The sequence below is a fragment of the Anas acuta genome, chromosome 8, assembly GCF_963932015.1.
Source record: "Anas acuta chromosome 8, bAnaAcu1.1, whole genome shotgun sequence".
In the NCBI taxonomy this organism is placed as follows: Eukaryota; Metazoa; Chordata; class Aves; order Anseriformes; family Anatidae; genus Anas; species Anas acuta.
This window is the reverse complement of record NC_088986.1, coordinates 22,131,893-22,248,993: the sequence shown is the minus strand read 5'-3', so window position 1 is coordinate 22,248,993 and position 117,101 is coordinate 22,131,893. Positions and strand designations below refer to the sequence as shown.

The window sequence follows — 117,101 nt, the reverse complement described above, 5'->3', positions numbered from 1 at the left end:
GAAACCTCAGCCCTGCCTCTTTCTGGCTTCCCAAGGTTAAAGCGAGCAGAGCGAAGCCAGAAGCCCCAGTGGCTGTGGTGTGCTGGTGAGTGCTTCTGCTAACGGGACGTTCAGTGTCAGGGACTGCTGTGGGATGGTGGGGGCACAGGGCTGGGCTGTAACCCCCCTGTGGCAGTGGCAGCAGAGGGGCTGGGCTGAGGCGGCTCCGCCCGCAACCAAAATGGTGGCCGCGCCCTCGCTCAAGATGGCGGCCGCTCCTCCCCCTCCTCCTCCTCCTCCTCCTCCTCCTCCTCCTGTTCCCGCCCCCGCGCTGCCGGAAGCTGCCTCAGCGGCGGCTCCGTGAGGGCGGCAGCGGGCAGCGGGGCGCGGTGGCAGCTCCCGGCCCGGCCGCTGCCTGCAGGTGCGGGGCTTCGGGGGGCTGAGGAGGGCCGGGGGGCGGTGAGGGGATGAAGGGGGACCCGGGTGGAGCTGTGGGGGGGGGGAGCGGGGGAGGCCGGGCTGCCCGCGGGGCTCGGCTGTGGGGGCGATGCTCGGAGGCCTCGTCCCGCCGGCCTCAGGGCGCTGCCAGCTCCTGGAGGAGCCTTTTGGGGCCGTCTGGCAGCGTCTCCTCCTCACCTGTGGCTGAGCTCCGTGGCTTTCCTGAAGGTTGCACAAAAGGAGCACGGTGACAAGAGGCACGTCCCCTGAGGCTGGCGGGGACGGAGCCACAGGGAGCTCAGGGGTGGGTTTCAGGTGGGTCAGAGCACACAAGGGCGATTTACAAATAAAACACGGGCTGTAGCAGGTGTTTTATGCCCACCTGGTGCAATCTGGAGGGTTAAGCTCTGTTCCATCAGTTAAAGCTGTAATGCTTTCAGGTTCGCTACCTAACACATTCGTGTGGCTCGTTCCTCCCAGGAGCTGCGGCTCCGGCGTGTCACAGGGCAGCGGCTGTCAGAGATGGGTCCGTGAGGTGTGAGCATCTCCTGTAACTCTGTGAAACCAGCCTCCTGCCTAGAGAGCACTCTTGTCACCGGGGGAGGAAGTAACACCCTCGGTCTGTCAAGAAAATCCTGTTCTATTTCTTGCTAGCACTCTTTGGCTAGTGCCTTATCGAGTCAGTGTATTTTATATTTAATGAAAACATTAGATCCTGACATGTTTAAATATAGCACACTTTTCTTTCGTTTTCTTTGGTTGTGGGAATTATTAAGATAACCAATTCTTGACCAAAACAGTGAAAATAAACCGGGAAACCAAAAAAAAAAAGCAAACCAGAAAAACTTTTCAAAATACACCCCTCCCTGCTAAGGTTGGCGCTCCCGGGAAGGTTGAACACAAGGCTGGGGCAGAAGCTCTGCAGGAACAGCTCCGACAGCGAGCTGACAGACTCCTGCATTGTTGCCTTCCTGGAGGCCCGGGTCAAGGCTGGAAACAACCACCCCAAAGCAGTTCTGCAGTTTCAAAAAATATGCTCGGGGTGAGCGATGTTTTTCCCACTTTTCCTGAAATCGGGTTTTACTCTCATTATTGAAGATCATTTGCCAACCCGTGAGCGCAGAGCAGTTGTCAGGATCTCAGCTGTAGCCTTTGATCAGCAGCCTGGTTGCAGAGCATGTGCTCTGTCAGTGTTTTCCAAAAGAGCCTCTGCAATCAGCGTGTTTGTTTTACCAGCTCTGCGTGCAAAGAAGCGGCACAGAAATCTGTCAGCCTCTTCCTCACAGAGGCAGTGGGAAGGAGGAAGGGCTGGCGGGCAGATGGAGCATTGCAGATGGAAGGAAGGCGGTCGGAGGAAAGCTTGCTGCAGGTTAGGGCCTGGCAGGAGAGCTCCAGGGGCTGAGCCCCGTCCTGTTCAGAACAGGTTGTGTTTCTGCAGCCACTGTGCCACTGTTTTGCTGCCTGCAGAAAGGTGTAGTCCCGCTTCCTGCCTGTTGATTTGAACCTGCTTGTGGACACTCTGATGATGGGGAGTGTGTTTTTGTCCTTAACCCGAAGGAGGGAGTACTGACAGGATGAGGTTCTTCATGGCTGTCTCATGCTTTGCAGAAAATGCTCCGAAAGTGAACTGGATAGTGCCTGCCCGAGCTGAGTCTGCCTGAAAAAAAAAACCTGCCTTCACCCACGGGCCTGTTTGTCATCGAGAGGGAAACTCTCCAACGGCCTAACGCCGCAAGTGATGGGCTCGGAGAACAGCGCTTTAAAGAGCTACGCGCTGGAAGAGCCGCCCTTCACGCTGCCAACCGGACACACCATCTATCCAGCCGTGCTGCAAGATGGCAAGCTGGCTTCCGTCTTCGTGTACAAGCAGGAGAACGAAGACACAGTTCATAAAGCTGCCAAGGTACTGGAGCGAGCGTGCCTGGAGGGAGGGAGTTGTTCCTCTGTGTTCCGGGGGGGGTGGGATCGGTCACTGAGGGTTGGATTCTTGGGGGGAAGGGAAGGAGAAGCGCTCAGAGCTGCCCCTGGCAGAGCTTTCCAAGTCAGAGGCTTTCTAAGCCAGACCTTACTTAAAGTACCACGTTTGTTCTTCTGTGTAAGACTTTGTTCCTAGATGTATTATGGAATATTTTGCAGTGAGCGTGCTGAGAGTTTGGTGAGGAGCAGGGGTGGGCTGTCTCAAGCAGAAAATGTGGCTAAAGCTGTACGGCCAACCTCTGCAGCTTGGATGAGGTCTAACGGATGTCTTTGTTTCTGGAAGCACCTGAAAACCTTGCGCCACCCTTGCCTTCTGCGCTTCCTTTCCTGTACTGTGGAAGCCAATGGGATCCACCTGGTTACCGAACGCGTGAAGCCTTTGGAGATGGTCCTGGAGTCGCTCTCTTCTGCAGAAATCTGCGCAGGGATCTACGACGTGTTGCTGGCGCTCATTTTCCTCCATGATAGGGTAAGTGCCAGCAGCAGCCGTCAGACTTTGGTGGGAGCCGGGTGGCACGTGCCAGGGAATGTCCTCACTGGGCTTGCCTGGGTGACTGGCTCATGCCTGGTTCCTCACAAAAAGACAGACCCACACCACGTGTTTTTTTTAGGCTGAAATTGCTGAAGGCATTGCCTGCTTTTTAGAAAGAAGGGTAGTTCAAAACGGTGTGGTTCTAGGGCGTAAAGCTCATGAGTTGAGACCTGCTTGCAGTGCTTTGTACTTAATGAAATGGTTTGCTCGGTTTGTGCCTTGACTTACAGCTGTTGCCACAGGTCAGCGATTGGTGTCGTTGCTCCTCCTGGACAAACATTGTGTGTTTGTCCAGGGCTGAATCTTAATTCCAGCTCTGACTGTAGCTCTCGAGCTTTGTGTTCACAGTTGTTTTTCTTTGGACTTAAAATTGCATTGCAGGGGCTGTGACAGTTAGAATTTTGTCTGCTCTAAAACCCCAGCCATTCTGCACGATATCTGCTAGTCACCTACAAAATCCCGAAGGATTTGTAGAATCGCGTGCTTTTTGGCAGCTTTTCCTCAGTTCCTCGTGGCACCTCATTAGCACTGATTAAGATTTTACATCTGTTATCCTCTTATTTTTTTTTTTCAGGGAAACCTAACGCATAACAATGTCTGTTTATCATCTGTGTTTGTAAGCGAGGATGGGCACTGGAAACTGGGAGGAATGGAAACAGTCTGCAACTTCAACGAAGCCACCCCAGAGGTAAGAGCCCTGCAAAGTGTCCCTTGGGTGCAGGGAGAGGGCTCACCTCCAGCTCTCACCTGAGCTTTTGCTCTAGGGACGCTTCCTATAAACAACAGCATCTACAGAAACTGAAACTAATTCCCCATCAGGCAGAAAGCAGCCACTTTTCTAAGGGAGGCAGCTGGCTGGAGGGTAGATTAAGACTGGGGAGAGGGAGAAATCTTTGCTCCTCTGGACTGATTAAAAACCAAAAACCAAAACCCAAAACTTTAGTGTGCAGCAGGAAGATCCTAAGTTAAAATAAATCAATATAAAAATAACGTAAACGACCCTAGCTTTTGCTGCTGGCATCTTCATTGCTTGTTGCTGGTCTTGGCGGAAAAAGTGGTTTGCTTGCTGCTGCGTGCTGTGCAGAGTCATTGCTGCAGCCTGGCACGGTACAGCAGCACTAGATTGCCTTTTCTCCCAGAGGGTCCACAAATCCTTCACAAACCGCGCGGAGTGTCCCGGGCATGTATCACCTTTCAGAAGGGATTGTGCGTGGTGGTGCACAACAATGCAAAGAGCGCAGCAGTAAAATCCGCCTGGTGAAGGACATTAAATCCTTGCCCTGCCCAGATGGATCATGCAGGGATGACGGGACGAGTTGGCTGTGATGCCCTGGAGTTGCTTTCTGCCAGCCTGCTGCTTCCCACCTGCTGCTTCGTGCTTCCCTGTGGGCAGAGCATAGCGTGGCCTGCCCTGGACGCCAGCTGAAGGGCAGGGGATGGCCTCCGGCCACAGGTTCAGTCCTGGCCCGCAGGAGGGGCTCATTCCTGCTGCATGGCCCAGCCGAGCCACGGGGGCAGCTCACGTCTCCCTTTTCCCCTTGCAGTTCCTCTGTCACGTCAAATCGGTCCGAGACCAGTCGTGCATCCCGTGCGAGGAGATGGTGGGTACCGCGACTTCCCGGCGGAGCTTGGAGCTGGTGTCACGTTCAGAAAATCGTTTTGTTTTCATTCACACATTCTGTTCCCTTGCCTCTGAATGGGAGGAAGTGGCTATTGAATAATATCTGGGGTTTATTCTGTTCCTTTTTTCCTTCCCCTTCCCTCCTGTCCTTGGTCTGGGTATGGCGTTGGGTACAGAGAAGTGAAATCATGAATGAGGAGTGATGAAATAGCAGGCTCTTGAAATGTTTTTTTTTTCAGTCACTTTGCGTTGCAGCTTTAATGCTTTTAAATTGCTAATGCTTTGCAAAAGTAAGAGTAGTTGCTGAGATTGCCAGGTTCGCTGTGGTCTCACAGTTGCGTAGCTCTCACACAGCTCTTTTTCTCCACTTGAAGTCATCTTACATCTATGAAATATCCTCTAAGTTGCTTATGCTAAAGGAGCTCTCTCTGATTAACACCTGTTTCCATAGAAATGCTGAAAGTTGTTGACTTGTAATTGCTGTGTGTATTCATGGGGGAGTTGTTGCATCGTGACGTGGTTGCTCCTTTGGGTTGTAAATTCCCTGGTAGATGTGTGTTTTTTTGCTGTTGTTTGGGTTTTGTTTTTGCACTTTTTTTTAAAATTATTATTATTTTGGCATAATGCTCTATTTGTAGGGGACTTGGTGGAGCTTTGTTGATATAAAAAGAATTGGGGAGTATGTATGGGGGAGGGCACAGAGAGCTGTGGCAACTACCAAGTATTTCATAAACTCCTGCTTTGCTAATCTTGTTTTTTTTTTTTGTTTTGTTTTGTTTTGTTTTGTTTTCCCCCAGTCTGCAGATTTCAAAATTCTGCCCAGCAGCTATGGGCATGCAAGGGACGCCTACGCGTTTGGAACAATGGTTGAAAGCCTCCTGACGGTCCTAAACGATCAGGGTGAGGATTGACACGTTTGTTTGCTGTGTACAGACCTGTCTGGCTTCTTCCTTGCTTGTGTCACCAAAGGCATTTGCTTGCTGGAGCTGACACATGCGCCACAGGTGTAGTGTCCATCACTGTTCTTTGTGTTTGCTAGGCTAAAATCCAGACCTCAGCGCCTCCTGTTTCCCCATCTCGCTGCATTTGAATGTGGGCAGGTGTGGCTGGAGCACATGCAAAAGCCCCTGCAACACAAGCACTCCCAAATCCGCTCTGCAGCGGAGATTTGCATGGTTCTGCCCCAGCAGCCACTGGAGCAAGGGTTAGGGACACAGCTGAGTGGGGGCTGCTGCCTACTAGCAGAGAAAGAACAAAAAGCTCAGGACAGTAACACTCCTTGATGCCCTGATAGCCACACAGCTTAGGGAGAGAGGTGGAAATGCTCTCTTCTCTTCCATTGGGAGCAACTATGAGCAATTTTACTATCAAACAGAGCTTCTAAAAGTAAGTTTTCAAGAGGGGTAGAGGACTCCTGAACATAGTTTGCCCAGTGGTGAGAGAGAAATCTAATTGTAGGTGCTCTGGCTTTCAGTTTCAGCAGATATTCTCTCCAGCTTTCAGCAAACCTTGCACTGTACGCTGCTGAATCCGGATCCCAAGTGTCGTCCGCCACTGTCCAGCCTGTTGTCCCACGAGTTCTTCAGGTAAGGAAAGAAATTCCTCGCCTCTCTTGGTACGTCTTGGTAGTGCTTATTGCTGTGTTGCAAGTGTGCAACACCCGCGTTTTGTGACGGTGTTACTTATCTGATGGGAAGCGTGGCCTGGATCGCTGCCTCTTACAGGGCCCTTTGACAGAGACTCTCTAAATTACGAAGGCATTATCAGCCTTCCATGTGAGTCTCTGAGTCAGCACCGGGGACAGAAGTCTGTCCCCTTGCCACATGCAGCCAGTTGGATTGCCCCAAGCTCAGGGAGGCAGTGGGAAGATAAAATCGTTAGAGGTACAACTTGAGCTAAGCGCGCTCAGAGATAATCCAGGCAGCTGTCTGCTGTCACCGAGGTGCTGTCTGGGTGGTGGCGTTAGCGTGAGGTGGCATTTCCTTCTGCTTCTTGCCCTGGGAGGGTGCTGAGAGGCAGCTGGTGCTCCGTGAATTTGCTGACTTCAAAGCGTGGCGCTGTGCAGGTGCAGCTGTTGGGTAACTGGTCAGACTGCCACGCCGACATTCCTGGTCCACCAGCTTTTGAGTTGTATTCCCCTTTCTGCTTCTGCCTGCTGAAAGGACAGGGATCTGCAGGCTCTTAGTGGTGGGTGGTGTAAGCATCAACATGCCTGACAGCCTGCTTTTTTTGTTCTTAGGAATGATTTTCTGGAAGTTGTGAACTTTCTGAAGACCTTAACAGTAAAATCTGAGGAGGAAAAAACTGAATTTTTCAAGTAAGTGAAGGAACTGTAACATGGAAGCTACTTATCTGAGAAATGCTTCTGTCAGATTAGGGTGTCAGGGGAAGGCTAGTGGCCAGGGAGATACTTCCTTGGGTGCCAGATTTTGCTTGCTTTGGCAGAATATTGTTTGCTCTGTAATGATTTGTGCTTTCTTCCACCCCCTTTAGCAGCACTGTCTGTAGTGCTGCGCTGTGGCTAAGCAGGCATCATTTGAGAAGCACATTGATCTGCCGTAGTGCTGTGGTAGGGGAGGCAGCGTGGTGTCACAGCTTTGTCTGCACAATCTGGAGACCAGCCTGTCCTCTGGCTCCTCACTGGAGCTGTCTGAGGGTCCTGCTGCGTTACACAAAGGCTATCTGCTTACCCGGTTTCAGAGTATAAAATATCAGAGAATTTCTTTCAATGTGGAAGAAGAAAAGAATTCTTCCCTCACACCATTCTTGGAAGTGGCTTTATTTTGGATGTGACTTTGTAAACAGTGAAATCTAGCACCAGATGCCTTGAGGCTGAAAATTGCTTTCATTTAGGCAGATCTTGTAAACTGTTAATGAGAGTTTTCAAGACATGTTGGGGGAATTAATCTTTGGTCCCAGCCTTCTCTGGGTAAAGCTGTTTTCTGTAATGAATGTTGAAGCTGCAGAAGTGCAGCATCTGCAGAAAACCCTATTGTCACGGTGCCCAAGAGTTCTCTAGAAGTTTCCGTGTAGTCATGGCATTATCTGGGCCTGAAAAGGGGAGAAGTTGAGTTTTTCTTTCTTCTTCTATTTTGTATTGTTCTATACTTCTAACAGCAGTTTGATTTTACTTGTTTGGGACTCGGTGGGAAAAGAAGAGAAAGGAGATCTCAGCAGGAGCATGCAGAACCGTTGCAACCATCTCTGTAGCAGCAGTGTTTGCTGAAGGAGGGAACAAATACTTTGTTAAAAGACACGGCAGTACTGCCCCTTAACAGGTGCAGGTGCTTTCACAGCAGGGGGAATATTGATCTCAATCTCTCCAAACCTAGAGAAAAACAGCTACTGATATTTAAAAATGAAAATTCTACAAGAGCAGTTGCACAAAATCACTCGTGACTTAAATAAACCCAAAGCATGCTCTGCTGGCCACCTCTAGGATGCAGTAGGTGGATGTGGTTTCAAAGTGGGGTTCCCTTTTTGCAAGGGAAACTTCCCTTATGTGGTAGGCAAGATTGCCTGTACTCAAGCAGTAGAAAAATGATTGTGATGCACTGGGTTGTGGGGTGAGGGAACAAGTCTATTCTGCAGTTTCAACGCTGTAGTGCCTCACGTGAGCTGCCAGCACTGAGATCTGGGCGCTGTGACACAGCAGAGGGGACAGCTGCTGAGTGTGGAGAAGCCTTCATGTGCCAGCTGCATTTGCAGCTGTGCTCCTGGATGTGTTTTTGGCAGGCTGTGTGATCTGGGCACGGAGTTTTAGAGGATGTGTCTCTGGATGTTTCCGTACTCACTCATGGTTTAACTTATTGCCTGAAAGTCTCAGTCAGGAGCAGAGCCGCATCCTCTTAGCTTAGTGTACGCGCACGGTGAGAAGCTGTGATGGAACTTTGTCTCTAAGGAGACACGGCAGACCCAAAAAAGAAGGGTAGACGATATTAAGGGAAACAGTCATAAATGCATGTGAGGCTGCCTTGATACTAATTGCTCTCTCCCGGAACACAGATTCCTGCTGGACAGGGTGGCTGGCTTGTCAGAGGAGCTGATAGCATCACGACTGGTGCCTCTACTACTCAACCAGCTTGTGTTTGCAGAACCTGTAGCTGTCAAGAGTTTTCTTCCTCATCTGCTGGGTCCAAAGAAAGGTGACCTTTAAATATTTTCTTCAGAAATATCACCAACAAGTTTGGAATGAATTCAGAGTGGTCACTCCATTGAATCAAGGAAATAGCTTTGTTTGTTTAAGCAGAACAAACACTGTAAAGTAAAGAACTGGAGAGGAGAAGAGTTACCTGGGCTTCCCCATTTCAAGTACTTCTGTTGCTCTGCTGATGGTGGGAGAGAATTAGAAGTTTCCTGGGCTCTTTCCTGCGTTTAAATCTCACACCACATGCCCACCCCAGGCTCTCAGTGTCTCACTGCACATCCCTCTTCTCCCTTTTCCCCTACCCCTCCTTGCCCTTTTTATTTCTGTCACTGCAGTCGATCTCCTGTAAGGGTGCTCAGGCCCTTCTGCCCTCTCTAAGGGGGAGCATTCAGGATGTCTTGCTGGATCCCCAGCTGCCTCTGTCCCTGCTGCTTGCTTCCCCTCTCAGAGTTTTTCCTAAATAACTAGGGGTCTGTGAGCCAGGCATCTCATGCCTGTCTGACATGACGTATGTGGAGCCGTTGCTGTAAGCCGTGCCACATAATGGCACGGCTGCCTCTCCTCCCTCCCATCTCCTCTGACATCCTCGGCAGCTGACAGAGTCAGACCTGGCAGTGGGGTGACGCCGTGGGTCTCAGCTGTGACAGTCTCTCACTGAATAGCTTTTGGGAAGCTGCCTCTGGTTTGCAAAGCAGCCTTTCCCCATCTCCACCTCTTTTCCCCCAGAGCAAACTGGAGAAAGCCAGACCAGCTGCCTCCTGTCGCCAGCCTTGTTCCAGACTCACGTGATTCCTGTGCTGCTGAAGCTATTTGAGGTTCACGAGGAGCACGTTCGAATGGTGTTGCTGTCTCACATTCATGCCTATGCAGAACTATTCTCTCGGGAAGAGTTGAAAAACATCATATTGCCACAGGTTAAGGACAGGAAAATAATAAATGGCGTATATCCAACAATATGGGGTTTTTACTGTTAGGGTTGACTCTTAGCTCACAACTAAGCACTCAGTGCTGGCAAAAAACAGTTTTCAACCTCCTTTTTATGCAAGCCCTAACCCTTACACCCCACCCTGATTTGGAATACCAGCTTTGTTAAACCTGGTGCCCTCTGTCACACACCCCTTGTGCTGCTACCTTTTGGCCTTGACTGGCAGCCTCACAACACGAGATGAGACTAAGCTCACCAAGCACTAGGATGGGCCACTCTCTTTAGCTTGTAACACAAAGTGGAAGGCTGATTTTCTGGTATGCAGTCATGTCTAGAATCTGCTAAGAGCTGTGGGAGATTTTAGCAATGAGATGTGCTGCAAATGTATAGAGAAAAAAGTGAAAAAGCAGAATTTTCTGTTCTTGGTGCAGGTATTGCTGGGCCTTCGAGATACTAGTGACGCCATCGTGGCAATAACTCTGCACAGCTTAGCAGTTCTCGTCTCCCTCCTTGGGCCTGAAGTAGTTGTAGGTGGTGAAAGAACGAAGATTTTCAAAAGCTCTGCACCGAGTTTCATGAAAACTGCTGATCTCTCCCCAGAAGGTAAATGATACGGTCTCGAGTGCTCTCATGATTCTTGCACGTTGTGTCCAAGCAGCTTAGGCAGAATTTTTTTATCGATTACTCTTTCATTTGAAGAAAAGTTAATTTGCAGCTAAACTTTAATTCTAAATTAGGTGCTGAATGTTTACAGATGCAGAATTAGTAACATAAAACGTTATCTGAAAGTAGTTTAAATACAGGAAATACATGGAAAAATCTTCATTTAAGAAGCTCTATGTGCAAAAGAGATTATATTCAGTTGTGTTTATCTTTGGTAGAAGAACTACACTGCCCTTCTGTAGGACTTATGTACTTACAGCTAGGCAGTTATTTAATATTCCCTCATGTCCTTCATGTTTTTTAAAAACGGTAAATCTCATCCTCTTCCCCCCAATTTCTATTTGTAGATTGGAAAAGGAATACGAACTTCCCTATTTTCTCAGCTCTCTGGAGGCTTTTCAGCTAATCCAAATGAAGAAAGTAGTCCCTGCGCCTGCTAGATAACTTGGAGCCAAGTGTACTCAGGGAAAGCTTTTCTGGATATAGGAATGCTTATAACGGGAGGGAAGGATCAGCAATGCTCGACTTTAGACACAAAGTATAGATACCAAACAAAGTGCATGATAGTGATCAATCTAAGCATGTTTTTGTCCTGATTATGTGTGTACTGACAACTACCACCCTTCATTAAAATCTGTGGATGGTTCATTGCATTAGTTTTCTTTATTTTAGTAGAATGTAGTAAATGAAAACCTTCAGCTTGCATGTTAAGAACTGATTTATCTTTCAGAGTATATTTAAAATTAAACCTGATTTAACTCCTGATGGAGGAGGGAAAAGCAAAACAAAACCAATTAACTCTGTCCTTAACAGGGAGTGAAAACCTACAAAAAGAAAAATGCTGAATACATGAGGCTTAATGAGATGTTTGCTCAAACTCCTAAAAGGCTGTACCCTGTATCGAGGGGTCATGTTGTGTGTACCCCAGGCCCCGTGTCCCTGGCTGTGCTGGTGACCCCTCGCCTGGGCAGACACGGCTGCCACGGGGAGGCAGTGGCAGCAGCAGCCCAAGCCGCGTCGTTTCAACCCTGACTGGGCTGCAGGGGTGGGAGCAGGGACACAGCCGAGCCAGTGCTGGTGAAATCTTTGCTGTCGGTGACAATATGCTGCAGCTCCTCGAAACGAGCTGAAGAAGACACTTGCCAAGCTGTCATGCCCAGGGGAACAAACCTGCCCTGTGCAGCTTCCAAGTGCTCTTCAGAGTACCTAGAGAGGCCATTGAACAGCCTTTGGGGTAGAGGGTGAGCTGCTCTGCTCGTGTCCAAGCATAAATCAGAAGTTTGTGTGGTGTCAGGGCTTCGCTTACGCTTCAGCTTGTTGTGACTGTCACTGCTGTAGTTTTGTAAGAGAGGCAGATCCTGAGATCCGCGTTGCCATGTGTCCAAATGGATCCAGCCAGGTGGCAGACAGCATTTTCAAGCATCTGTGCAGATCATAATGTTTGTTCAGTGTGCGTTTCTTGAGACAACATAGCGGTCAGTTTTTGCTGCTTACAGTTGCCTAAAGTTTGTTCTGGCAAGAGCTGCAGGCTGTAGGAACAGAGGAGTATTATATACAGATCAAGGGTGCAGCTGTTGCATTGCAATGCCAGTCTTCATTTGGCATTGCTTGTCTCCAGTAAACAAGATTCTAATGCTGCAGGCAGTTTCAACCAAGACAGAACACATCTGACGGACTTGGTGGCCTTTCTTTTCTTCTGTCCCTGCAGACTCACCCAGTCATGTCGGAAGCAATCGGAGAAATCAAACCTCTCGGCCCTTGAAGAACAATTCTAGCTTGCTCCCCATCTCTGGAAATGCACCTGTCAAGAAGCATTCTGTGCAACAAGACAATCCACTGGCTTTAAAGACAGGTAAACCTTTGTCCTAGCTCTTCCTGCCTAGAAATCAAGTGTCCTACAAATGAGGGGTTGCTTGAAAAATGTTAATTTTCACCATGTGCTGATCTGAAAGAGATGCAGTGAACCATAGGAGGTAACAGTGAAGAAACACAAGCATGAACTTGGGAGTTCCTAGGGAGTAGTATTTGGGATCTTGATGTGTTTATTTATCAACACACTGCTGGCTGGCCAGCCTTGAGTGTTTCTTTATCATGAGTTCTCTGCTGTGCTTTTTTATCCCTCCACAGCTTGGCAGATGCCCCGCAGCAGCCTTTTGCCTCTGATCATTTGGAGGTCAGCTCATTCTGTGACCTCAGAAGCTGGCTCAGTTTACTTTCACGACCTTTTTTCAGGCTTCTGATGGCCTCTTCACTATCACCTAATGCCTCTCAGCTGTCAGCCTTTATTGCCCCAGTGCTCTGAGATTGATACTCCTCCTTTGCAAACAGGAAGCTGGCTGTGCTTCTTTGAGAGGAGCTTAGCTCTGGAACATCTTTCCAATCACCACCACTTTCTGAGCTGGCAGTTGGCTTATCTCCATGCCAGGTGCTACTGGTGATGTCAGCTTGGTCTCCACCTTTGCCCTTCTGAAATAACACCTTTATCTTCCACAGGTGAGCAAGGCACTCAGCTGCCCCTGAACGGGGTTCCTGGAAGCATTAATGTGCTAGGGAGCAGCAGGAGCTCTTTGACTACCTCCGAAAGGCCAGCAGAGGAGTGGCCGGACTGGAGTGAGCCAGAGGAGACGGACACTGAGAAAACTGTGAACATCCAAATTCAGCCCCGAGAGCCGCAGGGCAGGGCGGGACCTTATTTTGCTGAACGTGATGTGGACGAGAAGCCTTGGGATGACTTTGAGCCCAGCAGCCCTCGTACTGAACTGTCCTCAGGAAACTGCCTCACTGTGACGCGAGCTGATGCAGCTGAAATGCAGAGGCCTCCACCAGGTACTCATCAGCTGAGCAAAGAATTCAAAAGCCTCAAAGTGAGCCCCCCCACGAAGTCCTGCCCTGCGAATAGCTGGAATAGCGACTGCCAGGAACAACTGGGGAAAACTATGCTGCCAAAAACAACCTTTCAGGAAAGGTTGAAGTCTTCACTGGAGCCTGGCCTAGGAGAAGAATTCACAATTAAAGTGAAGAGGAAACCAGTGCAGGACCCTGAGCTGGACTGGTTTGCTGACATGACCCCAGACATTAAACCTTCTTCAGCTGTCTTGATTTTACCTGAAGCGAGGACAGAAGCAGCTGTTCCCAGTCACTCTGGTGCAGTATCCAGCAGAGAAGGTGCCTCCCAGAATGCGCTGTTTTCCTCCAAATTTGCAGCAGCTGACATTATTGAGGTAAGAGGCTATAGGCAGTGGGGTTAAATGAATGCATGTTGGAGAGGATCCTAGAGCACATGCAGGCTCTGTAATCAGAGGGCGGATGGCCTGAGAAGTGCCATGGCTGTACAGTTGAGGTTTTACCTGTGAATACGGGATGCTGAGTTCTGAGTGATGTATCTTATCGGCACCAGGTCATTCCATGGGCTGCTGCTCCAGCAGCAATGTTGAATTCTACCTCTGGTTTTTAGTTTGTGCTGCTATATCCTGCATGCTAGGACCCTAAAGTAATTTAGGGAGAGTCTTGGTTCGTCAGATGGGAGGCAAAACAAGGCTGGATAGTGTCTGCTGAACAGACATGCCCAAAAGCCCAAAGAAGAAAAATGGCTTTCAGTCACAGAGGATGCTCAGGACTTTGTTGCTCCTGGCTCTTTTAGAAAAACCTAGTGGGAGTGTAAGTAAAGGACCAGGAAACAAGAACCGCTGGGTTACACAATGAAGCTTTTTGGATGCCTTGTTCTCAGGAGGAATAGCTGAGACATTTTTCCATTTCAGAGAACCATGAGGGTTATAAGTAGCTCCATCTGCCCCCATCTCTGAGACTCCAGAGACTGCTTTTGTGTGTTGGGGGAGGGGAAGCACTCCTGCCTGATCATCTAAGTCCATTAGGGACCAGGTGTTGATTGCAAGTTGTTCTGCTAATTGCACCTCAGGAGAGCTACCACAGGGGTAGCAGGTAGCATGGGGAGAGGAGCCTTGGATCTAAACTAAGGTTGTTTACAACATTTGAATATGGCACACTTGATTTTTAAATGCACTGGTGTGATATTGACCTCATTTTTCTGCTTAGTGTAGTGTAGTCGGAGCAGCAGAATTGCTGTCAGGGGGCTGGTGAGACCAAGGAGCATTGGGCAGGACAGCAGCTGTTTCCTAATGGGAGGGGAAAGAAGTCACCTGTATTGTAGTGTACTTTTTGTAATGGAAAGTGGATGTGATAAAAACAATGCTTGCTTTAATTTGGGGAAGGAAGGGTAACAAAGTCTGCTAGTTTGTTTTTTGTCTTTGGTTTTGCGTTTTACGAGGGGCTTTCTCCTATTACAGCTTTCTGTGTAAGCCCAGGTGCTAAAGGAGGCTGCCTTTCTCTTGAGGCATTCAGGATGTCTTGCTCTGCCCCCACAAGCCCCACAGGGTAGGGCCTGGCTCTTGTGGCTGCGTTAAGTACAGCAGTACCATACGCATACCTTAACGCTGGTAATTTTACGTGATTCTAGGCTGAAGCTGCAGGCTGGGGCGAAGAAGAGGAGTTGAACTGGGAAGATGATTCTAACTGGTAATGGGACTGAAAGAGACAAAGGCAATTTATGGTGTGGTGGATTCTGTAAGAGAAGTCGCTGCTTCCACACTCTAATGGATAAGTACCTCAGCGCTGCTTTTGGGAGAAGGCAGGCACTTGCTGCAGCAGCCAGCAGGATCCTGGGGGGCCTGACCCCTTGCACTGGATGCTCCTTTCCAGTCTGTGCCAAAAACTGCAGGGGTGAGGCCTGCACTCAAGCAATATGCCCAGCTGTGGTGCGTGCCACTGCTACTGGAAAGAGGGACAGCACGACAGGTGTGTTGGTGGACTACTGGAGACCGAGTGATGTAAGTGATTGTTCCAGAACTCATCCCTGCTCTGAAAAACTGATGACAATAAACAAAAGTTACCCTGAGTTACTTGGTTAACGTGCCTTTTTTTTTTCCCCCAGAAAGCAAGCCCTTAGAACTGGCTTCTAACATTTTAGCTGTAAGCTGATTTTAAGATGAATGTACAACTTACTCAGTATATTTATTTCTGTTCATACAGTTCTGTCAGTGGATTGCATGAAAGGTGCTAGGAACTGTGCAGTGAAGGACTTAAGCACCATAATCATTCTACTCTTAACTGTGACCAATAAAGACTATTTTTAAAAGATGACCCTAGTCTGGAGTGGAACAAGTGGTGAGGTATGTTCAGAGAACAGTATAGAGCCTTAAATTGTTATTCTTAAGTGTATTTTAAAAAATAATATAAAAACAGCTACTGCCTTATCACCTATACATGACAGGAACAACAGCAGCTGTTACTTTTACAACACATTCAAACATCTCAGCATTCAAAATACAATTTCATTCAATGTTTATCATCATACAGGAATTTGAAAGAGTAAGCTATACAGTGGCAATGTACAAAATGACAGCTCAGATGTACAATCATGTCCATTAAAACATACCACTCATCCAGCCAGTTATAAATAAAAGATGGACCTCAGTTCCTTTGGGCATACTAACCAAGACTTAGCAGTACAGCAGAGCATCCATCGCCCTGTGTCGTAGTTCATTCTTCTCCAGCATTCACGGTACAAAAGCAGCTTCCCTTGGAACAGGGAGTGGAGCTGTGGCAGCACCACTGAAGCCCGCCGAGCACCTTACCGTATGCTGTCTCTGAGGCCCGCCATAGCTGTGTGTAGAGCCTCCAGTTTCACTGCCAGCCACGCTGGGGGTGACCCTTTCTGGAGCAGCAGCTTCACAGCCTCCACTGCCCCCTCTATGGTGCCTATGGCTGACTTATACTGCTCCTCTGAGGGGGGGTGACATGCTCTTTTTGCCAGGGGCTGTGGAGTTAAGTAAATAGACATCATTTATAACCCCCTATATAAGCAACCAGTCTCCATCCAAATGCAAATATTCTTAGATAGGGAAAAGCTGTAAGAGACACCCTTGTCTTGTGAGTTCTTCCTGGCTGATAGGCAGAACAGCGCATTAAGGGCCAGGAGTGCACACAGACTTTATTTCCTAGAAAATGGAGGGCAGCAAAGGCTATCTCGAACCTCTTTAGATTCTTCCCAGAAATAGCACAAATTTACAATAGAGCCCAGATAATTTGAAGTACACGTACCTCTCCCGTTGACTCCAGTTCTCTAGCCATTTTTGTAAAATGTGCACTGCAGGTACTCCTTTCTTGTTTCAGGCGTTCTATTCGTGCTTCTGTTGTCTCTTCAGCTTGCCTTACCTGGGGAGCGAGCCACAGGAGAGGTAACTAAAGCAAGAACGCATTACCAGCCTTCAGAGGTTCTACGTATACCAGAGCAACGGGGAATAAATCTTAATGTGCAGCTGAAATTGAACCATTTTCCTTAGCAGATAAAAATTATCTGCTGCAAATTCAGTGTAGCATCACTCACTGGCTATTAATTCTTTCACTAATTAGCTGCTTTTCAAGTACTACTCATCCAGATAGTGCTCCCTTAGGTTTACAGGCAGAGAACATCCACCTCTTTCCAGTTGTCTGTTCTGCAGAAATAGCTGCCTGCTCTACAAGGCTGTTTTCTAATGTGCAAAAAGGACTGGGATGTTTCGTATTCATACATGTTCACTGAGCTTAGAGAAACGAATGCAAGAAGAGGGAGGGAAATCACACAAATGGAATGAAGAAAGTGCTGCCTTTTTCATAGATACTTTCACTGCCTGCAACAATAACTGCAATTTAATCATTTCTGTGTTCAAGGAGGGAAAAACAAAGCATTTAAATCAAAGTTGGAAAGTCCTGGAAAAGCACTGTGCATAGAAGCAACATGTGCCAATACTCTTGACTTAAGAGAATAGAAAAATTCAACCTAATCCCAGTTAGCAGATCAATTTAATAATTTATTTAAAATTCGGCTATTTAATCTGCATGTAGATGATGGTACAGACAGAAGCCAAATCCTACATGAGTATGGCAGTGAAGATAAGCTCATAAATCCTGTTATGGATGTGTACAGCACCAAGAAAGCAGTAAAATGGTTCAACAACATACCTTAGCCATAAAATTAACGACTTTGTTCTTAATTTCTTCTGAATTAAGGCACTGAGGAACAACATCTTCATGGATTGTCTCCTGTAAAAATATTAGGTAACAGCAGTTGAGTATGCTCATATTAACAAAGGAATAGACAAAGAAAGAAATGTTTCTCTGGGAAGAATTCTGTGATGACAGCATTTTAAACATCCTTCCTCGCTGCAAACAATGCCTAATTTTCCTTTACTTCCAGCTCCTGAAATCACATGCAACTACATTAGCCCTCATTACTTTTATTCATGTGCAATTACATCAGTAACATCCAAATTGTTCAGTCAAGAGCAATGAGCATTTAAGAGAGAAGAATTTCTGTGTGATGAAAGGTAACTGAGCTGAATACACAAACCCAAAGTTCTGCTGTGCTTACCTCTGCAAAGTGTCTGAATGCCTCCAGCGCATGCTGATGAATAAGCCACGTCTGGTCAGCTAGCAGGGAAGCAAACAGAAACGACAACTGGGGGATGACTTGCCTCTGGAAAAGAACAAATATCTGTCAAATACAAAGAATTAGTTGCGCATATCTTACCATCATGATTTATTGCTAAAGAATTGCTCTAAGGTCAAGGGACAGGTTTGTGAAATGAAGAGTGCTACTGCCCTATCTGACAGAAAAGCACCGTAAGGGAGATGACACGTTCTGTACTTTCTTCTTGGAGGTTCAAACATCAGTCTTTTCTAACTGGTGAGAAGCAATGAGCAAGTGAGCAAACCTAGCCTCTTATGTGCACTCAGTGTGCCTCAATGAAAGCTAAGTCTCCTAGATGATTATGTCATGGTGCTTTTATATGTATTTAACCCAATCCTTTAAACAGAGGATCACTTCATCAAAAGACTAAAGAAGGCCACAGTTACCATTACCTGTGCTTCTTGGGGTATGAACACCTTTCCCACAGAAGAGAGAAAATCCAACATTGCTAGACGAACGTGATCTGGGGGATCCAACTGGAAAAGGGAAGACTGCAGTGCAAACACCTGCCAGAAAGAAACCCCAGCAAAGCTCCATCAAACAGTGCAGACAAAAACTACTCTAATCATTAAATCTGAGGATGCTGATTTCAGAAAGCAGGACTGAAAACAAAAGAAGATATACTACAGCTTGAATAACTCTGGCTAGGATAAAGCTGCAGTGTGCATCTCAGAAAGATACATGTTCTATGGCACATCCATACATCTCAGTTACCTTACAGAATGATTGGTTAATAGGATTTTTGAGAATCCTAAGTGCCACATACTTGGTTAAAAAGACCAGGAAAGCAATCAAGGAAGAAAAATAGTTAGGAATCTCCACGTTTTAAGGCCAGACAATGAAATCACTCATTTGAGATTTCAGTAAATCACAAAGAACTTAGCTTTTCATGAAGCAAGTTACTCGTAAGATTGTGCTGTTGGTTTTTGCTTTTACCTGAGTGATTAATTGAGCGTCTAGTGCCTGGATGAAAAATTCCAAAAGACGAAGTAATAAACACAGTGTTTGCTGGAGACACGGCACATCTGAGACCTTGAACAGATCACAAGATATTAGTATTGGCTTAGTTACTAATTTTGTTAATGCATTTTAGTTTATGGAATAACTATTTGATGAATTTGAAGTTGCAGTAGCATTCCAAAATTCTTAGCCTAGTTTCACACACACAAAACAATACATCGTAAGCAGCAGAAGAGAAGATCAAAGCAGAGATAAAAATATCTTTAGGTAGTCATATTTCACAAGGCCTTTTCCCTAGACTTTTATTAAGGATCTTTCTTATTCCACTTCTCCTTTTTCCACTCACCAGGATAAGCAAAACAAGCCTGGCTTGGTCTTCTCTGCACTCTCCCTTCAGGTATTTATGGACGTTGATAAGGCCCTCACAAAATTTGTGTAGGCTGAGCAGTCCCAGCTCTCTCAGCCTCTCCTCAGAGGAGAGATGCTCCAGTCACCTTTGTGGCACTTCGTTGGACTCTCTCCAGGGGCTCCACATCCCTCTTGTACTGGGGAGCCCAGAACTGGACACGGTGCTCCATGTGTGGCCTCACTGGAGCTGAGTGGAGGGTATTGCCTCCACTGACCTGATGTGCAACTCTCCTCCTAATGCAGCCCAAGCTATCACTAGGCTTCACTGCCTCAAGGGCACACTTGGCTCTTAATCCCCTCTCACAAGCTTTCCTTTTTATCTGAGTAATAACTGTGACAAATCCTTTTTTCTTTACTCCTGCTGCAGACACGAATGGTTAGGTATATAGTCACAAGCAGGAGGGGTCACCTTACCTCCTTGTTCTCAAATAGAAGAGGAAGGTTACTGGCTCCGTGGGTTGCCATGTGCTAAGCAATATCACCATGGTTGTTAACCACATTCTAACAAACATTTTAAATAGGCCAAATACATAACCGGTGTGAATCAGAATGAGGTATTTCAGACTTCTCCTTAAGAAAATCTGAATCTGACACTGCATAACAGATGGAGCAGGAAGGAGCCATATATATACCATTCAGGAAAATTCAAAGTCCATTTCCCAGAGAACAAGCCTGTCCAATAAACCAGCTGACAGCACATGGGCAGCACAGTTATACTCTGCTTTACAGAAACGGCCTCATCCAAGTAAAACAAAACATGATGAAACAGCAGCACCAGCCTCCCAAAGACATGATGCTTTCACCATCAGAACAGCAAATCCTCTCACCTGCTTAGCCTGGAGAAAAGTCCAGAACTGACCAAGCACTCCCAAGATAGATGCCTGAAGTTCTGCCTCCAGAGAGTCACCAGCAAAACTGCAGGCAGCCAACAAGACAGAAATGGCAATATTCTAGGAGGAAAAAACATTGTATAAGACCAAAAAGAACCTACATGTAATACAAACCCAAACCCCAGGCTTGTAATTAAGCATCTAAAATGATACAAGATGGCAAGAAGCCTAATGTGCTGCGTCAGCTGTACAGTACAGCTAATCCACCAGGCCACTGGCCAATAAAGCTTCTAAAGTGAGGAAACCATCCGTTCCTTCTGTGGGAGTTCATATGGTGCTGGAGCTGTTAGCTGCATTGCCAGGCAAAAGCTGGCAGCTGGTACTTCGTGTGGAAATCTCTGGTTTCTCTCGCTCCTCTCCTTTGCCAGGGAGACCAGTGAGCATCTCTTAGATTTGATGCCATGTAAAAACAGCCAGGACTTTAAAACTTAAAAGTAATTGAATGGCATAGTATACATTGGAAATTGTAAAGAAAAACACATCTGCACACCAAGAGAGCAAACAGCAGCTAGAGTGACTAGTAAATCACAAGACCTCTGCTATCATTCTCAGAGCAGAGGGTCCTAAGGTGCTGTGTACTGTAAGAAAACATTAAAATTAAAGCTCTTGATTATGCATTTGCCAATTAGTAATGGACGAAAGCAGTGCAACAGACAGAAAAACAAAACTGAGGACAGCCACAGCATCCTCACAGTTCGGAAATCCAGAGGTCATACATTTTCACAAAGAGAAGCCAGTCTCTTTTACCACAGGTTGGAGCTCTCCCACAGCACGCCTGCTGTTCAGCCATCGCCTGCATTGTGCAAGTCCTGCCACACACAGCTGATGGGCCACTCGTTTCCCAAGGTCAGGATTCAGGGCCTTGAGCGATACATGCTGCCACACAGCCAAGTTTTCCACTTCTTCTGGAAGAAACTTATGAGCAAATTCCACCTGCAGATAAGAGTATAAAATAAATAAGTTCATAAAATAATATGAAGTAAAGAGGCTAGAAGAGAATTTGATAACTTGTCAAAAAGCTGAGAAACCAACAAACAAAAAAGGCATTACTTAACTTGCTTTAGAAATACCACCAGCTCCCTGTCACATACAGGACATAGAGCAGTTAAGCAATTTATTCTTTTATCTACTTGAAGCAACAGCCCTAGACAGCAGAAGAGAGCTTAAGGATCATAAATATGTATCACTGCTAAAGCAAACTCATATTTACAGACTAAGTTCGAAAACTTGACAATGAAATCCTTTCTTATTCCTGAAGAGCAATATACCAGTGGATTTTCCTGCAGCAATCAAGTCTCCTTATTAACAATGAATCAGTTCTGCCAACATCTGTGTATCAGAAATAGGCTGATCATCTGCGATGATGAATCTTAAGAGTTCGCAGAAGCAGGCTGTTTTTCTTCCTACCCTGAGACAACCTGGCAAGAAAATTTGAGCCTATTTGTCTTTTCAGAAATGCTGCAGGGAATGAACATATAAACAGCCACTGTCGTCTCCCTGTGCAGCAGATGCACTCTGCCCACACAAGTATGTAACAAAAAAGTTAGAAGTGTATTATCAAATAATGAAATTATTTGTCTAAAACTGTTTTTACCCTGATGATTTCCTTGGTATTAGTTATGTATTCCAGCATGATTCTTTGTCACAATCCAATCTCTATTAAACAAACACAAGTGACAATTACAGGAGTTTATGCCCTCATAAACACCAGGTGCAGATTCAATACAGGGCATACAGTTTAAGTAACTCTGGGAGATACGCTCTTTTCATACCTAGTCGAAACAGGACATCACTGCCACCCAATAAGACCACTATTAGAGAAGTACTCTTCAAAACAAGAAAGGCACATATATACCTGCACAAATCAGGGTCCACTATGACAAAGTAATAGCAAGTGCAATATCAAGTACAGCAAGCGAGCACTCAACATCCTGCCATTTATTATGCAGAAGATATTTTAAACACAGGCCACTGATTCAAAGCTCTTCTGCTAAAGTCAGAATGTGCTGGCACTGTACTTGCCTGATGATCTGGAGCCATCAAGAACAGCATACGCCTCAGCAGAACACCCAGGGCAGAGACCTGGTAACACTCGTTGGGCCAAGACTTTATCTGAATTAGGATAACAGGAAATGCATCTAATTAAATTAAGAAAAAAAAAATCACCACTGAAATCACCACAGCAAATGAGTTCCTTACACAATGTTCTAAGAGCTGCTATGTTAGGTCAGAGCAGTAGCACTAAATAAAACGGTGAAGGACATACCAGAAATACTGGGTATAAAGCTTTATATTTGCACAGTGCTGCTTTTGCTAATTGTTAGCCCAATAGGAGGAATTAATGCAATCTCCAATCTGGATTTGGAAAAAAACATTAAACTCTTGTCTTTGGTCACTTAGAAAGCTCTTACCAATTGAGCAATCACAACACAGTGGTGAGTGCACAGCTCAGCTGTTCCATACCTGGAATGCAAAAAAGAGAGACAAAAGGTAGTGAGTCTGTGTTTTCTACTCTTCTACAAATTAATCATCATAAATCTTGTCTCAGAGATAGCCATTTTCCCTAAAACATTTAAACTCAATAAGCACAGATACAATTTATGTGAGACAACTGCTCCAAAATATATATATATATATAGTAAGCAATAGAAAAAGTATGTTCCCCTTGTATGAACGTAAACATGGCTAAGCCATTTCTGCTCTTAATTTTCAAAACACGCTCTACGTTTGAAGATAATCCAATTCTAGGACAATTTTGTCTTAAAAAGGGAATTACAAGCAACAACAGAACTAACTGGATCTGTGGAAATCCTGCTTGACCTGTAATGAAAATAGTTTACCGGGCAAGGAAGCACCACGAGTCTATTGCCAGCAGAGATGTGATCATACTAGAACCCAGCACAGCATCCAGCAGAGCATACTCCTGAGGAAAACATATTATTTAAGTTCAAGCAGAAACAGACTGGAGGCCTACTATTACTTTTACTCCATTAATTGGCATGAAACCTAACAAGATTTTCAGCTTTCCCAATTTGAAATGTTCTAATAAATGATTTTCCTGCTCTGTATTCAGCTGCAGTACTAAACAAACAGCTACATCCTTAGTTTTGCATACTTTGAACGTACACGTACATTCAGTACAATGCGCTGAAGATCCCTCACTTTTCAAAATATTTCTGTATGCGCATCTCTTCATTGCAAGGCAACTTTTAATATGTATAAAGCAATGTATCACCAATTTTCTTGCCAACTTTACTGGCACCTTACTAAAAAAACAAATCAAACCTTTCCTCTTTTAGGAACACAAATTTTATCTGAAAGCAGCATGCAGGGAGAAGAATAAATTAGGGCTATAATGTTTGTGACAGCTCTTAACTTTTTAAAGCTTTACATTTATCTAGAGGTTCTTTCATCTATGCATAATAAAAAGCAAAAAACTTCTAAAACATTACATAATAGTAATCAAATCCCAGAATACTCCTCTGAAGTAGAAAGTTTTTCTCATTACCATTTTATGGCGTGTTCTTAGCTGAAATCATAAGATAGTCTACTCAAAATATTAAATGGCACTTTCTTATTACTTCGCAATATAGACCAACAACCAGGTATTCTTAATACAAGTTGAATACTGTGTAAAAGAAAGCACGGAACTTTTAATAACAACTTCATGCCCCCCTGCAAAGAGAAAAAAAGTTTCTAATACAATTAAGTTTCCCGAAAACTTGTAAGAAGCTCGATTTTCCCCATTGCCTCACGAATGACATTTTCTGGATACCTAAACTCCTGCCACGCAACTGCATCATGGCTGTTGTCTGAAGAATAACTCAAAGAACTTCGTAACTAATCATCTCTTCAGAGATAGATCATTAGCAAGAGCTCATTCTTTTTCAAGTATTATCTATGCATCAGAACAGCTGAAGAAATGATAAGGAAAAATCAGTCTTACCAGCTGAGGAAAGTGTGATGGGAGTGTGGAAGCAATGTAGGAGCACAGGTGAATGCAGACATAGTGATACAGGGTGATGGGAACTGCTGGCTGTCCTGTGCCAATCACCTCTGGCAAACAAACAGGGAGAGAAAGCTCGGCAGAACATTGCTGGAAACTGAGGAAAAGAGCTGAGAAAAAAGACAGGCTGGGGATGAGGGTGAGGGGTAAGAAAGGAAGGAGAAAAAAAGAAAAAGAACAGTTGGGTTACAGACAGGCAAGTCCAAAATCCTGCAAACATCATCTCTACTACAGAATCCGTGTTTCTGACTAGAAGCTGCAGCAGTAACTTCAGTGCTTTATTTGTATGCTAGATTTATATTTCTGACTACCTTCCTTGCTTACAAATTCAGGTCACTATTAGAGAGTTCAGGCATAAAAACGCAAGTATTGACTCTCTCCTTCTTTGACCTGGACTTAGTCTAAATACCATCCATTTCCCAAAATAACAAAGGCATCTCTGGCCCTGTGTCCTTCGCCCCTGAAGCAGAACAGCAGATGATGTCTTTCCCAGCATAAGGATGTAAATTGATAGTCTGTCAAATGTTACTGTTGGGTTGTGAGGGAAACCTGAGCAAGTAAGCCCCTTTGTTCGCCCACACTGACAGATCGCTCTGGTGAAGAATTACAGTGAGAACCTTTTTAGTACCATTTTCCTGTGTTCCAGAGGGTTTGCACTTCTTCAGGCTGAGAAGACAGCTTGTCCATGATGGTAATCAGAAGGAGACACTGGGGCAGCTGCTGCTCAGGAGGAAGACCTGTAGAATTTTGTTTTGAAGTGTGATGCTAGTCACTCTTGGAAATATATATGCTGTGTAAACATGAACATCATATTTGAAATGAAAAATAAATGCAATATCCTGCATCTGGTTGAAGCTACCATATTGCAGTTCTGAAGTGCTGCTGCAACATACTGCAAAGGAGTTACAGTCCAGGTGCCTCATGCTTCCAGTCTGCCTGAAAGCACTGGGTGCCTCAGACACCGATAGCGTTTTCTTCCAAGTGTGCTGTGATAATCACAAGGCCAGAGTGCACATATGAGAGAGAAGTAAGCCCAGCCTGCACTGACAAAAGGAGGAACTGCTGCTCACATTGTAAATCCCACACAGTAGCACAGCTGTCTCAGAATTATGACATGTTGGGCAGGGCAGAATTTTTAATGGTGGTTATGATCCTTCATTTTGAAGGCATATTATTTTCCACTAAAAATACATAATTTAGGAAAAATAACTGTCTTCCTCCATCAACAGCACAGCAGAACGTGTTTACCTTACTTCAAAAGGTTGTGATACAGATATAGATTGAAATTGTGCAAAGCAGCAAAACTAATAGGATTTCTGTTACTTGTAATAACTGCAATATTAACTCGGTTGCTTTGCAAAACACAAATTCAACAGCAACATCAACTGCTATACAAATTCATCTGAACAAGCATGCAGCTGCCTACACCATAGTACATACAAAAGAAAAAGTGGCAAGCAAACCAGTACAGAACGTGGTCCAGAAAGACAAAATATCAAGCCAGATCCCTCAGAGATGGTTGCATAGTATTGAAACAGTGGTAGCTGTATTTTAAACCCACCTAAATTATCACTTAACACTTGCTCCATGAAAGGGCTAAAGGGAAGAAGCTGGTTGATGAGAGGGTCTAGAGCCACAAGAAAAACACGGGATATTTCATCTCGATGAACCTCTGAGATCACTGGAGCATAGAGACTGGGAGGAAATTTGCTAAGGGAGATGGAAAGAAACATATTCTCAGTAGAGTTACTTTTCAAAACAGCTACAAAAAGGCAAACTCATGATCTCCCTGTAATTGTTAAACAAAAGACAGAAAAGACTCCTCATTTTTTAGTATCTACTATAGCCTGAAAGTTACAACTTTGTATTCAGCCTTCAAAGTAAGCTTCAAAAGCCTACATTGTATTAAACATTGAAAGAAAAACTTACAAGCTCACAGAAAAGGCATGTAAGATATGTAATACTAAGAAGAAACATACTGAATCACCAAAAAAGAAAAGCAATGACAAGCCAAGAAGACACCTGTAGAAAAATTGATAGTCATAAATATGACAGTACTTAGTATTTAAACAGACAACACTAATAAAAGGGTACCACTTAATTTCTTTGAAAAGAAAAAAAAAAGAAAGCTGGGCAGTAAAAGAAAGTGATATGAGAATAAAAGAGATCATGAAATGAAAACCCACTTTTGTAGCTTATAAAGAAATGGTAAAAATGGTACCTTCCTACTTGAAAAGTCTGCTTAGTTTTGCTAAGTGAATAAAAGTTTAGAACCTTGCACTTGAGAATGATCCACAAGGTAAGTAAAGTCAGAAGACTTTACTTTTTTTTTTTTTTTTAAAAAAAAAAAAAAAAGAAAAACAACACCCACCACCTGATCTTGCAGCAAAACATTCAGTGGACTCACACACACATCACTACAGAATCTGGTTTCAATTCCAAAGGAATAACTGAAATCAGACCTCTCTTTCACTATGCCCTGTTCTTTCCCCACTATTGCAGCACACAGAACAGGTCTTTTGCAAGAAAAATGACAAGCAGTTTGCAGATTGTAGAAGGGAATACTTATGAGCATCATATTAATAAGGCTTTTGTTTCTGGGAGAATGAGAGTCCTGTTAGGAGATTTCATGAGACTGCAAGCACAGCAGTAAAGCTGTGACAAAAAAAAAAAAAAAAAAAATCCTAGATACTGTTTCAAATTCCCTTCAGGACAAATATTGACATACTTTGTATTGAAGTATAGAAGATCTGTCCAAGTGTTGCTACTGACACCTGCATTTATTCTTTTTTTTTTTTCCTCACTAGAATTTGAGAGGGAAAAAAAAAAAAAAAGAGTGCAGGGCAATTTAGTTATATCTGAAAGAGAAATTAATTACGATTGCTAGGAAATGGTAATTCTATATTGTCTTGACTTTGCATGAGTTGACTAATATCATGTTACTGTTTGTTTTAAAGTGCTGTTTGTTTTAAACTGCTGGGCCACTGTTTTAACTCTGCCTCACTGCTTCATGGCAGGGTGACTGAAGAACAACTCCTACCTTCAGGAATTCTGACTGTAGGAACAACAGTTTCCAAATAATCCTTCCTTAGCAGACCCAGTGTCCAAGCCAATCAATGCACATATTCTAACAAAACTTAATGAGAAATACTGACATAGGTAATTGCAACCAAGTTACTGGTTTGTCAGTATTTCAAACTCACAGCATTGATGAAAAATGAATTTAATAACTTAGTACCACACAAAGAAGCCCAATTTATACAAAAATTAGATTTCTGTGTGTGAAAAAGAAAGCAACAGTTCTGAACAAGAACTCACCTCAAAATACTCTTAACTTTAAAAATATTTCATCTCCATACTTGGAAATGTTATTAAGGTGCTATCAGTAGTTAGTTACTGGTACTTCACTTACCTGTATATCTGAAGAAACAGCTGATGTAACTGCGAGCATAAATCAGAGAAGAAAGAAAGAAATTCCTGCAAAAGGCATTAATTTTGAAAGGTACTTTTAACGTAAAATGCATGATTATGTGTTTTGTTTTTTTCTTTTCTACTATATTAATGTGTGAAATACTACATTTGCAAAAACTGGTTAAGTTGCAACAACCCACAGCACAAAGCAAGTGCAAAACAAATAATAAACAAAGTATATTCCTAGGATTAATTACCACACACATATATATATTTCTGAAAAGTTATGTTTCTAGACTTACTTAAAAAATAAGAACAGTTGTAGTAGCCATAGAGAGCTGTAAAAATCTGAAATGCTCTACACGCTATAAAGCTGTCTTATCCTGTCATAATTCTGTTCATCTTGTGACAAAAAAAAAATAAAATATCAAAGCCTTGCTTTGATACCATTGGACAAAGCAGATGCAGAGCACACCACCACTGCTATTCATAGAAAGCAAAATTCTTTCACATGCATTCTAAAAATGGGTAGATTTACGGCATCCCTTCTAATAACCACGAGATTAAATCACAGCAACAAAGTGGTTTGGCCAGGGAGAGAGCAGGAAGTTAGTGTCAGAGCCAGTACCAGTACAGTTTCATTTCTTACTATGAATGCCACATCCAAATTATTTGACTGTGCTGCCTGTTAAAGTACGTTGTCCCATGGCAAAAGGTTACAAGTGCTACTCAGAAAAACATTTGGGTGAAAATACAACTGAAAAGTGAGCTACTCACGTCTTTATTTGAGAATTCTCTTAGTCACAGGATAACAACTTCAGAAAGTTAGAGCCATGAGTCAAATCATTAGGGAAAAATGAGCAACAATTCTGAAACCTTAGCAACGAGATACACCTGCTTAACTCTTCCAGATAAAAAGGTGCTACTGCATTGACTCAAGGCTATGAGTAAAGACTGGCTATTTCTTACCAACTCCTCAGTGACACTGCTTGTAACAGATTTGTTTTTTATTCCTGTTAAATCACATCAATAATCCTGCTTAGGCTTGTGAGTATATTCAGGTGGAAACTGCAAGAAGGTTATGAGTGAACGTTGGTTATACCACTCACATAGTATAGTTGTAAATTGGTAAGATATTATGGAGTACATGATTATTCTGTTTGCAGACCAGAGGCGTATATTCAATGCTAATGTAGAATTCAAGTAATAAAACCTACCTTGGTGTAGTGTACAAGGGAATTAGCAAAGAATCTGCAGAGTTTGACGGTCTTCTGAAACAGCCTGAGGTCGGTGCCCTCCTGTCCAAAAAAGCAGTTCTAAAACTTAATATACAGAGTAACATCCTACAGATTAAAGTTAATACTGCAAACAGTGCTCAAAAACTATTTCAATCTTGATTCTCTACAGATTCTGCAGCAACGGGGGAAAAACTTTAGAAATCTTCAGTGTGCCTCAATATTTTTATACCAATATTCAACTGAAATGTTATCCTTTGATTGACCTTGGGATATCATCAGTTTAGAAAACAAACAAAATTCCCAGGGTATGGTGTAAACTTGTTTTCAGTGCCTCACTAAAACATCCCCAATGTAAACAAAGTCAATGGGCCTGATTTTCTGGTGGTTTCAAAAGAACAAGAGATTCTGCCTAGCACATTAAAAAACATTAAAAAAAATACTCCATGCAAAATGAATTTATCTTCCTCAAGTTCAACAGCAGCTTTGGAACCTTTCTAAATTTACCTGTATGTCTGATATCTTCATTTCCTCAGCCAGTTGCAGGCAGGACTGAAAAGAAAGAAGAGTGTCCTTGCACAGACCACTGAGGATGTCACTGTGTTTCAGGTGGCACTCCAGCAGAGAATGATGCTTCAGGCTTTGCCTACAAGGCAGGAATATAAGCAGATACTGAATTGTCAGACGTGATCATGCATTAAGTTAATCCAAGTATCTCATTTTTCTATTTAGGCTTTTATACCCCACTAATCAGTGCAATATCCATGTACAAGGAAACCACAAATTTAGAGAGAACAGCCCTCTTCATAGCCATGATGGAAGCACAAAGGAGAGACAGGATAGCACAACTCAAGCCACAAACATCTACAAAACTGCAGGTCAGGCCTCTTACAATTATTTATTCATACAATGGTGTTTCAAATGCTCTTCTGTATTGCAGCGTATAAAGTCATTATTTTTACTACTTTACTATTACTTTTTCATGCACAACTCCTAAGCGTTTTCACTGGCAGTGCATTTAATTCCACTTACTAGCTAAATTTACAAAGGAATCGAGTTCTCTAATTTCAATTTCAGCAGAAACTCTGAACACGAAATTAGTGAAACTCTGCTTATATAAAAACAAAGTCTAGTCATATTACAAAAAAACGCAAGGAGTTTAAAGACATACTTGATGATGAATTTCCAAGTGTTGGCATGAAGTGCATGGTCCATATTGGAGATGACTGAGCAGATCTCTAGCACGGTGTGGATTACTGTGAAGGAAATAATAATGGCAACAACTAAGTTAAAGCAGACTCCTAAGTTCACAGCTATACTTCTCTCCTAGGAAAACAACAGCAATCACAAGCACTAGAGAATACCACCATGATGACACTGAATCATGAATGGCTCAGTGCTTAGATGCCTTTCCTTTCCTACAAATCTATGCAACATCCCCCATCTCACAAAGAGTTTCAGGAGAAAAATGGGTATGTTTCAAGCTGCAAAATGCTGCCTTCTGAAGTGCTGGTCAGGACAGCAGGAACTGAGCATGATCAGTTTTAAAGATTCAAACATACTTCCTACAAAAAAAGAAAAAAAAAAGCTGTTTTGTGAACAGAAGTCAAAAAGCTTTAGAACCACATATACCTGACACCATATCTGTGATGTTATCTTCAGCAGAAGCAGAGCCCACAGAAATCTGATCAAATAGTTCCATCAGCTGTTTCTGAAGAGAGTAAGTTTCCTTGAACATAGCTTGTAGGAGATCAGCAATCAAGTGTAGATGCCCACAGTACACTGATTCACTATCCTGTAGGAAACGGGGAAGAGGTTAAATAAAGTCAGGAATCACAATCTGAGAAGGCATATAGGTAACTACTTTAACTCATTATTGAACCTGATCTATAGGTTTTGATACCAACACTTATTTGCTAAGTATAAAATGCTATTCACCTGCAGTCTAATCAACAGCTAATGAAGTCTGGCTGTGGTGAGTTTAGCTGGCTTTGATGCATGAAGCTATCATGTTTCTGAACAAAGCAGTACAACATTAGCAACCAAGGAAGTAGACTACTTCAAATATTTCTCAAAACTTTCAAATTAGAATTGTTAAATAAAAGGTATGGCAAATGAGTTCAAGTCCTGACATGGAAAACTGCTGTAAATGTTTCATTAAGAAAAAAATTGATAAGTGAAAATGAAGGCTGACCAAAAGCTACTGTGCCCTTACGATAACCTTGTTTTATTTTCACTGCTTAAGGGAGAATTACTGTTGCATCTGAAAACGGATATCTGAAACTGATACTCAGTGTAACTAACATAGAGGTCCTAATCTCAACTTCCAATCCACTTGGGAACTTGCATAGAAGTAGCAGCGTCTTGGTCACCATTTGTAGCTCTGAAAACTACTGCAGCTATCAGAAGCACACAGATGTCGTAGCCTAAATTCAAAAGCAAAGTGTTCAACTGACACTGATGTGAAATTTGAAAATAGCAGAGCCCATGTTTAGTACTGCCAGGTCAGAAATTCTGGGCAAACAGCTGAAAAAACATCTTTGTACTTGTACACTAAATACATTCTGTAAACGTTTTGATAGCAATAAAAAAAATCTACAACAATATTATTTTGAATTAGGAATTTCTCATAAAGTGAACATTTCCTAAAAACCAACCAGAAGGAGAATTTTTCTCTTTCTAACAGAGACCTACCTTGCAGTGTGTAAACGTGTTCTTTATTACATAAAGAACAGAGGATGGAAGGGTGCGGATACTCTCCAGAGGCACACACTCTTGCAGCGTGCAGACGTAGCGTACACAACTGGTCAAAGTTTCCAACAGTTGCACTACAGTCTTAAATCAAGAACAAACAACAGCAATCAATGTTTTTCAATCCTGCATTAATTTCAGAAGCACTTTTTTGTGGAATTGCTCCTAGGTTCTTACAACATTTAAAGTTCACAGCTATTTGCATAAATAAGTTGTTTATTAAAGATGAATTCCATAGCTTTTTCTGGTACTATACACTCTTTGAAAGACTTGTATTTTTTTCATCACTGTCCTCAACTTACAAAAAAATTTAAACTCCAAATTAAGTGACTGTATAAATAGCTGCCAGATTCACTATTTAAATTTGGAAAATTAAATTCCATTTACATTAGATACTAAGCAGAATTTGAGATTTTCTTTGAATTCTGATTAGCATCACATGCTAAATGTGATTCACAAAATTTTAACTGAACTTCAACTGCAAAGAAGTTCAGATTACATTTTTACGACTCGGCTAGTAGTATAAGTATTCTAAAATCTGTTAATTTATTAGGTAAAATCAAAGAATAATAGACTTGCCTGTAATAGATTCCTTACAGTACTGCATAACTCTGTATTCTGGCTGGTTAATCCTTTGGCCTCAATGGATAATTCATACATCAAGCTATCATATAGCTGTAGAGTCTGTCAGAAAAAAAAAAAAGAAACACTTAAAAATTTTATATATACAATTGTGTTACTATTTGTGTACATGTTTATATCTGTTTGGTTGCTTAGATTGCAGTCATAGTCTACTGAGATAACTCACAGGAGTAAATAATGCTTTCTAGCATTTAAATCATAAAACTTGATATACCAAGATGTGAAAACCATCTATTGTTCTCAAATTACAGACAGAAGTTGAGTTAGCTGCTATTTTCTAAAAATCTGTTACCAAAATAAACTCCCTAGCTAATTAACTTGAAATAAGACACCTCATCCTCTAAGAGATTTTTTTCTTAATTAAAACCACACCATTTTGAGATAAAAGGTTATTTTCATTTTGTCTCAGAAAGTGCTTTTTGTTGAGAACAATCACGATTTTGAATAAAGAAATAATGTTTTAAGACCTACAAATAACAATAATTTCTGCTTTGGTCTAGGTCTATGTATATTTTACGAGAGATCCTGCTGAGACTGCAAAGACAGAACAGCTTCTAGGCACGTGCAGGGTACTACATAAACTGGTATGGTACAGTAATCCCTGTTCAGGATATGCATGTTATGAGCCATTTTTCTTGTAATCTCTAAAATCTGCTAGAGGACATGCAAGAAAGGAAATGGAAATCAACCGGACATTTTTACAGGCTGGTTAAAATATACAAGCTGGGGCCTGAATCTCAGCAATTCACTACTGCTTTAAGTCCGTTAAGATAGAACACTGGAGTTTAATATTACAGACCAAAATTATTATTTAATCAAAAAAGAGACCTTCTTTTAGTCTTTGCCTAAATGGTTATTCATCATATTGCTCACAAATATCACAAAAATTATTCATGATATATGGGTGTTGGGTTCTTCAGTTTATTTGTTCTGAGAGCCTGCCCCAGGTGAAAACAACCTTGGTCATTTATACAAAGCCTGACCTTCTCGAAAAGAAATAAAAAACAATTCTGTTACTAAATATAGAAAGTATAAATATAAATGTCTAAATATAGACATCATATGCTTGATCCTCTCCCTACTATAAAGAATGGTAAAAATCATAGAAACAATCCAACAATGTAAAACTGTTGAACTTTTAAAGGGTAAAATGTTTATTCCAAGCTGTGCTTGCAAAGCAATGATTCTATCATGAGACCTCAGAAGAATCAAGGCTTTCTAAGCAGGTTTTTAGCATTGCACTGACTTAAATTTTCATATTTCATTGAAGGTGTCATACCTTAGGCAGTACTTTAGAGAAAAAAGTTTGTTCCACATCTGCAAGGTTGATATGAGGCAAAAACATTTCAGTCATGATCCTCAGAACACCTGCAAAGCAAAGTATGTCTAAAATGTTACTGAAAGCCATGCGATTATCAAAGTATGTAGCTACCAAGCATATGGAAGAAAGAACTGAGGGAAGTGGAAACTGATCAGATACTTGATTTTGAAACAAGTAACATAGCATTTGCAACATATGCATTTTCTGATTCATCAAGTAACAATAAAAGCTCCAATGTGCATAAAGCCATTAATAACTGCATCACACCTGACTACAGTTAGTTGAAGGTGGGGCACAATTGTTTGCCCATAGTCTGGGCAATTTTCCACATTCTTAATTGTAAATAGTTACACATCTAACGTAATGGCTGGCACTAACACACAGCTGAGCAGTGAATGTTAGTGAGAGTCCTAACCAGGTGCATATCAGCATTTTCTGGATCACTCTCAGGTATTACAAGAGCTCAACCACTGTAAGATAACAGCCAAAAATACAATAAAATACAAGACAAAAAGCACTCCTTCTTTCAGGAGACTACAAATCAGAAGTAGCCAAAAGGAAAAAGCAACTTTACATGGAGAGCTTATGGGTTTTTCTAAAGTTTATTCAACATGCAATTCCTGTAACATGCAAAGTCCAGCAGGATTGTTAAAGACTGTGAAAGTAGGACACCAGCGATAGCTTAAGTATTTGTAAGTTGTGCAGACCTCAATATTTGCAATAAAATAAGCCTTAGGAAGAAGCAGCACCTCTTGGCCACTACTTACGAACATGCTCAGTCCAGTCTTCAGACTCTTGATACATACAGTAAAATCGTTAAAGAAACTCAAGCTCATTCTGCCATAAAGATGTCATTTCTCACGCTATGTGCTGTGTGGGCTTTAAGCACCTCATGACATTAACAGGGATGTTCTGCAATTGACCTGGGCGGGTGCTCAGTACCCACGTTCCAGCAGCACTGTACCAGAGAGTAAGATTTGTGGGCTGTGGTGTTTTGTTCTTTTATTTTTAGGGGGGCAAGAGAGGTGTTATTGGAAGGGCTAGAAGAACCACACGGTGTTTTCTACTGCAGTTTTTTATTTTACTTTATTGTTATTTCGGTGAAGCGCAGTGCTTGCCTTCAGCGAAGCCCAGCACACCCGGCTTTTCTCTCCCGTTTCACCCCTTGCAAAGCTCGCAGCGCTTCTCCCTCTCACGAGCCGCTTTGCTCGCCCCGTGCCGCCCCCCCGCCATTTTAGGGTCACTCCCCCGACGGCGGAGCCCCCCGCACACCCCCTCCCCACAACAACCCAGAAGCCGAACCGCCTCCGGGGGAAGGATATGAGGAGCCGGGGCAGCACGGAGGGCAGCTCCCGGCGGCAGAGCTCCCAGTCCCAGCCGCCCAGCTCCTGCAGGAGCAGCTCGGGGTCGGTTCGCGACATGGCGGCCGCTCCCCTCACCTCAGCGCACGGCGGCGGGAACCGGCGCGAGCCGCGGCTTTTCCCGCCGCTATCCCAGCAGCCCCCGCGCTTGTCAGGCCCGGCCCCGCGCATGCGCATCGCGACGCGGAAGGAGGCGGCGCTGCCATGTGGGGCAGGGGGAGAGCGGGGTACGGGCACCCCCCGGGAACGGCTGCTGAGATTTAGCGGCTTGTTTGTTTTTTATCATTCAAATTTTATCGTTTTGCTTATTTATTTTTATCCTTTTATTATTTTATTTTTACTATTTCATTTTTTATTTTTACTGTTTCATTTTTTTATTCTTCAGTATTTTTTATTAGTTTATCTTTATTATTTTATCTTTTACTCGTTTATTTTTTAATCTTTTATTCTTTACTCTTTTATCCTTTATTATTTTATTTTTATTCTTTATTATTTTATTCTTTTTTATTTTCGGTTTTTAAACAGGCTCTCATTTTCCAATAGGATGCTATCAGCATTTTCTCTTAACACGCTGTTAATTCCTTACAGTTCCCATCTCGCCATCTAACGATGCCTAAAACCGCTTTTCACTCTTTTTGCAGAAATAATTAAGCTGATCCCTTGGCAAACCAGCTGGTGTCCAGCCTACAGAGCGCGCTTTCCCACCGTGGTGCCTGCATGGAAGCGTACAAAAGAAAAACCATCCCAGCTCTCTTGGGGGAGTGTTTTTGCCTGTGAATTTTTGGGCTGCTCTTGCCAAAAATGGCATTTCAGTTTAACTTTGCTATCGAGGACAACGAAAGCAATGAATCAGATGCTCACCGTGAGGCAGACCTGCAGCTGGACCCTCCAAAACACAAGCAAACTGCCGATGCAGCAGCAGCCTGCAGCCCCCGGCTGGGCACCGCTAAGCACACAGGTAAGGACCTGTCAGAGAAGAAGTTGTGCTTCCCCGCTGCCAGGGAGCACCACGTTCCCGAAGATGTCAGCAAAGTACTGGAAAATAAAGTCTTGGAAACGGTGTCAGACCTGCGTTGCGTGAAGGTGGCCGCGGTGGAAATGACGCGTCGGGGTGGCACGCACGGGGAAGACATCGTGTGGAAGAGCGTCTCTGCTCACTCGGACCTCATCCCAGGGGTCTACGAGGGGGGGCTGAAAATCTGGGAGTGCACCTTCGATCTCCTGGAGTACCTGGCTGAGGCTGGCGTGCAGTTTGCCAACAAGGCAGTGCTGGATCTTGGGTGCGGGGCTGGACTGCTGGGAATAGCCGCGTTACGGGGAAAAGCTGCACAAGTCCACTTCCAGGACTACAACAGCACGGTGATCGATGAAATAACCTTGCCTAACGTGGTGGCTAACTGTGTAAATGATGGCAACGGGACTGGTGGGGGAGATGAGAGAAAAATTGTTAAGCCTCCTTCAAAAAAGCCCAGGAAAGCAGAGTGCTTACCTGACGCGCTCAGCAGATGCAGATTTTTTTCTGGAGAGTGGTCAGAAGTCAGCCGGCTCCTGCTCAGCAGCAGCGAACCCCGTTCAAAATACGATGTCATCCTCACATCCGAGACCATCTATAACCCTGACTACTACGGTGCTTTGCACGACACGCTGTCTCAGCTGCTGGACAAAAACGGCCGCGTGTACCTGGCAAGCAAAGTGCATTACTTTGGGGTCGGGGGCGGCGTCTACCTCTTTGAGAAACTCGTTGAGGAGAGGAAGGTGTTCACAATCAGCACGGTTAAAGAAATTGATAAAGGGCTGAAGCGGTTTGTCATGGAAATGGCCTTTAAAGATTCCTGTTAAAATTAATTCAACCACCGGTGCTTCAAAAATATCTTAGTAAAGAACTATTTCAATCCTCCTATCATTGCTTTTTTCTGCTATTGAGTTACTCTGAATCTGCCCTTTTCTAGCTTTGGAACTGTTTGACAAATTTTGGTGTTTGCCTGGAAGGAAGGGACTCTTCTGGTTCTGTTTTCGCAGAGAAAAATGTATTATCTTCAAGTAGCATCTGTTTATACCACTTTTGCTATTTATATTTATTTTAAAATTAAGCAAGTCACTGTCCCCACTCTCCCTCTCCCATTCTTTGGCAGTGCCAATACTAAATTACATGGTCAGCTGCTGAGCACAGCCTGAAGGTGACCATTAAGTATCCTAATACAATGCAAAAAGTAATTCTTAAGGGCCAGGCTCTCAACCTGGCCATGATTTAACTGCAGTGACAAATTTCAGATTGAACTGCATAACTGTGCTCTGCTGGTTTGCCACCAGAGGGGGATGTGATTGTACTTATCACTTGTATTCCATTCTGGTAACAATCTCACAAATCTTTATAGTTTTTCCATATAGAATGCATGCTACTTTTATTCAAACCTTTGAAAAAGCATACCAGAGGATATTTAGTACTGTGGTTTGTGAACTTTCATATTCATATTTTGACACATTCCTAAGAAAATTTGAGCGAGGAATTGGAAAAAGGCATCTGCTTTGCAGAAATGAAAAATAATTTGTTTTAGAAATTGAGTTGAAAGAAGACTGACTCTACATAAGATATTCTTTAAAACAAACAACCTATAAACCTACAAACACCATCTAAGAAACTGGGGGATGACAGATCTGAGTTTTAAGTTGCAATTAGGAAAGGAGACTAACTGGAGTGCTGTACTGTTTTTGGTAAGATCTTTCCAGATACTGACCGTATGTTACAACCCATTTTCCAAGCTTACTAAACACTTTCATACCTACTCAGTCTTTTAAGCAGTTTGGCAGGGCTGCAGGCTGTTAGAAAAAAAGGCCACGTGCAAGTCACACCCATGTCCTAGGCTGATGCTACTGATGGTGAGACAAGACTGCACGTTGCTGAAGAAATTACCTAATCAAAAAGGTGCAAACAAACCCAAAGAAATACAAAATCTGGTCCCAAATGTTTGGTGTCACCAACAATTCACAAAAAAAAAAGTCAACCATGGTATGTTTTGCCTCAACTAAAGCAGGCAGCAGGCTGTTACAGAGCTCTGCCAGGTACATCAGTGGTACTGCTTGTCAGCGTACGCTGCTTTACTGCAGCAATAACGCATTGGGCGCCCTTGCAGAAATACAAACTCGGAGACAAGCCAACCACTGCAGTGAACTGGATATAAGGATCCTCAATAAATGCAGGGGAAAAAAAGCAATAAATAATCTGAGGAGGTAGAGAAAGATTTTATACAGCAGTGACTTAAATCACTCAGTATTGTGTAACGTAAGTTCCCGTCACTGCAGCCCATGAAAGCCAACGGCAAGATGCCTATTTTGACCGTGTTGCTATTAAGATAACCATAGAGGATTTCCTATACTTTACAGGAGAGCCTTAACAACTACTGTTGTTCCAAAAACAATTGTTAGCAGACTACTTTAAAGGGATACTTAGGAAATTACTGAAGTGCTCTTTCACAGGAGAGAGGAAAAAAGCCGTCAGTTGTGCTCTGCAAGCTGTCAGCTGTGATTGTGCTTTGGGATTTTTCTGCATCAGGCCTGGAACCTACCGATGACAGACAAGTACCGACTACAGACCAAAAAACAAAAGGAAGTTTTAGCTTCGGCAGATCAATGAAGTACTGTTAACAGTTCTTCCTTTCAAAACTGGGAAGTTGGAAACATCACTACCACTTGCTATTTTCCATACCTGAGCCTTAAAACAAATCACTGCTTACACAGCGACTTAATAGCTTGTTCTACACCTGCTAGGTCTAGAGATGTTTCCAAGAAGGGTACCTGAAGTCATAAGAAATCCTGACCCCTGTAACAATAAATATGATGAAGAACAAGAATCTCATGTATTTTTTGAATAAAGAAGACAATTAGAATTGCCTACTATAATTCTTTATCTGGAAAATATTACATGATCAATCTCACCTTCAGTTTTAATAATATTCCTTTGCTCAGCATCCTTATTATATTTTTGGCTTGCTCAAGCAGCTCTGTTTTCATACAAATACAGAATCAGATTTTTTAGGACTTTCAAGTGAAGATCGCTAGAGCCACAATCACAATGATGGTGCACCTGCAAAACAGGAATCCCAACAGTGGAATTAAGTTCCCGTTTTTAACATTACTGAAGTGAATCAATATAGGATGTTTTTCTCGGGTAAAATCAGCATTGGGATCTCCATAAGTTCAGATGAATTCTAGTCTGTTCTTAGAAGCCCATAGATACTCTCTGAGAGGAAGCAGAATTAAAGTTTTGTGGGCTCATTGTGCTGTTGATGTTTTAACATCAGTAATGAAGTTGTTCTTAGATTAGGGAAACCAGTAAGGCTTTCTCCCCTTGCCAAATCATCACCACCCTCATGACCAGTTTCCTGCTTTTTTCATGATCTGGAATAAAAAAAAAAAAACTTGTAATACTTGTACATCTACTTAATTGCCAGGATAATTAGCATTTCCCCAAGTTAAATTTCAGTAGAAAATAACAGAATTTAGAAGACCCTCAAAAATCTCTTTCTGATAATACAAACATCAGGCTCAGTTTCTTGGATGAGAAAAAGCGTTCAACTGGCAACTCAATTTTCAGCTCTTTCCAAGTCACCCCTTTTCTCCCCCGGCTCCATCCCCTTACTTTTTAAGAGAGTCATTACAATGAGAAATCCGGTCTAAATTATGTCCTTCTCGTAAGTATTGTGGAGAGAAACATTAAAATCTGTCATAAAATGTTTCAGGAAACTAAATGAAAAAGCTTGTTTACTTTAGCAGGCGCTGTGCTTAACTGATGACTTCCTCTTGAAGACTATTTGCTAATTTTGGGAAATGACAGGATTAAAAAAACAGATCGGTTTGGATACTGGCACTAGTTAAATGGCATCCGTTACAGTTACTTTGCTAAATGTTAGGGGAAAAAAAGCCCTGAGGAAAATACAAGTGGGAAGCGCTCAATTTGCAAATTATTGACTTGCATGCTATTCTTGGTAACTAGGTACAGAGGCGAGTAATCATTTTCTAAAATCAAATTCTTGGTAAGAAAAACCCAATGCTATCATAGGAACTGAAGTGGCGCAGACAGAACAGCAATGTACAGAAGCAAACAGCAGATAAATACAGCAGCACACAGAGGCACTGGAGGAGAAAGTCAGAGGCCACACAAGAGACCTGAAGCACCAGGTTCGTATCTTGCCTCTGGGTGATTATTGGGATGGAAATACCTGGATTTTTTCTAATGAGGAGTGTGACAAAAAGGTTTGAGGATGAGAACAGGATTCCCCTCTGCCCAGCCTCTGGTGATCAGTAAGTCAAAAAAAAAGGCCATCAGGTGCCCTTCATTGGATGCCATAGTAGCTAACTTAACATTTCTTTCACCTGGGCACATGAGGAGTTAAACAAGAAATCAGTCGCTGCTGCCAATCCAGCTATTCAAAATTCTGTGATCCAACTGGAGGCAGTTGCAAATACGCTGAACTGATGGTGAGTTATATTCCTAGAAGAGGCAGCCACTCCTGATGTATATATACATGACTCACGGGCAGTGTCCAAGGACCCGCGATTAACTCTGAGCCCTTAAAAGGAACCACCCCTCAGTGCAAAAGAGCACCAGTGATTAAAAATCAAAACAAATGTACAGGAGAGTGATGGAGGGATAAGTGAAATCATTCTGTTACTGCTTTATTATTGTGATAGAAACTGGACTAACACCTCTCCCATTTCATTCTGGTTTGAGTTCTTCACATTGAAAAGAAAAAGCCACTGGAGACTACGGATACTGTCAGAAAAGCTTAAGGGTCACAGCAATCAGGATTTGTATACAGAGATCTCCTGATGACTGCAAGTCAACAGTGTGAGCAAGAGAAAAGGTACTGCTTTGAAAACCCACAACAGCATTCAACACAACATCAACAGGAAACAAAGTGAAAATTGCAGCAAGCATCTTCACAAATGAAGGGCAAAAGCTTGCTTCAACAGGTGGAAACAGGTGCCCGAAAATTAATCCTGACCCTGCCTAGGTATACGAGTTCTGGTTGGGTTGGTAATTATAGTCCTAGAAAAGGAAAAAGTCATTACGCTCATGAGAAATAAAAGAAGAACAGAAGAATAAGAATGAGAAGATTTACATTATTGCCCCCCCTTCAGTTTTTATAAGCGTGAATAAGAAAGTTGAACAGCCAGAAGAGAAATTGGAAAAAAAAAATGAAACCACCAGAGACAAAAGGATCAGAGAACAGGTTTGGTCCTGGGGCATTAAAGGTGATGGCAAAATCCTGATATACCCTGCAATGCATCAGTGAGATAAAACTAGATGAAAAATTGGAGGTAAGGTGATGTGGGAGTGTTTCATTAGGCGGCAAGTCAAAAGGAGCATGAAAAAAAGCTGAGAACCGCAAAATTTGCACAAAGGAATGACTTGAAAAGTAAGTAATCCCCAGGTATCTCTAACAGTGCTATAAATTACAGCAGAGACCAGTTACTCCAGATTTATAACATGCATACAGACGCGTAGTTTTATTGAAATACAACTCAAAAAGTTACCAGTTTTGAACTGCATGTCACATTCGTAAGTAGCCAATTTATTTCTTGTCATCTGACCATGTAATTTCATAATCTGTATACACTTTTTTCAATATCTCTACAGTCACTGAATGATCTGCTTTTCCATAGCCCTGCAAGAAAGAACAAGAGTTTATTAGACAAGTACAGAAAGCAACTCCACAGGACCATTGAGTTCTTGTCAACACAAATTATCCAGTTACGTGGTTTGACACTGCAAGTAGCTCAAGTACAAATTAGAAATAAACATAGGCTCTAAAAGAGTTGCTCTTGCAGTATCAGTTTTTTTTTTTTTTATTATTGTCATCTCCAATTCCCTCCGCCCCAATTTGTAGAAAACAAATGAGTCAATCTCCAGGAACAGAAGCTGCACTTTTTTTTACACCGTAATTTCTCCAGCAGAAAGATTGCTTTAAAATGCTCCCAACCCCTCAACCATAATATTTACTGAATGTTCTTTTTAAATCAGAGTATATTGACCTATTTCAATGTATGAGCATATGAGCATCTGATTTGGCTCAGCTAAAAGAAAACAGAACATGAAGCCATATGTGTGAACATCTGAGTACTATTTTAGCCACCAAAGAAACCACACTTTCCATGTTTTATGTATTTGTAATTTTTCCTTGGTTGGTAATAGCATAATTTTAATTGTGCTTTTTTTTTTTTTTTTGCCACTGAAACTCCAAGCTAAGGCAAGGTCAGATGACCCATCTCATTTTTAAGCCTCATTTAAATCACTGATCAGTTTTAGTCCTGCACTGAAATTTAAGAGATGTGGTAGAAAGTGCCTTTCCCTCATCTTGAATGACTGAAGTTATCTATAATTCTGAAATAAATCCAGATTAATAGTTTTTCCCCGTCAAAAAGACTTCACTGCACAATAGTGTAGTCTGCTGATAAAAAATGTTATTTACAAGTTACTGTCATTTTCCAGTAATATTTAGTAGGAAACATTTAACTCAGAACACTGAAAATAGTTCAAGATTGCATTATCATACAAAATATACTTATTCATCACTGACTCTGCCTCAGAAGAAACAACTTAAGTAAGCCAGTGTTAAAACTGCACAGGATGAAATTGATGCATTACAAAACACAAGCTTTTCAAAAATACCAGAACAAACAACTATATCAAAAATACTGCAGGTTTATACTTTCAGCTTTACATCACAGATCTACAGATCACTCTTGCTTTGGTAACCACTTTGAAGACACCACTCAGCTTCGCAAATTAACAAGACATCATCTACTTCAAAAGAAGTTTCTCTGATTTTCATAAAACACTAAGATAGTGCTGTTTTTAGAGACTGACAGCAAATCTCCAAGTGAAGAAAAGCATCAAAATAATTAATATACAAACCTATAGCCTACTATTGAGGTCTTCTGAATCTCCATATCTCTACCAAACAGAAGCCCTCATGAAATAATAAAATTATTTCACCTGGGGCTCATCTGTAAGCCTCAAGGTACCAAAAGCAGAGAAACAAAGTACTTGCCATAGACTTTGGGTTACAAGAGCAAGATCTGATTGCTGCTTCTAACACTAAATTGGCAGCTTATTTAGTAATGCAGGTGCTAAGTCTCATCCAGAATGCAATTATAAAGGGCATCCACAATCAAGAGACCTTGACAGAGTATTACCCACTGCCTTCTCTCAGCACACAAATCTAAAGGAGTATTTTTTTTTAACACATGATTCCAGGTGGCAGGAGTTATCTTGGAACAAAAGCAGCAGTAACATTTAAAAAGACTTTAACACATTCAAGGCCCAGCTTTGACTGCTCATCAGGTTAAGGTTAGCACATGTGCAGTAGCCATCACTTTCCATAAAAATTTTTATTAACTTAATAGAGTCATTTTGGATTTGTCTACACTAAAAGCCTATAATCTTTACTTGCAGTTATTACCACTTAATAAGTCTTTTCACAAAGAAATTTAACTTGCACAGAACAGAAGCGTCCTGCTTTCCAGCCAGCCAACTCTACAGCTGGATCAGGACCCTACAGCTGCAAACATTCCCACTCTGGCTCAAAGCCTGACACATTGAGTTAAGAAATCCTAACTTCCACTTTTAGCCTTGATTATAATCATCATTCAGCATTATCTGTTCTTTTTGTTTTGGTCTCCTGCCTTCAAAAACAGTGTTTTTCTAACCTACCCCACAAGCAAGCCAGGCAAGTTTCCCAGTTAATGTTTACACTCTGATTTAGAGTGCTGAAAGCCACTGTGCTATAAAACAAAAATCCCAGAACAACAACAAAAAAATTGACAGAATACAGGAGAGGCACTTACTGTAGAGAGCCCAAATACCCTAATTTTCTTGTCTTTGCTATTATGATCAATTTTCCCTCCTCCGAGGCACTTGCATTCGTATCCCAGCTTTTCCATTTCAGGATTCACTTTTTCAAATATGTGATCTGCACAAGGAGAACAGTTAGAGCTATTAGAAGCTGTGCTGTGCATCGAGCAATCTAGAACTCTTATTTTCAGCTATTTTCAACTATTTTTCCCCCCATTCCCTTCGTTCGCCTGCGAGGCAGAGGGCCGTTTCTCTAGATAGGCGCAGGCTGCACTTATGTTTATATCACTTGGGGAGCGCGTCGCGCTCAGCTAACGGTTTGTGGGGCTTGGAAACGGCAGCAGAGACCAGGGATCATCCCCCACATTTTTTATTTGCCTCCTGAGGGGCTGAGGGAAGGGCTCTCCTTCGCCTGGAAGCCCGCGGCCGCGCTGAGGGAGGCGGCCGGGCGCTGAGGCAGCGCGGCCCCGCCATGAGTCGCGTCCCCCCCGCTGCCCGTCACCCACTGTGGAACTCGGCCGCCTTGGTGCCCCTCACGATGTGGCGCTGCCCCTCGCCTCCCGGCCGCTGCAGCCGCACCAAGATGTACTTGAAGGTGCCCTCGGGGTCGATCTCCACATCCTGCACCGCTGCCATGGCGGAGCCCGCAGAAGCAGAGCTCCCAACGCGCCCTGCATGGCGTCGCCCCCAGGCGGCGGCGGCTGCCGGGCACCGTAAGGCAGCGCGGACGCCCTGCACCAGCAGTTTGTGAGGAAAAATTCTTAAAGATTCGCCCTCGGAGGGCCGAGGGCTGCACTTTTCAACGATTATCTTCCTTAACTACTGTTTTTTTTGCCCCGTGAGGGGTAAGGAGGCTGTGCCCGGGCTGGCTTCTCTGAAGGAGGGCTCAGTGCTGTGCAGCATAACGCCCACAAGGGCAGACAGCATTGCACTGTGGTTAAAAATAACCTCCTAAAAGCAGGCACCCTAAAGGGTTTTAAAGCTCCGGGGAAAAGCTCCCCTTCCAGGCAGGCTGTGGGACGCCGCCATTTTCCTTCTACCTGCCAGAGATTTGTGCACCCTCTGCAGAAAAACAGAGGTAAAAAGAAGAGAACTGCAAGCTTCTGTAGGCTGCTGTTCACACATTAGATAAAAGCCTACCTGCTGTTCATCTCATTTTAACGTGTGCCACCTGAGTTAAGTAAGCACACGGCTTCACTGTAAAGTCACAAGTATCTGGAATAAATTAGATCAGATACCAAACCAAAAGGACATATGTTTTTTCCTTCCCCCCATCAATGGAGCAAAATTTAAAATGCTTTATGAGCAGATAGGTCTAACCTTTGCTATGTTTAGTTAGATAGAAGGAAGTTTAAAAACTTTGTATTACTCAGCTAGCTTCAACTGTAAGAAAATACAAACTTGTATCTCAAAATGAGGGTGAGAGGACCCTGGTCTGGAGGATGTGTTAGAAGAAGACGAGGTGAAGAACTCACGCTTTGCATATGGCTTTGGAGATGTAACCAGCCAAGCTCAATACGTGTGCATAAGTTGAAGAAGCAACAAGATAAGAAAGCAAAATGGCCCGAGCTTGTACAAGAACTGGGTTCAACCAGCAAACACAGTGAGGAAGACCATCAGTGAGCACAAGAAGACTCCAAAAGATCACCAGTAGAAACAAATGTGCATGTGTGAGGGACATGTGCATGTTTTAATGACTTCTGGGAGATAATATGAATACATTGATTACTCCCTGGAAATCTAATGAATATGTATATTTTGTTTGCATATAATCTTTGTATTTGAGCAACTCAGCACGTACACTAGGTGCAGTGATCCCCTGTGCGCCTTGCGCTGCAGTAGAAGAACGCCTGCTTTCTAAAACTCCAAATTCAGTGTTAGAGAGTTTCTTCGACCAGCTTGTACGCTATCAGTTTTGGCAACCCAGGTGGGACACAGCTCTTAAGCCTCAACAGTTCCTGGGATTGTGGAGCCTCAGCCAGCACTGAGGGTTTCTTGGAGAGGACACTGATCCCCAGACCAAAGAGGCCCTGAGCAAAGACCACTGTTTTGTAAGTACAAAGGCATTCTTTTGAAACATTTGTGTATCTATCCATAAGACCCAGCAAAAGCTACGCAGGTTTAGGTTTAGGACAGGGACTGGGATTAGAGTTCCCATTTGGTGTGAGAAAAAGAGGTTAGAGTCCCCAGCTTGGATAACTGTTTTGATTTGGTCTCTGAATTTTGTCTGCAGGTGGCAGATGCTAGAGATTTGGGAAAATCATTTGATGCAGCTTGGGTAATTTAACAGAAAAAGAAAGGGAATGCTAGATTGATTGCTGTGCTAGAAGAAACTTATGATCCTTGAAGAGGACTTGGAGGTAGATTTAGAGGGGTTTATCAAGGAAGAGAATATGGTAAAGACTGCTGAGGCCCCCCTATAGGAGGAACTCAATGTGTCTATTGTAGGAAGGAGGGACACTGGAGATGAATATCCATTACTATATGGGCCCAAAGGACTAAATATTCCTATAATGGCCATAGAAGCTAGAGAGCTAAGGGGACCAGAGGAAACTTCCCCAGCAGAACCTCTGGTTGAAATTAAGCTGGAAGAAGATGAAACTGATACAGAATGTTTAGTTGATACAGAGGCCACTTACTTGGTTTTAAATACAAATAAACATGAATTAGGATATGATACTATAAGAATTACTGGTGTGGCAGGAAAGTTGGAAACAAGGCCCTTCTTTAAACCCGTAAAGTTTTAAATTGGAAAGCAATAGGTAACGTCAATTTTTGTATCTGTCAGGTGCACCAAAGTTATTAATATGTCGAGTCTTATTGGAAAAATTAGTGGCTGAAACAAAGTTTTAAAATGGTGAAGTAGAGGTATTAATGCCTGAATCTAAATTTGTCCAAGCTTCAATGATGTTATTACAGGAGACTGAACAAGGGGAAGGAGAAATCCCAGTTGAATTTGAGGACACAGTGATTCCCATTGCTTGGGCAGAAGACATACCAGGAAGATCAAAGAGGGCTGAACCCATAAGGATAGATCTTAAGCCACGATCAGCACTGGTAAGATTTGCAGCAATATCACTTAAAATTAGAAGCTAAAATTGGGTTAGTCCCTCTTATATGGATATTTTTAGAATATGGGGTGTTGAGGGGGTGTGAATTTAAGTATAATGCTCCAATTTTACCCATTAAGAAAGTTGATGGGAAATCTTACAGGTTAGTCCAGGATCTGAGAGGAATGAATCAAATTGTTCAAGATATTCACCCTGTGGTAGTAAATCCATATACGTTATTAACTACTCTTACTGAAGAACAAGGATGGTTTACAGTTTTAGATTTAAAATATGCCTTTTTCTGCATCCCACTTGATTCTGAGAGCCAGGAATTTTTTGCCTTCAAATGGGAGAACCTAGAGATAGGAAGGAAAACTCAATGTACTTTGCAGTATTACCACAAGGATTTAAAAATAGTCCAACAATCTTTGGAGATTAGCTAGCAAAAAATATTAGAATTATGGAGACAACAAAAAGGGAATAAGACAATATGTTGATGATATACTACTAGCTGGCAACCCTTGGGAAGAATGTCTGGAACTGACAATGAAATTTCCTTGGACTCAGTGGGTATCCAGTGTGGAAGGAGAAGGCTCAAATTGCACAAGAAATTGTACAATGTTTAGGGTTTTGAAATCTTAAAGGGACAGTTAAATACTGAAAGGAAGCTACTTGCCAACTCCCAGAAACTCAATGTTTATGATTTAAGAGGTTTCTTGGGAATGGTGGGATGGCATCACACGTGGATTACTAATTGCAGACCAATGGTGAAACCTTCGCATGAATTTTTGGAATTACCAAGGGGCTCCCTTCAGTGGACCAATGAAAGGCCGAGTCAGCTTAAAAGAGCCTTGATGGAAGCCCCATTTTTAGGGCTGTCTAGTTTAAAAAAAAAACTTTTGAACTCTTCACCTATGAAAGGAAGTCTGCAGCCCTCAGTGTCCTGCCCCAACACTTGGGGGAATGTAAGTGAGCAGCAGCATACATTTCCAAGAAAATGGATCCAGTAGCTAAGCAATGACCTGGATGCTCAAAATTTTTTAAAAAGTATTATACTGGCCTTCCAGCTCCAAGTGGATTAGGATTAATGCTATTGCTGACCACCGTATGTAAGAAATACAGACTTGTACCTCAAAGTGAGGGCAAGAGGACCCAGGCCTGGAGGACATGTCAGAATGTGAGGTGAGGAACTTGTGCTGTACATATGGCTTTGGATGCATAACCAGCTATGCTCAGCACACATGCCTAAGTTGAAACAAGAAGATAAGAAAGGAAGATGGCCTGAGCATGTGGAAGAATTGGGTTCAACATGCAAACACTGAGGAAGATTAATGACCATCAGAAGAAACAAATGCATATGTGTGAAGGATATTTGCATGTTTTAATGACTCTTGGGAAATATGAATACATTGATTATTCCTTGGAAATTTAATGAATATGTATGCTTTGTTTGCATATAACCTTTGCAGTTGAGCAATTCAGCCCGCATACTAGGTGCGGCAATCCCTTGTGTGCCTGGCACTGCAAGAGAAGAATTCCTGCTTTCTGAAACTCCAAACTGAGCGTTAGAGTTTCTTTGACCAGCTTGTACAGTATCAATATCAACCTATTGATTGTTAGGTTTATGTTAACTACAAGAAAAAAAAACATATTTTCTTACAGTACTGATATATGGGCATAGTCCTTACTCAGAACAGCAGTACTATGTACATTTTAAAGTCTACAACTTTTAAAAAAAAGTTTCAGTCTACTTCTATAAACAAGTTTCAGCATAACTACACCTTTGAAGTAACATATGAATATATAAAGCTAGCAAGTCATTATTAACATGAACTTCTAGATGTATATTATGTAGCTTAACTATATAATATGATGAAAGCAACATGTTACATAAGCCTGAAGCATAATATAAAAAAGCAAAATATAGGAAGAATACCACCTAAACATAGCCCTACTTAATATGATAAATATAATTTTTATGTTAGAAGTTATCTTTTAATTTGCTTGATTTCTAATCAGGGAAGATTATTTACTTACCTGTTTTGTTAGTTACCATAAATCTTAACATTTTACTATTTCAGATATTACCTTTATTTATCTTTTTAGGTACAGACTACTATCAAACCTGTAAGCAAAAACAAAGCCCTAGTAAAGTAAGCCAGGCCACTACCACCTATGCTTTAGAGAGTATAGAGGTGAGGGAGGGCTATAAATAGGAACCCAATCCTACCATCTCAGCTGTCCTGCATGTTCAAGTCAGGCAGGGAAAGTGACAAAAGCTGTGGCTGGGTGAGGTGTCCGTTAGCATCAGGAGACAGAGAGAGTGTTGTAGAGCTGATGTAGTGGCTGCTTAAACTTATTTTGTTCTGATTAGTCCAATCCACTAGTAAGGCCTCTGTTAGGATATGGTATTAGTAGCTTTTTAGGCTTGTTTAAGTCAATCTCAAAGCTTTGTTCTTGTTTTGGTAGCTTCTGTACATATAAGTTGTTTCTTAATTATTTTGTCTACTATTCTAGCATGGTATTTGGTATTCCAATTTTTCTTCCTGTTGAAGTTAGTGCCTTAGAAGGCTTTGCAGAGATTGCTCGTTTGAATGAACCTCACCTTTCTATTTTTAGCTGGAATAAGATATTTAGTTCCCTTGAGCATAGAAGCCTGTTGTACAGTCTTGGCTGTGGAAAGCTTGATTGCCCCATTTCAGCTGTGATACGTGGAAGGAGCTAGCAACAAACAATGGTAAAGTTGATGAGCAAGGGCAAGGATGGCAATGGAAATACTGGGCAAGGATGGTAATGGAAATACTTAACACCGTGCTTCCAAAAGCTAAGCTCTCTTAACAAAGAGAATGGGCATCTGGCCTTGACCTGACGTGCGTTTGAGTAGTAACAGGCAAAACTGACCTTTGTTATGTGCTTGTTAATGGTTTTGTCTCTGAAAGCACCCTCCTTGTCCAAAAGTAGTTTCCTAACCCCTGCTGGGGTACCGCAGCTTCCTGCTGGCGTCCAGGCCAACGACAAAACCCCCCTGTTGTTGGCGGTAATTTTTAATACGTCACTTTGTGGGCCTCAGGAGTAAACAGAGGATGGCATGGGGCAACAGGGGTCTCAAACCAGAGACAGCCTGACTCCTGCAGAGAGGGACTTTCCTTTTGGGGTGGGTGTGCTCATAACTAATTGTGGCACAGAGTTTGGCACTGTTTTCTGAAAAGTGAAGACTTTGTTCTTACTTATTTGGCTAAGTGACATGTGTCTTTACTCTCTTGTCATAAAACCATTGTTCTGAGAAAAAATAACAATAAACATCTCAAACTAGATTACAGTAAACCAGTGCGGCAATAATTAAGGTAGTGTAATGGGTATTTTTTGTGTTTAGCTGTAGCCAGACCATAAGAGCAAATGTTGCCAACACTCTTTCTCATCTGGGTTACATGCTGGCTTGTTTTCCATTATGGTTTGCAGGCTTTGGATTGGACCCAAATGACTGTAAAGTGAGGCTGTTCCTGTGTATGTCTTTCCTGTTGTCTCCAAACCCCTGTAAAATTCACCTCTTCACGTGCTGGTTTGATTTGGGCCAATATTGCGGTGTATGTTGCGGTAGTTGATTGTGTCGTAGTGTGACAGCACGTGAGGTTACACTGTCATCCTACTGAATCTGGGATATCCAAGCCAATTTACTGGTTCAGCTAGTACATCTGAACTTGGTTAAGGTTGGTTATATGTTCCAGCACATGCAGAGATGGGGAAAAATAAAAAATACCGTGTTTCATGAGTATGGTGTAAAAGCTGAACAGGTAGACAATAGGGACACTGGTAGTGTTCCTGCTGAGGGATTGGGTTCCTGCATATTGAGTGAAATATTTCACGATGGAAACTAATGGCAGAGGACAAACACATTCTTGTCACACTTAATGGCACTCCTGCTGGGCTTTGTGGTGCCACAAAGGCTGCGATGTTTGTGTCTTTCTATAGTAACTCTCTAGAATCATTTTTCTTCCCCAGCTGCCCCCAGGGAAAATTGCTTTGTTCAGGAAACATGGATGGTTACTGAGCGCTCTTTCTGAATCTTTTGTCCACAGCTTAATATTTTCTTCTACCACTGAAGTGGACAAGCAGTCTTCAAGGAACCTTGGAGGAGTTTACCACTGGTGGGTGCAGTGCCCTCAACTTTGTGCTGGTGTGTTCACCAGCTTAACACATCCAATACAGCAACTTTATCTCAAGTCTTTATATTCCTGAGCTAGATTGTTACATGTGTGCGTTAAATGGTAGTTTGAAAAGAGATACGAGTTCTCAAAAAAAATTTAAGGTATCCATTTATGTGCCCCTATCGAACCTTGCTTTATCAATGAGGATTGATGTGAGGAATGGGGAAGAGAAGACATGGCTGTAATGCAGTTGTATGTGGAGATGTTTAAGTCAGCTGTAATGGAACTGGTTCAGGTAGCAGAAGCCACCTGGCTGCAGAAACATGGAGTTCAGATGACACTGGTTTATCCTGACAAAAAGAAAAAAAAAAAAAGAGGATCAATTTATTGTGTAGGTCTCAAACCTGTTATTTCTAGCTTGCTTTCAGTATCATCCAGACTATCCTAGTTAACTTGCACATCTTAAAAGCAAGACAGTAAATTACATTTTAATATCAAATGTAGCATTTCATTCAAATAGGAAAAAATAAATAAATAAATAAAACACCTAAACAAACACAGCCCTGTTAGCCAGGAGTATTTTAATGACAAAACAGTCTCGTTTATTTTGGTCTTCAGCCTCTGAATGGTAACTGACTAGACAAGAAGCATTAGTGTTATACAAATGTGCTAAGCATACATTGTGTTGCAGTGAAACCAAGGAGCTTATCATGGGCTTCTCTCGAGCCATTAGGCAAATCCAGGTTACCAGAATCAGGAAAAGGGAAGCAATCAGTTTGGACTCCAGCTTTATAAATTTTTCTTTTTATTGAGCTCTTTGACAGTAGGGCACAAGATGTAAGGATATGTTTGGCCTGTTGTTGTATTACAGGAAAGGATTAAGAAGAATTTTGAAGTAGGTGATTTCCATTGCATGTAACTCTCACATGAGAGAGAAAATAAAATGAGGGTAACTTTCAGCAGTACTTGCAAATACTTTATCATGGGGTGAGAGCATGCACTTGCATGGAGCAGAAGAATGCCTGATACTGATGCAAATGAAATCCTGTTGCACACCGTGTGTGTCGTGGACGTCTTAGGACCACAGGTCTGCTTTGCTGCTTGGCCCAATTGTTTTAAGAGGCTTTGAATTAAAAGTTTTCTTCACATCTGTTGGTTAACAGCTCCCCAGATTGGCACCAAAAGCCAGAACAAATGGAGGATAATGACATTCTCTCTTTGTATTAACATCTTCTGGATCTGTGTATGTGTAGTCAGTTCAGGAGCCGGGGTATTGGTTTGTGTACTGGAGAATCCAAGGCCACCTCCAGGATGCAGGAGAATATGGGCTGTCTGCTGAATCTTTCCTACTTTACTTTCATGGATAATGCTCTTGTTACAGTCCCTTTCAGAAATGAAACAACATTTGTACCAAAACCTTCGTGCTTTTTGTTCAGCTCACAGGAGGCTGTTCTCTAACCTCATTGCTCTGCTGGCTAGAAATTCCCTCCTAATTTCCAGTCTGTGTTTACTTGCAAAAAAGTGGTTTGTATCCACTTGGGTTTTGTACCAGCTTTATCCGTTTGTATCCAGAAGACTCCTGATCACCTTCTTTGCTTACATGCCAATTCTAAAGAATCCCTCACATTCTTTCTGAGCTTTCCTAGCTACTGCTTCCCTGGTCTTATACGCAATCTTCTGCTTCGCACCTGGGAAGATAATTCTTTAGAGGGGACCTGGTGCAACATTTCTACTGTTTGGACGGTCTAGTGTCCTACCAGGAGGTATCGTTCACTTAGTTCTCCTAAATGCCCTTAAGTATCACCTGCCTGTCATAGGATTGTTAGTTTTTTCCGTTTTGAACAGTCATAAACAGTACCTGACAGTCATAAACAGCACACAACCACCTGTAGAATTCACTTGCTCTGTGAAAACAATCTGCTGGATTTCTCTTTTGGGGCTTTCTGTCCTTCAGTTGTCCCTCCCTGCCCTGAGTGCCCGTGCCCTGCAGCATGTGGTGGGGACACGATGGAAGCACAGTGTGCAGATGATGGTCTTAGAATCCCAGCTGTTAATTTGTGGCCTGTAGGGATGATCAGTGTGAATGAGCTGTTTAATTGATCTAAGTTCATTTTTATAACCTATAACAAACTGACTATAAAAGCATTTCAGCTGCAGCTCATTTTCTTCAAGGTAAACTCATACTTAGGTTTATGGAGCAGAGAGAAGAGAATATTTTGAATGATGGGCTTAGTGCTAGAGGTGCCCAAGAGGGAAACTGTGTCCCTCCTTAGTCATGGTGTTGGGGGCTACCTAGATCAGAGGTAAAAATTGGAAAGATGAAGAGAAGATTAATGGGAATGTAGCAGGATTCTGGGTATGGATTGATTGGAAAAAAAATAGGTTATTTCTTGTGGTGACTTACTAATGTTCGTGTCTGTGGGCAGGTTTAGCTATAGCAATAGTTCTCCTTTGAGAGGAGGGACATTGGCATATGGAGTAAGAGAAAGAATAGCTGTTTTCCCAAATTCTGGCATTCAATGAGTGCCAAGTTCAGGAAGTAGTTTTGTATACATGGGAGCGGATTCTGATTGCTTGTTTTAAGTGTGGGAAATGCCTTCAAGAGTGCATGTAAACTGTTTATTTCAGAGGAGGACAATTAAATCCTATCTTAGAAGACAGATATAAGCGTATAGCATTGGTGGCTTGAGTTTATTTAGTATAATTGCTAGGTAATTCTGCAACCTGAATAGGAGATGAAATTATTAGAATTCTGTGAATTTTGTTCTGGATTCCTTTCCCATTGCTTTAAGCATCTAAGCAAGTGTATTTGCTCTCATTTTTGTTAATGGAGGCAGAATGGAGCTCCTTTGACTTAACTTTTAGATATAACTTAGTCTTTGAATCTATGGAGTATAGAGCAATTGCACTCTTAACTTATTTTTAGGTAGGTATGAACCTGAACCTTTCATTCTGTTTTGATGGTTGAGTATCTTCTTTTCTGTAGTTTATGCAGTTGGTCTAACATGGATTTTCTTCACTTAGAAGAAACACAAATAAACTGAACTCTTAACCACTTCAAGTAATGTTGCTTTCAGGTCCAGTATTGTTTTAGGGGTGATAAATAATAATCCTTTCACTTTCTGTTGTTCCAACACCTATTATGAAAATAATCTTTTCTGATTATAAAGAACCAGACTATATCAATTGCAATCATACGTGATTATAAAGGATGAGTAAATTGATGGAAAAAAAGAAAGAAAAAAAGAAATAATGTGCACCAAGGGTTGGGGAGTGGGGAGCTGTCCTTGTTTTCTTTGAGAAAAATGTTTTTTTTACTTCGGACTTGGATATTAAAGGCTCTGTTGAGACTATGGGAGTGTGAAATGGACCTGGGCAGTAAAATGAATGTTTACATGTGGATCATATAGTTTTTCTTCCTTCCACGTGTTTGGAGGGTGGTGAGGCTCCGAGCCACTGCCATGGAATCCAGCAGTAGAGCTCTAGAAATAATCAGGCTTGCTGTGGTGTCAGCTCCATCTGCAACTGCAGGCAATTAAGCTCTAGAAGTTAAACCTAGCCCCACTTTGATCTTAATTCAAGGTGTGAGGAGGCGCTGCCACTCACCAAACTTTCCTCTGTTCCTTTGTGTATTTTCACTGTTCATTTTCACTGTATTTTCATGTTCAATGCTCTGAATCACACTTTGCCAGTGCAAGTGATCCCTGGACTCGAGTTAGATTACTGAATGTGAATTTTGGCCTATCTAGAGGAAATTGAGCATGTGAGTCACATTGGAGAGTTCCTGAAATGAGAAGTGGAGATAAGATTTTCTGTCTCCTGGGGTTTTGCTCCAGACAGAGTGGAGACTGTCTTAGGAAGCCTGAGAAATTCCAGCTTTTGTAGCAGTTGTATTACCTGCCTTATTCACACTTAATGAGACAGAGGCTGAGGGATGAGTATGTCTTTGGGAATTATCTTTTCCCATCAAGACCTCAGGGAAAACTTGTGTATTATATCCTTTGTCTCTGAATTTTTAAAGAATTAGTGTTTCAAGCTCCTGTCCAAACAGGAAGCACCTTCAGTACTGGCTCCAGAACTCCTTTTCCCTTCAAGGCTGGCTAGGGCTCTTATTCTTCCTCTTCTACAGAATATTGCTGTGGGTAAAATTGGAGTTTTTTCTGTAACTTCAAAATTTCAGGTTTTACAGCTCTTTGCCACAGGAGAAATATCTGCTTTACGAACTATTTTGAAATAAATACTTATCAGATTTTTTCAGAGTTGAATGGCAAATATGCCTACTTTAGAGAGATGGAACTGGGTTACTCACAGAGGTGTTTAATTGTTTTTGTCTGGCATAAAAGCTTCACTGATTTTTTAAAAAGAAATAGTGACTTAGAAATGTGTAAATGCAGGTGTAATCTTTTAATATAGGTATAGAGCCATTCTTTAAACAAAACATGGCAAACATCTGTCTCTTTCTATATGTATATACATACAGGTATACACTCAGGTTATCTAACAATTTGCCATATCCTGTATTTGTCTTATTTTTGTTATTCTAGCAAGCTCAATTAAGAATTTCAATCATTTAAAATTTCTCATTGCCTCCCATTTCCATAAGCTATTGATAAAGACACAAAGTTTTCTCAAACCAAGACTTTTCCAAAGGAAAGCTAGTCTCTACAAAGAACTGCTCTAGCACTGCGTGGCCTTGGCATTTAAAAAGATTTTCTTTAAAACTTTATCACCACAAATCAATCCAACCACTACTTGTTATATACCAAGTGGACATAAAGAAATGTTCATTGCATTCCTCCTAAGCACTCTAAAATACCTTCTAGGTTGTAGAAGATCATGTAGACTTTTAATCTATTCTTCTTTTTTTTTTTTTTTTGTCTGGAGATGTTATAATGGTTAACTCTCTTCAGTTTTTACAGGTAGGTGATAGTTTCTGAACATGTATTACTGGAACTGCAGTGCATTCAGAAGATTAGATCACTTGCAATATGCTCGCAGTTCAAATGAGCAAGTATATGCATGTGTTGTCAGGGAAGCAAGCAAAATGAGGATGTGTGTAAGAAATAAAATCAGTAAATTAATTTTAAAACTTTTTTTATTTGAATATAATGCAGGGTATCAGGAGTGTATGAGATGCTCATCAATTCTCTTCTATATGAGAATAAAACTTAGCTCACGTCATAAATGTATCATCTGTCTTGCTCAGGATTTGACTGTATGTTATCTGCCTGTACCTTCTTAAAACTGCACTTTGGAAGATCAGGTGCAATACCCCAGTTAAGATTTGGCAATGGCAGATTGGGTGGAATAATTGCAATATGTGTCTTAAAACATTCTTCTTGTTACATACCAGAACAGCATTTCCTGTTTTTAACAATGACAACAAATTGTTAAGTTTGTTTTATGTTGTTTGTGAGCTGTTATAACACTAGTTCTTTTTCTACAATGTTCCTGTCTAGCCAGTGATTTCAGAGTTTGCTGCTATTTTTTGTTGGTTTTTGAAAATAGTATTTTGTTTTTTTCTATTGAGTTTCATCATTTTATTCAGATCATGTCTGTAATTGATCAAATCATCCTGAAGCCTACACTAGTCCTTTGGAACCCTTGCAGTTCCTCAAAGCTCAGTGTCTGCAAAATTTGAGTATTTTAGTTGATATTTTGCAATCCAGTGTGCATTAGGTCATGTTAAGTTCAGCATAAGCCCTGCAAGGCTCGTTTGTACAGTCCTAAGACTGACAGTGGTCTTTGAAAAACTGCCCTTCAAGTAGTGGTTAAATGCCTTGCATGCTCATTTTATGATAATTTCAGCTAGCCCTGTGTCACTTGCTTGTAAGAATGCCTCTTGGGACAGTATTAAGTGTTTTGATTACAGCAATATATAGATCACTGCTTGTTTTTGTTTTGTAGCCTTGAACTACAAACAAAACTAGGTAGCTGTCAAGAAAATTGATATGATTGATTTATTATTGGCAGATCTTAGTATCCTTTTGCTGATTTTTCAGGTTTCTTTAATATTTCTCCAGTGAAGTTCTAGTATCTTTCTAGGTGCTTGTGTGGAAAACCTGACTTGTAATTAACTTCTAGTGCAGAGAGGCAATACTTGCTTTTCACCAGCCATCTGACACCTTTCCACATGCTCTAAGGTAATTACTGAGGGTTTGGAGAAAACTTCGTTGGATCCTTGAACACTAATTTGATTGTACACAACAAATGTAGCCTTCACTCCAGTCTTGCCATACTCTGACCTGTTCTCTTTTCCCAGCGCACAACACTATTGTAGTGAGGATCTGCTAACCTTTCTCTGTACAGAAAGAAATTAAATTTGGTGTGTTCTCTGTCAATGGCTCTCTTTAAATAGCAGACCCGAATGGTGTTAGTTACTCTTATTCCTAATATGTGTATATAGCCTTTCCTTGCCTTTTTGTCCCATTTTGGGTTATCAGATAAGCTTTCCTACTAGAAAATCAGCTGTCATTAGATAATCCTTGATAGACACTTCTATCTGTAACAGAAAAGAGGTGATCTGGAGTATTCCCCTTCACTTTGAAGAAGCTAGGCTTTCACTTGTGGGAATGAAGGTCTGGTGTGTATAAGAACAAGAAGTGTTGAGCATTTTTTTTTCAGGATGAGTTGGGAGCAGACAACTGCAGCCAGCTCAGTGCAGTACAAGAAATGAAGTTCTTTATTGTGTTCTCGAATCAGTTGCCAAAGGAAGAAAAAATGCAAGCGTGAAAAAACGATGAAAAGAAAATAAATCTGTAATAAAGAAACCAGTTAAGAGGCAGGCTGGATGGCATTTCTAGCTTGAATACCTGCAGTTTAAACTAGACAACTGTGTCAGAGGTACATTTTTCCTGAAACACCTGTGTATCTTAGGTTTCAGTATGATCTTTGGCTCACAGGAATCCCAGTCTTCCCAAACAACAATGGAGTTGAAATTTTTAAGTACCTTTAAATTTAAGGAGACTTAAACCTCTGAGTTGTGTGCCTTTAAATGCTTTTCATGTGTTTTTTTTTGTTTGTTTTTTCTGAAAATTTTGTTTGTATTTTTCTTCCATTACATTAAAAGGAGATTAAAAATATAATCAGTGGGTGGCAGAATTCCCTGGGAAAAACCAAAAAGAGCCCCTAGTCAGTGATGAACAGTGAAACGCTGCCAACAAAAAGAGGCAGTCTTTTTTTAGGCTGGAGTTCTTACAGGCATATTGCTTTTAGGCTTGCATTGTGTTTTTTTTTGTCTTTTATCTGCTGCAGACACTCAGTCCCAGACAGTCCTTGTGAAGGAAGACTATTGTAAACTGTGAAACCCTCTCTTCCTTCCTCTGGAGATTCCACTGGTAAAGCGATTCTGATGCAGTTTCTTCAACTCAACTTCAGAGCCTCTGCCATGAGAAGGTTGAGCATTTACCAGTAGGAAGCTTGTAACCCAGTTTGAAAAAGTGAATCTCCAGGAAGAGGTGAATTATTTTTCCCTCTTCTGGCTCTGGATGGGATAGGAACTTCTCTGGAATTGTCTATAATTCTTCTGTGTCTATATCTATAACACCTGATTAATATTTTAGGAGAAGAAAATAGCTGTTCTATCAAAACTTATTATTATTACTATAATAGTGTTAGGATAATACAAACCCCATGGAATTTTGCCCTGCTGTGTGATATACTGTACAGATGCTTTAAAAGTACCAGTCTGTTAGAGTTTACAGTCTGAAGAACACTGACAGACAGGTTGGCAGACAAGAAGTGTTTTCATTCCCAATTTCCAGATGAGCAGCTGAGGCTAAAGAAATCAGTTCTGACCTGATGCTAACTGTAAGTCTCTGGAAGTCTGGTGGTTATAAGAAGTTGGCCAAGGCCTGAGGTCACAGAACGTGGCTGTAGAATAGCCAGGAGTTAACCTCAGCTTTTCAGAGTTTCTTGACAGCACGTCTGGTTCTAGCTTTCCTAGTTCACACCTGCCTCTCCCTGCAAATATTCAGCATGCTCTTTTTAATTCTCACTCTAATCGGTAGCTGATTTTGACAGGCTTTCAAGGACTTCATTGCAAGTTCTAGGAAACTCGTATTTTGATATGAACTGGTGCTATTTTATACTGCTTACTCTGTTCTCTTTGCCTTCTCTAAATGGGCAGAGATTTATCAAGCTATGGGTATTCACAAATGTTTTACTTTTTCAACAAAAGGAAAAGCCAGTTCTTGAAACTGCTTTATGCCTTTACCTGACCTACCTCTTCTGCTGTAATATTTACCATCGCCAGCTCCAGGTGGAATAGAGTGCTGGTAGATGTCAGCTGGTATTGAAAGGCATATCTTAACATAACTCACTTAGAAATAGGTTGATATATTTCCATTCTTAAGGCACTTGTGCTGAATTTAAAGAGAATGTGCTATGCCTTGTCCTGGTTTTGAGGAAAAGATCTGCTGAAGTTGATGTGCTTCTTATAGATACCCTATATGCCTACCCTAGAAGATAGCCTATAGATACCCTACATGCATACAATTAGATAATTAGGTCAAAGCAAAGCCTGCGTGCTTGACAGTTATCAGCAGTTGAATTTATATTGTGAACAAGACCCTGTATGGCCACTAATAAATCTGGAGCTGGTGAACTCCACCACAGATGGGAACTTTGCACGGCATGCTGTGATCCAGAAGAAAGGGCTTGCCCAGTGCTGCAATTTTCAGCTTTTACTCAAACTAGTTAACCAGCTTTTGATTTCAGTGCCTTTCTTACTGAGATGCCCAAAGAGCTGGTGCCTCTTGGGTGTAAAACTTTCTAGGAGAAAAGCTGGAATCTGCTTACTCACGCGGCAAACTCTTCTTGCTCTTTCCTGATATCCTGGAATTGTGTGTTTCTGTCAGTAAAACTGTAATCCAGCACTTGGCAGCTTGTCAGCACAGCAAGTCTTTGTGGGAGGGTTGATTGGCAAGGGGAAACATCAAGCTTAGTTTGTAAGGGTGTGATCCTGGGGTTTTCCAAGAATTTTTTTTTTCCATGCGGGATTTCCCGTACTATGAAGGACAGGCTGGCTGAGAGAATAAAAGGCAGTGGTAAAGGCAAGGGCACAGTCTGGATGCTTTGAGTTGAATCTTCAAGTCCATATTCAGCAGTTTAACTACTATCCAGCAGTCCCTGCTAAATAATAGAAGACTTCTAGAGCACCTGACCAATACAGCTACACCTGTGAGTATAAATGGACTTTTATTATATTTCATTGCTCAGCTAGAGGAAGACTGGATAGGTAAAATTCTGTTAGTTTTTAAAAAACTATTTTAAAACTATCTTGACGTTAAGAACTGTTTTAGGTGATTAATCTCCCAAGAACTGCAGTCTTATTTAATTCTTTAGAAAGATCGTTTAAATGTAGAAGAGATTAAGTGAATGATATTTTATACTGAATTGTAAAAAAGCAGCGTATGCTCCATACAAATGTGTTCCTTTGATCTTTCCCAGCCATCTGCATAAAAGACAAAACTCAGAAACATGACTTGCTTGTGGTTCCTGTCTCTTCTTGCTTATGGTAAGTGTGTATGTCTGCAGAGAACTAGATGGATGGTAACGTCAGTGTGCTTGGGTTTAAGCTCAGAATTAAGCAGATTTTTTCTGAATGTGACCTAATTAGCTTGAGACTGGATTCCCATAGAAAGCAGTAGCTGCAATGGGACGTTGCCCTGCTTACCTGTCAAAGATGTAATTGGCTCCTATGATTTACTGTGAAGTCTGCAGAGCTTTGTGTGATCAGACATAGTTTCACAGGCTGAGATTTCTGTGCTTGATGGTGACATAACCTGTTTTGAAGCCTGCTGATTAATTATTTTTAAAATAATTGCTGCTAAGTTTATGCTGTTTCAGATATTGACAAATGTGCAAAACTTATGGATCCTATTCTAGAGAAGGAGGGGAAAAAGTCTGATAGCAACTTTTTGCCATCTTTTTGTTCCAGGGCTTACAATACTGGAGGGGGTGAATTGTTGGATATACATTTATTCAAATACAAACAAGAACTATGATGATGCAGAGAAGTGGTGCCACAACCATAGTGCTAAGTTGGTTGCCATTCAAGATAAGAGCATAAATGGCTACCTCAATGAAATCTTACCCCACAATCCAAGTTACTACTGGATTGGAATCAGAAAAATTAATGATAAGTGGACCTGGGTAGCAACAAACGAAACACTGATGAAAAAAGATGAAAACTGGGCTACAGGTGAGCCAAATGACTTGAAAAAGAACGAGGACTGTGCTGAAATCTACATCAAAAGAGGGACGGATGATGGCAAATGGAATGATGAGAAGTGTGACTATACAAAGGCCGCCTTGTGCTATAGAGGTATGGTATCAGAAAGTCCTTTTCAGTGAGCCCTTGTGGAGATGAAATAGTGTTGTTTAACCTGGCCTTACATACTAACTACCTAACCCTGTAAACACCAGTACATTTATCCTTACAGAGCTGAGGTTGACCTTATTCTAAGAGTTGGATTGATCTCACCTACCTTCTAGCTCCCAGAATATCATACATCACATCTTTTCTAAGGGAGTTATTAGACCCTCTCCATAATCAGTGGAGAGAAACAGTCTCTTCCAGAAGATGGGTGATCCTACTCTGAAGTAGGTGACTGAGCTAGATGAGAATTGTCCTTTTGGAGGCATCTGTCTCTGCTAACTACAGAACACTGGTTTAGATTTGTGTAGAGAGAGGTCAAAAAAATAAATCTATCACAAAAATAGCCAAGTGAATTATCTGCCAAATCAGAGCTGTGGTGAGTTAATGAAAAATATCTCTGAGGATTTCTGCCTACCCCATAGTATATTGTTCCTTTTACATTTTAATTATTGCTAATAACTGAGAACAAGTGGTCATGGAGTTTCCAGCTGGTGGAATTCTTTCCCTGTGAGCTAGTTTGTCAAAGCTATTGATTTCTGAAATGATTCTGTGAAATGATGGGATAGCCTTATATAGCAAAATTCCCTGATTTTCTTTTGCTGTACAAAGTGCTTGTTTAGTGCCAGAAAGATAAATGAAGCACCAGCCAAGTGATTGACTCTTTTTTTTTTTTTTTTTTTTTTTTTTTTTTTTTTTTTTTTTGCAGCTTCTTGCAATGAGTCTACCTGCAGCGGCAATGGGCAATGCAACGAGGGTTTTAACAATTACACCTGCGAATGTAACCCTGGATTCTATGGGAGGAATTGTGAACTTGGTAAGGTTGTTTCATCCTTCTTTCCAGTTGGGGAGATGGTCATGCTAACTAGTGCTCAGTTTGGCTTTATTTGCCTCGTTAGTCAAAGAGAGTGACTGTACCTTGTGCTTCTTTGAAGTTAAGACTTGTGATGAGGTACCGAAATTTGATCATGGGAATCTTGAGTGCAACCATTCATTGGAGAGCTCTGCCTATAACTTGCCGTGCACAGTTTGGTGTGAAAAAGGCTATGAGCTGACTAAATTGGAACCAGTATACTGTAATTTTTATGGGGAGTGGTCTGCCCCTCTTCCATCATGAAAAAGTGACAGTATAACACTGTGATAGATGGGATTTCCACGTTATACATAGCTGTGTGGATACATATACATGGCTCATAGTGGATACAAACTGAGATTCTGGCCCATTACTTTAATTCTCTGGTGAAGATGCTATTGTATTGCAGCGCACAGGTCTCCCTCATCCTGAAGAGATAAAATGGCCAAAGTCCCAATCCTGGTTTAGACTAGAAAGTAAGGAAAACCTTTTCTGTCTTTAGGTGGAGAACAGAAAATGAAGAAGATCTTGTCTGACTGTTCACATCAGGCCAAGTACTCCTGACTAGTTATTTTTTGAGGTGTTCTGCATACAATAAGCTATTGTTAGAAGCAAGTAAAAGCATCATACATCACCAAGAAGCAGTCAAACTGGGAAAACTTTTGATAGTAACTAGCTGGTGTCATGAGCTGCAGATGAATTTACAACCTTGTCTTAAAACAGTCAGTCTTCCATTTTGAGATCTTTCCACTCCTATCTGCTTTCTGAAATGGCAGGATAGTAAGTCTCCTTTCTAAAGCTGCTTCTCTGGAATGGATATGTTGCTAAGCTTCAGGAAAGTAAAAACACTTCAGTATGTCCCAGACTAATGTCTGTGCTGTCTTTTATGCTTTCAGCTGTGACCTGCCCTGCTCCATCCATTGCTAATGGCTCTGTGGCCTGCTCCGATCCCTCTGCGAATGTCACCTGGGGTAACAACTGCACATTCACTTGTGAGGAAGGATTTATCCTGAAAGGACCAGACACACTGCAGTGTGAATCTTCTGGGAATTGGACAGAGGAGCAGCCATCCTGTGAAGGTACCTTTCCTTATCTCTACGCACCTAAGCACTTGGGGCATGCTGAATTCCTTAGACATCTGTGCCGACTGCTCTTGGGATCCTTATGTTACAGCTGTGAGGTGTGAGGCTGTAACCTGGCCAGAAGGTTTAAGAACCTGTTACCATTTCCCTTGAGATCTTGTCTATTTCTCCTGTTATGATTTCCGCTGCCAGGAGGGATGTGTTCTGGAGGGCCCCTCCAGTGCATGGCAGAAGGAAAGTGGTCAGAGCCATTCCCAAAATGCAAAGTTAAGAATTCCTGGGTTGGGAAATATTTCTTCGTCAATGTGCAACACACTGAAATCCTATTCCCTGAGGGTCCTGGTTAAATTCAGTCAGTCTCCAGCCCCGGTTGGGTGTGCAAGGTTAGGTGTATCATGGCCTCAGTAGAGGTTAGAGGTAACAGAGTTCTTATGCTTTCAGCTGTGACCTGCCCTGCCTTAACACCCATTGCTAATGGCTCTGTGACCTGCTCCGATCCCTCTGCGAATGTCACCTGGGGTACCAACTGCACGTTCACTTGTGAGGAAGGATTTATCCTGAAAGGACCAGACACACTGCAGTGTGGATCTTCTGGGAATTGGACAGAGGAGCAGCCATCCTGTGAAGGTACCTTTCCTTATTCCTGCCCACCCAAGCACTTGAGGCTATCAGCATTAGCCTGTTGAATTCCTTAGATATCTGTGCCGACTGCTCTTGGGATCCTTATGTTACAGCTGTGAAGTGTGAGGCTGTAACCTGGCCAGAAGCTTTATTTTCCTGTGACCATGTCCCTTGAGATCTTGTCTATTTTTTCTGTTGTGATTTCCACTGCCAGGAGGGCTGTGTTCTAGAGGGCCCCTCCAGCACTGTGTGCATAGCAGAAAGTGGTCAGAGCCATTCCCAAAATGCAAAGTTAAGAATTCCTGGGTTAGGAAATATTTCTTCGTCAATGTGGAACACGCTGAAATCCTATTCCCTGAGGGTCCGGGTTAAATTCAGTCAGTCTTCAGCCTGGGTAGGGTGTGTAAGGTTAGGTGTATCATGGCCTCAGTAGAGGTTAGAGGTAACAGAGTTCTTATGCTTTCAGCTGTGACCTGCCCTGCCTTAACACCCATTGCTAATGGCTCTGTGACCTGCTCCGATCTCTCTGCGAATGTCACCTGGGGTACCAACTGCACGTTCACTTGTGAGGAAGGATTTGTCCTGGAAGGACCAGACACACTGCAGTGTGGATCTTCTGGGAACTGGACAAAGGAACAGCCATCCTGTGAAGGTACCTTTCCTTATCCCTGCCCACCCAAGCACTTGGGGCTATCAGCATTAGCCTGTTGAATTCCTTAGATATCCGAGCTGACTGCTCTTGGGATCTGTATGTTACAGCTGTGAGGTGTGAGGCTGTAACCTGGCCAGAAGGTTTTATGACCTGTGACCATGTCCCTTGAGATCTTGTCTATTTCTCCTGTTGTGATTTCGACTGCGAGGAGGGCTGTGTTCTGGAGGGCCCCTCCAGTGCATGGCAGAAGGACAGTGGTCAGAGCCATTCCTGAAATGCAAAGTTAAGAATTCCTGGGTTAGGAAATATTTTCTTGTCAATGTGCAACACACTGAAATCCTATTCCCTGAGGGTCCTGGTTAAATTCAGTCAGTCTCCAGCCCCGGTTGGGTGTGCAAGGTAGTGTCATGGCCTCAGTAGAGGTTAGAGGTAATGGAGTTCTTATGCTTTCAGCTGTGACCTGCCCTGTTCCATCCATTGCTCATGGCTCTGTGACCTGCTCCGATCCCTCTGTGAATGTCACCTGGGGTACCATCTGCACGTTCACTTGTGAGGAAGGATTTGTCCTGGAAGGACCAGACACACTGCAGTGTGAATCTTCTGGGAATTGGACAAAGGAGCAGCCATCCTGTGAAGGTACCTTTCCTTATCCCTGCCCACCCGAGCACTTGGGGCTATCAGCATTAGCCTGTTGAATTCCTTAGATATCTGTGCTGACTGCTCTTGGGATCTGTATGTTACAGCTGTGAAGTGTGAGGCTGTAACCTGGCCAGGTTTTATGACCTGTGACCATGTCCCTTGAGATTTTGTCTGCTTCTTCTGTTGTGATTTCGACTGCCAGGAGGGCTGTGTTCTAGAGGGCCCCTCCAGCACTGTGTGCATGGCAGAAGGACAATGGTCAGAGCCATTCCCAAAATTCAAAGTTAAGAATTCCTGGGTTGACAAATATTTTCTTGTCAATGTGGAACACGCTGAAATCCTATTCCCTGAGGGTCCAGGTTAAATTCAGTCAGTCTTCGGCCTGGTTGGGTGTGCAAATTAGTGTCATAGCCTCAGTAGAGGTTAGAGGTAATGGAGTTCTTATGCTTTCAGCTGTGACCTGCCCTGTTCCATCCATTGCTAATGGCTCTGTGACCTGCTCCCATCCCTCTGCGAATGTCACCTGGGGTACCAACTGCATGTTCACTTGTGAGGAAGGATTTGTCCTGAAAGGACCAGACACACTGCATTGTGAATCTTCTGGGAATTGGACAGAGGAGCAGCCATCCTGTGAAGGTACCTTTCCTTATCCCTGGCCACCCGAGCACTTTGGGCTTTCAGCATTAGCATGCTGAATTCCTTAGATATCTGTGCTGACTTCTCTTGGGATGCATCTGTTACAGCTGTGAAGAGTGAGGCTGTAACCTGGCCAGAAGCTTTATTTTCCTGTTACCATGTCCCTTGAGATCTTGTCTATCGCTCCTGTTGTGATTTCCACTGCCAGGAGGGCTGTGTTCTAGAGGGCCCCTCCAGCACTGTGTGCATGGCAGAAAGAAAGTGGTCAGAGCCATTCCCAAAATGCAAAGTTAAGAATTCCTGGGTTAGGAAATATTTCTTCGTCAATGTGGAACACGCTGAAATCCTATTCCCTGAGGTTCCAGGTTAAATTCAGTCAGTCTTCAGCCTGGGTAGGGTGTGCAAGGTTGGGTGTATCATGGCCTCAGTAGAGGTTAGAGGTAATGGAGTTCTTATGCTTTCAGCTGTGACCTGCCCTGCTCCATCCATTGCTAATGGCTCTGTGACCTGCTCCGATCCCTCTGCGAATGTCACCTGGGGTACCAACTGCACGTTCACTTGTGAGGAAGGATTTGTCCTGGAAGGACCAGACACACTGCAGTGTGGATCTTCTGGGAATTGGACAAAGGAACAGCCATCCTGTGAAGGTACCTTTCCTTATCCCTGCACATCCGAGCACTTGAGGCTATCAGCATTAGCCTGTTGAATTCCTTAGATATGTGCCGACTGCTCTTGGGATCCTTATGTTACAGCTGTGAAGTGTGAGGCTGTAACCTGGCCAGAAGCTTTATTTTCCTGTTACCATGTCCATTGAGATTTTGTCTATTTCTTCTGTTGTGATTTCCACTGCCTGGAGGGCTGTGTTCTAGAGGGCCCCTCCAGTGCATGGCAGAAGGACAATGGTCAGAGCCATTCCCAAAATTCAAAGTTAAGAATTACTAGGTTGGGAAATATTTTCTTGTCAATGTGCAACACACTGAAATCCTATTCCCTGAGGGTCCTGGTTAAATTCAGTCAGTCTTCAGCCTGGGTAGGGTGTGCAAGGTTGGGTGTATCATGGCCTCAGTAGAGGTTAGAGGTAATGGATTTCTTATGCTTTCAGCTGTGACCTGCCCTGCCTTAACACCCATTGCTAATGGCTCTGTGAACTGCTCTGATCCCTCTGCGAATGTCACCTGGGGTACCAACTGCACGTTCACTTGTGAGGAAGGATTTGTCCTGGAAGGACCAGACACACTGCAGTGTGGATCTTCTGGGAATTGGACAAAGGAACAGCCATCCTGTAAAGGTACCTTTTCTTATTCCTGCGTACCCGAGCACTTGAGGCTATCAGCATTAGCCTGTTGAATTCCTTAAACATCTGTGCTGACTGCTCTTGGGATCTGTATGTTACAGCTGTGAGGTGTGAGGCTGTAACCTGGCCAGAAGGTTTTATGACCTGTGACCATGTCCCTTGAGATCTTGTCTATTTCTCCTGTTGTGATTTTGACTGCGAGGAGGGCTGTGTTCTGGAGGGCCCCTCCAGTGCATGGCAGAAGGACAGTGGTCAGAGCCATTCCCAAAATGCTACGTTAAGAATTACTGGGTTGACAAATATACTGGGTTTCTAGTCAAGTGAAGGAGATATGTAAGGGTAGAGAAGGTAACAGCAACCAGTGAGTTTGTACTTCTAGTGCACAAAGAAAAAAGCTTAATGAAATCTCTGAATATATTCCTTGAAAATAAAGGAGAAAATTCCTTAAAGGTGTGGGTGGGGAATCTTGATTTCTTAAAAACAACAAAAGCCTTAATCTGACTTGGATGTTTTTGTTTGTTCTGTAATAAAATATTTACAATCTTGAGCTATTTGCATATAAATAAGGAGCTTTTCTAGAAAAGTATAACTTTGTAGGGATTTTACGTTCTTCAGTCTGATTCTCAGTGGAAAAAGTATAGATCTGTAAAGTTGGTGTGATCAGTCTTCAGCTGAGCGGTTCACCCAAGAAACTCACAGAGCTTTTCTGTGAAAGGCTGTAATTTTACAGGGCAAAAATCTCAGCCTTGCCTTCCCATCCAAGGCAGTAAGAGCTGTCCCTGTTCTCAGTAGGAACATGCTTGGTCCGCATGAAATGTCTTTGCTTAACATGCTAAGAGTTCAACTCCACTTTATTTGGGCATAGTTTGGAGTCTTGAATAATTTCATTGGTTTCAGTGGAACAGAAAAAGAGGATAAAACCACAGCAGGAACCAGAATGTGACAGCATAAATTTTATGAGAGCATAAATTTTAGCTTGTGGCTGGAGGTTAGACAGACCCTGGGATAGTTAGCCTATTGCCTTGCCATTGCTTTGGCAACAGGTGGGATAATTATAGTTTTTGGCATGTAGCATTTCATCTTGTGCACAGGATGTCCCCTATCTCAGCAAGAGGTAGAACAAGCAAGTGACAAGCAGCAATACTGGTTTCTTCCGAAGAGCACAAGGAAAAGGAAGAAACAGGGTTTCAAAGACCTCATGTGCGTCCTGGTCTCACTGAAACTTTTTTCTTTCAGCTTCTGAACGTCCCTATGTCAACTATGTCTATGTGGGTATAGCAGCCGTAAGTGCCTCTGTGTTGACCACAGCAGCATTCTTCCTTTGGCTAGCAAGACACTTGAGAAAAAAAGGTAAGAGATTGGACTGTTTTATTTACCTTCCTGATTTGTGTGTGTGCATGGTACCTCCGGATTCAAAAGGCTTTTTGAAAAAGTGAAAGCTCATTTAAACAAATTACCAAATTATTTTCAGAAAGCCTGCATATGTGCTACGTTTGGCTTTACAATGAGCAATTAAACATCCAAAAGTATAAAAAAAAAAAAAAAAAGTAAATTAAAGAAAATAATTAGAGGGGAAGAAAAAGAAACAGCTATTCATCAGTAATTACTGCCAGGAAAAGTGAGCGGGAGTTTGAGATTGGGCTAATAACAACACAGTAATAACTGCCTATGAGATTTCTGTTGCTAGATCAATGTTTCTTTATCAAATATTCAGTAAAGTTTTTAATTAAAAAAGTTTTCATGAGAGGGCTTTCATCTTGAAATGACAATGTTTTTCTTTCTTCTTGCAGCAAAGAAATTCACTCCTTCCAGGTAAGTTGTGTCTCAAAAATCAGCATGAAAAACATTGGAATCACTTTTCTAAAATCCATTTGATACGTAACAGCTATCGCTAAAGTACTTTTCATTTCTGTTTTATAGCAGCTGTCAGAGCCTTACTACTGAAGGCAGTTTCCAGCATGTTGGCAAGACGGTTTAACTCCAGGTGTTTCAGGTAAGCATGCAAGAGTGCTACACTTCCCAGTTCTCTTCCTTTTAATCACAGAAGTAATCAGAACTGTTAATTGCTATACAATTGCAGAAATAGCAATATGCACTTTGGGGTACCTAATATGCATCTTGGTATTGCATAAAAGTTCCTAAGGAAGCTGATCAATTTATTTGGAAATGGTTATTCAGCTCCTGAAGGATGATTGTGCTGAGTTGCCTGTCTAGCTGTACATAACATTAGGAACACTTTTGTGCGTTTTTGCTGCCTGCTGCATACAAAATTCCTCTGACATGAGAGCGAATACAAATCTATGCCAATTTTCTAATTTATAGTGGAATTTTGTTCTCTCTGCAGGAATTGAAGCCATCTTTACTTATGTCTCAGGTTTTCAGGAAATGAAACTGCATGCAGATCAGCAGCTGTCCAGATGTTTTTACCTCTTGCTGACAAGATGATTCACCTTGTGTATTGCTCAAATTTTGAACTCAAGCTGTCTGGTATTTTCATTGAAGACAAACAAGCAGAGGGCAAAATTCTGGCCTTCTGGCAAAATACTGTCTGCATTCAGTCATGTAGTTATCATAACTGGGAGCTTGCCATCTCTTGTCCAGATGGTGAGCAAATAGTAAGCTGCTGCCTAAAGAGGAGGCTGGTTTCTCCTCTGTTCTGCTCAAAGGTACCTAGGTGAGGTGAAGACATGCATTATTTCACATGACTTACTACACTGCTGGAGATGTCTTCTCTGGAGACATATGGGATATACTTGCAGAAACAAAATAATTGGGATTAAGAAACATTTGTTGAATTGCTTTGAAGTCATTGATCTGGTTTATTGTTGAAATCAGTTTAAGATGATGTCCCTGACATAAATGGACAGTTACTTGTGTTTCTGCTGCATGTCCCAGATAGCTTGTGGACTTTTTTGCTAATAGCACTAGGAATGTTGGTGCTTGTAATAGGTACTTCAGTTTCTGAATGCAGCAAGTAGATCTGAAATGATCTCATCCCCATGGGATTACTGTAATACAGGTGTATATTTAAATATTTAATTTGAGTGAATTTTACTGTGGGTATTTCTGTGCTGTTAACAGTAAATGTTTAAAGCACCTGTTCCTGAGTAGGTCTCTGATCACTGATCCGGGCACAGGCCATTTTAAAATGTCAGATATGTTTCTAAGATTACATGCCTGCATATAATTTGCAAATAAAATGGAAGTCTCAGATTTGTATGTGTGTATATATATATTGCAAGTATGATTTATAAAGCTCTTAAAGGACTTAAACGATTCATAAGTTATGTTTAAGTTATAACCATAAATTAAACATCTGTATGACTTGGAATTTGATATGTATTGTTCTATTTGTAACATTATTTAATAAAACATTTTAAATGTAATGCTCCCTTTCTGAAAACATTCATCTTTTAAATGTGCACTGTGGATATGTGGTTTCAGGAGCCGAATATGAGGGTGTGGGGGAAGGACTGGTTAAACAGTAAGTCTGGGGAGCTTGCTCTCTTATTCAGCTTTCCATGTTTTCATAGCAGTCAAGGAAAGAGTAGCCGGCAGATGGCACTGACTACCTGGGAGCCAGCACAGTCATAGCTAGACCCGAAACCAGCATTCCTGGTCCTGAAAGGAAGGAGGAGGGCTCAGTGATGCATCCCATAAAGCAGGTGCTTGGACCAGCAGTGAGCTTGGAGAGAGGGATGCTCAGGAGGGAGAGGAGAGCAGAAAGAAAAGCAAGTAGTGACCTTGATGCACAGTCAACAGCACAAACCCATGCAGGACTTTGCCAGGCCTTTCTGCTGGGACATTAGTGGGGGGCTGGCAGAGCATGGGCTAGCTGCTAAACACAGCTCTGGGGATTTGGGGTGACTATCCAGGGGCCTCCACCCCCACTGTGGCTTGGGCTGTAACCAGACTGCCCTGGGCTACTGATGGCTGGGCACTGCTGTAGTAGCTGCCCTTCCCTGGCCCTTGGCACAGCCGAGGGAGCTGCGCTGTAGCTCTCTGTAGCAGCTCCTGAGGAACCATGAGGTGTATTCCTGCCCCAGGCAAGGCTCAAGAGAAGCCATCAGGCCAGGGAGCAAGGGAGATGGTCAGGAGTTGCTGCACCACGAGGGATAGTGCCCGTTGCTGTTTATCCCAAACCGATTAGCAAACAGAGTGGCTGCCAGTGCTTCCCCCCCGCCTTGGCGGCAAGGTGGGGCCCAACCGTGTGAGCAGATGTAGAGCAGTAATCCTTCAGGTTCCCTGAGGGGACGCAGAGATTAGCCCGAAACGCCCTGCTCTGAATCCCTGCAGGAGCTGTTTTGAGAGTTAAACCACCACATGGGTCCCCCGGCCTGTCCTTGGTGTTGTCCTCTACAGGCGCAGTCCTGTAGCATCCTTTGGAGACAGCTTCTCCCCTGCTGCAGTCAGGGCAGCCCTGCTATTCTCCCAGGAGGTGACCAGAGCTGGCGCTTCTAGCAGCTTTTCTTTACCTCTCTTGGGATCTTATAGGGCCGTTCCTACCAGACGAGAGACTAGACAATTATCCCACTCCAAACGTTCATCCCGTGTGACTTCTGGAGGCAGCAAGAGTGAGACCCCATTTGGAAAGGGTCCTGAATTTCTCTCACTTGTCCAGGTCCCTTGGTTCTTGGTCCTCTTCTGGCACAGTTTGTTCCTGCTTCAGGATATGAATTGCCAGCTCTGATGGCATGGTGTGTCCAGGCCTCTAGGGTCTTCAGGAAGTCATTTTTGTAACGAGCATGTCTCTGTCTCTGTGACTGTCAACTCAGCTCTTCTATTGTTTGCTGTCTGTCTAGATCCTGCTCTGGCAAGAGTGGCCATGGGAATGTTTGCTGCCAGACAGTCACTGCATAACTCTGTTGTGTTACTCCTATCAACAGTGTGCTGCCATGCGACCACCGAAGGTTCCCAGTCTCTGCTGGAGGGACTTTCCTTATTTCTTGTTGTTCTAATTCCTCAGTGCTTCCTGGGCCCGTGGCATTGTTCAGAACGGGATCCTTGCTTTGCCTGGCATCTTGTTTTGGAACAGATATCTGCTTGTGCTGTGAGTTATGGAAGCTGTGAAGGTGACATTAACTGGGAGGCCTGTGTGTGTGTGTGTGCTTTCACGGCTCTGTATGTTTGCTGCTTGGCGAGGAGATGGCTTTTGTGGTACCACTTAACACTTCCCTGATGAGCTGAGCTACCCAGGCTGCTTTAGATTTTTGCATCTGCAGCCCAACGGAAGGGGATTTAGAAACAACCTTTTATTTAAAGCATCAAAGACAAGTAGTGTTTGATTTGGGGTAGGTGTCTCTGGCCTTTGGCTATGGACAGCCTAAACCCTTCCCACACTGGGGTTTGCCTTGTATTTTCACAAACGATTAGCCATCAAACAAGCAGTCATTTACCAGGACCTGGCTGAAGTTGCCTTCCAGAGCTCTGGTTTTCAAAGGCTGGACTAGACCCAGCATTTGGCCACTGGTTCTTCGCTTACAAAGGTAGGTCTCTTCGACAGGCTCTGGAGACTGCGAGTCTTTGCAGCTCCTTGCGTGTTTTACTGAGGACTGACAGCAGGGACTTTGAAGCAGTAGCTTCTGCAGGAGTTGGAGTCAGGAACAAATCACTAACCTGCTCAGCTCCTGCTCTGGGAGCTGTCAGCGGATATTAGGGCCAGAAGGCCAGACTGTGACATTCAATGTCCGTGCAACGCGACATACTCAGGCCTTTGTGAGTCTGTTTTTTGTCTTGCTCCTGTTTGGATTCCTCTGGTTCTTGCAGGCTGCTGCTTCTTGGCTTGAGCACACTGCTAATGTGGGGCTGGTGGTGGGTACATGGTGAAGGGTCTTCAACCCGTGGGCCTGGAGGAGTATGTTGCTGCAGTGAGTGTTGGAGCTGTCAGAGACGCACAAATACGTAAGACATGCTCCCTGGGAGCCAGATCTCCCATCAGAGAAGTACAGCGTAGGTTTGCCCATGTGGTTTCCAACCTCCTGTTGGTATTGGTCAAAAAAGCCCAGTAGAGGGAAGAACAGCAGGCATTGCAGTCCAGCCTGCAAGGTTTGCAGTCATACCATGGGGCTCTGTACCTTGGTTTACAGCCCCTCCCATGCACACATCCAGGGTGAAATGAGCAAAATTGCAGGTTAGCTTCAGCCAGCGGAGTCAAAATGGGCGGGTTGTTACTGCTACTCACCTGGTGCTAATAAATCTTGCCTAGGAGGGAGGCAGACTTGGCCAGCACGATTCAGCCATGGCTCCAGTGGTGAGAGAAATCCACAGCCCAGAAAGTGCTTCCACAGCTGATGATGGCCAGTGTTTTTTCCAGCTCAGGAAAACTGCTGCCAAGAACAGGTCTGTGTGCAAAAAAAAAAAGCACAAACACCTCCTCAGCAAGGCAACAGATGCCCCCGGGCAGCTGCCAGCAGGTTTTCTACCTGCCTTCCCACTTCAGGGAAGGACATTCCCTGAAAAGCCCAACAGTTGCTTTGACTTTCAGCCTGGGCCAAGTGGGACCTTCATCAACTTCTCGCCTCACCAGCTGCCATGCAAGCAGCGATGGCAGGTGTGAAATTGCAGGTGACTTGCTTGCTTCTGGCACTCTAGTGCTGTCATTTTGGGCTTTTGACAGCTTTTGAGCGGGCAGGAGGAGGGAGTTGTGCTAAATCCATGCCTTTTGGAGCAGGCCTTGGTCATGGAGCTCTTGGTTAGAAGGAAAAGGGTTAAACAGAAGACAGGAAACACTTTGTTCAGGGCTTATTCTACAGAGCAATTTCTGGGAAAGGAGGGGCTGCAATCAGGCAGGATGTTTTTTCTTTGGGATCTTGGGAAATCAAGCCCAGCCTGGCCTAAACCAAGAGGGAAACACAGCGCAGCCAATGCTGCATGGAGCTGTGACGTCCCCGCTTCATCTTATCGCGTGTCAGTGCAAACAATCCAGATAACGTAAAAATCAGACGTGATGAAATGCTAGGTTCACATGAATAACAAAATGCACCATGGGGAAGTGATATGATTTAACAAAAAGGCAGTGGGAGTGGTCCTAGAAACCCTAAGACAGATGGATAGGGCTCTACCCCGTCCTCAAGGTTTTCCTTGCCACAACTCATGCCGGGGGCCCTGGGGTGGTCAGGGAGGAGAGTTTGGGATGTGTCTGCATTGCAGAGCTGTTCCCAGGCTGGAATCTGATCTAGATCACCCTCAAAGGCAGCAGGGAGACGCCCTGCAGGTTAGTGAGGAACTGCTGGTTCAGCGTCAGAGGACAGAGAAGATTTTTGCTCCTTCACAGCTATTCACTTTTGGCCAAGACACAACTATTTCAAACAACCAGATGTAGCAAAGGATTCCATTTCCCTCCTAATCAGCGGACCACTTGCCACACCGTTTGACAGAGGCTGAAGTATTAAGCCTGCAGAGCGCCTGCAAGTTTGGTGGGGATGGGGCCTGAGAGGTAGAGTTGAGACACTTCACCGTGTGCCTTTGGAGGAAGCAGTGGCGGTTTGCATTGCGTGGTAATTGGCAAAGCCACCGTGCATTCTGCACGCGCTACTCAGACATCCTCTTCATGCAGAGTTTGCTCAGGCTGGTGGTTTGTTTGCACTAGAGCCAGGCCAGCTGTTCAGCTGGACACATTTGTCACGCTGCTCTTTTGAACTGGGGCAGGTAGATATCACTGCTGAGGTCAGTCCAGATCAGCCTGGGTAGTTTTCTGTTCCTTCTCTTAGCTCTTTCTTCAGGAATATTCAGCGCTGTTTCATTTGCCCTGCCAGAATAGAGGGTTTAGGTTTTGCGCAGAGTGGTGTAAAATCCCAGCTGACACACCAGGAGGTTAAAAGATCTGTCTTTTCAAACACCGATTTTAAAATCCGGATTTTAAAAACCGACTGGACATAAAAAGTTTCTGGTGAAGAAACTGTAATTACTCACAAGCAAGCATCTGGCTTGCTGAACGCACGTTAAGTGCCGAGAACAAGTCAGACAGATTTCTGTTTTCTCCAGGCTGCGAGCAGCATTTGCTCAGTTTGGCTGCATCAGATTCGGAGGCGGTCCTTCAGGCGCTGACAAAAGTGTTTCAGATGCTGCCAGAGGAAGCTAATAACACACACGCGTTCCTGTGTGCACACGCACACCAGGCTGGTCATTGCTCCCGTTTTGTCACTTTTACTTCCCGTTTCCTTGCAGATTCTGGTTCTTGGCCCATTAAATGGTGAATGACTCTTCACGACATCCTTCCTTGTCTGCTCTGTGGGAGCAAGCCTGTGCCGTCTGGCAGGTGATGGAAATTGGCGACAGGGTCTCTGGGGACTTTTCAAGCACTTTATTCATGTTCCAGCACGAGCTGGGGATGGTTGCAAATGGCAAACAGATTCCCTGCTTTCATATCAACGCTGAAGCGTAGCTCTGGAAGATGATTGTGCTTCAGAGAAATGCACTGGGCAGGGATGGACCCTTTGTCTTAGAGGATTTTGGGGAGCCTGGGCTCCCCTGGACTTTGCAATGAGCAAAGCTAGCTCTGAAGGGCAGCTTTTTCCCTGAGCTTGCACCTGGGGAAAAGAAAAAAAAAAAAAAAAAAAAAAAAACTTGTCAGAGGATCCTGGGAAATGGGATTTGAGGGGCCCTGAGACATCGCCTACTCCAAACCCCTGTCCCAGGCTGAGAGGGATGGCGCTGCAGGTAGAAATCGGTGCTGTGCACTGCGACCCTGTGCAAAAAGCAAGGGCTTTCTGAGAGGGACCTGGGGGCTGCAGGGATGTTCCAAGGAGTCCCAGGGATTGGGTCTGCAGGTCCTGGAGAGCTGGAGCAGGTTGGTGTCTGAATCTCTGGCTGTTTCAGAAATCCCACACTAGGGCTATTAGCTGCTCTAATATTGGCTTGGAGGGATGAGTGCTAGGTTTAATTTCCTGGCATAACCGGTGGCTAAGTCCGAGCAACTTATGCCTCCACCTTGCGCCAGTGATCTGGGTTGGCCGTCCTTCTGTTCCTGTGTCTGGTGCAAGGAAATCCAAGCCTGCAGGGTGTTTGGATGCTGTAGGAACAGGTGCAATAGGGGACCCAAAGAACAACAGCTCAGAAAACATATGGGACAGCCCCAGCTCTTCATTAACCTAATTGCTCTAGCTTCCACGAAGGTCTGCATGGTTCCTAGCGTGTTGTTTCCGGCACAGGCAAGCACCAGGCTCCGAGATAGAGCGCAGGCACAGTCCTGTTATCAGCAGCCCCTTCCTTCCTAGAAGGGGCCCAGCAACCAGACCACCTCCATAAAACCTCGCCGCTGGGCCCGGGGTGCGGGTGCTCGTTCCCAGATGTGCTGCCCTCCCCTCCGGAGAGAGCAGGAGGGTGAGGAGAGGGTTCAGAAAGCTCCAAGCTTTGAGCTGTGCGCCTGTCCTCCCTCCGAGGATGCTACTTGCTGACTACTGCTGCACTCAGGGGCAGCGAGTTGTTCCAGCTGCAGGTGGTTGGCTGCTAAGTGTATCAAGCCGGCTCACCTGCACGTTTGATGGCATGGGAAAACCTCTGGGTATTTATAGAAAGAAATTGCAGCGTGACTGGTGAAAAGAGAACACTCCAAGTGCTCTTAGGCTGAAAAGCACAACCGGGCTGTTGTGTTTTCCTTGGGATTTCAGACCAAGCAAAGGAGAGGCAACAATCTTCGCCAGGCTTGTTCAGTGCTCAGGCAACAGCAAGCTTTTTCACTTCAAAGAGTTGCTCGTCCTCACTGAAAGCATTTGGGGAGCAAAATCACTCCCAGGTTAAAGATTTGTCTTTTCATGAAATTGAATTGCAAATAAAGCTGTTGTCCTAAAAACGCTACAATAACCTCAAAGCTGCCTGAGGTTCGAACACGTCTTCTAATAAAAATCCTCGTGTTGTGCTGCAACCTGAAGTTTGAAATGAGTTGTCCAAATGTCTGGTATAGAGGAGCCCAGCCAGCCCAGCTATTCCCACCTAAATGTTTCACTCCAGCAGAGAGCCTGGATCCTCTGAAGCTCAGGGACTTGAAGCACAACAGAAGGGGCTGCCTTGAGAGGTGCGGAGGAGCAAGGAGGGAGAGCGCAGTATCCGATGCGGGCACATCTTGTCTGGCCAGCCAAGCCAAATGTTTATCACCTTTGGATTCGCCGTGCTGCCCAAAAAGCAAAACAGACGTGTAGCAGTGTTGGCAATCTCTGTAGGAACCTCCTGTCTGCCAGATTCCCTCTCCCTGCCCTCCCAGCAGGTGCCAGCTGGGTTTTTGCTTCCTTTCATCCTACGATCATCTTTCATCAAAGCAAGCACAGTCAGGGGACGCAGAGCCCAAAGGCTTACTAAAATTAGGTCTGATCTTTGGTCCTGTTTGTAAGTTGTTTCTAGGCCCGGCGGCTCCTGATGGGCAAAAGTGGCTAAAACCAGGGTTCGCAAGTCCTAAATGCACCTGTGTTTGTATTATTGTTTGCAAAGTCCCTCGGAGCTGCTGCGTGCCTGCTAGAACAAAACAGCAGCACCCAGGCAGATCAGAGAGCCCCCGGGAAACCGATTTCAACACAGACAAGCAGCCTACGCTATCAAAGCAGCTGACAAAGGAGGATCACGGGAGAAGCACCGAGGCTGTGATTTTGACACAATCAAAGCACGTTGATGCAGTGCCCGTGACTCAGTGCTGGAGTCACGCAGGTTCATTGTGGAGATCTCTGGATTTTCTGCAAAAACAGCTAATGAACAAGACGTTAAGTCCTAATTAAGTTAATGGGGCTTAAACAAATCTTTCAAGTTGGATGTAGCGTTCTGTGCTGTAGTGGATCTGGATCCTGCTAACGCTTCCCTTCCCCCTTCTTCCCATCAAAGCGACTTAAAAAACAGTGGTTAAAAGGGAACGATTAGGAACAGCAGTTCAAAGCACAACGTGTGACCAGAATAGGTGTTGGGAGTGGTGGTATGAAATATCTTCAGAGAGGCGATGAATAAGAAAAGAGGCAAGGAGGGAGAGCAAAAAGTGTGCTTTGTGCCTTTTAAAATTATTATTTTTTTTTAGGTAGGCTTGTGTATTTTTGAACAAAGAGGAAGTGTTGATGTCAGGTCTGTGGTTTGTCTGTGATTACCTAACACACTGCCCAGGAAATCAGTGCCAATTGGCATCGCTGTCCTCCTCACACCTTGATACACCAACCCTGTCTGTCCCCAGCCTAGAGCACCCATTGGTGCTGGGTCTGAAATAACAAATCATCCCAACTCCTGTCTGCTCTTTGGTCACCGATTTTGATTTAGCTCAGGTCTTCATGAAACATTTGGGTGGTTGGCAGTGCTCCAGCAGACCTGTGCTCAACCTGCGGGCTACAAAACGGGCTTTTACAGAGCATGGAGCCAAGGAGAAATTGGTCCTAGTAGACAGCAGCCTGACTTCACCATGGTGTGCCTCTGGTGCAGAGCTCTCTGCGTTTTCCCTTCTATGTGATATCCCTGTGTGCTGCAGCGTGTGAGGAGGAAGGGCTGTGTGGGTTATATTGTGCCCCAGGACGGGGATGGAGCTCTGCTCCAGGATCTTTTGGGAGCAGGAAGAATGCAGGTTGAAAACAAACAAAAGGAGGTGATTTTCCACTCTTCATTCATTTGCCCTCCCAGCACCTCCTTCCACACCCTAGGGAGATGCAGGGGAAACCCTGGTGTCAGCTCTGTCTAGCTTTTGAAATGGGCTGATCCCAGGTTGTTAGGAGCCGTACAGGCCAAACCCAACATCTTAAACTTCACCTGAAAACAAATTTGCAATCAGGCCTAGCGAACACGCTCCCAGGAAGCTTTGCACGGCATGCTGTTATTGCGACTCCGTCTGTGAAGGTCTACAGCCTCTTGCTTGGAAAAAAAAAAAAAAAAAAACAAAACAACAAAAAAAAAAAACAACAACAAACAACAGCAATTTTTTTTCCTCCTAACAAGGTTTCCTTAGAAATGGATCCACTGCTGAATCCCGAGTCTGCCTGGCATATTCGGGGGGACATCTGGCGTAAATTCTTCATTATTAGATTACATTAGTTGCAGCAATAATCATTCACATGGGATTATTACATCCAAGCTTGTCTCATTGCCTTTATCCTTTCACACATTGTCTTTCCTGGTTCCCCTTCAAAGGGCTGTTGTGAGCCTGTGTTGGAGCAAGAAATTAACTCGTTAGTAATTTATGCATCATTTCCTCCAGCCACATGTATTTAGGGCAAGATCAATAAAATATAATAAGGAAGCGGGTGGGTATTGCCACTGTGGGGCTGAAATAATTCCTTTGGTATCACTGTAAATCCTTCCCTCACATATGAAAACCTGCAGTCCTGTCCATCATTAGCTTATTTTGCTGGGCTGCATCAACAGGACATTGATTCAGCTCCTTTGTGTGCTCGCAGGCAGAGTTCACGTCCCTGCTGCTCCTGCTCACAGCCACACAAAGTGCTCTGCGTGGAGGTTTCTGTGCTTCACGGCCTTTCTTCTGGCTCCTGTCATGTATTAAAGCCGTGCCACCGAATGCCACAGCCTGATTCCTGGGGTGGCTCCGCTCTCTGGCATCTGCTGCTGGATATTTGGTCTGCGGAAGGGAAGGGGAACACGAGAGGGATCCGGGCACAGCAGCTCAGGGCAGGGAAATCTTGAAGTCTGCGGGCACTGGGGCAGCAAACCTGAGTGCATCTGTAAGGTCAGTGGTGGGGCTGAGAGGACCTGGAGCCCTGCACATCCCTACACGGCTTCACCTCCACGAGAACACGAATTTGGGGAATTTGCTGCGTTTTCAGATTATGGGTTCCCTGAATATGCAGGCAAAGTCAAACCAGCAGTTTGGCACCAATGCTAGCTCCGTGGGGCTGTTTCTCCTGTGGGAGATGTCCTGGTGGTTGGCACCGACGTGGAGGAGGCTTTGTGGTCCACCTTGGCTTTAGCAATGCTCTGCCTGGTGATCTGAGGGGATGACAGCAAGGCAGGGGCTCTGGTTTCTGAAAGCCTCTGGAAGGAGAAGTCTCAAGATCACTTTGCACTCCGGGACCTGCGTGCTTTGCTGCTGTAAATATGGAGAAATCCAGGAGAGGGAGGGGTTTATAAACCCCTCGCAGCTCTGACTCATCCCCCAGAGGAATATTCTCGGTGCGGTGTGCTGGGCCGGGCAGCACACGGCGTACGGGATGGGGCAGCACAGCGGGTGCAATCCTGCCCTCCGCAACCCCGGCGATGTTGACAGAGCCTGGAGGGGAGCACCGAGGAGATGAGTTCCCGAGATTATCAGTGCAGGCAGGGGAGAGGAATGTTGTTTGCTTGTAGCTCCTCTCCGTCTGCTCGTAGCTGCTCTCCACCAGGACTAGCAAAAGCGAAACGCGGAGGGAAGATGCAGGCGGACGCCCACGCAGGGTTTGAGAGTGTAACAGAGATAAGCAGGCACAGAGACAGAGCCAGGGGCTCTAACTTCAGCACAAGAAAAACTGGTTGCAGCACAGGCTGGTTGTCTTCTGAAAGCCTTTTGGAGACAAAGGTCTGTCCAGGTCACCCATACGCAGCCAAGGACGCGGCGCAGGAATGCGTATGGGACATTTCTCCCCTGTCACCTGCCCCCACAGTCCTCAGACAGCTTCTCTGAGGCAAAAGCCAGCTATGCCTGGTCTCCCCCGGCATCCAGCGGCGAGGTGGGTAGCACTGCGACCTTCCTAACTGCAAAGTTTGTTATCCTGTAGAGTGGGGATGTTTGCAGATGGGAGAAAAAAGAGAGAAAAAAGAGAAAGGAAGAAAGAGGAGGAGGAAAGCAGAACTGAGATGGGCAACTTATGGAGCTGTGATAAGAGTTCAAAGGACAGCGGCTATCGCTGCGTGAAGTCAGACAGGCTGGGTACAACCCAAGGCTGCTCATGATGGGATGACAGTCGCTTGCTTGGTTTTCTTCCATCAGGAGCCAGGGTTAGAGAAGGAATCGCTTCCAGGAGGCAATTTCTCAGCAGAGCTGCTTTGGAGCAGCTCCTTTGTGTCGCGCAGCCTTTCGCAGCCAGCCCTCCCCCCGGCATTGCAACACCTCCTGTTGTCCAAAGGGACAGGAGCCCAAGAGCAAACACAGGAAACCCCAGCCCCCGGTCAAGGTCTGGGAGGTAAATTTGTAACTTAGGACAGATCGCGAGGATGCTGCTGTGTCATGCACAAACACTCCTTTCTTACTGATCCTCTCCTTCTCCAGCAGCCCAGCGCGGATGGGAGAGCTGATCCCAAACCTCCCTTCATGGTTGAGTCTGCTGAAGAGCCAGGACGCAGGTTGGAAATGCAGCCGGGCACGCAGGCTCCTTATTCCCTGGAGACGGGCTCCTTCCCTCACTTCTGTAAGTCCTTGCTTTGTCCTCCTGCGAATAGGTCGTGCTGAGCTGCAGTGCGGGCTGCCAGCTGGGCTGAGCCTTAATGGGAGTTTAATTCAGGTGCAGATTTTGGAAAGAAACTGCCCTCCTGTTCCTTCAGCAATAGTTTCTCCTTGAGCCTGAGGAGGAGAGGTACGGTTCTGATGGCAGGTGTAGGAGACTTGTCTTTGTGAGGTGCAGCCACACAAACTAACTCTTGGTTAGGCGCTGGGAAGAACTATTTAACAGGGGTGGTGGAGATGTGAAGGGACATTTGGGCTAGGGAGGAGGTGGCAGCCCCATCACTGAACGTCCCTGGTCCTGATGTGGGGAGGGAGATGGGTGAGAGGAGCTTGCCAGGTCCCTTCCAGACCTGTTTTCTGTGAGTCTGTGCCTTCCTCCTGAAGTGGAGGGCATTCAGGGTGTGGAAAGGGACCCTGCACGTAGGGTTGAGGCCCTCAATGGCTCATATTAAAGGAGTTGTGGGGATCAGCTCATAAAGGTTAATAAAGGATGGGTAGGAGTTACACATAAAGTTAGTCGTGAATTTTCTGTGAGAATAAGTCTTTTAACAAAAGGGTGTTTCTCCAAAAACTGAAAGTCTCCTTGGATAAATATTTTGTCAAATGTATTAAATACGTGTTCATTTATGTGTGTATGTATATATAAATACACTTCCATATATGTGTGTATGTATGGAGAGAGAGAGAGAATTGAGGTTGAGAATTCCACTGGAAATTGTCAAAATAATCTTGTTTATTTCTGATTTGTTCGAACCTGGTTTGTGTTTCCAACTGACCCAATGTATTTCACTACCTCCACTGCACGTGAGCTCTTTATGGTGTATGTATAACCATATCCTGAGCACAGGGAATATATTGCGTTGCCTTTATATATTTCCAAGTCAAATAAGATTTAAAACAGCAACGTCTCTTGCTTCTTGCTTAGTAAATATATGTCATGTATCCGTATTGATATGGAATTTAATTAGCATCAGATGACACATGGTTCGGATGATTCCTGTCTATTGGGTAAACCAGTGGCACGACACTGGAATCGATTTTCCTGGCCATTAATAACAGCAGCAGCAGGAGGTGGATGCACAGCTGCCCTAGGTGTATCAGCTGCCTGCGTGCCCCACTGTCACCTACCTTTCCTAATCTCTGCCCTGAAGGTTTTAACACCATCGTCTGCGAGGTGAGTCTGGAAAGATATCAGATGTGTTCCTTCTGCCGAGCTTCCTGCCCTGCCTGGGACAGGGCTTGGCACCCTGTGACCTGCATGGCCTGAGTCCCTCAGTTTTGCAAGACTCCCTGCCTTTTTAGTGGAGCGATTCGCTGCATACTTGAGAAACTGCAAGTATATTTCTGGGTGCTGACAGCTCCGTTCCTTACCGAACCCTGGGCAAATAGGTGTGCGTGTAACCAAGGGACAGGGAGTGATGTCCGAGGCTCAGAGACCTGAAGAGCTGGGTCACGAGAGCCAGGAAGCCCTCAATCCCACCGCCCTGCTCTCATCCCTCGGGATGAAGGAAGGCTGCTTGGTGCTCGGCCTCAGTCCCAGTCTCGGGCTTTATCCCCAGCCCCTGTTGTCAGCAAACGAGCCACGAAGGATTCATCACTGGCTACAGCCACCAGAGCCCGGAGTTGAAGCCTTGCGTGCGCTGCCAAAACCAGCTCGCAGGTACTCACGGGTTGGCCCCTTCCACTCTGCATCTGTCCATAAAGCGCGTGTCCTTCCCCCCCTGCCTTTTCCCAGCTGACCTTTTGAAGCACGGCCGCGGGTTCGGCCCCCTCTCGCCTTTGACAGCTCTGAAGATTCACCCTGAGCTTTGCGGTGACGGCTGGTTTATGGCAGGGACCAGCAGCCTTCCCTGGGTGCAGGGCTAGCCTGCCTTCCTCAAAGCTGAACTCACACATGCCTGAAAACAGGGAGATGCTGCCTATTCAAAAGGGCCCTCTTCAGCTGGTGAAGCTTGGGGCTGGCTTTTGCATGAGGAAGAAACTTTTGCATTGAAGTTTGGGAGCCAGGAGATCTCTGCTGACTGAAATAAAAGGAGCAAATGCTGCTGGTACTACTTTCCTGTAGTTCTGGTGACCTTCTGGAGAGAAACCTTCTTGCTTGATCTGTTCCTTGCAGCAGAGGAGGAACAATAAAAGGCATTTAATTCTCTGATGAGGGGCAGGTTTCTCCTAAGCTGGACCTAAAGCGATGTAGTAGGGACTCCTGCAGTGGTAGGGATTTCTGTGAGAGTTTGCTGCAGGTGTTTTGAGTCTTGATCTGCTCCAGCTGGCAGCTCAGGGTGGGCCTCCCAAAGGCTTTTTTCAACCCAGAGAAGGAGATAAGAAGGTGGTTTGGAGGTAGAGGTTCCTTCTTTTGTGAGGATTCTGCTTGGTTTCTCTCCTTGCTCCCCCTGCAGTGGCTAGCTGGGGCGATTCAGGAGCTGAGCTGGAAGCCCTCGCTGTGCCCTGTGGGACGCCTGGCTCTGCTCTTCTTGAGAGTCCCTTGCTCGTGCCGAGCAGCATCTTTCAAGTAGGTTCCCTTGGGAAGGGGGCAGGATGGGTGGTGGGCTGGTACCTTGTGGCTCATCCATGTGTGTGACCACAAGGGCAGAGGGGAAGCTTCTGGGAAACTGCAATATTACAAAAAATGAGAGCAAATCTGGAAATGCCAGGATGGAGAGGCACCGCCCGGCACAGTGATGTGTCGCTGTGCCCTGCTTTCTCCAGAAGCACTGAGGGATCCTCAAGGAGATGTTTTGGGGCCAGGTATGGGGTTTTTTGTTACCTGAGAGCAGTGTCAAAAGTGATGGCCACAGGGCAGGGAGGCCAGGCTGCTCCATACCCACCTGGCAGAGATTCTGCACCTTTGGGGCTTTCACAAGGGTTTTATCTCTGCTTCCTGGTGTAGTTTGTATCACTGTGGCTGTACACACACATTTATGATGTAAAACCCTCTGTTTTCTGTGCTTTGAGGAGGGGAAACATTGCATTGCAAATCTGGTGGAGGAAGCTGTGCTCAGAGACCGAGTGAGACGTGGGGGTGGATCCTCCTCCCGTTGGCACCAACCCTGCTGGGTTTGAGGGCACCGAGTCGGAGTGCACGAGGGAGCTGGGGCTCCTCTGGCAAACAAATAAGAGCACGCAGTCCCTCAGCACCCCGAGAGCTCGTGGGGTGTGTGTTGTGAGCACAGAGCAGACAAAATTTGCTGGGGGACCTAGCTGATTTGAGGTGCTGTGTCTCCTTGGGGTCCTCAGCCAAAAGAAAAGGATCTGAGTGAATGCCCGTGGTGTGGGAAGCAGCAAGGTTACAGGAGGATAGAGCCCTGTTTTGGGAGGAAGGCTGCTCTGCGGGGCAGCGAAGGGGTTAAAGCGCAGCAATTCTGCCCAATCAGTCCGCCTCGCCCATAATAAGCAATTAACAGAGTGTAATTGTGCAAATCCATATGTGGCAGTAATTACCAGGGAGATTAATGGATTCCTTCCTATCCGAGCGGACCCCACCGCAGCTTGCCAGCGTCCTCCCGCCACCCAAAAGGACTTGGCGAGGGGGCGAGCGGGAGCTGCTGGGTGCTGGGCACTCCGTGGTGACCCCGGCCGGCAGGGAGGCCCCTGTGCTGGTTTAACAAACCCTTTTCATCTCCCTGCCTTTCCTTACGGGCTGCCTGGCTCAGACCTGGCTTCCCGAGGACAGTTCGTGCACGGCCCGCCGTGTCCCTGCCCTCCCCATTGTGCATTCATTCCCCTCTCCCCCGTTTAGCCCTAATTGCTGCAGAATATCACGTTTGTTTCTCCGCTTTTTTTGGTAGCTTTGTTGTTTTGGCTGCCGTGGGTAAGCCAGCACGCTGCTGAAGGCATGCAAGAATCAGGAGGGATGGCAGCCAGGGAAGCGGGGTGCTTGGCACTGGGGCTTGGGGCAGGTTTGCAAGCCAAAATGCCCGTTTTGTGTTTGGAGAGGGGCTTTTCATGGGCATGCTGAGCCTGCCATGTCCCTTGGGATGAGTTTCCTTAGAGGTGTGTGCAACAGAAGCAAAGAGCGACCCTGCAGCGGGCGAATCCTTCCCCTCCAAGTGCTTTCGGGGGAGTGAAAAGGGGTGGAAGGGAGTGAACTGGGGAACCACCCTGGGCTCCTCCACAGCTGCACCTTGGGTACTCGGGATGCAAAATCCCCTGTCCCACTCGGCAGCCTCATGGCCAGCCTTGCCTCTGCACCACGCGCATGGGTCTGAGCCGTGCGGCTCCACGGAGAGCTCAGCCCCGTGCCAGGCTGTGATCCCTGCCCTGACAGCTTGAGCAGGAGCTGGGCAGCGTGATCCCGTGGGGAGCCTGGCGTGCCGGCCGTCTCCGCACGCATGGGGCTGCGGATGCCCTGGGGTGGTTGGGGCTGGGGAGCCAGGTGCCCTTTGGAGCCTTGGATGGCACGGAGAGATCGCATCGCATCTCGTGTCAAGCAAAGGTCTCATCTCCTCGCTGCCGTCCTCATCAGGCCAAAATGGCAGATATGTGCATCTTCAAGGTCCCCAAAGCAGGACAGACCCAGAAGTAGCTCGTGTCTCAGCAGAGCAGCCTTCTTGGAAAGCTTCCCACCTGGCACACCTGCCCTGCAGGGCTCACAGGGATACTTGGGGCACTGAGGGGTGTCTTGCACAATTTCTGGGATGCTTGAAGCCTTGGGTCTTGGCTGCCCTGGATTTAGGCTCCGGGGTTGCGAGATTTAGTGGATGGAAATGATGTAAAAGCCTTGCTGGTGGAATGAGCCCGGGGAGGCTGTGAGGGCAGCCTGGCTGTCAAAACTTCCCTGTGGAAAGAGCCCTTGGCCTGTGCTGACTCCCAAACTGCTCTTGGGAATGATCTGATAGAAAATGCCAGGGCCTGTGATTGCAACCAGCAGGACAGACCCTGGGACCATGCCCGGGAGCTGGTGAATTTGCTGGTACAGATGTAGCCTTTGGGGCTGGGCTGCTGGGAACAGTTACAGCAAAGAACACACACCAAAAAAACTCTGTGGAAAGTTTGAGGCCTCTGGATTTTGCAACTGGGATGTGTTTGCCTTACAGAGACAGGACGGAGCTGGAGAAGCTGCTCAGGCATCTTCAGGGCTTGCTTCATTAAGCGGTGTGTGGGTTTGTGAAGTCGGTGCCCAGAAGTGCATCGCTGTGCCTGCATTTCCCCAGCCCCTTCCCCTCCTCCTGCTGCATGGAGCTGCTCCTTCTGCTCAGAGGCTTGAGCTGAAACATGTGGCTGCGGGCAGGCGCTCGCTGCTTCTTCCTCGGCCTTTCTACTGGGAAGAGGTTGGGGGCAGCGAGCAGATCCTTGACAGTGCCAGCAAATGTCACTGCGCGTCCCTGCCAAGTCTTCATGCGTCTGCTCCTCGCTGCTGCGCTGTCTTGGCTCTCTGCGTGGCGTGCTCAGTGCTTGCCTTGATCCGGGGCCTTTTTGTGAGGCAGAGGGAATTTTGTCACGCTCACAAGGCTTTAAATAGCGGTGGATTTTCTGTTTGAGGGGGATCATGTGGCTTTCAGGAGGAGAATGTGTTTGAAAGGTGATGGAGGCTGTTGATAAGGAAAGGGATGCTCGCTGCCGCTGGCTCCTTATCTGCCCCTTGGCTATGCAGGTGGGTGAGGGGTTTTGAACAATTTCTGTGGGGAAACGCTGAGGGGAACAGGTCCTGTGGGAGAAGGTTTAGGCTGAGTTTCGTGTTGTGCTTGTCTTCCTTTGGCTGCCACAGAGAGGGGGGTCCCAGGGGATGGGCAGCCACAGACGAGGGATGTGCTCATCTGTCGGAACAAGGCACCGATAGCTCAGTCACCTGAATGTCAGGCAGAGCAGGCTGGCTGTCTCAAACCGATGTTGCTTGGGCAAAGATGTGGTCTTCATTTGTTTTCCTGGTGGCCTAGAGGCATTATAGGTGTGAGCTGAGGGACCAGCTAGTAGTGCTAGGCCAGGGCTGCCCAATCTGGGTACTCGCAGCCGTGCAAACTTGCTCCAAGACTTGCCTGAAACTCCGTGGAGCTCAGGAGAGCCATCCCCAGGAAATCATTACAGAAACAGATGAGGTCTTTGTGTGTCAGAGGAAACAGCAGGGCACTAAGAAACCTGCCCCTCCTTCCTCCAAGCAGACACATGGGTGTATGAGTGGGGCTGAATTTCCTTCTCCTGGCACAAGGATCCCTGTGGCATCTGGAGAGGTGCTGCAGAGGTGGGATCCGGGCGAGCACCTTGGCTCCTGAGGAGCAGCAAACATCTAGAGGAAGGGAGGGCAGCCCTGGCGTTCCTCTGTGCCTTACAGCCAGGGCCTGACCGCCTGGAGAGGACAATCCCAAAGGCAGCTGGCTGAGAAGAGCTGGTGGAAGCTGTGGTACCGTAGATGTGGCTTTAGGGCCCTTGGTTCAGACGAAAAGCTCTGTGGCCACGTGACACCAAGTGCTAATTTGGTGTAAATGCCTCCTTCCTTCTTCAGATCTGTCTAAACGATAGCAGTGGGGCAGCTTGATAAGCTCCATCCCATGTCCCTCTCTGCCATGTCACGGAGCCTTTAAGGGGTGGGTGCCAACCCCTGATGTGAAGCTGCTCCTCTTGGATGCCTCCAACCCTTCCTCCCCTGAGAAGGGAGCTACTCGGAGCAGAAATAACCCCTGTTACCTTGAACTCCGAGCTCCAGGTTTGCCTGGCTGGTATAAATAGAGCACGCGAGGCAGCCAGATGTGATGGAGATTGACAGGTTGTCTCTGGAGTTTTGCACTTGCTGGCGCAGGAGGAAACATAAAAGCACAAACGTGGGGATGCACGGAGCGAGAGCAGCAAGCACAGCCCCCGGCTGCATGGGGCATGGGGGACGTCCACCCCAGGGGACGCAGGTACATCACAAAATGCAGGTCTCACAGAAAAAGAGAGTGAAGAATTGAGCAGGATCTAGGAAAAAATAAAAAAAAAAAAAAGGCTTTTTGAAAGTTTTCCAGGAGTTCTGCAGAGATAGGTGGGAGGATGGAGTTTTATTTAGGTAGTTTGTTTCTGGGTAGTCAGAGAAGCCCTAAAATCACGGGGATTTTTATTTGAGGGATTTTGTTTTTATGTTGCTGTCCTTACAAGCACTAATGCAGGATTAACCCAAGGATCAAGGATCCATCTCCTATTGAAAAATTTCCTCCGAGGAATGGTCGCTGAGGGAAAGCAGCAGCAGCACTGCAGCATTTTGTCTGCACGTGCTTGTCCCTGGCAAAGCCCAAAAGGTGGAGGCACCTGCCTGGAAGGAGAGCCACGAGCTCCCAGGCCCTGAGCTAGCAGACCCAGCATCGCCCCTCGATGCTATCTATTCCCAAACCCCTTAATTTGGCACACCAAAACCTCCCTGCTACCAGCCGCGCTCATTCCCCCACGAGCCCTGACCCCAAAGCAATGGATGCTTTTGACAGAAAAGGTCCGCATGGCTATTTCTTTGGGTCCACCTTCCCGGGAATATTTGACTTCATGCTTTTCCATGACGCTGCTGCTGCTGACCTTTCTGCTCCGGCAAGGGGGAGTCGCTGGGAAGCACATAGGCACTGATTCTTCGCTCTTACAAAGGCTGGGATTGTTGGCAGCTTGACGCCCCAGAAAGTGTCTAATTGACTCTACTCTCCCTCGCTGGGCTCCAAATGGATTTTCTGCCTCAGGATATCTCGGCGTTATAGTGGACCTGTTGTTTTTGCTCCTCGCGTGATATTAAAAAGTGCATTGTTGGAGCAGAAAGCCTGAGTCAGAACGGATGTGCTGCCTGTCGCCCCACAAGTGAGTGCCAGGACAGAGAAGCAGAGCGGGACAGGGTCACCTGCCACCCACCACCAGGGGCCAAAAAGCTTCCTGGAGCATCCTGGAGAATGAGCTTGGCTTGGTGGCTTAGAGTGTTGGCATTAAAAGATCTCCTTGTTTGTATTTTTTAGCTGATTTTGGTGTGTTTGCTTGGTCCTGGATGCTCTCTGGTCCCATGCCTGGAAGCATCTTGTCTGCATCTGTGTCCAAAAGTGCTCGTGCTGCACCGGTGCCTGCCGGGGGAGGTAATTCCTGGGAGGAGTGGGCAGCTGGGCCCCGCAACCAGCAAAGCTGCTGGAGGCGCTTAAGCAGGCGTAAGAGGATTCAGTGACACCACTGATTAGCGTCGAGGGCCTCATTATGGTGCTGATAATTGAAGGACTCCCGAGGTTTAAACAGACTGGGAATTATCTGCCCTCAGAGCCCGCTCTTGGCTGCAGGGGACGGTGCTTGCTGCAAGGTAGGCAGTGCCCTCGGAGCTGGGGACAGTGACCTGTGCCCTCCGGACCCTGCTGGTCCTGGCCGTGGGCAGGGGACGTGGTGGCACCCGTGGGGCTCGGGGGGAGATGGGGAAGGCATGGGGAGGAGGAGAGGGGAGGCTGTGCTGCTGCAGGTGTGTTGGTGCTGCTGCTGCTGGTAATTGCATTAGCCCGGTGGGGCTCTGGGGCTAATTTCATTAGCTTGGTGTCTGTGGTTATTGCTTCACCAGAGATAGTGGTGGCAAAGGGCAGGGCTGGGTGGGGAAGGGCTGGAGCAGCAGCTCCTTTCCTCTCCATCTGTGAGGAATGCCCAAAGTGACCTCGCTCTGTCCCATGCCAATGCCAGTAGAGCAGACACTGAGAGTGGGTCCATCAATCAATTTGCCTGCAGAAACCCAGCCTCCAGTCCCTGCTCTGTCACCAAATCATTATTTACCCTTGAGCACATCACTTGGCATCTGCCTGTCCTGTTTTGGCTCATGGGGCACCTGGCCTGGTAGCCCCTGATGCACCCCAGTGGCCGTCTGAGGGGAGCCCCCGTGGGTCTCTGCGGCTCGAAGCAGTGTGATGGGGGGGATGAATGTGCAGCTGTGGGGTTAGGAGGGCTGCAGCCTTGTTGTTTGCATACGCTGTTGCCACATACATGACCACAGACGGCTTTTAAACACAGATGGGATGGGAGACTGGGATTCTTGGTCGTGCTTGGGGTTTTCGTGGTTCAATCCCATGTGCAGGGAATGGGGATTGTATTTAATCTCTGCTTTCCTGGTTCCGGGGCAGGGTGGGATAAAATGACTCAACTTTGGGCCGTCACACGTTTAGGGCCTGGCTCCAGAGGCCAGTATCTCAAAAGTCTGGGTGGAGCAGTGCTGAGAAACCTTTGGGATGCTATTCCAATGTGCTGCCAAAACATCAGATATGGTGTGGTGGCCTTGGGGAGCTGACGGGGACCCAGGGAAGGCAACATTAGCATCTCAGGTGGCTTGAACCCGCACCACTTCATCAGGAGTCCTGCTCTGACTGATGTTCTGGATGGCAGTCGGCAACACAGAGTCCCATCTGGGTGCAGCGTGGCAGTGGTTTTCCTTCGTAAGACAGCAGTGGTGGTCATGGCGTTGTTCTTTACAAAATAAGAGGAGAAATGGCAAGCCTTCAAGAACACGAAGCAGTGCCTTGCAGAAGCTGAGGGGCTGCCTCTGCATGGTCCCACAGCACTTTATAAGAGAAGCTGGGCCGGTTCCTGGAGCCTGCCAGACTGATTTGTGTACAGGGGCTGGAGCCCGCCCTAAAACCCTGAAATGAATTTCCCAGTGCTTGCTTAGCTTGAGGAAAGGGCCTGGAGGGGTTCCCTTGGAGTTGCTCAGCGTGCATGTGTTCTGCAGCGCTAAGCGCTGGCTAACCCAGATCTGCTAAAAATCAATAAAGTAATCCACTTACTGCTTGGGACTGCCAGCCTTTTTAAGGAGCTCAGGGCTGTTTTGTTTCTCTTCTCTCCCATTTCTTATAAGCTGGAAGAAAGGAGGAAAAAAAAAAAAGGACGGGATGCTGGCAGAGCCGGGCTAAAATCAGGCTCTTTGCTCTGGGCAGATCAATAAAAATAATTCCCTACTAAAACATCATTAGCACGGAATTAAGGCTGCTGAGATCCTGCGTGGTGGGTGAGGATTAATACCCCCGCTAAAACCTGGCGTGGTGGGCGCTTAAAACACAAAGCGGCTTCGCTGCTCACACCTCCCTGTCCCAGCTCTGCTCAGTGCCTGCTCGTGGGGGTAAAAAGCATCACTTCTTCCCAAGCAATTGTTTGCTGTTTTTTTTTTTTTGATTGAAAAATGTTTTTCAGACTTGTCACGGAGGGCAAAATGCTTTCCCTGCTGAGAAATCCAATTTTCCGTCCAGAGATTGAAACAAGGCACCTTGCAGCCGGCTCTGCGGGGCCGTGGGGCATCCTGCCCTGCTGCCTCGCACCTCCTGGCCTCGCACGGAGCCCCAGCACCACGCTAAAAGACCGTGCTGAAGCCACAGCCAGCATTATCCCCTAATACTGATCTCGTGTCTTACTCTGAGAAAACTGCACGCGTGTGCCTGGGATGATGCAGAGCACTGCTGCTGCTGCCTGCAAGCCTCCTTGCTCCTGGCAGCGGTCAGTTTTCTGCTGTGTGGAGATGCCCAGGTGAGGGCCAAGTCCTGGAGCTGCTGCCGTGTACCTGCTGCCCGTTAGGAGCTGTGGTTGTGATCTGGTGTCCTCCTGATATTGTGCGTTACCTGGTAATGGGAGGAGGCCGAGTCACCTTTATAAATAATTTTTGAAATATTAATACGAGGAATAAAAACATTTCCTTGCTTGAACTATGGTTAGAGAGGAAGGAGCATAGTGATGTCTGTGAGTGAAGGGAGAAATGGAGCTAACTAGGATAACCTTCACCCTCCAGGCCAGGTGATGCTTGGCCTCCATCACCAGCCCCTGTCCCTGTTCTCCACCACGTGCTGGTGGCAGGGCTGTGATCCTCCTTCCTCCTCCTCCTCTTCCTCCTCCAGCACAGCTCTGCACACCAGGCAGCGCAGACCTGAGCCTCTGCTTGCTTTACAACCTCGGGCAAAATTCCTCCCTCTCCCATTCCTTCGAGGTGACTTCATCTGAGGTCACCTGGACCAGAAGCACGGGGCCGTGCCATTGCCTCCATCCCTGCCTCACCCAAAAACTGCAGCCACAGGGCAGGGGGTTCCCAGGCAGGGAGCTGGGATGCTCCCCCCGCAGAGCACCGGCTGCTAGAGGCAGTGCCAAAAATCTTCACCTGGCTTTGCTCTGCTCTGGCATCTGCCTGTTTGTTCCTCCTTATTTCTGCTTATTTCCTGCAGTAGTTGATGTTCTGGGTGGGTGGGCATGAAGTGAGCATTAGGGATGGATGGGGGCTGTCTGTGCAGCCTGCTGCCTCGTGCTGCTACGGCTGTGAGCTCTTTGCTGGCGTGGATTGAGCCCCCTGGGGTCTGTCCTGTGTGTCCCCCCTCCTCATCCCATGCAGCTTCAGCAGCCAGCTGGAAACCAGCTCCTTGCAGGTGGGCTCCCCATCTCCACCGAGCAGCTCCCCACCAGCCCAGCTCTCATCCCGGCACCCCGTCCTGGCTCCAGGAGGGGTGCGGGGACCCTGCACCTAACCGGGGTGCCCGAAAGCAACCCCCTGGGTGCTTGATGCTGCGTGGTGCAGCAAGGAGGCTGATATTTGCACGTGATGCTTGCCACAGTGCACACTGGGTTTGGGTTTTTGCCCCTTCCAGCTCCACCTGGTGCTTCCTGGGGGCGACCACGACCCTGCAGCGCGATGCCAGGAGTGCAGGTAAAGCAGAGCCAGGGCAGGAGCACGATGCTCCACGTCCCGCACAGCCCCCAAAGCCCTTGGATAGCTGCGTGGGGGCTCCTGCTCTCAGCACTGCTGGCCCTTGGTGTGCCTGGAAAACACCTCCACATGGCTGGGGCCAGCATAACTAATAACCTGCAGCGAGTCTTGACTGGTGGAAAAGCAAACAGCCGCCTCCTTCTCCACGATGCTCCTCCCCTAAACAACTTAAACCTCCCCTCCGCCTCCCAATTTTTGATCTCTACCGGAGCCTGCCTGCATCCATCGGTGTCTTAGCCGGGCGATTATGCTACCGGGACGCTCTGCGGTGAATTCACGGCGAGCCGAGACGGTCGAAGACAGGAGCCAGCCCTGAGTTGCCAGGAACGAGAGCACCTCTCAATCCCAGCCAGCAGCTGCTGCCGGCGTGAAGCGAGGATGAGGCCGCGGGAGGAGGCAGCTGCCCCCATGCCCCCCGAGAGCCCCTGCTCCCGCAGAGCCATGTCCCGACCCCGGTGGGCTGCGCCGCGCTCCGGGCAGCTTTGAAGTGAGAGGAGGTGGTCGTGGTTTAGAAAGGCGAGAGATGAACTGAAGATTTCAACATGTACGGGAATTATCCTCACTTCATTAAGTTTCCCGTGGGCTTCGGCAGTGAGTATTCCCCTTGCGTTCGCGGTCGGTGCCTGCTGGGTTAGGTGGGGAATCTGATCCTGCAGTAGGGATCCAGGGGGGAAAAGGGAATTTAGAAATGTGTTTAGAAATGTGCTCACGTGTGGCGGTAACCTACAGCGCCTGTGTGCTTGGGACTGAAGTTGTGCTGCGGTTTACTTCAGCACAGCCAAAGCAAGCTGCCTGAAATCAGGCAGGCGTGGATCAAAGCCAGGCTCTGCTCTGAAGTTCGGTGTTCGGGAGATGTGTGTGAGTGACCTATTCAAAGAGCAGGGGCAAACGAAGGAAGTATCTTTCCAATTGCATTTTTATTCATTAAATCACTGGAAGAAAAAAAAAATGCTTTTAGACATAAAGCAGCCCGCATCGTGGCACTGCCCCCAGGACACGGATCCCCCCGTAACCAAAAAAAAAACCTCGGGTTTGCCAAACGAGGTTGTGAGCAGGGAGATGGGGCTGTGCAGGGGGCTGTGCCTGCTTGCAGGGCTAGGGGCTGCACCAGACCCCCGCACACCAGCCAGCCCCAGTGCAGAAACCAGAACTGCTCTTGGGAAACAGGCTCTGTAGTTCCTACTGCTCGCTTGTTGCCTTTATCCGAAGGTATTACGCTATTTTCCCTGTCCTAATGTGTGGGAAGTGGAGGGAGAACGGGTTGAGGAGCTGCTGGGTGGGATTTCTTTGCTGGAGATGAGGTCTGTGCAGATGTTGGATTGCACACGGGATGGTCCCACCACGTGTGATTTTCCCTCTTGCAATGGATGCTCACCTCTGGAAATGCTCCAGCTCCAGAAAAGCCATAGGCACTGCATCGTCACCCCTGCGTTTCACAAGCGCTCGACTTTCCAAAGTAAGTCCTTAGCCAGGGTCTGCAGAAACCAGGCTTGTGTTGGAAAAGCCTACTGCTCGCTGGTGTTCTTAGGGAACAAGAAAAGCAAAGCCAAGCTCTCTCCTATTGCCGCAATAAGAGGGGAACAATGGAAGTGTTATTTGTGCTTAATTCCTTGAGTATTACGAATGTACAAGGAGACGTTCAGACTGATCTTCGCAGGAACCAGGCACGGATCCCTGTGGAGGCAGGGGTCACAGTGCTCTGCGGAGCATTCGGGAGGCTTCTGGGAAAGGGAGCTGGTAGGAAGAAGAGGTATTTCTGCCCCACCAGCAAAGACCGGGGCACCAATCCAACATCTGGCCGACAGTTCGATATATTGGGGCTTTAACTTCCATTTAGAAGTGCATTTAAGTGGTATTTTAACCTGCTGCTAGCTCGGTTTTGAAAACCAGAGGAGTTTTCTGCTGGTGAATCGCTGGCAAGAGATGGGAAAGCGTTGGCTGAGTTTTGTTGGGGCTGCTTTAAACCATGTCTCTTGCCTGCCCTGCGCTCCCTGGGCATGACACAGACCTGGGGTCCCTGCTCACATCCACACTCCCCTCAAAGCTGGAGGGCTCCTGTGCCCCTGATGCAGCTCTGGCTTCCTAAAACTGTATTTGCTTCCTTTTTTTTCTTTTTTTTTTTTTCATTTAAGTGGCTGTTATGTATGCTTCAACTTGGTCTTCATTGACATCCAAAGCAGGGGATGTGCGCTAAGCAGCCAGATTTGCCTTCACAGCCTGGGCTCCAGGAACATGGAAAGGGTTTCAACCCGTGGTCCCCAGAAGGATGCATTTCACCCGACGCCTCGCTCCCAGGGCGAGGGAAGATGCTGCGCTGGCCATCCCCTCTCCGAGCACTCTGGCACAGTTGGTTGGGGACAAGAACTAACTTGGCTCCTCCACAAAGTCTCTTTTATGAGTACTCATGTAACTTGGCCTGCGGCCACACCACCTCCGGCTGCGATCTTGTCAGCTCTCCCAGGCAAAGCGGGGTTAGGCCAGGTCGGCTGGGGGCTTGGGAGAGCTGTGGAGGAAAACCCAGGCTGCTGCCCGGCCCCTGGCACCTTTTTGCCCATGGTGCCCGTGCCATGGGCTGCTTCTCCTCTGGGTGCCCCAGCTTGCCGTGGCCAGACCCGTGAGCGTGTTTTTGTGATGGTGGTGGAGGTCTTTGACCCAATGGACAAAAGTGTGAGAAAATCCAGCAATGGGGCAAAATCCTGCAGCTACTGAAACAGATTTTGTTTTAAAAGTGGGAGAGGCTCACTTTCACCTGCCTTCACAGGGCCAAGAGGGATGCTTTCTGATGGGGACCTGGAGCTTCTCCAGGAGCCCAAAGACCACTGTAGGGATCCGTGTGTATGTTTTGTCCCTGGTGGATGCTGTGCTGGAGATCCCAGTGAGAAATCTGATCAGGCAATCTCAAAAAGCCCTTCAGGCCTCAAATTCAATGACTTTTTTCTTTGTGAATGGGGAACTTTTACATAACTCTCGTGCATTACCATTGTCACCAGGGGGATGTGATACCTGTAGGGGTAGGTGGTGGTGAATTTGGCCATAGAGACACCTGGTCCAATTTCAATCAAATCAGCCCAAGATCTCAAACCAGCATCTGATGCAGAGTTTGGACCAAGCCAGGTGAAAGCCTCACGTGCTTCCAGCCCACTGCTCCTCGTGGGTCAGGTTTTGGGTGGCCCTGGCTTGCGGAGGCAGCACAGGAGCCGTGTAGCTCTGTGCTATCTGAGAGGAGAGGTGACAGCTCTTTCCCACTGCCAGAGGGAAACCTTTTCTTGCTTGCTCATCACTGTCTCCATGCAGATCCCCGTTGCGGAAGCCCCTGCTCACCTCCAAAAATGTTTGCTCCTCTCTGATGTCAGCTGTCAGGGGAAGGCTGCATTATTTATTGGCTCACAGAGTTGAGTGGGCAGCTGGAAGCACAAAGGTTGCTGGACATTAAAAGCAAGGCAAAACCAGTCACCTTGCTGTAGGGTATTAGCGTGTGGATCTACTGCCCATGGAAACCTGCTTGGACAGTTAGAAATACCACCAGAAAGGGGATAGTTTTTTGGGTTAGCTTCCATGTATTGAAAAAATACGCAGTCATAGCAGCAAAACTTTTATTCGAATTAACTCAGGGTCCTTGCTACACAACTGCATCCAATCTCAGGAGCATTCCTTGCAGGTATTTCCCCACAAAGGCTGTCTCCAAGGATGAGCTGCCTGCCAGGCTGTGCCTCCCACTCCTCTGCTGAAGCCCTTCCCTGCACGCCTCTGCCCGGCGCTCGGATCTGCAGAGGAGGAGGTACCTGCAAAGTTCTGCTGTCATCCTTCATGCCGGTGAAATGAACCCTTTCCGTGCATGCCTGAGACCCCAGAAGCACAGGCATGTTGTTTGGTATTCAAAGGGTTTGTGCTGGTTCTTGGTTCCAGACAAGGCTGGAAGTGTGATCATCTAGAGATGATCATCTAGGCTTGGATGTTTCCAGTCTCTCTGTTCTCTTTCCACTTCTTCTCTAATGCAGTTGGTGAGATTGGTGTCTTCTGTTATTATTCCCATTCTGGGCTGGGATTTTGCTGTGGTGGAGATAAAAACCCAGACTGAAGTGGAGAATCAGAGCTTTGTCGTGTGCCTGCTTGCTTTCAGTGGCCATTAGGTGAATGCAATGCTTTTGCTCAAGGACAACGTTATTAAAATGCAGAGAGCTGCACGGTTCCTGGGCTTTCCTCTTAGTTTCTTTCTAATGCCAGCAGAGTCGTCAATAATTTCATACGATCTTACCCCAATTGCTGCAGCAATAGGATGCACGTTGTGTCTGTGCCCACCTCCAAACCCTGGCTCTTCTCTGCAGCCCATGCTGTGCTCGCAGAGGCAGCTGGAAGCAGCAGAGCACGCAGAAACTCGCTCCCTTTTATTTTTAAACTTGATTTCTTACAAAAATAAGGCTGGTGTGTGTGAGGGGGGCACACAAGAGAGCTCGTGAAGGGTTGATTGAGGCACTGGGTCCTCCGGACACTGGCACTGGGCTGTGCCAGCCTGGCTGGGAGCTGAGCCCTCTCCTCCCCTCGGCTCCACGGGGCCCTGCCGCAGCCAGCAGAGTCCCCGGTACCGCTTGTCACCTTGCATTACCTGACGGATGGGCTGTGGGCCTGGGTAAATGTCACCTGTGCCCAGTGCTGCTGGAGAGGTGCAGGCAGCCCTGGCTGGCTCCTGGCTCCACGGTCCCCCCCGCGCCATCCCAGGGCCACGTCCCTGCTGCGGAGCAGCTCAGATGCTTCTGTTCATCCCCCAGCGATGGAAGAAAATGCCTCGAGGGAAGTTCCTGCGAGATGTTCAGGTCACTTTCTGTTGGAAGATGCGTGACACAAATGGTATTTTCCCATGGAACATTTCGTTCAATCTTCCCAAGCCATTTTCAGAAAATCCTGGCCACCATGTCTTTCAGAAGCTTGGAGCCTTTCTAATAGGGAAACTCAGTAGTGGCCGCGTTTCTGGTAGGTCTGGTGGAAGTGTACACGAGTAAAATATCTCACCTGGGAGTCTTTTCTTATTTGCTTACATCTTCTGCACTATGCTTTAAAAGATGCCCTTGGAAAAGGATGAAGAATCATCCCTCTTCTCCTTAGCTGTTCTGCTGTGACAGACTTCTGCCCAATCCCCTCTTCGGTGGCTTATTCTCCCAAGCTGAAGAATCCTAAAAGGTAATGCTGTTAGCTCACTGTTTAAAGTGACATAAAAATTAATTTATTCATAAGCCTGATGCTGGGGAGGACTGCACGCTCTGGAACCAGACTAATTGGAGGCGATGAGAAACCCGTGCCCGGTTCTCCAAAGCTGTTGATGGCACAGGTCAGGATGCTCCTCTCCAAGCCCCAAGGAACAACCGAGGTGCCTCAGGGTCAGGTCCCAGGGGAGGTGGGGGACAAGTGAGCAGCACATCTGCCCCCCTCCAAAGGCTCTCCTGGCAGCTGCCTCTGGGTGAAAGGCTTTGTTACGTGGAAGCCACTCCAAGGTAGGAGTTTTGCTGTTGATTAACAACCCATGCTGCATGTGCTGCCATCCCCAGGGTGGTGGCAGGGCTTGGGGCATGTCCTCCAGCAGTAGGGTGCAACCCCGTGCCCTGGGGCTGCCCACAAACCTCTACGCTGCCCCTGGGGCTCTGCTGTTGTGCTGGCTTCCTCGTGCCGCACGTTGCTTTCCCACTGGGAGGATTGATCCAAAAAGCCAAAGCAAGAATTGACAAAGACCTTTTCTCCCCCTCCCTCTGTGGAATTAAGTCTGAAGTGGGTTGATAACAGCGGATCGAGTCCTCCTTGACTCTGACAAATGTCTTTAATGTTATTCAGCAAGCTGACCTTTTCCCGTCTTTATTGTGCATCTTCCTTTTGAATCAGATTTGATTGTGACTTCAGGTAAAATAACAAACGCTGTCACGTAAATAACTTTGCAGTAATGTTGGGGTGGGGGGGAGGGAGGGAACCACCAAACCTCTGCCTTCCTTGCAAACGCAAGGAGAGCATCCTCCGTGCCAGCCATGGAAAACCAGCTGTGTGACCTTCCCACACAGCATCTCTGCCTTGCTGCTCCGGGGAACGGTCTCCTGTGTTGAAAAGCCAAGAGAGAAACAATGCTTCATTGAAATGCTAATGACAGCTAATGCTAACTGGGGTTGCTAAATTCTAGGGAAGGGGGAAAAAAAAAAAAGGTCACAAGTAAATCCTTAAAGTGCAACTAGATACAGAACCCATCGAGGCTGGTAGGCATTTGGTGCCCAGACACTGCTGTCTGTGTGGTCACAGCCTCTGCCTGCTCCCTCTTGTGCCAATAAGCGAGGGCAAACAATGGATAAAAAGTTTTCTGGGTGCCTTGCCCTGTTGTCTGCACTGCTAAATAATTATGGGCAAAACGGTTGAGCTGGAGCTTGGCATTTTGTGGGTTGTATGGTTAATGGGTCCCAAAGCCTGATGCCAGCATCCCAAAGAGGAGCAGGAGGAAGGTGTGAAATAGCAAGGTGAGGAAGTACATGGGGGGAGTGAGGAGCTGAGCCATGGGGAAGGGAAGAGGAGCCTGCAGGACGTGACACCGTGAGCCATCATCATGGGAAGCAAGGGAGCATCCCAGTGAGTATTTGGGGTTTCCAGCCTGGTTGGTGGGGATATCATGGCTTTAGTTGTGTGCTGATCCTAGTTGTGGGACCTCAGGGAATAGAAACCCAGCCCGAGGCAGGCAGCAGCGGTGCCTTGTTCCACGCCAGCTGAGGGACTGAAGCAGCCAAGGGAGATTTGATTATTAAATATTATCTTCATAATATGTTTTGTTGCTGTGTATAACCCTATTTCCTGTGTCATAAGCGATGTTTTGCTCTTTCCCCTTATACAATAAGGCACGTTTGCTGGCCGGTGTTGAGCCTCGGCCAGCATCTACGCTGATGTGACCGAGTCAGGGCAGCGGATCTCCACACGGCCAGGCTCACCCATCGTGTCCCTCATCTCTGCCTCTCCTGCAGATTCCCCCGTTCACGCCAGCTCCACGTCCGTGAGCCCATCCTCGAGCCTCTCCGTGGGCAGCGCGGTGGACGGGCACCACAACTACCTCGAGGCGCCCGCGAATGCCTCCCGGGCGCTGCCGTCCCCCATGAACGCCATCGGGTCGCCGGTGGGCGCGCTGGGCTCGCCCTACAGGGTCATCGCATCCTCCATCGGCTCGCACCCCGTCGCTCTGTCCTCGGCCCCGGGCATGAATTTCGTGGCGCACGCCGGCCCACAGGTAGGCAGAGGCGCTCGCTGCCTTTGCGCCGGGTTGGGGTGCTCTGAGGTTGGCGTGGGGTGGGCTGCTGGGGGGTCCTTGGTGTGCTTTGGCCACTTATGGAGGTTGGATGTAAAGAATTATCAGGACGTGAGCCTTCCTGCGTAAATCCCCCTGGCACAGACACGGAAAATGCCTGTCTGCATTTCCAAATACCCTGCACGGTGAGGGGGGAGAGCTAATCCCCATTTCTGATCCCCACCACTGCGTCTATTGCCACGGGAATAATTACTACGAGTGGAAATACACATACATGTGTTGTAAATGGAAATAGCCATCCCTATTTCTTCTGCAAAAGGGTATCTGCTTCGTTTCACTCTAGCTCCTTCCCACAGACTTTCTGGAGAGACAAATGCTGATGCTAAATGCCAGCCACGTTCTCTGGGCTGCAGGTAAACTTTGCCTGAAGAAAAACAAAGCGCTCCTGTCCTCGCTGTCTGAGCTCACTCAGGTGCTGATGTTTCCCTTCCAGACAAGGGGGGGATCCCTGTGGCTGGGGTCGGTGTCCCCCAGAGCCAGGGGACACCCTTATGGGGTACCTGGTCCAGGCAGGGGCAGGACCAAGCTGCCAAGACCCCACGACCACCTCGGTCAGGTGGCTGTGTGGGATTTTTTCATGTGCTGAAAAGCTCTGGCAATACTTGTGCCCCTGGCACCCTGAGCAGGTGTTTGGTGGTGCTGGAGATGGTGGCGATGCTGGCTGTACAGAGACCCTTTCCTTTGGGGCAGGGGATGCTCCAGGAGGCAGTTTCCCCAATCCAGGCACCGTGCCAAGCTACCAGCTCCGAGGAGCGTTTCACTTGTGTTGCCTCTAATGCAAGGAGACAGCTGGGCCTTGGGGATTCGGCAGGGAGGCTGCTAATGGATTTGGGTTCAAGCAGTTGTCCCAAATATCATACGTGATTGCACTTAACCTGCAGGAGTCAAGCTCCAAAGACACTGATGGCTAAAACTGCCCCACTTCTCCCCCGACGTGCACCCTGTTATTGCCTGGAAGTGCAGCAAAGGTGATACCCGAGCTCCAAGTAATATTTTCAACCATAAAAAGTTCCTCCTGCCTCAGCATCTTGGCAAGAAACTTGCAGAGTTTTTTAAAAACTGGTTACTTGGAGGGGAGGAAAGGTTTGTATAATCCTTTCCGTGCTCCAAGTTTGGGTTTTGGAGCTTTTGGATTTACAGCTGTCCATTGTCTGGGTTGGGTCTCTGCTGGGGACAGCAAACCTTTGTTACCCAGGGTAATATTTTTCTGTGGAGCCCTATTTTTCAGTGGGAGGAAACAAGCTGGCTCCTAACGTGATAATTTTTGCTTGTATTTTCAATGCCATCAGACCTTTGAAGCTTTGAAAATGAAGGGCCAGCGGTGACAGAAGATGAGGACAGACCTCCCGTTTTTACTTATCTAATGACGGGTCCAAAAATCCCAGCAGGACCAACTCTCCTTGTTCTAGGCTGAAATTCCCTGGGGAGGTTATTACCATTTTTCATGGGAAATGGACGGTTTCTTGGAACAAATGGAGAACCTGCAACAAGTGGTATAAAACCAGGGGGTTTAGTTACTCTGAAGGCTCACTAGAGGCGTAGCTCGACTTTCACTCCAAGCCCCGTTTTCTCTCCCTGCTTCTGCGCTCTTGCTGGGAAGCAGAAATTTAGCTGACAAATTGACTGTTAAAACCAAGCCCAGTGATGAAGAAACCATCCCTCAAAGCACAGCGATGGGAAAGATGATCCGCCCGTGGTTTTGGGGAGACGTTGCTCTGCCCGGGCAGCTTTTGACAAGACGTGCTCGATGGCCCTCACTCCTCGCTGCCCTGCCGACAACAGCAGAGCAAAATATAGCAAATAGCAATAAAAGGGAGCCCTGGGCAACATTGGGCTTTGGTCTCTGATCGATGTCAGTTTGTAACCTTTAACTCGCAGCAGCCACGAGCAGCTCCAGGGGATCCGAGCTGCGAGCTCTGGGCCCTTTGCCTGCGTCTCGCTGCAGCACATTTTAGATGCTCAGCTTGCTCCTTTTCTTGATCTGGCAACCCCAAATGTGCTCTGATCGCCAGCCTGTTACTGAGTTTGGGAACCTGAGCCCCAGAGAGCAACCGTGATTGCTGTGTTTTCACGTGTTTCTGCGGATTTGCACATCACGAGGCAGGGAAGCTACCCCATTTAGCACTCATTATCGTTATTAACATCGTCACAGCCTCCCCAGCCACGCAGGTTGAATTGCAACAAACCACCTGGCTGCAGAGCCCTTCCTTACTAAGCAGTCAGTGCTCGAGGCCCCAGGCAGCTGGTGACCAGCATCCCCTAACGAAGCGGGCAGGATCCCACCAGCGCTGTCGCTTGGAGGCTGTAACTGAGCAGCTGAGGGTTGCTGCCTGCCCTTTTCCAGCTCTGCTTAGCGCTGTCTTCTGGTTATAGCATCTTAAATCCCTCCAGCTGGATTCACTGGAGGATGTCAGCCTGCCCAAGGCAACCTCCTGGGGCTGGGGATGAGCCCAGCCAGCCTGGGCAGGGAGGGGGGCTCAATTTGGGGATGGTTTCACTAGGATACGGAGCTCAGCCCTCTCACTGCGATGTCTTCTGCTTCTGCAGCTCAACGTCCTCAACAATGTCAGCAGCTCGGAGGATGTCAAGCCCCTGCCAGGTCTCACGGGGATGGGGAACATGAATTATCCATCTACAAGCCCGGGTTCCTTAGCCAAACACATCTGTGCCATCTGTGGGGACAGGTCCTCAGGTAGGAGGTTTTATTCCTGGTGGAAGGCTCTGTGCAATGAAAGCTCCCCTGATGCTCTGGAGTGGGGCTCGTGCTGGTGTTGCAGGATTTGTAGCTCACCTGGCTTGCCTAAAGGCAGGCTGTCTGCTTTGCAAATTGGTTGTGCTGTGCACAAGAGAGGGCAACCCCAAAAAACAGGCTCTGCGTATAATCTCATTTTAAACCTCTTCGCTCACGTTTGGGGTTGGGTTGAGCTCCTCCATGCCTGTCCTGCCTCCCCAGGGAAGCACTACGGGGTGTACAGCTGCGAGGGCTGCAAGGGCTTCTTCAAGAGGACGATCAGGAAGGACCTGATCTACACCTGCCGGGACAACAAGGACTGCCTCATAGACAAGCGCCAGCGCAACCGCTGCCAGTACTGCCGCTATCAGAAGTGCCTCGCCATGGGGATGAAGAGGGAAGGTAAAAATCTGGTTTTATTCTGTACTGCAGGAGGATGTGGGGCAGCAGCGCTGGTGTTCATGCAGCCTTAGGGCTTGCTGTGCTGTAGGGAAGGGGATTTCAAGAGCTGCAGACTCACAGAGCTGCTCCTTGGTGTCCCACAGTGCGTATGCAGGTGCCCTCTCACAGGACATCTTGTCCTTCACGTTCATGGAGGGTGATTTTTTTTTTCCCCCCCTCCTTCCTCAGGATATTGACTGTAAGGTCAGGTAGTGACACCCAGTGTGGCTTTTAAGCTGCTTTTTTTTTGTTGTTGTTGTTGTTCCAAGGCAAAAAACCCTGTTATCTCTAGCGTTGGATGTCAGCAGGGACATCCTTTAGCTATCCCTTTCAGAGGCCACGCTGTCCCCATGGAGAGCGCACAAAACACCCCAGTGCAGGGCAAAGCCTGGGCAGGCAGCTGTGATACCAGGTAGAGGCTGAACCTCTGAACCTCAGCCTGTTCCCCATAGCACGGTCACTGCCGTGCTGCCCTGAGCACTTAGGGCAGCAGGGGACTGTGAAATGCCAGCCTGGAATCAAAAACCTCATCTGAGGCACAGCTCTCCCTTCCTGCTGGGTGCAAAGTGGCTCAGAGGACCGTGAGGTCAGTGCAGCTCCCCTTCCCAGGGTGTGAAAATGGAAACCCCAGGCTGCTGGTGGACGCAGCAGTGGGAGAACAAACCTGCACCAGGCTGCAGCTGTGGCTGTTCGGCTGCAGAAATCACGGGGGCTTTTTGGGGGCTGCAGGAGCTGGGGGCAGGTTGCAGCTGGAGCGAGGGGTCCTGGGTGAGTTCAGAGGCCGGGAGATGGGGCTGGTGTTTCCCAAGCACGGTCTTCCTTCCAGTAAGGTTTTGAGGACTTTAGAAACACCTCCCTGGCTTCTTCTTGTCCATTAGCCTAAGGAGGATAATTTTTTTCTCCGAGCACACGTGCGTTGGCTGGTTCTTTGTGCTTTTGTACAGGAGTGGTGTCAGTGGGGCTGCTCTTTTGGGACGCTTCTCCCCAGAAATAAGCTAAACTGTTGGTCACTTGATTTTTTATTTATTTTTATTTTTTTCCTTTTTTAAGCAAGGTTTCCACGTTTCCCTTCGGGATTCCTCAAACAAAAACGTGCACCCAGGATGTTTTACTGAGCACGAGGCTTGGCATGCCATGGATGCTCATCCTACACTCACCTGTCCTTCAGACACCCAGCTGCCCTGAGGGTTAACAGCTGAGATCCGTAGAGAATTTCGGTGGTTCTGTTTCTCCTATTGGCAGATATTTTGGAAAACGGAGATGGTAGAAGAGAAGGAGAGATCCAAGCTTGCAGCAGGAGGAATTCCTGCTCAGCCCCATGCCCCCTTGTGCAGCTGGAGGCCTCAGCTTGGGGCAGGATTTGGGCATGCCGCAAACCTCAGCAGCTGGGTGCTGGGGGCCCTCCTGCCTCCTCCAGCATCCAGGCTGAGTCCAGGCTGCCACCTGGAGGCATGAACTCCTCCTTCCTCTCTGCTGGAGCTTGGAAGCCACTCACTGCCTTTTGTCAAATTTGGAGGCCACTGGACTGCAACAACCCCAAAATTATTGGGGAGTGATGGGGGCACCCTGAAATATCTGCCTATTTTCTGTTCTCCCCCTGCCAGAAGGGTTTCTCAACCTTCCTTCCAGAGGAAAAGGAACCCAAAGCGAGCAGGTAAGTGTTGTCTGGGTGTGAAGAGATGCTCTTCTGTCCTCCAGCTGTGCAGGAGGAGAGGCAGAGGAGCAGGGAGCGGAGCGAAAACGAAGCTGAGTCCACAAGCAGCGGCAGCGAGGACATGCCCGTGGAGAGGATCCTGGAAGCAGAGCTGGCTGTGGAACCCAAAACGGAGGCGTACAGCGACGTCAACACAGAGAGCTCAGTAAGGGGCTCCGTGCGGGTTCAATAAAATCACTCACATCTTGAGATAAGAGCATTCGAGGTGTGATTTGAAATTACAAACCCAATGCTAGCATTTTGCAAGATATTTTTTCTTCACAAAATCCAAAAACCACTGATTTTTTTTTTTTTTTAAAGCTATTCTGAATGACTGCTCTAAAACAGTCTGTATGTTGTTTTGCTAGATTTTTTTCCAGTTTCCTCTGTGGTTTCAAGGAGTAGATAGGACAACAGCTGGATGCCAGGGAGCTGGTGCCAAGTGCTGGCCTCTGTGCCTGCACAGCCCTGGGCACAGATTGCCTGCCCCAGCAACCAAGGCTGAGGTGGAGCTGGACACAGTGGGTTCACTGCTTTGGTTTCCCTGGGTTTGGGTAAAACTGCTGTTCGTGCCTGTTCAGATGGCTTTGAGATGAGCCCTGGGGAGCAGGACTCCAGCCTGCCACGCAGAACTTGCCTTGTGAAGAACAGAGAGCAAACAAATGTCTGGCAACCTGCTAATTTGGCTGATAAGAGATGATGATTTAAAAAAAAAAATAAAAATCTCCTCTATTCCAAAAGCACGCAGCTGAAATTATTGTGATTTGGTCGTTTTACTTGCGGTTTACTTTGAGTATTGCTAACTCGATTTGATGCTGCATGATGTGCTGCTGATGACCATCAGTGATTTTACACTGACCAATTCTCCCTTTTTCCTGTGCTCTTTCCCTTGGGTGCTGCTGCTCCGTTAGACAAACGACCCCGTCACCAATATCTGCCACGCCGCTGACAAGCAGCTCTTCACGCTGGTGGAGTGGGCCAAGCGCATCCCCCACTTCTCCGACCTGACGCTGGAGGACCAAGTCATCCTCCTCCGGGCAGGTAACGTCCCTGATGCGTGGCCTCCGGGGCTTTTCCTGTTATCCCCATCCTTCCCCTGGCCTCTGTGAGCTCACGAGGAACGGGAGGAGACCCTGAGCTTGTAGGGTGAGCAGGGCCAGGATGGGTGTTGGGCAAAAACTGTAGATTTTCTGGGAATCTGATGGTGGAGCCTGTGGGCAGAGACCAGCTCCCCACTCCACGTGGGACTGATGCTTTGAACCTGTCCTCTTGTGCCCCACACCTCCCTGTCCCTCCAATCCAGGCTGGAACGAGCTGCTCATCGCCTCTTTCTCCCACCGCTCCGTGTCGGTGCAGGACGGCATCCTCCTGGCCACGGGCTTGCACGTGCACCGCAGCAGCGCCCACAGTGCTGGCGTGGGCTCCATCTTCGACAGGTTCGTGGTCATTTTGTCACCCCCAGCAGCTTTGTGTCTCCCCTCTCAAAGGGAAGCACGTTCTTTTAGCAAGAGCTAGAGCAAACCCGTGGAGATTTGGGGCAGAATTAGCTAGAATGAGGAGGAGATGCTCAACTGGCTTAAAAGAAACACAAACAACCAAATAAAACCCACAAAGGGTTGAAAGCACCTTGGGAAGGGATTTCCAGCTGCAGAATCATCTCCTGGTTTGGGTGTGTGTTTCTGCAGGAGGAATGCCTCTCTGCCCTCCCCTCGCAGCTCGAAGCTTTTGCCGTAACTGGATCTAGAGCTAATACTGCTCAGCAAGAGCTTTAGCCAGCAGAGCCTTAAGCTGCAGCTTGCAGAATTTGCTCATGTAACAGCCACGGGGATTGTCTGTGCCGTGTCTGCTCGCAGCCTGGCAGGGTGCTGTGTTGCTGCTCTTACACAACTGGCCACGTTCCGCAGAGCGAGATGTGGAGAAACACCCATGTGGTTTTCCTCCAGCAAACACAAATTGTTCTTTAAAATCCAGACAGTGCAGAGGGCCAGGTGCTGAGCAGAGCAAGAGCAGGGGTGAATTTGATGCTGGGGACCCCAGGTGCTGCTGATACACGTGTAAAAGGGCAGTGTGGCATCGCTGTCCCACACTGCTGCCTCTCCCTGCAGAGAACTGGGGGGATTCCCAGTGCCCATCCCAGAAACTCTTCAGCCCCTAGCCTTGCTGCCCAAACCCTTTCTCTGATGATCTGCCCACCTGTGTCTCCCAAATGCAGGGTTTTGACAGAGCTGGTGTCCAAAATGAAGGACATGCAGATGGATAAGTCAGAGCTGGGCTGCCTGCGAGCCATTGTCCTGTTTAATCCAGGTAAGCTCTGGGGCTGCCGTGCGGTGCCACCATCGCTCCCCTGCGTGCTGAGGGCTGCAGGGGAGGGAAATTCCCCGTGAAAACACAAGGCTCCAGGCTTCTGCAGGTCACAAGCAGGAGAGCTGTGGCACTGAGCATCAGGACTGTGCCCAGATCTGCCCCAGTCTCTGGGTGCTCGGCTAAAGAGGGCCCAAATCCTCTCTCCCCCACGCACCTGGTCACTGCCAGCAGCAGAAAGGTCTCTGCAGTGACCTCCCCTCCACCAGAGCTCTCTTTTTCCAGATGCCAAGGGCTTGTCCAGCCCCTCAGAAGTGGAGTCGCTGCGGGAGAAGGTCTACGCCACGCTGGAAGCCTACACGAAGCAGAAATACCCCGAGCAGCCAGGGCGGTGAGTGTCCCCAACGGGGCAGCAGCCCTCCAGCCTGGGGCTGGGTCCAGCAGAGGGCACGTGGAAGGTCATAAACGCCACTCGATGGGTCCTGTGGGGCATGGGGACGTCCCTTTTGAGCCTGGGGACTCCCAGGTTTGCACAAATGTAGGATCATCCCCAGAACTTTTCCCATTTCCCTTAGTCCGTGGACATTTGGATAGCACTGAGAGCATCCCACAGCTGCTTCCCAGCCCCCTGCTCACCCCAACGCCCACCCTGGAGAGGGGAGGCTGGATCAGGGGAGAGGCTGAGGCCCCCGAAGCTGTGCTGGAGCCTTGGGGCCGCCTGGGAGAAGCCCTTCTCCTGCTTCTCGATCCGATCCCACCCTCTGCTGGCCGCGCCACCGAAGCGCCGGTGGCTGGAGCCGGCCCCTGCGCCCCGGGCGAGCGCTGCGCCCCGGGCACCTCCCGTGGTGCTGGGCTCCGGCCGGGGTCCTGCGGTCAGAAGGGAAGCGGGGAGCAGCCCCCCGCTGCACCCCAAAACAGGAGGCAGAAGCACTGTCGGAGAAATGGGGGAGAGGACTTTTTTTGAAGGCTGTTTCAGGATGTGTTTTAATGGCATGGTGGAGATGCAAGTCACCAGTTCAGGCTCTTGCTGGGTGGCAAATCCAGATTTTTTTTTTGTTTTGATTTTCTTTTGGAACTTAGAAATACAACCTTATTTTAGGGAAGATATTTTCTGTCTACGCATACAGAGAAAAATGTTTATTTCTTTGCTTTGAAGCACAAGGGAAGGAAAAACAGAGCTCCCCTTCTCCTTTGTGCCCTGCTCAACCATGGTAATTTCCCCTGGAGTGTCTGACTCTGACTCCACAAGGCATTTTGGGGAGAACTCGGGCTCTGCTCTCCCAAGCCCCTGTCACAGGCTCGGAAACAAGCAGGACCGTGCACTCAGCACCTTCCTCACACCCTCACACCTCTGACCGCTCCCCTCCTTCCAGGTTTGCCAAACTCCTCCTGCGTCTGCCAGCGCTGCGGTCCATCGGGCTGAAGTGCCTGGAGCACCTCTTCTTCTTCAAGCTGATCGGCGACACCCCCATTGACACCTTCCTCATGGAGATGCTGGAGACGCCCCTGCAGGTCACTTGAGGAGGGTCTGGCCTCACCCCTGTCCCCGCACAGCCTCCCACCCCTCTGCTCCGGGTCCGTGAGAGCTCGAGAGATGTCCTCCACCCTCCACTCCTCCTCGGTGGGATTGTCGTGTCTTTGTACAGCTGTAAATCACCCCCCTATAACCCCCCCCCCCGGAGTGGTCACCGATCCTCCACCCAGCTAACCAGCCACCTGCCCCCCCCTGTACAGATAATTGCTTTAAATTATTTTTTCACTCTCAATAAAAGCCAACAGAACAAATAAAATAATATATGAGAGAGGCACTGATGGGAGCCTGCAGAGCAGTGTCCTCCTTTGCTGTGGTCATGGCTCTGGGATGGGATGGGGCTGAAGGGGACCCTTAGAGGCTCTTGGGCAACCCAAATCAGGGCAGAAACCTCAGCTGGGATATCGCTGCTCCTGCCGATGGATCTCTTGGTGGAAGACTTTTCCCAGATATTGTTGTTCCTTGCTCCTGCTAAGGGGAGACCTGGAGCAATTTTCTGCTTTCAATCAAAAAAATTCATTTTGGCATCCTAAACAGAGCTCTTGGACTTTTTTGAACTCTTAAAAAATGTAAAGTTATTTGGAAAGCAACCCTTTTAATGTGTTTTTTTCTTTGCTAAGCTGCTCCACACCCTTGCACAGCCTGGATGGGAAGGCACCTCTTGTCCTAGCCCTGGTGCTGGTCGGTGTCCCCGGTGCGTGCCCAACACGGGGCAGGGTTGTGCTTGTGCTGCTGGGATCGCCCAGGGACCTCATGCTTGGGGTGGGGAGGAGATGGAAAAAAAAAGTCCAAAAGGCTAAAAAATCCTATTTTGGCAGCTCTTACAGGAGCACCAGGCTGCCTTGTGCACTACAATGATTATTATAGCGTTGGTGTAGTTCTTATTTTTCTGAGACTCATGGATCCTGTTAGGGTTTTTTCCCTTCTTTTAGCACTAAAACCGTGCTGTTCAACACCAAATCTGCGATCGAGTGCATCTGTAAGTGAAGCTTGCAGGGAGGGAAAGCTCAAGGCGCTCACAAAACCTGCCTCAGAGCTCCACCTGGCCTGTCCCCAGCTCACATGGCACTGCTGGAGCTCGCCGGTACAACGCAGCTAACCAGAGTCAAACGAGTTAAAGACACGAATTTGTTCGATGCGCGGAGCTTATCCTGGTGGGAAAACGTCCTCCCAGGAACCCAGCGCAACCGCCTGTATTATTATTCATAAAACAGGTGTAGTGTTAAGTGATCTGCCCCTCCTGACCCTCTCAGCAGCCAGTGCGCTGAGCTGCAGCCGTGCTTCGTCTGTCCGCCTGACAGATTGCAACGCTGCCGCTCGGCGGCTTCGGGGAAGTTCAGGGGAGAGGAGGAGTGACAACAGGAAAGAAAGAAGGATAAAAATGAAACGGTTTGTTAAAACTCCCACACAGGGACGTGATTCATTCTCCGGCGTTTTGCTGGGAAAAGGAGGAAGAGGATCGAAAGAGCAGGAGAAAGAAACAAAACCAAAAAGAACTCTAATACTATTTTTTTCCCCAGTTATACTGAAAAACAAATATTTTAAATGAAGTGAAAAGCATTGATCAGTTTTTTTTTTTTTTTTTTTTTAATTGTAAAGGTAATCTTTCATTAAAATGGAAGTGATTAAATTAAAAAAAATGTCCTGTGCCAGAGTTTCAGACCCTGCAGGCAGACTTTGCTGGTTTCATCCGGGAGGTTGGTTGGCATTAGCAGGCTTAGCAAGAGACGGGCTGCAGAAGTGATGGCACCTCCTGAAGACTGGCCATGTGCTTGATGTGTTTTGTTGAACTACGCAGAAAAAGACAGGTTCCTCATGCAGACCTCTTGCCAAGATGGTGTCTGGGTGCTGTCCTCAAACCATGCAGCGATAACTCAAGACAAAATGGAGAGGAGAGGGTGCTGCCATGCCAATAGCGCTGGCCCTTTCAATCCCTGTCCCTGGAGATGGGACATTGGAGCTTAATTTGGCCAAAACATCTGATAAGGGTTTAACGTAGCCAGCAGGATGCCTCTTGGTGGCTTAGCTTGAGTGAGTGATGAGGGCTTCAGGCTCCTTGATCCTCCCCATCAGCAGAGCAGCTCAACACGTGGGTAACAGCGAAATAAACCGGACAGCAGAGAGAGATTCAGAGCTTGCTACATCCCATAAGCGTTTCACCTTGACTGTCTTCGTGCTGGTCTCAATCCACTGTCTGGGAACAAATCCAGACCACTGCCTGCAGTGTGAATTTTTGAGGTTGGAAGTTATGGGAGCAAACGAGCAAGGCTGGGGCAGAAAGTCTCAGCGTGACCATTTGTGGCTCCTGAACAGCCCTGCTCTTGGCAGTCCACCTCAAAGCCCTGGAGAGGTGGGCTCTTGGCTTTGGGTCACATTTCAAGCAGGGCTTGTCATCTTTCTTCAGATCACTTTTGTTTTGTTTTGTTTGAAATTTTTGTGTATTTGATCACCTGCTTGACACTTCTCCCCTCCCAGAGCTGTTAGGGCCATGAGACCATGAGATAACCAGCACGGCTTCTGTAAGTAAGAGGCCTCTTGCTCCTCTGGAAGTGTCAATGCTGGGACTTCTTCGGCTTGGTCTTAACCCTGGGACTTCTCGTTTATGTCATGGTTAAATCCCTTCAAACGTGGGCATGGTGCCTTCAAAGTGCAGGCACATCAGCCGCTTCTCAGGCATAATGAGTCGGGGTGTGACAGGTCCTGCCACCTACCCTTCCTCCTGGCACCCGGCCCCAATCTCATCCAAATTTTGCTCTTTCCAAATTCCAGTTGCTGGCTCCTGCCACCACTTTGAAGCCCCCAGCCATTGGGTGCTCCATGAAAACCCTCACGGTCTCTGCTTAAGCTCTGACATTTTTTTCCTTTCCTGAATGAACCAGGCCCTGTAACGACTGGCACAAGCAGAGCGACGTATCCTCTTCCCCACCGAGCATTGTGTCTGAGTTAGCAGCATCCCCACACCATGGATGAGCTCCGTTTTAGTGCATGAGCCAAATATTTCAAAGCATCTTTTAGCTCTGGATTTCTGGCTCTGTAGTACTCCATGGAGGGGAACTTGGAAAAAAAAAAAAAAAAAAAAAAAAAGTGGGTTTAGCCATTTATAATGATGAGCGTGGAACAGGTAAAAAAGAAAAAGGAAAAAACAAAACAAAACAAAACAAAACAAAACAAAAACCACTTAAACCCCATTGCTTTCACTAAGCTGGGTCTGTTTCTCACCCAGTAATGAAGCCCGTGTGTTTTCCTGCCCTCTTTGGGTTCTGCAGTAGCTGCTTGGTTTGCTACTGAAATTCAGCATAAAGCTGGAAACAGCAGTTCTGGACTGGGAATAAAACCAAACAGTTCCCAAGCCATAAAGGTGTGAGCTGGTGTGCATTTAGAGGGCCAAGGGCACATCCTATTGATAATTTCAGCCACTGGTGTGCCTGACCTCAGCCACCAGCATCTTCTTTGGTCTCCCGTGCGCCTGCTTCTGGGTCCGGATCTCCCTGCTCCCGCTTTGCTTTGCCGGGCAGAGTTAAGGGGATGCTGGAGCAGGGATCTGGGTCTGCGTCTGAGAATGGGGCCCCCTGTGCCCTGCTGCCCCCAAAGCTCCTCAGCATGAAACACGAGGGTTGGGTAGGTCCAGGGGGGATGCCAGGGGAGATGCTCAGCCCCCCCTGCCCCCGTGAGCACTGCAGGCTTGGCACTGTGGTGGGCAGCCCCTGCTCAGTGCTGGTTTTCCTTCCCCACCCAGCTGCTGCCGGCAGGCCCTAGAGCTAGAGGGGAAAGCCTGGTCCTGCTTCTCAGAAATCCTATTTAATTTTCTTCAGCTGGGGGCTGCTGTGCCTGGTTCAGCTGATCCTGGAAGCCCTGGCCCTTGGAGGACATGGTGAGGTGGCTGAAATTCTCTCCTCGTCTTCTGCGGAGACATTTCTCAAGGTGAAGCTGTGCTTTGGGAGGGGGAACTGCCAGGTGACCCCCTAAATCTATCAGGGAGGGGTTTTTGAGCACACATCTTTAATGTTTGACTGATTCCTGGGGTCACTGTTGTCACACGGCACCCTGTGTGTCCCTTGGCATAGGGGCAGTGCGGGACCCCCGAGCCCTTTTGTGGTTTGGGGTGCTCAGACCTCACCTTGCTGCTTCCTGAAGGGAAACTGAGTCAGGCTCCCCTCCTTGCCTGGAGAGGGAACACGTCGGGGTGACAATAATTCCTGCTGTGCCACCACCACAGCCTTTCCTGATGCCTGCACTGGTTTGTGCAGGGAGGAAAATCAGCACGCAGCTCCTGCAGCCCCTGCTCGTGCCGCAGTCCTTGCCGGCCCGGTGCCTTGGCACTGGGGCCAGCTACCTGGAAATTTGGCCGGAGCTGCTCCGAGACGTTCAGGAGACACAAAGCCGTGGTGGTGGCAGAGCCCAGCGCCTCCCCGCTGCAGTCACAGCTCAGCTTTCCCAAACGGGAGGGCTTGGAGCTCCTTCACACTGACCTGTGTGTGCTGGGACCAGTGCTCCCGTGCCTGGCCTCCCAGTGCGGGTATACTGGGCCATACTGGGTCTGTCCCGGGATCCCGTCCCCCCTCTCCCACGGGATGCTGGCAGCGTGGCCGTCCCCCTGCGCCCACCCGGGGCCCTTCTCCTTCCCACGAGCTCCCCAAGGACACGACCTTGCCCCCTGCGTCGCCCACGCCACGCAGCCTGGGGACCTCCTGGTGACAAGGACACCCCGTGGGGGGGCTGCCAAGGTCACCGCTGGGCACGGGGAGGGGGGGTCCCCAGAAACACCCCCCTCCCAATCCTTCACAAACCCATAGCGGGTCCCTGTGAGAGGGGGGACCCGGCCCCGCTCTGTGCCCAAGGTGTCCCAGGGGTGGTCGGGACTCCCCGAAAAACAGCGGCCCCCCCGGGAGGGGGAACGGGGACAGCCGGGCCCGGCCACGGGAACCCTCCGGGGCCGGGGGAAGTCTCCGAGTTTCGGCTCCCCCAGCCGAGGGGGGGGGTCTCCCCCGCGGCTCTCCCTCCCCAAATCCGCCGCGGTTTGGCGGGGCCGGAGCGGCTCTGCGCGGAGCCGCCTCCCCTGCAGCTCCCCGGGTACCGGGGGCCCCTCTGCGCCTTCGGGATTTCATTTTTTTGTCCCCCTCCCGACGCTCCTTTGCCTCGAAAACCCCGCAGCGAGGGCTCCCGGAGCGATGCGCATCCCTCCGGGGCTGTGCCCAAAAAAACCCACCCCGGGCTCCTGCGGACCGGGAGCCGATTTCCAGCCTCGTACGGCACCGGAGAGCCGCGGGTGGCGGGGCACCACCCTCCCCTTTCATTTTATTTTATTTTCCCCCCCTTTTTTTTTTTTTTTTTTTTTGTTTTTCCCTCTCCCTCCCCCCCCCCCATCTCTTCTTCTCCTTCTTCTTTTGGGGTCGCCCCTCGAGGCGTGGCGGGGCCGGTGCGCGCAAGGCAGGAGAGCGGGGAGGAAACTTATTTCGAGTGGGGTGTGAGAGGGGAGGGCAGGGGGTCGGGGGTCGGGCAGTGAGGTAGTCAGCTCCAGGAAATGTGTCTTGGCAGCAGTCGGACGGGCGCTTCCCGCAGGTCGCTGCGCTCCGCTCCGGAGCCGGCCAAGGAGCCGCAGGCGGCTCCCCCGGCACCCCTGGAGGAGGAGGAGGAGAAAAGGAGGAGGAGGAAGGGGCCAGCAGGCGGCAGGGCCCCCCCTTTTAGAGCCGCTGGTTGAGAACCAGGGGGTTCCCCCCCGAAGGCTCCTCTTCCTCGGGCTCCCCGGGGGAGGAAGGCTCCGCAGGTAAGCGGCCGAGCCCCCTTTCCCCACCCCCCCCCCCAAGGCAGCAGCCCCCGACGGCTGCCCCGCATCCTCCCGGGGGGCGGCGGCTGTACGAGGAGTGTGTGGGGGGGGGGGACCGGGGATAACGGGGCTCGGGGTGCCCCCGGGGGAGCCGCTGCCGGGGGCTGAGCGCTGCGTGGCGGGGCTGTGTCGGCAGGCGCCCCCCCCCCCCCCCGGCCGGCCCGGCTCCCAAAATGCTGGACGGGCTGAAGATGGAGGAGGACTTGCAGAGCGCCCTGGAGCCCAACGCCCCCTTCCCCTCGCTGCTGGGTAAGTCGGGGAGCCCCCCCGCAAAGCTTCTTGGCCCCGCCGGGATGATGATGAGGATGATGATGATGATGATGGGGAGGGGGTGGGGGTGTCCGCCAGGGGAGCAGCCCCGCTTCGTTCCGCGCTCAGCGCCAAAGCCTTTCCCCGCGGCCCCCCCGAGCCCTCCCGACCCCGAGGCTTCCCCCCCGCCCCTCCCGGCGGTGATTTCCCCTCGTTTCTTCTCCCTTCGTTTTCACGCCAGCTCCCCGGCACCGCCACCTCCGCCAGCCGCATCCATCCCGAGAGGAACGAAATCGGGGCCCTCGCCCCCCCCCCGCGGCTCCCACCCGAGCACGGGGGTCCCCCGGGACCGGGAGCAGCTCCCGGCACCCCCCTCACCCATAGGGACCCCCCCGACCCCCCTGCCCTGCCTTCCCCCTGATGCCCATCCCCGGGGTGGTGGCGGCGGCGACAGGGGCTTTCCCCAGCCTTTCCCCCCCCGGACCAACGTTGCCCCCCCCGCTCCTTCCTCGCAGGCAGGGCCGTGCCCCCCCGCTCGGTGTGCGAGGGGTGCCAGCGGGTCATTTCGGACCGGTTCCTGCTGCGCCTCAACGACAGCCTGTGGCACGAGCAGTGCGTGCAGTGCGACGTCGTGCAAGGAGCCCCTGCACACCACCTGCTTCTACCGCGACAAGAAGCTCTACTGCAAGCTGGACTACGAGAAGTGAGTGCTCCCCCCCCTCCCCCCCCATCCCAGCCCGACACCCCAAATTTTTGGTCCTCCCCACCGCCGAAAGCGCGGGGTGCGCGGGGACCCCCCTTGGCTGCTCCCAGCCCCGGTCTCTCCGTCCCCGTGGTGTTGGCATCTCCGGTTTTGCTTCTCCTTTCTCAACCCCCCCCCCCCCCGGTTTTCCCATTTTTTTGGAGGTGTTTCGTTGCCTGTGGGAATTTAGGAGCCTTTTGTCGGAGACCAGGAATTCGCAGGCAAAGGGAAAATCCTTTTCCAACGTCCCCCGGCTTTATTTTCCTACCGAGCATCTGCCGGGGGAACGCCGTGTCCTGCCCGAGCCCCGTCCCACATGCAGCAGATTTCCCTAATCCCCCCCCCAGCAGGGCGATGCGATCGATCCCACACCCGTGTGGGGAAACTGAGGCACGGCGCAGGGGGAGGCCCCGCTGGGGCTGGGGCTCTCCCTGTGTGCGGGGCTGCGGGGGAGCAGGGATTCGGGTGGAGGTGCCCTTCAGAAAGCGTGGAGCTGATTTGTGTCTCCGGGTGGAGGTGATCGGAATTTAAGGAAAAAAAAAAAAAAAAGTGAATTTACAAATCTTTATTTTAAGGAAAAACCTCCCCAGTGGGGACGAGGGAGAAGGCTGCCGAGCCTTCCGCTCCTGCAGCTGATTTTTTATTTTTTTTTTGTGTCCCCGCTCTTGCTGCTGAGCTATTCCTGCTCCTATGGGGAGCTGCTGGGGGCCCCCTCAGAGCCCCCCAAGTCCACGCGTGGGGCTGGGGGCTCCTTTCCCTGCAAAACTCACGCCTGGGCCCGTGCGCAGCCGGGAGAGGCCGCGGTGTCCTCCAAATCCCCCCGCGTCCCCTTGCTGGAGCCGTAGCGTTTGTGGTGCCTCTGGGCTGGCTGTTTCTTGGGGAGGGTGAAGATTGGGGCTGGGTCCCTCAGGACGGTGATGGCACGGTGATTTCAGCACTGGGGTTTTGCTCCCAGGGGGGTTTTTGGTGGAGGAAGCCCCCGTTGGCTGCGTCCTCGCCTCCGGCCCTCGGCGTGCCGGCGAGAGCACCGGGGCCAGCCCTGCTCGGCGCCTTCTTCGACTTCCCTTTAAGTCCCGTATTGTGGGGCTGAGTTTAATCACTATGGATACAAGGAAAATTGAAGCAGAATTTGTGCGTGCGACCTTGTTTTCGAATGTTTACAAAAGAGCGGAAGAATTAGCTGCCGCTGGAGTGGAAGGGGGAGATCCGCGGCGCAGTACGGCTTTTTTTTATTTTTTTTTCGGCAAAAATTTGCCCGAGTTTGGGTGCGCAGCTTGTCAGTCCATAGAAATTCAGCTACCGGTTCTCATAGCT

The 117,101-nt window shown here is 46.8% G+C and overlaps 7 protein-coding genes across 21 annotated transcripts in view; 5 read left to right on the top strand and 2 right to left on the bottom strand.

Moving 5' to 3' along the window:
* Positions 1-254: 254 nt before the first annotated feature.
* On the top strand, positions 255-15,194 carry SCYL3 (SCY1 like pseudokinase 3). The gene is made up of 14 exons (XM_068691146.1): positions 255-400; positions 2,026-2,320; positions 2,678-2,863; positions 3,501-3,614; positions 4,471-4,527; positions 5,345-5,447; positions 6,022-6,133; positions 6,787-6,864; positions 8,553-8,692; positions 9,421-9,608; positions 10,051-10,222; positions 11,991-12,134; positions 12,776-13,503; positions 14,757-15,194. The coding sequence occupies exons 2-14, from the start codon at positions 2,156-2,158 to the stop codon at positions 14,817-14,819; spliced, it is 2,250 nt and encodes a 749-aa protein (XP_068547247.1). The 5' UTR covers positions 255-400; positions 2,026-2,155; the 3' UTR covers positions 14,820-15,194.
* A 300-nt stretch (positions 15,195-15,494) lies between these two features.
* Positions 15,495-34,982, bottom strand: FIRRM (FIGNL1 interacting regulator of recombination and mitosis). 3 transcript variants are annotated; one of them, XM_068691140.1, is made up of 24 exons: positions 34,755-34,982; positions 34,199-34,239; positions 33,390-33,478; positions 32,048-32,152; positions 31,412-31,552; positions 30,350-30,512; positions 29,889-29,973; positions 29,225-29,363; positions 28,700-28,780; positions 27,484-27,548; positions 25,633-25,781; positions 24,700-24,808; positions 24,012-24,198; positions 22,906-22,988; positions 22,477-22,528; positions 22,088-22,177; positions 20,813-20,998; positions 20,003-20,125; positions 18,744-18,839; positions 18,200-18,313; positions 17,709-17,813; positions 17,300-17,380; positions 16,400-16,513; positions 15,495-16,115 (listed from the first exon to the last, which is right to left on the bottom strand). In XM_068691140.1, exons 1-24 carry the CDS (start codon positions 34,967-34,969, stop codon positions 15,930-15,932), a joined length of 2,799 nt encoding a protein of 932 aa, XP_068547241.1. In that variant the 5' UTR covers positions 34,970-34,982; the 3' UTR covers positions 15,495-15,929. The 3 variants fall into 3 exon arrangements, with proteins under 3 accessions (XP_068547241.1, XP_068547245.1, XP_068547244.1); XM_068691144.1 differs by lacking the exon at positions 34,199-34,239 and having other exon boundaries at positions 34,871-34,890; XM_068691143.1 differs by lacking the exon at positions 34,755-34,982 and having other exon boundaries at positions 34,139-34,239.
* METTL18 (methyltransferase 18, RPL3 N3(tau)-histidine) lies at positions 34,882-38,187 on the top strand. Its single transcript, XM_068691156.1, has 2 exons — positions 34,882-35,019; positions 35,434-38,187. Exon 2 carries the CDS (start codon positions 35,594-35,596, stop codon positions 36,629-36,631), a length of 1,038 nt encoding a protein of 345 aa, XP_068547257.1. The 5' UTR covers positions 34,882-35,019; positions 35,434-35,593; the 3' UTR covers positions 36,632-38,187.
* A 489-nt stretch (positions 38,188-38,676) lies between these two features.
* On the bottom strand, positions 38,677-44,544 carry LOC137860649 (14 kDa phosphohistidine phosphatase-like). Of its 2 annotated transcripts, XM_068691158.1 has the most exons (4): positions 44,153-44,544; positions 43,640-43,764; positions 41,327-41,457; positions 38,677-38,873 (listed from the first exon to the last, which is right to left on the bottom strand). In XM_068691158.1, the coding sequence occupies exons 1-3, from the start codon at positions 44,280-44,282 to the stop codon at positions 41,365-41,367; spliced, it is 348 nt and encodes a 115-aa protein (XP_068547259.1). In that variant the 5' UTR covers positions 44,283-44,544; the 3' UTR covers positions 38,677-38,873; positions 41,327-41,364. The 2 variants fall into 2 exon arrangements, with proteins under 2 accessions (XP_068547259.1, XP_068547258.1); XM_068691157.1 differs by lacking the exon at positions 38,677-38,873 and having other exon boundaries at positions 41,266-41,457; positions 44,153-44,543.
* A 4,276-nt stretch (positions 44,545-48,820) lies between these two features.
* On the top strand, positions 48,821-70,382 carry LOC137860647 (E-selectin-like). 8 transcript variants are annotated; one of them, XM_068691149.1, is made up of 19 exons: positions 48,824-49,217; positions 49,316-49,433; positions 50,156-50,200; positions 50,773-50,841; positions 58,096-60,021; positions 60,292-60,358; positions 60,782-61,168; positions 61,929-62,036; positions 62,969-63,151; positions 63,596-63,781; positions 64,242-64,427; positions 64,881-65,063; positions 65,520-65,702; positions 66,167-66,349; positions 66,805-66,990; positions 68,233-68,346; positions 68,787-68,808; positions 68,917-68,989; positions 69,341-70,382. In XM_068691149.1, the coding sequence occupies exons 6-18, from the start codon at positions 60,322-60,324 to the stop codon at positions 68,972-68,974; spliced, it is 2,016 nt and encodes a 671-aa protein (XP_068547250.1). In that variant the 5' UTR covers positions 48,824-49,217; positions 49,316-49,433; positions 50,156-50,200; positions 50,773-50,841; positions 58,096-60,021; positions 60,292-60,321; the 3' UTR covers positions 68,975-68,989; positions 69,341-70,382. The 8 variants fall into 8 exon arrangements, with proteins under 8 accessions (XP_068547255.1, XP_068547256.1, XP_068547254.1 ...); XM_068691148.1 differs by lacking the exon at positions 50,156-50,200 and having other exon boundaries at positions 48,824-49,104; XM_068691150.1 differs by lacking the exon at positions 50,156-50,200 and having other exon boundaries at positions 59,858-60,021.
* Positions 70,383-80,890: 10,508 nt separating this feature from the next.
* RXRG (retinoid X receptor gamma) lies at positions 80,891-109,562 on the top strand. 5 transcript variants are annotated; one of them, XM_068690638.1, is made up of 11 exons: positions 80,891-81,062; positions 81,149-81,287; positions 99,938-100,197; positions 102,823-102,967; positions 103,229-103,408; positions 105,146-105,306; positions 106,052-106,181; positions 106,444-106,576; positions 107,353-107,444; positions 107,727-107,832; positions 108,815-109,562. In XM_068690638.1, the coding sequence occupies exons 2-11, from the start codon at positions 81,191-81,193 to the stop codon at positions 108,960-108,962; spliced, it is 1,452 nt and encodes a 483-aa protein (XP_068546739.1). In that variant the 5' UTR covers positions 80,891-81,062; positions 81,149-81,190; the 3' UTR covers positions 108,963-109,562. The 5 variants fall into 5 exon arrangements, with proteins under 5 accessions (XP_068546739.1, XP_068546734.1, XP_068546738.1 ...); XM_068690633.1 differs by lacking the exon at positions 80,891-81,062; XM_068690637.1 differs by lacking the exons at positions 80,891-81,062; positions 81,149-81,287 and adding an exon at positions 83,644-83,831.
* Positions 109,563-114,944: 5,382 nt separating this feature from the next.
* LMX1A (LIM homeobox transcription factor 1 alpha) overlaps positions 114,945-117,101 on the top strand; it is a 29,979-nt gene continuing 27,822 nt past the window's right edge. Inside the window, exon 1 of the mRNA XM_068690718.1 lies at positions 114,945-115,045. Coding sequence (XP_068546819.1) covers positions 114,970-115,045 — 76 coding nt within the window. The 5' untranslated portion in view covers positions 114,945-114,969. The remainder of the gene's footprint in view (positions 115,046-117,101) is intronic.

Excerpts from the sequence above, each read along its gene's own strand:
- SCYL3 (XM_068691146.1), top strand. The coding sequence starts at position 2,156 with ATGGGCTCGGAGAACAGCGCTTTAAAGAGCTACGCGCTGGAAGAGCCG. Across the intron at positions 9,609-10,050 it reads AAAACATCATATTGCCACAG|GTATTGCTGGGCCTTCGAGA; the intron begins GTTAAGGACAGG and ends TTCTTGGTGCAG. Across the intron at positions 13,504-14,756 it reads CAGCAGCTGACATTATTGAG|GCTGAAGCTGCAGGCTGGGG; the intron begins GTAAGAGGCTAT and ends ACGTGATTCTAG.
- FIRRM (XM_068691140.1), bottom strand. The coding sequence starts at position 34,969 with ATGCGCATGCGCGGGGCCGGGCCTGACAAGCGCGGGGGCTGCTGGGAT. Across the intron at positions 17,381-17,708 it reads CATTCAGACACTTTGCAGAG|GAGACAATCCATGAAGATGT; the intron begins GTAAGCACAGCA and ends ATATTTTTACAG. Across the intron at positions 16,116-16,399 it reads AACTGGAGTCAACGGGAGAG|CCCCTGGCAAAAAGAGCATG; the intron begins GTACGTGTACTT and ends TTAACTCCACAG.
- METTL18 (XM_068691156.1), top strand. The coding sequence starts at position 35,594 with ATGGCATTTCAGTTTAACTTTGCTATCGAGGACAACGAAAGCAATGAA.
- LOC137860649 (XM_068691158.1), bottom strand. The coding sequence starts at position 44,282 with ATGGCAGCGGTGCAGGATGTGGAGATCGACCCCGAGGGCACCTTCAAG. Across the intron at positions 43,765-44,152 it reads CAAGGCGGCCGAGTTCCACA|ATCACATATTTGAAAAAGTG; the intron begins GTGGGTGACGGG and ends CTCCTTGTGCAG. Across the intron at positions 41,458-43,639 it reads GGGTATTTGGGCTCTCTACA|GGCTATGGAAAAGCAGATCA; the intron begins GTAAGTGCCTCT and ends TCTTTCTTGCAG.
- LOC137860647 (XM_068691153.1), top strand. The coding sequence starts at position 60,322 with ATGACTTGCTTGTGGTTCCTGTCTCTTCTTGCTTATG. Across the intron at positions 64,428-64,880 it reads GGAACAGCCATCCTGTGAAG|CTGTGACCTGCCCTGTTCCA; the intron begins GTACCTTTCCTT and ends TTATGCTTTCAG. Across the intron at positions 66,991-68,232 it reads GGAACAGCCATCCTGTAAAG|CTTCTGAACGTCCCTATGTC; the intron begins GTACCTTTTCTT and ends TTTTTCTTTCAG.
- RXRG (XM_068690638.1), top strand. The coding sequence starts at position 81,191 with ATGGTTGAGTCTGCTGAAGAGCCAGGACGCAGGTTGGAAATGCAGCCG. Across the intron at positions 100,198-102,822 it reads TGGCGCACGCCGGCCCACAG|CTCAACGTCCTCAACAATGT; the intron begins GTAGGCAGAGGC and ends CTGCTTCTGCAG. Across the intron at positions 103,409-105,145 it reads CATGGGGATGAAGAGGGAAG|CTGTGCAGGAGGAGAGGCAG; the intron begins GTAAAAATCTGG and ends TCTGTCCTCCAG.